General features: G+C 46.0%; 6 protein-coding genes, 1 long non-coding RNA gene and 1 pseudogene across 13 annotated transcripts in view; 6 read left to right on the top strand and 2 right to left on the bottom strand.

Moving 5' to 3' along the window:
* LOC136504487 (E3 SUMO-protein ligase SIZ2-like) overlaps positions 1 to 10,204 on the top strand; it is a 10,430-nt gene extending 226 nt beyond the window's left edge. Inside the window, exons 1-16 of one of the 3 annotated variants that reach the window (XM_066499427.1) lie at positions 1 to 4; positions 384 to 464; positions 717 to 765; positions 853 to 916; positions 985 to 1,138; positions 1,461 to 1,600; positions 1,897 to 1,965; positions 3,196 to 3,283; positions 3,473 to 3,548; positions 4,174 to 4,247; positions 4,398 to 4,505; positions 5,148 to 5,309; positions 8,092 to 8,196; positions 8,302 to 8,382; positions 8,480 to 9,554; positions 9,820 to 10,203. The exon at positions 1 to 4 is cut by the window's left edge and continues 226 nt beyond it. In XM_066499427.1, the coding sequence (XP_066355524.1) occupies positions 1 to 4; positions 384 to 464; positions 717 to 765; positions 853 to 916; positions 985 to 1,138; positions 1,461 to 1,600; positions 1,897 to 1,965; positions 3,196 to 3,283; positions 3,473 to 3,548; positions 4,174 to 4,247; positions 4,398 to 4,505; positions 5,148 to 5,309; positions 8,092 to 8,196; positions 8,302 to 8,382; positions 8,480 to 9,554; positions 9,820 to 9,947 (2,458 nt within the window). In that variant the 3' untranslated portion in view covers positions 9,948 to 10,203. Of the gene's footprint in view, positions 5 to 383; positions 573 to 716; positions 766 to 852; positions 917 to 984; positions 1,139 to 1,460; positions 1,601 to 1,896; positions 1,966 to 3,195; positions 3,284 to 3,472; positions 3,549 to 4,173; positions 4,248 to 4,397; positions 4,506 to 5,147; positions 5,310 to 8,091; positions 8,197 to 8,301; positions 8,383 to 8,479; positions 9,555 to 9,819 lie in introns of all 3 variants that reach the window. The other 2 variants (XM_066499426.1, XM_066499428.1) reach the window with 2 other exon arrangements.
* Positions 10,205 to 10,808: 604 nt separating this feature from the next.
* Positions 10,809 to 13,402, top strand: LOC136502553 (uncharacterized). 2 transcript variants are annotated; one of them, XR_010770631.1, is made up of 5 exons: positions 10,809 to 11,456; positions 12,183 to 12,322; positions 12,412 to 12,483; positions 12,657 to 12,821; positions 12,895 to 13,402. It is a non-coding gene; the product is annotated as an uncharacterized lncRNA (long non-coding RNA). The 2 variants fall into 2 exon arrangements; XR_010770630.1 differs by having other exon boundaries at positions 12,132 to 12,322.
* Positions 13,403 to 14,774: 1,372 nt separating this feature from the next.
* LOC136502968 (putative protein FAR1-RELATED SEQUENCE 10) lies at positions 14,775 to 15,977 on the top strand. Its single transcript, XM_066498204.1, has 4 exons — positions 14,775 to 14,810; positions 15,278 to 15,774; positions 15,865 to 15,918; positions 15,971 to 15,977. The coding sequence occupies exons 1-4, from the start codon at positions 14,775 to 14,777 to the stop codon at positions 15,975 to 15,977; spliced, it is 594 nt and encodes a 197-aa protein (XP_066354301.1).
* Positions 15,978 to 29,179: 13,202 nt separating this feature from the next.
* LOC136504160 (uncharacterized) lies at positions 29,180 to 33,438 on the bottom strand (annotated as a pseudogene).
* Positions 33,439 to 81,115: 47,677 nt separating this feature from the next.
* LOC136502966 (uncharacterized) lies at positions 81,116 to 83,594 on the top strand. Its single transcript, XM_066498203.1, has 8 exons — positions 81,116 to 81,304; positions 81,414 to 81,445; positions 81,548 to 81,580; positions 81,701 to 81,809; positions 81,886 to 81,905; positions 82,432 to 82,647; positions 82,768 to 82,910; positions 83,339 to 83,594. Exons 1-8 carry the CDS (start codon positions 81,116 to 81,118, stop codon positions 83,524 to 83,526), a joined length of 930 nt encoding a protein of 309 aa, XP_066354300.1. The 3' UTR covers positions 83,527 to 83,594.
* A 2,350-nt stretch (positions 83,595 to 85,944) lies between these two features.
* LOC136504561 (phosphoinositide phospholipase C 2-like) lies at positions 85,945 to 90,754 on the top strand. 2 transcript variants are annotated; one of them, XM_066499500.1, is made up of 9 exons: positions 85,945 to 86,650; positions 87,515 to 87,711; positions 88,145 to 88,280; positions 88,357 to 88,662; positions 88,740 to 88,954; positions 89,383 to 89,500; positions 89,634 to 89,786; positions 89,891 to 89,977; positions 90,082 to 90,754. In XM_066499500.1, exons 1-9 carry the CDS (start codon positions 86,333 to 86,335, stop codon positions 90,511 to 90,513), a joined length of 1,962 nt encoding a protein of 653 aa, XP_066355597.1. In that variant the 5' UTR covers positions 85,945 to 86,332; the 3' UTR covers positions 90,514 to 90,754. The 2 variants fall into 2 exon arrangements, with proteins under 2 accessions (XP_066355597.1, XP_066355598.1); XM_066499501.1 differs by having other exon boundaries at positions 85,950 to 86,650; positions 90,089 to 90,752.
* Positions 90,755 to 110,128: 19,374 nt separating this feature from the next.
* LOC136504563 (autophagy-related protein 8D-like) lies at positions 110,129 to 113,461 on the bottom strand. 2 transcript variants are annotated; one of them, XR_010770923.1, is made up of 6 exons: positions 113,288 to 113,461; positions 113,145 to 113,200; positions 111,438 to 111,490; positions 111,152 to 111,270; positions 110,740 to 110,914; positions 110,129 to 110,602 (listed from the first exon to the last, which is right to left on the bottom strand). XR_010770923.1 is itself a non-coding variant. In XM_066499504.1 (5 exons), the coding sequence occupies exons 1-5, from the start codon at positions 113,316 to 113,318 to the stop codon at positions 110,826 to 110,828; spliced, it is 348 nt and encodes a 115-aa protein (XP_066355601.1). In that variant the 5' UTR covers positions 113,319 to 113,461; the 3' UTR covers positions 110,129 to 110,825. The 2 variants fall into 2 exon arrangements, 1 of the variants encoding a protein (XP_066355601.1); XM_066499504.1 differs by having other exon boundaries at positions 110,129 to 110,914.
* Positions 113,462 to 113,568: 107 nt separating this feature from the next.
* Positions 113,569 to 115,712, top strand: LOC136504562 (THO complex subunit 4B-like). Of its 2 annotated transcripts, none has more exons than XM_066499502.1 (5): positions 113,569 to 113,825; positions 113,935 to 114,069; positions 114,270 to 114,338; positions 114,435 to 114,625; positions 115,248 to 115,712. In XM_066499502.1, exons 1-5 carry the CDS (start codon positions 113,652 to 113,654, stop codon positions 115,417 to 115,419), a joined length of 741 nt encoding a protein of 246 aa, XP_066355599.1. In that variant the 5' UTR covers positions 113,569 to 113,651; the 3' UTR covers positions 115,420 to 115,712. The 2 variants fall into 2 exon arrangements, with proteins under 2 accessions (XP_066355599.1, XP_066355600.1); XM_066499503.1 differs by having other exon boundaries at positions 113,699 to 113,825; positions 113,970 to 114,069.
* Positions 115,713 to 142,709: the final 26,997 nt, after the last annotated feature.

Genomic DNA, 142,709 nt, shown 5'->3' with positions numbered 1-142,709 from the left:
CAAGGTACGGACTCCCTTCCATCTCCTTTCGCTCTTGTTGAGCTACCTAGAGCCCTCGATCGACTTGATTCGTTCCCCCCCAGGCCCCCATACCCTAGTGCCACTCGCCTGCTCATTGCATGTACCACTCCCAAATTCAGTTCCCTCAACACTGCCTCACTGTTTTGCCCAGAATCTAGTAATGTACTAGCTGCTTAGTATCCCCGCCAAACTGTTTCACCATGTCATTTACAGTTGCCATGTTTTGTTTCGTCCTAATCAACTGCTCGTATCCAAATTCCTTGCTGGTCGGATAGGATCTGGTTGATTCCAATACGTTGCTATTTCTTGATCCTGAGATAATGTGCCCTGCTAACATTTGCTCTACCAATGCTTCATTGTAGCACAAATTGAGCCACTTCAGAATAAAAGAGCTCAAGGATGTCCTGGATCAGCTTGGATTTTCAAAGCAAGGAAAGAAGCAGGTTTGCCCACTGCAAGCTCCTCTACAGACTGTATTCACAATCAACATCCATTGCCCAGTGCTCCATGTTATTGTGTTAAAAACATCGGAATGGCATCGGTTTCTTAAGGCCAGTATCTTTAATAGCTTAAGCACATGCTGAAATTCACCAACACAATCATCTATGTGCCTTTTAGTATTCTTTCTTGGGGGATTTGTAAGTTATCACTTATTATGACCCTGGTGGTCTTGGTGTTTCCGGTTTGCTTTGCAGGATCTAGTGGACAGAGTTATGGCAGTATTGATCAGTCAGCAAGATCAAGGTACGTTCCATTCTTTGTCTCCAAAACTTATTGTTTTGCATTACTATTTTTCAAGCATGAGAAATAATTTCAGCTCTATTCTTGTAGCCTCAGAAACGAATGGTTTACCAAAAGCAAAAATGGTGGTGAAAATAGTGGAGGACACTTTTAGGTAAGTCCATATTTTTTTTGTTCACATTGACTTGCCTGTACAACTATAGATTTGCTTCCTGTTTCAAGAAAAATGCAAGAGCCTACAAATACTGTAACACCCTCAAGGAGCCACGGATCAGGACACGGTGTTAAGCATAAAAAGAAACCAGATGAGTCTGCTCAGGCAGTTAAGGTTCGTTGCCCTTGTGGTGACTCCAAGCCAAATGATTCCATGATTAAGGTAAAATTCTTATGATAAATTTGCCTTTCTAACTCTTCTACAGTATTTGATGTCCTGCAGCCAAACCATAAAGGTTTCAGATATTTGTTGTTGGTCCATTCTGAATCATCAAAGCATCTCACTGTTTATATTCTGAAACTTCAAAGCAGTTTGATGGTCTAGCTCACTCTCAGCCTTTCACTTTTATACTGGAAGCCTATAGCTTTTATTATGAAATGTAGCATTACTTGCTTTGTTCGGAGACTTTTGTAGCTCTTGTGCTTGATGAGATGTGCTACGCTACACATTTCTGTTTCATTGATCATTTGTTTGCTCCTTGTAGTGTATTGATCCACAATGCAACATATGGCAACATGTTGGCTGTGTTATCATACCCGATGCTGAGAAGTCTGCAGACAATATTTCTCCTGAATTACCTTCCTGCTTTTATTGTGAAGTGTGCCGACTTAGCAGGGCTGATCCGTAAGTTGTTTTCAACTTCAATATTGTCCTCAACTCAAAGAGACCATGTGATTAACTGCTTTTAATTCGCAACCTTATGCCATTTGTCTGTGCTGGTTATTCTGTGGCATCAATCACTTACGAAAATCTTCTTGCCTAAATTTAAAATCTGATCAATATGTATCCTTTGCAACGTTCTTTTTTGACCTTTTTGTGTGCTTCCTTGTTCTACTTGTTTAGGTAACAAGCATTATTTTCTTAGTCCTAATATTAGGTGACCTATTATTTCTGACATAGTTTCCTACTGTAACATGCAGTTTTTGGGTCACCGTGAACCATCTGTTACTCCCTGTCTTAATAGGACCCTCTACCGTAGCAGCAGACGGGTGAGCTATCCATTCTTTCATCACAAAGCACACTTATTGATGTTTTTGGATGGTACAAATCAGTTCTGTCTTGCGTCCTCTGAATTATCTGTTGAAACCTTTTTGATCGTTACTGCTAGACCCCCATGTTGTCTAATTTTCTAATAAGTAAAATAACTTCCTTTGATAAATTTACTTTGATACAGCATGAAAAAGGTATTGTATCATGATTGGGCATTTTGCTGTAATTGCAACTTAATCCTTTTAAGAATTTTAGAAATGGATATCCATATCGAGTCGTCATCAGATCTTATCTGTTAATCATTTGCTTTATCTTCTGTTTATGTGATGACAATATTCTTTGCTCTGAGTACTCTTTCCCCAACAAGCCTTACATGTGTTGCTTTAGAGCATCTCCAGCAGCTCACCATTCATCCCCCCAATAGGATGGTATTGGTGATCACCAATACTGTTTTTTCAGACTATTGGGGAAGATGCTCCAGCAGATTACCAATAATCTCCCCCAATATATGGGACCCACATGTCATTACAATTTTTTTTCTTTCATTTTCTCCCTCGCGTCGTCTTCTTCCCACACGCGTAGAGGCGCTCGTGCGGTCGAACTCCTTCCTGCTCGCGCGTAGAGGCGCTCACCGGCCCCGGCGACCGTGCCGCCCGGCCGCGCCACCCCCAGCCCTGCCCCCGGCCGGATTTCTCGAGCGCCATGGCTGTGCAGAGAGGAAGAACCGAAGAAGTGGCAGTTATTGTGGGCCCCACTGTATTGGGGGAGATCCAACTCCCCCTTTATTTGAGGGGAGAAGAGGAGTTTATTGCTAACTACCAAAAAAATGGGACCATGTTGGGGAGCTGCTGGAGCAACAAATCAACCACATCTCCCCCAATATGGCAGTTTTATGTGGATGAGGGATGAGATTGGGGAACTGCTGGAGATGCTCTTACATCTGTAAAATGCATGAATACATGTGAATGATGTGAGCTTTACTTTTGTTTGCTGGATGACATAAAATGAACAGTCTCCTCCATTATGTGTTGATTCTGTAGCTTACATGATTTGTGCAGTCATCTTTACTCCTTGTTATTTATAGGAAGAAACGTGAGATAATTGTACTTTGGATAACAATGTTGATATATGAGTCCCGAGCAACAAAATGGTTGAACAAATTGCTTCATTTTGTTATAAAAGTTAAGTAGGAATATGCATAGCCTTTTGTGATTCTTGCTTATGCCCAGGTCATATACTGTACAGTATACCGCAAAAAGCTTTCAGCTTTCAAGAGCTAATAGAGAAATGCTACAGCAAGCTGAATGCGATATTCAGGTTAATTCCACCTCTTTTTCTTTTCATTCTCCTTGGACCATTACGTTTGTTTAGGATCATCATGGAATAATCACCATTACCTGCGTGTATTGATTTCCTACCTTGGGTTTCATGTGCAGCCACTATGTTCAACCTTTTCGTATCAGTTATTTACTTAGAGTTCGAATCGATTTTTTTTTTCTTATGCAGGTTTGGTGTATCCTTCTCAGTGACAAAGTACCTTTTAGGATGCACTGGCCTTTACACTCTGACATGCAAGTTAATGGTATATGTAGTGGCTTATTATGTATAGTGAGTCATATTTTCTAATTGGATTTTGGTACATGTTTATTGAGTTAAAAAACTTAGTTAAGTGCCACCTGTTTGATTTTTCACAATGTGTACAAGGAAAGAATGGAAAATACTCTTTATTGTTTTCTTCTTCTTTAGGAGTCGATTTGTTGTGTAAATTGTTGAATATTTGTGTAACACCTGGTTGGTTTTACTTTGTTGCCACTACTTGGACGTTTGAGCCTGAACCTATGCTTCTGGCAGCTGTGTTGCTTTGTTGGATGCCAAGTGCTATTTTCTGTATAACAAAAGGAAAAGGCAGAAACACCCCAGTCTGAATCAGATTAAGTCCAAATAACAGCTGATTCATCTTTTGTTGCACCGTCAGTGATACTTTTCTCCTTTTCTTGGGGGGCTTATTATGGGTTGATTTGTATATGCACCTCAGTCTATGGTTTATGACTTGTGCTTGTACTTGTACTTATACCTGCAGTTTAGCAAAAATAATATTTTACATCCTTCTAGCTGTAGTTATGATATAGGCTCTGGTAGCTATTCTGACAGTAAGTTCAATTATACTATATCTGAACTATTCCTGTTGGTAATTCTTACTTTGTCAGGTATTTATGTTAGGGTGGTTAACAGGCAACCCCAACAAAAGTTAGGGGCCAATGGTAGAGACGATGGTCCACTAGTAAGTCTTTTTTGTTTTGAAGCTTGTTATTATGTTTGTTTTTTGCTAAGGCACTGGACGTTTTTTTACATCATCTTCCTGCATTTATCAGCTACAGTTTCTATTGTGTATTATATCTCCTTTTGACCCTGAACATTTCAATGTTCCCAGTTAACAGATTACCTGAAGGAGGGACCTAACAAGATTTCTCTATCGAGAAATGACTCTCGTACTTTCTGTTTGGGTATCAGAATTGCCAAGAGGAGATCTCTAGAACAGGTGGGATTTTTAGTATATAGTCCATTGTTAAGCACTGCACTCTCAAGATTCAAGACACATATTTTACTGGGCAAGGATATGTGAATCAGCCGTGCTTCATGTGCGCCTTTTAAGAAAGTGGATAGGCATCGGCAAACACTTTCAGATGGCTTTTATTGTTCTTAGGCATGTCCAGTGCTTTTTAATATATTAGAAGTTTTATTTTACCCTCCTCTATCTACCACAAATATTGAGATGCTTTTCTTTCTGTTCTTTTTTTATTCTTACCATGTTTGGAGTCTTAGACTTTTGATTATCTTTCAAGTGAATTCCATTGTAATGCCTTGCCACCTTGGGAGGATAGCTGTTTTATATGCCCAGAAAGATTCTATGTGGAACTTGTACGTTTGGTGTTATAGCAAAATTCCAATTCCCTGTTACCCTTTGTTAGGATCTGTGTTTTGTAGTGAAAAAACTAATCAGAGGATGATCACCCACCCATGCACCCCCAAAAAAAGCAGGAAAAGACTATAAACTGGCTGGTTGTATTACTACTACAGTACTACTGCCACAAGCTGGTACCTAGAAAGTGCTGAACACCTGAATCTTGAATCCTGTTTCATTTTTATTCTTTCTAGTTTTTGAAACTTTGATAGTGGGCAGGTCCTAAATTTGGTGCCAAAGGAACAAGATGGTGAAAATTTTGATGATGCCCTTGCTCGTGTGCGTCGCTGTGTTGGTGGTGGAGCTGAGGCAAATAATGCAGACAGTGATAGTGATATCGAAGTTGTGGCTGATTCTGTCTCCGTGAATCTTCGGTGCCCTGTAAGCAGTCTGGCTATTACTGTGGATGCTTTAGATCCTTAATGGACTGCTTATAAAAATGGCCAATTTCTCTGATATGTCTATCACACCTGACAAAATTGAAAGCGAGATTGATGGAATTAGTAGATATGGGAAAACATGATACATGTTCATATAGGCAAGGATAACTAGGGTTGGCTTATATAGAATCTGAACCAATCACCAATATCATTGCCTGTTTCGACTCAACCTATAGGTGTGTGCTGGACTCAGGGTCCGCTGCAGCACAAGCCCGTGTATACTGGGCTCTAGGCCCATCTGCCTGTCTAACACATTGTAATATTGTTCAAGCCAAAATTTTGTTCAATTATTAGTATTTGCCACCAGAAGTTATTCTCTATGCTGCAGCTGTGAGCTGATGACTTTTGAGGCTTAGGGTTACTTATCCTAAGATCACCATATATGTTATATTTTTGTTAACGCACATGCTTTTTCCGTGACTACCATCAACAACAACAACGACAAAGCCTTTAAGTCCCAAACAAGTTATGGTAGGCTAGAGTTGAAACCCAGCAGAAGCAATCAAGGCTCAGGCACGTGAATAGCTGCTTTCTCCTATCTAAGGCTAAGTCTTTGGGTATATTCCATCCTTTTCAAGTCTCCTTTTATTGCCTCTACCCAAGTCAACTTCGGTATTCCTCTGCCTCTCTTCACATTACTATCCTGGCTTAGGATTCCACTATGCACCGGTGCCTCTGGAGGTCTCCGTTGGACATGTCCAAACCATCTCAACCGGTGTTGGACAAGCTTTTCTTCAATTGGTGCTACCCTTAATCTATCACGTATATCATCGTTCCGAACTCGATCCCTTCTTGTATGACCGCAAATCCAACGCAACATATGCATTTCCGCGACACTTATCTGTTGAACATGTCGTCTTTTCGTAGGCCAACATTCTGCACCATACAACATAACAGGTCTAATCGCCGTCTTATAAAACTTGCCTTTTAGCTTCTGTGGTACCCTTTTGTCACATAGGACACCAGATGCTTGCCGCCACTTCATCCACCCTGCTTTGATTCTATGGCTAACATCTTCATCAATATCCCCGTCTCTCTGTAGCATTGATCCTAAATATCGAAAGGTATCCTTCCTAGGCACTACTTGACCTTCCAAACTAATATCTTCCTCCTCCCGAGTAGTAGTGCCGAAGTCACATCTTATATACTCAGTTTTAGTTCTACTGAGTCTAAAACCTTTGGACTCCAAAGTCTTCCGCCATAACTCTAGTTTCTGATTCACTCCTGTCCGGCTTTCATCAATTAGCACTACATCGTCCGCGAAAAGCATACACCAAGGTATGTCCCCTTGTATGTCCCTTGTGACCTCATCCATCACTAAGGCAAACAAATAAGGTCTCAAATCTGATCCTTGATATAGTCCTATCCTAATCGGGAAGTCATCCGTGTCTCCATCACTTGTTCGAACTCTAGTCACAACATTGTTGTACATGTCCTTAATGAGCCCGACGTTCTTCGTTGGAACTTTATGTTTGTCCAAAGCCCACCACATAGCATTCCTTGGTATTTTATCATAAGCCTTCTCCAAGTCAATATCCGTGACCACCATATTTGGAACAATATGTTTGATGGTAGGCCCTGTGTGGCAACATCGCTTCTCATAAAAAAGCCACTTCTCTTCACAAATGCAAAACTTTTCAGGGCAGCGCTTCTCCATTGCTTTTGTTACATGTAAAAGCCCGATTCTCCTTGCCATGGTTTGTGAGCAGCTTGCAGAAAAAGTATACCTGCTTCTTCCACCACCCCCTGCCCCCCTGCTACGCATCCACTTCCTCTTGGCCGCCTTGCTCCTTCTTCCCCTCTGCGCCTCCCCTCTACCACCTCTGCACATTGCCACACCTCCAGTGTTGAGGTTCAACCAGCAGCTCAGAGGCGCGTCCCAACCATAAAGTGGCGCAGCGGCTTGAAGGGGGCACCTTGGAACTCTGGCTGCTGTGGTCCAGGTGCAGGAGCTGGTGCCTGGGGCTGAAGCTTGGATTGGAGGGAGGAGAAGTTGAGAGGAGGTTGTGCTCAAGTTGTGGGTTGGTGTTTGTGGTGTCGATCTGCAGATTAGGAAGAAGAAAGGAGCAAAGATTGGAAGGGTAGAGCTTGTATGTGACTGGGAGTGGAGTCGGACTTGATTTGGGTGCAGCTCACCCTGGTACTTTGCCTATCTGGGTGAGAAAGCGATGAAGTGGTGGAGTTGCTGCTTGAATCGATGGGAAAGAAACAGAGATGCAGAGGCTGGTGGTCTTGATCTGGTTTGGTCGATGGAGAACAAGGAGCAGTGGTGAATTCCAGGTGGATGGTGACAGCAGTTCTGGAGCAGAGGAAGGCACTTGTTTTGTGAGTTTATGGTGGACAGTTGGACAAGCTACTTGCTAGCATGAAGAAGCTGAGCTGAGGCATGCCTGTTCGCTGCTGGCCACCATAGGGCACGCTGTGTCAGGGCGGCTGTGCACAGCGGAGGCCAAGGTTGAGCGAGAGGGACGGGCAAGAGCGGCGACGAGGATGAGCTCTCCCCTTCTACTAAAGTCAATATGTGGGTCCCATAGGAAAGTATCAGTGAAAAGGTTGCCAAACATTTAGTTTTTTCCCCAGCAGTTGCTTCTCATAGCTTTTTCCATAAACCAACTTGTGCATGAGTTTAAGCTTGTGCCAAAGGGCCATAGTTTTCTTTGCATTCCTTCACAGAACGTCACCCATTTTTTTTCTTTTGATCTGTTTTTTTAATCTTGTGACAGATGACTGCTTCAAGGATCCAGATTGCTGGTAGGTTCAAGCCCTGTGCTCACATGGGTTGTTTTGATTTAGAAGCTTTTATTGAAATAAACCAACGTTCCAGGAAGGTTTGACTATTTGGACCCAATACAAATTTACCTCATCTTCGTGACCATATTGATTGAATCTTGTTTCATCTTTATCTAAATCAAACTTCGTTTCCTTGCTTGCAGTGGCAATGTCCAATTTGCCTGAAGAATTACTCTCTAGAGAACATAATAATTGATCCTTACTTCAATCGCATCACTTCTTTGGTGAGTTTATAGTGGCGATGAAATAGTGTTTTCAACTTTTCATGTCTACATTTTCAGGTGTGTATTGTTGCTGATTTGTTGCTTGTTGGTGATACAGATCAAAAGTTGCGGAGATGATACGTCTGAAATTGATGTCAAGCCTGATGGTTCCTGGAGAGTTAAGGGCAGAGCTGAACTGAAGGACCTTATACAGTGGCATCAACCAGATGGTACTCTCTGTGTGGCCACAGATACAGCAGCCAAATCTGAAATTTGCATTGTAAAGCATGAGGTTAAAGAAGAGCCACTGTCTGAGGAGGTCGGATGTCTTAAGTTGGGACTTAGGAAAAAAAGCAACGGCCAGTGGGAAATTAGCAAGATAGGGGATGCTGATCTGGTGCCGTCTTCTGGTAATGACCATTCAAGATACAATGAAAACAAAAAGTGCATCGCTCTCTCAAGCAATATTGGTGATACAAACATTGCAAATGAAGGTTATAATTTAGAGCCAGCAACAAATGGTGATCCTACAACCGATGTCCATGATCTTGATTCTTCATCCTCAGATCAGAATGGTCCTCCAGCATCAACAGGGCAGGATATAATAGTTTTGAGTGACTCAGATGATGATGATGTCATGGTGTTGTCTCCTGGTGCTGTGAACTGTGGCTCGACGCATGACACTGGAAATCTGTTTCCACTCAACACACCTGAAAATTTAGGAGTGTGTAGCGAACAAACCGGTGTATGCCCAAAGGAAAGCTCATTTGTTGCATTAAGAGAAGGTTTTGGTGACCTGGGATTGTCCTTTTGGGAATGTCCTGGGAGTCCCCGAGATGATCCTACTTCCGAGATACTTGATACCAGTACAAAGGCGACAGATAATCCAGGTGAAGTGGAAAACTACCCTGCCGATGATCAACCTAAGCAAGGCCCAGTTTCTGGGGCGGTAGCAGCAAACCCGGTGCCAGTGGAAGATGGACATGATAGCGCATTGCAACCTTGTTTGTCAAATGAAAGAGATAGTGCCATGGGTCTTGCTAACCTGGGAGCGGACACTCAAACATGTGTTGATGTCCATTCTGACAAACAGACAGGTGCCAGCACTAGTGGCCCTGATGAAGATTTAACTACTGCCAAAATTGCATCTAAGAAAAGGAGCAATCCTGGAGACAGAATAACAGCTTTAGATGGTATGGAAGAAGTCTTCACTCCTTTTGGTTTTGTGTGATTTGTTGTTATTATCTGTTCATTACAATGCTTTTTCTTGATATATGCTTGTGCTTAGATGATTTGAATTGTGATGTTGTTGCTACAATTTTATCACCACCACTTTGGCACTGCCAAACGTATTGGAATCTGTGGCTTGTGGCGCTTTTGAGTTACTAATTTATTTGGTAACCATGCCTCTTCTTTTGTCCCTATAAGAAGATGTAAAATTTAATTCCTTGTGTGCAGGTTCACTTGTGGGAAGCTCAAACGAAGATGAGCGCGCCGGAGAGAGATGTGGTCCTTTCTCACCACCGCAGCAGCGGGGTTCAGTTCGACCAAGATTGATACTAGACATTGCCTCAGATTCTGATTAGCATACATTTGTGTTGGCTGCTGATGCCCGTTATTATAGAAGAATATGTAGCGGTCTCCAACCTGCTTGTGTGTGGCTTGGAGAGAAGGAAGGGGTAGAGTGTGGATGGATGTCAGCGAGCAGTAATAGGCAGAGTCATCTCCTGTATTTGGAGATCCCAGCTCTGTTAGTAGGTGGTAGAATGTGATGACAGGAGCAATATAACTCCAAAAAAAAAAAAAAAAAAATCCAAGACCAAGGAGCACCTTAATTACTGCGCGTTTCTAGGATAGTCTGTTCGGTTTCCGCTTCTGAATAACTGCGTTTCACGCTTCTCCGTCACGCCTTCCGGCTTCCAGGCATGCACATGCAAATCTGCCCTTCCAGTTTCCGGCATGCGCATGCAAAACTTCTCCCGCCTGCGGGGCGCGCGCCATGCAGCTCCCGCTAACTGATGCGCTATTTTCTCTCTGAAAATTTTATTTTATCTCGTGCCAAACTGATTTTTTCCTCTTCGCGCGCATGGAAAATTTTATCAACTGGGATAAGATCGAGGAATATGAGGGAGGCGTACTTGATTTGAACAACGATTTTGTTTGGGAGAGATGGAAGTTGAACGACGTTGTTTTCAATAGTCTAACGGAACACGAGCCGTCCGAGGAGTTCGGCCGCCAGCCTGTTCGCTCGAGCTTATCTGCTAATCAACCATACTTTTTAGACGTGAAACAATATTTCAAATCAGTCGAAACAAACAGTGTTTTGCAGCCGCACAAACGAGTAACCGAAGCGCTACAATTACGGAGGGCTGGGGTGGCCCCTTGGGGGATGTCAGATGTGCAAAGTTCTCCAGCATCGACCATCCCCTAGGCTAGGGCGGCCGAGTTCGTCATCGTCGGGAAAGAGAGTCACATGGCGAGTGCCCGGAATGGGCGTCCGAGCTCGTCATCGTCGTCCAGGAAGAGGCCGCGCCGGGTCCTGTAAGTCCTCACGAGCTGCAAAGGTTATCCTCCGTCCATGGAGAGAGGGACAGAGGAGGCCGTCTTCCATGTAGCAGAAAGGTCATCACTTTATATTACGGTTTCGTTGATCTGATATTTGTACGTTTTCTTCTTCCATTTTGTTAGTAATTGTTAACACATCTGATAATATTTAGTTTTTTCTAATCTCTTTATCGCTATTATCTCGTAGATTTTGTTTTTTCTCCTTTCTTCTCCTCTATCTAATAATAAATAATGCAGTTGGCCCCCGGCCTGCTCATGCGTGGGCCTGGGGCTGCAACGACTCCAGATAAATGAAAAAGGAAACCCTCCCTCTCCACCCGGGCACACCCTCCGCCTTCTTCGGCACCACCTCCACCTCGCACGGTTGCCGCGCCCTGGTCCTTTCTCGCGTACGTCGAATGGACCATTGGCGCTTCCACAAAAATGGGCATGCCATCCCCATTCGTGAACCACCACTGACGCGCCTCGTGACCCTTCCTCCGCGACCAGCGCTGATCTCTGTGACCCGGACGCTCGAAGTACTTGAGAAGGTAACAACGCATTTCGTTCAATACCTAGTCTGATGTGTAGGGTTTAGGGTTTCTGATGTTTTGGATGGCAAGACGGCGAGTGCTCAATTGTTCTCCCGCAAACTCGATTCCCTCATTAGCCGCTTGATTAAATTAAATCAGATCGTTCACTGTTTTTGCGGCCAGATGGTCGTGGTTGTTCCTGGGGCTGAGGTGGTGAATTCCGCAATTTCAGTCTTATTAGGGCTACGTTTATTACATTGGCTTAGTTTGGCCCTAGGATAATTTAGTTTAGATTAGATATAAAACTGGTTTGCTCCTTTCGGTTCATGATGATTGACTAGATGTGATGTTTACGACTCCTACCAGATTAGACGCGCTTGAGGTGTCGAGCTTTCTTTTTTCATGACTAATTCTCTTGCATCCTTTGCCAGATGGATAACTTGATCAGTAGCACTATACCATTCTTGTAGCAATCCTTTGAATTGATAGCAGTCTGATGTTTAGGGTTTCTGCTGTTGTGATGTTGGCAACTGAAGCTATTAATTCTCTTTCTTCCTTTGCCAGATGGGTAACTTGATCAGTAGCACTATACCATTCTTGTAGCAATCCTTTGAATTGATAGCAGTCTGATGTTTAGGGTTTCTGCTGTTGTGATGTTGGCAACTGAAGCTATCATGCCATCTTTTTTTGTAGTATTCATTTCCACCGGGTTTTAAACGTGGACAAAAATGCATGTATTCGTAGATTGAAGAAATACCTACTTGGTGTCTATGGAGATATTAGCCAGTCAATGAATGACCATTCCTACTACAAAAGGTACTATGAAGCTAATGTTCAAATTTGTGATGGGTTACAACACCGATGATTGGATGGTGATGTGAATGGTAAGGGAGAACATAATTATTTATCAAATGCACTTATTGATGGGTTCCAACACCGACAATTGATGGCTAAATCCACACTGTCACTGCAGGTTCTGCTCTGTTTCTTGATCAGATGGTTGAAACGGCCTTATTCTTGCTGTCTGAAATTGATGCCATTGGAGGTGAAGATTATATCTATATCCCGCCTCCATTGGCTCAAAGAGTTGTCTTCAAAAGAACTATACCATCTAAATCCTTGGCCCATCTAGCGCTTCCAACTTCCTATTTTGGACAAAAAATTTCAACTGTTTCTTTGCATATATGATATTATATTCCTTTCTTGTGAAATTTGCAGTATCCACTTCCACCTGGGGTTCAGGTTGCCATTAACATGGTTGACAATTATACTGCTCATCACAATTCTATTTTAAGGAAATCCTATGAAATCTTAGGCATTCCACTCAGATTGAACTTCCTTCTTAGTTGTGACAATGAGTTGCGGGAAAAATATATTATTCAGGTATTTTTGACCAATTTTTAATTTCAATTTTCTAACTCTATTTCATTCTTTTATAAACCGGTTGATTGTGCAGGTCTGTATGATAAGTTGTGGGCGGAATATGATAGTGTGTTCAGCACCATCCATCGCGTGCAGGAGTATCTGACTGCTCGCCCTGATCCTACTAAGGGAGAGATATTCTCTTTCCCTGGAGACCTTAAGGAAGCTGTTGAAGAGATCCTATCGAAAGAGCCAACCTCATCTAAGTTCCTAAAGCATGAGGGCAAGGGGCTCTCTCATCCACCCTTAAAGTTCCTAAAGCATGAGGGCAAGGGGCTCTCTCATCCACCCTTAAAGTTCCTAAAGCATGAGGGCAAGGGGCTCTCTCATCCACCCTTATTTGCTTGCTCCTAAACCGTAGCTCTCACCTCTCCTTACTATCTAACTTTTTTTGAAACTTCTGGCAAACTTTATTGATTTACATAGATGGTTCCATCATCTACCCAAAATTAAGAACTCTTATGTAATAAAGCTTGTCTAGCTAATTCATGGACTACTGAGTTACAAGTTATATTACAATGACTAATAGTTATTTCACTAAATTTCTTATATTGTTGGATGATCTCATCGTAGATTGTAACCGTAGCCATGCCCGATAACTTTCTTCTCTATAACTTGGTGATCTCATCGTAGGTTGTGACTGTAGTCGTGCTCGATAACTTTCTCCTCTACAACTTGTTCGAAATCATAGTTCCAACAATCCATCTTTTTAAAACAACAAATTCAATTCGATCATGGTCAGTTAGAGTTAGGAAGCAACTACTCCTATCTATTTAGGTACTTACCCTAGTAGGCATGTGAAAGCCCTAGTTTGATTTTGGATAATTGATGAAACCGCCTATTGGACTAACCCTGTGCTCTAAGTGTGTAGATGAGATAGGTTGGTCCAAGTCCAAGAAGGAGCTATATGTGCATGTTCTCTAGGATTGTACCATGACATGTGCACGGAATAATGATTTGGCATGACAAGGGGTGGAGGGAACCTCTATGTGTCATGTGGCACATTCCACACTCTTCCAGCAACGTATATCTACTTCTATATTTTCTTCCCATCCTTATTTAAAATCTACATATCTCCTACTATGCTAAAATATCTAGCTCTAGAACTTTCTCAACTTCATCTTAAGTATGGTTGCTTCTTATAATATTTTCTTCCATTTTGATAAAGCACAACAACAATCTTGATCATGAATATATATATATATATATATAGGGATAGCATATTCAGTGGTCAGCTACAGAATACCTTATTCTGTGGCCAGGCCAGTGTGACCGCACCATCCACCGGCAGCTATGCCTATCCAGGCGCGCTCGTTGGTTCCCGTAATTCCATCCAGTCTAGTAATTATTAGCCGTACCCGCTTGGAGCTAGAATTACCGGAACCTAAATGACCGGAGCTGCTGGGAGAGATGGGTACTTCCCGTTGATGATGTCTCATTTATGTGCGGTCAAGGCAGCTGCTTTATCGTATTTGTCAGAGAATTCCGTCGCATGAAGTCCTAGCGTGAGTAGCGCTCATAGCACTAGTGCATGCACGCATGTAACTGATGAGCGTGGGTGCATTTACTACTTTCCGGCACTAGTGCTTGATTATTGGCGTTGAACGCTTGCATGTACGTAGCCAACATCCATTGCACTCTTCCAATGCACCCATTCAGATTGTAGATTCATACGTGAGTCGCCTAACATCGCCGGCCGGGGACTCATCAGATCCATCGGCCATGTTCATCCATGACGGACAGGAAGAGCAGTCAACAGAGTCGGTGCAGGTTGGGTTGTCGGCGCCGCCGGTGACGCCGATGACGACGCCGATGCCAAATGGGACAGCATCGAGCAACTCTTCAGCATCGCCATGCCTTACACCAGCAAGATTAGTTACAGTGACTCCTCTTGAACAAGTATCTCCGGCAACCATGGTGACTCCAGATAAGGAGAAGACGTACATGCATGTGAGTATATTTACTAGCTTCGAATAGTAGCATGGAAGTCGTATGATATGGAGAAATATTTTATTCAGTATTTGCTTTGTACTGTGTTTTAAAATGCAGTCTACGAAATATTTCTTAATGTGGAAAATCTTGTAAATATTACTTTGTGCACTTTCTCGTAAATATTATTACTTAAAATTCTCGTAAATGGTTGTTGGTGTAAATTCTAGTAAAAAATATTATTAGTACAGAATATTTCGTAGTGCAGATTCTCGTAAATATTATTAGTGACAATTGTTGTAAATCTTTATTTGTGCCAATTGGGGTAAATTTTCTTGATATGAACTGCTGTAATCATAGTGGAAAAAATTTAATTACTATGGTATATACTATGTGTACATAATAATGTATCGACGGTGTTGGGATAATTTGTACTGTATGACCAGTAAATGTTCAGTGTGATCATAAAGTTGTTGTCTGTGAAATAGGAACCCTTGTTACCTGAAGCAATGGTGCCAGACGATGAGTTGCGTTTCAACAGTAGTGATGAAGCTAAGGAGTTTTACTACAAATATGCGAGCAAAGCAGGATTCGACGTTCGCATAACCAAGAGCCATAAAACTGTTATTGAGTTGAACTGTAATAAACAAGGGCACTGGGATTTCTACAAGCCTAGGGAGGACAGAGTCAGAGAGAAAATGTCAATGAGGTGTGGATGCATGGCATTTGTGAAGGTTAAATGGAACATTAAGAAGGGGTATTGGTTTTTTGAGAGGATACGGTTGGAACACTCTCACCCCCTGCATCCGTCGCCAAGCTTAACACAATACATGAAGGCGCACAAGGAGAGGGACCCAACGATCATGGGGATTGTTGATCAGATGCAGAGGTGTGATGTACCCCTCACTGCAACCGTTAATGTGTTGTCAGACATATATGGTGGTCGGCAAAACTTCACATTCACAGAGATGGACTTGAAAAATAGGTAATGTAGATAGTACAGTACTTTCACAGCATCTCATCTCATTTGGTAATTTATCTGTTTAAATGGATTTGTTTGATGTTGTGATTTCAGGATAGCTGCAGCTGCCAAGGCGGAGAGGGAAAACGATATTCCCAAGCTGCTAGAGTTCTTTTCGGAGATGAAGGCTCATAATGAATATTTCTACTATGAGGTGCAGGTTTTGAGTCATGCAAGCCAGCGTGCAGAGTATAGAGATTTTGGAGATGTTGTTACATTTGACACCACATACAAAACTAATATGTATAACATGCCTGTGGCTATGTTTGTCGGTTCAAACCATCACCTACAAAATGTCGTGTTTGGGCAGGCACTTTTGCAGGATGAGCAAGCTGACACGTTTGAGTGGTTGTTTAAATCATTCCAAAAGTGCATGACTGGGAGTCGTGATCCAAGATGTATACTCACAGGTTAGAAAACAGAATTTTCTTTAATATTTCTCAAAGATAGGATACAATATTCTAGTAAATGTTTGTTATTGCAAATTCTCGTAAATGTTTCTTGGTTCCAAATTATTGTAAATATTTCTTAGTGCAAATTCTCGTAAATATGTCTTGGTGCTAATTCTCGTAAATACTTCTTAGTGGAAATTCTTGTAAATATGTCTTAAAATTGTTTTGACTTATTGTAAATTCTCATGATTGTAAATTCTCGTAGATGTATGTTATGATTTTTAACTTCATGTTTTGTGGTACAGATCAGGATCCGGCCATGGCTTTAGCCATCAGTAGGGTGTTTAAAAAAAACTCAACACAGGTTGTGTCGTTGGCACATGCTGAATAAGTATCGAAACGAGCTGAAGAAACTATACAAGTTGCATGAGGGTCTCAAGATAAAATTTCTCACTGTGATAAATCACCCGCTTACACCTGTAGAGTTTGAGGCAGCATGGAATGCGTTGGTGGATGAATATGGTATACGTGAAGATGAAGCTATTCAGGGTCTTTGGCAGGATAGGCACTTATGGGTTGCGGCTTATCTGAAACCTTTGTATTGTGGGAGGATGACTTCTACACAAAGAAGTGAAAGTGTGAATAAGATGCTCAAGAGTAGGCATTTCACAGGTCATTTGACATGCATAAGCAAATTTGCACGCAAGATGCTTGAGTTCATTCAGCACACAAATCACACGGCGGCAGGAGAAACACATTGGTCACAGGTAAGATCATAAGCAGTTGTTGAAACTGAATTAGTATCAACTTGTATGTATATAAATACTGTCTAAATACGATTGAGATTTACCTGTTGCTTATGTTGACTAAATGTTTGGTGTGTTTGTATATGAAATAGGCTGATAATTTCCGTGTGACCTTGCAACGCTTTGATGGCCATTTGAGCAGGGTGTACACTAGGGCTGTGTACAAAAAGTATAGGGATACTTATTTATACAGTACCACATTTCGTATTGATCCTGATGTGGACAACATTGATGGTTACCTGGTGACCCACACGAATCAGTCTTGGAAATATGCATGGTTTCAACATTCTTTCAAAGTGGAGGCAAATGTGAGAGAAGGTAAATACACATGCGAGTGCAAGACATGGGAGCATACCGGTAAGATAGTGTTTTAGTAAAGTAAGGCTAGTATATTTTCATCGTTATATTGTTATGGTAATCGTATTAATTATATGTACAAAATTGATCATTTCAGGGTTGTTCTGTGCTCATCTTATTAAAGCTTTCACATACCTACAAATTGAAAATATACCTTCAGAATATATAAAGAAGAGGTACACCAGGGATCCTAGGATGATGGTAACTTGGGACAGGAATGACATTGTGAATTTGGGAGAAGACTGTGAATATGAACAGTATAATACCAAGAAGCTAGTTGAAGTTGCAATGATGGCGGTAAGGGCACTCCGCAAAACAAAAATTGGAGTTCAGAGAGGGTGTGAAGATTTCATGGCATTAGCTGAGTGGGGTGAATCCGTTGCTAGAGATACTGGAGCAACATTGATTGGGGACAATGGAAATGGAGTCGCAACAAATATAGTAAGAGAAGAACATCAAGCTCCTACATTTGGGGAAGGAGAGGAAACTGAAACTGGTTTGGATCCCCAGTCACCTCCACATATAAACCATGAACTGATATCAGAGTGTGCACCGAGGGAGGCAATGACAAAGGGTAGGAAGCACGGAGGGAAAAGGCCCGAAAGAGATGAGACCTGTAACAAGAAGTCAGGGGGCACCCGCATTTGTTCCCATTGTGGATTGAAGGGCCATTATATTACGGGATGTCCTACAAACCCAGATAATGCTCCGAAGAAAAGAGGAGGCAATGGTAGTTTGCGTGGTAAAATGGGACGGAAGAGAGGGAGGCTGAAAGGTCCTTGTTTGGTTTTGGTAATTGAGTGACAACCTAGGTGGACTAATTGTGTTTATGTGAGATACACAGGTGATTAGTCCACAGGTACATGTGTGTGAGCAACATATGCCATGAAGGTGAAAATGGCTTGGAAATGTTGCAAAGCTCACACATGTGATGATGAAGGAGCTTAAATGCACATGAGACATGACATTGAGTCATGTGATCAAGGTGAAGAAGATCAAGACAAGACTTGGCTTGATGGACCGGTGGCAAGCATGAAGGGCAAGTCGAAGGCTTTGGAGTGATGGACCGTGTGGCGGTGAAGCTTGAGCAAGACTTGGCACCGATGGACGATGGCAATGGTGAAGAGCAAGTAAAGTCAAGATCGATGAACCAATATGATCACGTGATGATATGAAGTGGATCATATCATTGTTGATCATGTTGGTGCATGTGTTGCATCAACATTGGAGGAGATGGAATGGAATGCGCAAGGCAAAGGTATAACCTAGGGCATTTCATTTCACCGGTCATAGATGTGTAGAGAAGTTTATGACCGGGTTTAGGATAGATGGCTATACTATCAAGAGGGGCAAACTTGTTTGCATATCGGTCATCTAGTGCCACTCGAGTGATCTAACTTTGCATCGTCGCTAGGATCGAGTGGCGTGGCAAGTTGAGTGGCTAACATCCTTTGGGAAATGATTGTGAAAAGCTAACACACATACACATGGTGGTGTACACTTGGTGGTGTTGGCACATTTACAAAGGATATAAAGTTGGAGTTGATGTGGATCAACTCGATGAAGAAACGGAGATGAGAAAGGTCCCACAGAGTGGACCGAACTCTGGTCACGCAGTGACCGAACGCTGAGGCTCAGTGTCCGGTCAGTGGTGGCAGACAGTGTGCAGGCGTCGGTCATCGACCGGACGCTGGTGCGGGAAGTGACCGAATGCTGGCTGTGTGCGTCCGGTCAAGGTGACGTATGGTGACGCAGGAGCTAGAGTTTGACCGGACGCTAGGCTACGTCCGATCACGTGCGACCGGACGCGTCCGGTCAAGGTCGGTACCTTACTGGAAACGACCGGACGCTGGGGTTTTTGCATCCGGTCTGTTGAAGCTACTACGTTCGGTCAGGTCAAGTAATCGTTGGAATCAGGACACATGGCCGTCTACGGGCGACCGGACGCTGAGGTCCAGCGTCCAGTCAACACGATCGGAGCGTCCGGTCGACTCGACAGTTGCCCAGTGAAGGGGTAATGGCTAGTTTAGTCCATGGGGCTATAAATAGAAGTGGGTCTCGGCCATGGCAGGTGTTGAGCACCTTATGGGACTATGTGTCCATGCTTGAGAGTGCTTAGGAGCCCTCCATCTCACACATACTTGATAGTGATCATCCGATTGTGTGAGTGAGCGATTCTAGTGCGATTGTATCATGAGGTTGCATCGAGTGGCACTAGGTGATTGAGTTGCAAGCCGGTGGTGCTTGTACTCTTGGAGGTTGCCACCTTCTAGACGGCTTGGTGGTGGTCTTCGTCGAAGCCCGCAAGAAGCCTGTGCGGCACTCCGGAGAAGTGCTTGTGAGGGGCATTGTGCTCGCCCCGTGGGAGCTGCGAAGAGCAACTCTAGTAAAGTGTGTTATTGAGCTACCCTCACTCAAGGGGTAGGTTCTTGCGGCGCTCGACGTGCGGGCTTAGCGGGTGATGCTAATTAGCCGCCGAACCACCAAGTGAGCGGTCGACACAATGGGGACTAGCATGTTGGCAAACACGTGAACCTCGGGAGAAAAATCATCGTGTCAACCTTGTTCTTCCCGTTGGTTTGCATCCTCACTACACAAGCTTGCAATTACTTTTATACATATTAAGCTTGTGTAGTTGCTCTTGTAATTAGATAGCTTGTGTAGCTTGCTAATTACCTTCTTGCTTGTGTAGCATAGAAGTAGCTCCCTTGCATGACTAATTTGGTTTTAGTAACCTTGTTAGTCACATTGCTTAGTTTGTGTAGCTAAGTTTTTGCACTCTCTAATTAGGCATTGGTTGCCTTATTATTGAGCATTGCTAGTGAGCTTAGTTAGCTTTGTGCTTTTGCTTACTAGCATGTGTAGGAGCTCCCTTGTTGCTTAAAGTACTAGTGGCATAGGTTTGTGTAACCTTGCTCCTAGAATTGTTTAGGAGAGCTCTAGCTAGCCCGGCACCTTAGTTGCATAATTAGTATCTTTGCAAGGTGCTAGTGAACATATATAGAGGGGTGTAGTCTTGGCTAGACCGATAGTTTTAATTCCGCACTTGTTTCGGTTAGCCAACATGATTAAGTTTCAAAAAGGACTATTCACCCCCCTCTAGTCACCATCTCGACCCTTTCAATTGGTATTAGAGCCTGGTCTCTCATTTGTGGTCTTCACCGACCCGAGAGGATGGCGAACTTTGAGCTAGAAGTTGTTTGTGACACACACATTTTTTATGGCACACACTATGCATGGTGGAAACGTCATATGCTTGATCATTTCCGTGAATTGAGTCCCAAGGCATGGTGGATCATTGTTGTTGGTTTTTTTCGTGATGCCTTGGATAAGGATAACCTCACCCAAGCGCAAGAGGATTGCTTACAACTTGATCATCGTGCTCTTTATTATCTAATGTGTGCTATACATGATGATATTTTTAGACATGTGTGGGACTTAGAGAGTGCTCATGATATGTGGCTAGCACTCCAAGACTTTTACGGTGACTCCTCCACATGGGATGATGGTAAATTCTAGAAGGAGGATGAACCAAAGAAGGAGGCGCATGAGTGTGTTGAGCATAACCATAATTTGGTGATTGTGGAAGATTGCTCCACCTCATGGTCAAGTGATGATGATGATGATCGATCAACTACAAGTTCACTTGACAAGGTTGATGATGATGCCACAAGTGTTGCAAGTGATGATGCTACCCATTGCACACTTGATGGTGATGATGGTTCATGCTCAAGCCATGATGAAGATGCTACTACATGCTCTCCTACCACACCACATTGTCTCATGTCACAAGGTGACACCAAGGTATCAAATGATGATGTGGTTAATCATGTTGATTCATATGATGAGCTTGTTAGTAGACTTGCTAGCATGACCATGTATTTAGAAAATGAGAAAGCTAAAACATTGAAATTAGAAAATGAAAACTCATTTCTAAAGAACTCTTGTGAAGAACATAAGAAATTGCTTGATGAATATAAATCTTCACTTGATGAGCTTAAATTGAATCATGAGACACTACTTGCATCTCATGATGAATTATTAGAACAACATGCTTCTCTCATTAAAGTATTTACAAAGAAACTTAAAAACAATGAGAGTTCATCACATGGGTCAATTGATCAATCACATACTATTGCTAACCCTTGTGATGTAGGCAAGAAGCATGTATCCACCTCTTGTGATGATTTATTAGATATGCCATGCTTTTCACAAATAGATGCTTGTTCTACTTCTATGTCTTGTGAGACTAACCTTTTGAAGGAGAACAATGAGCTCAAAAGTGAAGTGAAGAAATTGAGCAATAAGTTAGAGAGGTGCTACAACTCAAAAGTCACCTTTGAGCACATATTGAAGACTCAAAGAAACTATGGTGACAAGTGTGGCCTTGGCTTCAAGAAGAAGATGACAAAGGGTGAAAGAAAGAGAGAAAGGAAGATGAAGAAGCTACAACAAAGAAAGCTCTCTCATACCATGTGCTACCGGTGTCATGAAGCAGGACACCTTGCAAATGGTTGCCCAAACATTGAGAAGCTCAAGAATATAAAAGAAGAAGAGAGACTAAAGCATGTCAAGTGCTTCCAGTGCCGCACTTGGGGTCATCTTACCTCAATGTGCCCAGCCAAGCAATTGGTGAAGCAACAAGTGAAGCCTCAACCAAAGCCACAAGTTGAGCAATAGAAGACACCCCAAGTTCAAATCAAGATCAACCATGAATATGGTAGTGATTTGATGATAAAGAAGAAGAAAACAAGAAGGAGTGGAAAGGCAAGGCATCCAATGCAAACTCAAGATGCCAAGATGATGAGCAAGAATGAAGATGAGAAGAAAGATTATGCTCACATCAAGTGCTTCAAGTGTGGAAGTATGGGACACTTTGCCTCTAAGTGTCCTACCAAGCTTGAGAAGAAGGCTCAAGCAATCCATGAGAGGCAAGGCAATGAGAAGCACCACATGAGCAAAGAAGAGAAGGCTCAAGCAAAGAGAAAGTGCTACTCATGCCGGAAAAGGGGACACATGACACATTCATGTCCCCTATGTAAAATTTCTAAGCCTATTTCAATTGATGATCATGATGTGCTTAGAAAGGATGGTAATGGTACCTCTATGGTTGCTATTGCAAAACATCCCGCTACTCATACTAAGGCATCGCCTAAGTATGTTGCTCCTAACTTGAGAGGACCCAAACTTGTTTGGGTACCATCAAAAAGTGGATGATTGATTGTAGGTACCATCGGCATTGGAGACTTGATTCAATTGATCTCTCGTTGTTCATCACATGTTGAATCAAGTTATGAAGCTTAGTGAACATCATTATCCCAATGCCATGTCAAATTAAGTGAAGTCCAAATGTGCTACAACATACAAGTGTCAATTTCAAGTTGTTGGTAATTCATTGGATATATTTAATGACTTGCAAATAATTGAAGTCAAAGCTTGCTAGTTGAATGATCATTAGCTAACCAAAGGTATATCTTTTGTTGATAATTTCATTTGGGTACATATGAGTTGATTGAATTGGATAAATATGCAATGTTGCTTGCTATGAGTTGATTGAATGGATAATTGCTTAGTAATCAAGTTTGGATTGATTTGTGTTGGATAAATTCATGAGATGACCTTTAGTAATTGGTTTGAATGGATAAATGTCTTATGGAAGTATTCAAACAAGTTAGCATCAAGTTTGATTCATATTTGATGAAGAATAGCTCAATTGATGAAATCTGTCCTATATTGTAAAATCTGAGCTAGATGTGATCTTAGCCATGTTTGAGTAATCAAAACTTATTGGATTGGCATAAAAATTGGTGTATATGCTCTAGACTTATGGTATAAGATGCTGTAGAAATTTTATGAAAATTGGATAAGAAATGCTTCGGTTTTGGAGTGGTTCTTGTCAGCTATAGTGCAGTTTTTCAGCATGTAGCAATGGTGGAAGAATTGATATATGGCAGCAATCTAGAAGTCAAATAAAGCTCAAATTTTTACAGCTACTAGATAACTTAGTAAAGAACATCTCCACCAAATTTCGTGGTTTTTGGATTTGTACTTTGGGAGATATGCTTATTTCTTTGAAGGGTACAAAATCTGTCAGAAAAGTGACAAATGTTGGATTGATCTAGAGTCACTTTGATTGAAAGGTCCTCAAGTTGGAAACATATTTACAAGTGTTTGAGGTACCTAAGTTTGGTTTTGAAATAATCTAGAAGCATGACAAGATATGAGTACAAGGCTATTTGATTGTGGAGTATACTTTACACACATTCGGTACTCAAATTGGAAGATCAAGATCAAACTCAAGATGAAGTTGAAGTTTAAGTTCTAGTGACTATTGGAAATCATTTGGTAGAAAGAAAAGAACTTAAACAAGAAGAAAGAAAAGGACTTAAAGAAGGAATCAAGGTTACTCATCAAGTTAAGTCCATCACTTCGATCAATCAATCAAGTTATTTCAAGTGAGTGTCAATAATGGTTCTTGGAGAGAGGTCACTTCTCCCTAGTGTAGGGGCTTGCCGCCTATGTGTAGGTAAACCAAGTATGGTACTTGGAAGGCTAACATGGAAATGGTGATCCGAGGAACATTTGAGATGCTTAGTTGAAGAAATCAAAAGGGTTGATCAAGAAAAACAAGCAACACCCAAAAGAGAGCTAGTCATGATATTTCAAGTGGTACTCTCAAATTGATGCTCTCATGCAAGCAAAGATCAAAAGATAAAGCAAGTCAACCACAACAAGAAAGTGCACTTGATCATAAGTGGTATTCATTTCATATGGGTGAAGAATAAAATTCAACATGGTATCTATTGGTCTTCACCAAGCTTATAATTGGACTTCACATTGCTATTGGAGTAATGAATTGGAATCTATGTGACTATCCTCTACTCCAACATAGCAAAGGTATCATTGTAATGAGCATGATCATTTCATTTCTTACTAGTATGCAGTTAGTACATATAGTTCATGCTTCATGGGATCATGCATAATAAATGAAATGTTTAAATTCATAGCCTACCACTATTGTTTGAATGATTACTTGATCTAGTGGCTAGTATATGAATTTGTTCATGAGCTAATGAACCCAAGTACTTGACTCAATTTGGATTGCTAACAAGTGACAAGTACAACATTGGCAAGATAACCCTTGCAAGAGGTGTGAAGAAGCTTGTCATTGGTTCAAATCAAACTTGGAAGCTTAGGCAAATCATTCTAGTTCAAGTCAATCATAGAAGCTCATGATAGTGATAAGAGTACAAGCACAAGACAACAATGCAAATGGATATCTTGTTTGTTTGTTTCAAATGGTATCTAGACTCAAGTATTTCATCAAGATTTCATAAGTGATATCTAGATCAACTCACAAGTGATATCCTATAAGTGGTACTCATGAAGATAGCAAATATTCAAGAAATGGTCTTTATTGCTAAATCAAATAAGTGGTTCCATACTAGAAGATTCTTTTAAATAGTATTCACTTCCTACAAGTGGTATCTATACATAGTATCAACCATGAAAGACGATGGTTCCACAAGTGATCCTCAACTTTAAGTGATCATCAAATGGAGAATGCATCCCTCACCTACAAGAGCTCAAGTGTATCAAATGGATGACCCATGCTATCACATAGGGGGAGGTGTCCCACAAATTGATCACAAGATCAATAATCTTATGTGTGGTATCTCAGGAAGCCCTACATAAGATACAAGTAGTACAAGCTACAAGTGGTATTTACAAATGGTGTCATTCCAACAATCAAGTGATGTCCATCAAAAATACAAGACTCAAGCTTCAACCATCTACCCCAAATACATACCCTTGCATCAATAAGAAACTCACCTTTTATGGAAATTGATGACAAAGGGGGAGAGATTGTACAAAGATATGAAAGCTTGATAGAATGGGGGAGAGATTGTACAATGGGAGAGATGAGATATAAAAGAAATAGAGGTTGGACATGGACAAAGAGGGAGCAACATTGAAGAAAAGAGATGGATCAAAATTCTTGGACAAGAGAAGCACACAAGTAGGGGGAGCAAGCTCATGAACCTTGATTGATTGTATTTGATATGTGCATATTCATGTGCTTGCTTGCATTGCATAAGTTTTCAAATTCAAATATGCATGCTTGTGTGGTGAATGCTAGTTGTAGAACTTGAACGATGATTTGATAACTAGCACACATAGGATGATAGCTAGACACTTGGTATGCTTTACAAGTAATGCTAGTACCTTGTTTTTAATGTTGATCTCATGAGGTATCTAGTGATTTTATTTCCAGGTAACATCTAGCTAACCATGGTGCTAAGGATGAAGTTAAAGGTGCAACTCCGATTGGTATCACACTTCAAAGGTTTATTCTATACACCTTAGCATCATTCGGTAGTAATTATTCTCCCACAATTTCAATCTATGCATATGTGCAAGCTTCAAATTAAATACTGTAGCACATATGTAGGGGGAGCTAATACTACCATTTCGGGTTTGTGGTACTTGTCCAAAATCATTTTCACATGGTAAAATTGCTTGGGCAAGCAACATGAATCCAAAAGAGCTTAATTTCTATATCTTTGTAGAGTTGTCATCAATTACCAAAAAGGGGGAGATTGAAAGGTCCTTGTTTGGTTTTGGTAATTGAGTGACAACCTAGGTGGACTAATTGTGTTTATATGAGATACACAGGTGATTAGTCCACAGGTACATGTGTGTGAACAATATATGCCATGAAGGTGAAAATGGCTTGGAAATGTTGCAAAGCTCACACATGTGATGATGAAGGAGCTTAAATGCACATGAGACATGACATTGAGTCATGTGATCAAGGTGGAGAAGATCAAGACAAGACTTGGCTTGATGGACCGGTGGCAAGCGTGAAGGGCAAGTCGAAGGCTTTGGAGTGATGGACCGCGTGGCAGTGAAGCTCGAGCAAGACTTGGCGCTGATGGACGATGGCAATGGTGAAGAGCAAGTAAAGTCAAGATCGATGAACCAATATGATCACGTGATGATATGAAGTGGATCATATCATTGTTGATCATGTTGGTGCATGTGTTGCATCAACATTGGAGGAGATGGAATGGAATGCGCAAGGCAAAGGTATAACCTAGGGCATTTCATTTCACCGGTCATAGGTGTGTAGAGAAGTTTATGATCGGGTTTAGGATAGATGGCCGTACTATCAAGAGGGGCAAACTTGTTTGCATATCGGTCATCTAGTGCCACTCGAGTGATCTAACTTTGCATCGTCGCTAGGATCGAGTGGCCTGGCAAGTTGAGTGGCTAACATCCTTTGGGAAATGATTGTGAAAAGCTAACACACATACACATGGTGGTGTACACTTGGTGGTGTTGGCACATTTATAAAGGATATGAAGTTGGAGTTGATGTGGATCAACTCGGTGAAGAAACGGACTCTGGTCACGCAGTGACCAAACGCTAAGGCTCAGCGTCCGGTCAGTGGTGGCAGACAGCGTGTAGGCGTCGGTCATCGATCGGACGCTAGCACTAAAAGTGACAGAACACTGGCTGTGTGCGTCCGGTCAAGGTGACGTATGGTGACGCAGGAGCTGGAGTTTGACCGGACGCTGGGCTGCGTCCGATCACGTGCGACCGGACGCGTCCGGTCAAGGTCGGTACCTTACTGGAAATGACTGGACGCTGGGGTTTCTACATCCGGTCTGTTGAAACTGTTGCGTCCGGTCAGGTCAAGTAACCATTGGAATCGGGATACGTGGCCGTCTACGGGTGACCGGACGCTGAGGTCCAGCATCCGGTCAACACGACCGGAGCGTCCGGTCGACCCGACAGTTGCCCAGTGAAGGGGTAACGGCTAGTTTAGTCCATGGGGCTATAAATAGAAGTGGGTCTCGGCCATGGCAGGTGTTGAGCACCTTGGGGGACTATGTGTCCATGCTTGAGAGTGCTTAGGAGCCCTCCATCTCACACATACTTGATAGTGATCATCCGATTGTGTGAGTGAGCGATTCTAGTGCGATTGCATTGTGAGGTTGCATCGAGTGGCACTAGGTGATCGAGTTGCAAGCCGGTGGTGCTTGTTACTCTTGGAGGTTGCCACCTCCTAGATGGCTTGGTGGTGGTCTCCGTCGAAGCCCGCAAGAAGCCTGTGCGGCGCTCTGGAAAAGTGCTTGTGAGGGGCATTATGCTCGCCCCGCGGGAGCCACGAAGAGCAACTCTAGTAAAGCGTGTCATTGAGCTACCCTCACTCAAGGGGTAGGTTCTTGCGGAGCCCGACGTGCGGGCTTAGCGGGTGATGCTAATTAGCCTCCGAATCACCAAGTGAGCGGTCGACACAACGGGGACTAGCGTGTTAGCAAACACGTGAACCTCGGGAGAAAAATCATCGTGTCAACCTTGTTCTTCCCGTTGGTTTGCATCCCCACTACACAAGCTTGCAATTACTTTTATACATATTAAGCTTGTGTAGTTGCTCTTGCAATTAGATAGCTTGTGTAGCTTGCTAATTACCTTCTTGCTTGTGTAGCATAGAAGTAGCTCCCTTGTGTGGCTAATTTTGTTTTAGTAACCTTGTTAGTCATATTGCTTAGTTTGTGTAGCTAAGTTTTTGTGCTCTCTAATTAGGCATTGGTTGCCTTGTTATTGAGCATTGCTAGTGAGCTTAGTTAGCTTTGTACTTTTGCTTACTAGCATGTGTAGGAGCTCCCTTGTTGCTTAAAGTACTAGTGACATATGTTTGTGTAACCTTGCTCCTAGAATTGTTTAGGAGAGTTCTAGCTAGCCCGGCACCTTAGTTGCATAATTAGTATCTTTGCAAGGTGCTAGTGAACATATATAGAGGGGCGTAGTATTGGCTAGACCGATAGTTTTAATTCCGCATTTGTTTCGGTTAGCCAACGTGATTCAGTTTCAAAAAGGACTATTCACCCCCTCTAGTCGCCATTTCGACCCTTTCAGAGGCTAGCCACAAAAAGGCAATTGGAGGATGAGTTTGATGATGTCGCATGAAATGGGTGGATTGGTGCACAAACCTAGAATTTTTTTTAAATGTCGTTACTAGTAATGATGTATGAATAATTAAGTACTATGAAAAGTGGTAATAATATATAAGTATTGTGTGGTTAAGTTTGGGGTACGTGTCCTCTGTGAATTTGTATCTGAATTTGTTTGATTTATTCTTGGGAGAATAAAGCACGTACCAATTGATAAAGTTGGATATTCAAGAAACAGTTACGAGGACAAAGATTGATGAATATAATTATTTAATATATTACTGATGAGACACTGGTAAAAGTTACGACATGACATCAGTATGACTCCGTAATTATGTGAACTTTGTATCATGACTACTACGCCAGCCGAACTCACAATAATATTTACGACTTATGTGGTACGAACACACGGATTTACGAGAATATTTTAATAATATCAAGGAACCACATACTGAGGAGGTTGGATATCTGAGGATAACATGGTAGAATTTTGTATAATGCATACTGCTCCGGCCGTAACTCACAATAATATTTACGTATTCGGTGGTATGAAGATATGGATTTACGAGAATAGTTTAACAATTGGTAAACCACAAAATTGACAAAGTTGCATATCCAAAATAAAAATAGTAGATTTCAACACAAAGTGACCATAGTATAGGTTCGGAGTACAGATAAATATGTCACACAATGAATCCCGTAAAAGAAGTGAAACTAGGAAAACAAGGTATCAAATTTGATTTTGGTAAAATGGCTCGTCGTTGACCAACAGTAGTGGTGAAGTAAAAACACAGCATTTGAGGCATCCATATTTATTCTGGCATTCCAAAGGAGAATGGTCCGAACGTGTTGTTCATCGACGTGGCTTGAGTGCTTGTAGTCCAGCAGGAAGCTTCTCAATAGTGTTGATTTGGTGATAGATGGCGTAGTAGAGAAGCTGATCTCTAAACATTGCCGCATTTTCCTGGTTTTGCAGTGAAAGGAGATCAGCAACATTGCAACACAGAGGCAGAGTCTTGGATGACAAAGTAAGTACAATGTTAGGATGTACCGTGAGGATTGGAAGATGGAAAGATTCACCATTCCATAACTCCATGAATTTGATGGCAAAGAATCCACTGTTGGTGGCATCGCCCTGTAGAGGGACAGGTAGGATGGGTCGCCTGAATTGAGTAAACGACTTAAACTTACCATCTGTGGCCTCCTTGAACAGAAGAGTGAGCCTTGGAATAATTCTGTTTCCCACGACTTCATGGTAAAGCCTATGGTCATCAGGACTAGAATCGAGTATATCTATTCGGTCATGTATAAGGTTGATGCAGTAAACTGTATAGTGGTCCTCCTCCATAATCGGCAAAAAGAACTGCCAATTCCCAAAAAGATATTAGTAAGGAAACTGTAATTAATATACATTTCATGGAATGAGAAGTAGTACTTATTAGCTTAACATTAGTTGTGTCAACAGCAGCAATGTCACTCTCTAGAATTTCAAGGGCGTTATGAAACTGCCACTCTTCGAATTCCTCCTCATCGTCCATATTGACGTATTCCTAGAAAGACAGTTGAGACATATTAGTAAGAAGCTGAAATTTTGTTGGCACAGTTTTTAGGGTGTTCTTTGTGTGGACTCACCCCAATCCGGTGGGATAGGAACACCCTATAGCCACCACCATCAGGCATGCGGACTGATTTGTCATGGCTCAAGCATTGAACAAGGTAGGACATAAATTTGCTTGAAAGCTCCTACTCATTTGTGAAGGAATCTAATATTTCATTGCCAGTGAATTCTATGAACCCTGTGCTAATGAAAACCTGACTGGTATGGGAAAAATGTAGTCGTCAGTAACTTGTAGGATGATACAAAATTTGAGAAGGGGTCGTAAGCCGTACTTTAAACTCTTGAGACTAGGGAGGAACTTCTTCCTCACAGCTAGTGCCTTTGACATTGGTACTCGTGTTCGCATTGGATCACCTTTAAATGGCGACACGTACTTGGATGGGCGTCTTGTAAGGCGTTGTGGTTTTGGATAAACAGCAGCAGGTAGTAGGGGCTCATCATCAATGGTCCTATCAGGTCGTAGAACCTGTGCTCATCTGAAACAGTAAAATTGTAGTAAGCAGCTTGATAAAAAAACAATAATGGGGAATGAACGTGTGGAAGGCACCTCATTAGGAAGCTGATGTTGGGTCTGTGTAAGCACAACAGGATCTGATGTCACTGTGTCGGTTGTTGTAGTTTGTGGATGGGCAGCAAGTAGGAGGGGTTCATCGTCAATGGTGGGATCAGTTCGTAGAATCTGTGCTCATCCCCAAATAGTAAAATTGTAGTAAGCAGCTTGATAAAATTACAATAAAGGGGGGAATGAACGTGTGGAAGGCACCTTTTCTTGAAGCTGATGTTGGGTCTGAGTAAGCACAGTAGCCTCTGATGTCATCGTGTCAGTTGTTGTAGTTTGTGGGTGGGCAGTAGGTATAACAGATGCACTAATGAGGTCAACTAGAGAATCCAGGTATGAGGTTCCTCCATGAACATTGACGTTGGGGCCTGCAGCTGATATAAGTAAGTATTATGATGATATTTGATCAAACTAATTCAAGAAAAAACATACTGCCAATCTATGATGCTTGTCCAGTGCCTCCTTGGTCCGTCGCCTGATCCAGAATTGGAGGAACAACATCACCAATTGTCACATCCGTGTGAACCTGCATATACAAAAATCACATGTTTATTGACTGACTAAGAAAGTTGTATAGTAAATAGTATAGCTATATACTGCAATCTTAATGTGATTGGACATATGGTAACTAGAGATCAAACCGGTGAGTGTTCATGATCCAATTCCTGTTCTAACTCGGCATTCGCTGTGGCATCAGTGGGATGTGGTGCCGCTGCGTTCGTGGGACTGTTCTGTTGCAGTGGCACATGTGCCTCCTGGTGTATATGTTGGTTAGTGACATATCCTGAAACAAAGAAAATGAAAATTAGTGGAGACATAACTGCAGTTGCATGTTTCATGAGGAATCTGCAACAGGCATTTACCAATACAAATAGCAACAGATATCTGATTTCGCCTACCTTCAGACTGATTTGGCACCTCGGTTACATGTTCAGACTGTACGCTATCTCCGTTATGGATATCATGCATGTCAAGATCGTTGGCATCGGCTTCATACATGGATAAATAAATAGGGTAAGATTAACTATTTTTTTTTGAACAAAAGAGTCAGTAGCGGGTAGATCTGTGGACCTGCACTAGGCGCGGTTGGTTGAGCCTGGTGATCTATGCTGTTATTCTCACAACTCTGGTTCTCCAAAATTGACCGCACCTTTGCAACGAGCTGGTCATGTGAAGCTTGTAGCATTAGTTGTCCCTTGTTTAATAAAGTTGTTGCCTTTTTCGATTTGATATCAAATTGTGCCAAAGCTTGCACTAACAGCTTCCTCTTTGGCTTAGCAACAGTCACATTTACTACTCCACCTAGTTCTGAAAGAATGCTAGGGAACTGTATATTAGTCACAGGTTGTATGTTTGCTGGCTTTTCTGGAATAGAATAATGAGGCATGTAGTAAACTGTATCATTGATGTCCCTAAGCTGCCCACAGAAAATGGAAATAGGTAAGTGGCAGTAAATAGGCATTGACACATAGGACTGCGTTTAAAAATGGGGGACAATAGTTACTGTGTCTCACCGGTAATCACCCAAATGTGACCTTTCTTTGGTCGTCCTTTGTCTTGTCAGCAGCAATTATTTGTTTGATCAAATCTTGATTAAAGTACTTGGCACGGGGAATATCCTTGTGATTGATCTGGTGGTTGCAGCGTAAGTTATCCAAATAAACTATCTACACCGAGAAAAATGGAAATATGGGAGAATAAGTTTACTGTAATACATGTGGGTACCTAATCAGCTATCATAATATTTGAAGGAATAATATGTATGATAAATGGGAAACTGACCAACAGAAAAATCGCGCATCCTGTAATTGAAGGCGAAACTTTTGTTGTTCTATCAAGTCGCCACGTGCATGCAGCATCTCAGATTTCATCAGTAACAGCCTTGCACCAGTTCAAAGTGGGTAGTCAAGACAAATTCCTAGCCAAATAAACATCTTTCGCCCCGATGTTGTTGTCCGAGGAAGGAAACAACAGCTTGTTAGAAGCGATCATGAAGAAAATTTTAATGCACATGACGTCGTCAAGCATCCTAGAGTCTAACTCAATGTCGGCCTCCCAGATCTCTTGCAGATACTTGGTGTGCACATCCTCATCTTCTTGTAAACCAATAAAATCCTTGAAAGCAGACAGGGCCTTGCATGCTTCCTGGTTTGTGTGTAGAGATAAATCTTCGCCACTGTCTGGAATGCCAAATGCTTGCTTAACAGCAAAAGGGTTGATATGTATAACCCTATCTTTACCAAGAACCAATACCATAGTACTAGGGTCTAGCCTATCATACAAATACTTCAACATTTCTCTGCTAACTAGCTTGTCTGTTCGGATCTGGAGGTGGCCACCAAAATTCATATTATTGATTCTGGTACGCTGGCTCATGGTAAGGAGATCAATAAATGAGATGAAAATTGAAGGTGCACAATGAACAGTTGGTGCATTCAGATATTTGGTAACCTTTTGCTGTTTAGGCTGTAGAAAGGAGACATAGGACTTGTGTAATTGTTCAAAATAAGTGCTAATTAATAAAAAAGAGTGAAAATAAGGAACCATTATGGTAAGAATGTAGTGGGGTACTGTTTGGGAGGGGCATTTAGTCGCAACAGTATACCTTCATATGTGGTTCCGTGCGAGGGGCATTTTTCGTCTGCAGTTTTCCATCTCTGCGTGCATTGACCACAACATTTGTAGTACGGCATTGATTATTGTTCGTTACCGGATGCCTAGTTGGGGGTTGCATGAAGTCGTCATCATCATCGTCCTCCTCTGATCAAGGGTGTGCCGATGGTCCTGGACAATGTGGTGGCTGCTGATGAACTGGTTGAGGTGGTAGTGTCTGAGATACACAAGTGACGTCACTTATATCAATGTGGAAATCCTCCTGTGTGGTGTGCAGGGTGAATGATTTCAATCTCCCCTGAACAAGTTTAGGAGGCCTCATTTCCTATGAAAGAATCGTAAGCCATGTGGTAAGCATATTTACGACAATAGTATGAATACGTTGCAGTAAGAAATATTTACGAGAATTTGTACCGAAACTTTTTTGCAAGTTTTTGCACTAAAAATAGTTACGAGAACTTACAGTAATATTTACGAGAAATATTTTGCACTGAGAATAATTACGAGAACTTACAGTATATTTACGAGACATGTGGACAGTGAATATAGTTACTAAAATTGACGGTAAAATTTAGTTAGAATGGTCAAATTTACCATAAACAGTAACATCAATTACTACTTAAACTAGCTAGAATGATCCGCACAATTTTGGTTGAAAGCAGGAACATCAATTACTAAGTAAAATCACAAGAATCATGAAAACTTATGCAGCTCGGTTTGAGATGCCAACTCAGACCAACAATGTGCATTGGTAAACAGGGACTGCGAAGGCAAACAGAAAAGGAAAATAAAAAATTGTTCACGGAAACAAAAGTTGCAGTGGGCATCAGTGAACCAAGTATGTACAGTGTAAAATTGACACATGGATAAGATAAATCACCTCCGTAGCCTCTCTGCTAGCCTGATGTGGATCTGCAGAGTAGAGATGAGCAGGCAGCTTCCCAGCAGACAGCAGAGAAACGAGCAGGCAGCTTCCCGGCGTGGATGTTTGGGGCCTCTGCAGCAGCCACTTCCGATGGAGGATTGGGGCCTCCCCAGCAGCCAGTAAGAGCAGTGGACTGCGCTAATCAGGATGCCGTGGTAGGGGGCTGAAGTATAGAGGAAGCTGCAACGAAATTTGGGGGATATTCGTTCGTTTCTGGATCAATCCTGCATTGATATGGAGAAGCAGCCGAATCATATTCTTGCGCAGTGATCTCGGATTGTAGCAGGATGAAGGGCGTCGGCAAATCAGATCAGGATCTTCAATGGCAAGCAGGTGCGGGGGCGAGGGGAAGGGCGGCAGGAGCGAGGGCGACGGCAAATCCGATTAGGATCTTCAATGGCAAGCAGGTGCGGGGGCGAGGGGAAGGGCGGCATGAGCGGGGGGCGAGACGTGGGTGCGGGGGAAGAGGCGCGAGGCGCGACGAAGAGGGCGGCGACGGCGGCAGGCACCATCTGGAGCGATGAATGAGGATTCATTGCGGTGAATGAGGATTCATTGAGGGGAGCGGTGAATGAGGATTGAGACGTTGGCACAACATGAGGTCGGACCGGATCAGCCCGGCGCGGCACGGCGACCCGGCTACAAAATATCATATTCTACAGCTACAGAGTAGTCGTTCTATATATATATACTAATTTATATACTAATGCTTCCTGCTTGTGTGCAACTTAGAATATATAGAGTTAGGAAGCAATTACTCCTAGTGCAACCCTTTGTGAAGGTGATGCATAACTTTTATGGAAATTGATGACAAAGGGGGAGAAATTGGTACAAAGATATTGCAATTGAAAGATTGCATGACATAGGGGGAGTGTTGTATGGTATTGGACATGCACATGGATCAAGAGGGAGCAAGATTGAAGAATGGAAATGAATCAAAATTCTTAAACAAGAGAAGCACACAAGTAGGGGGAGCAACCTCATGAGCTTGGTTAATTGCAGTTGATATGTGCATAGTTATGTGCTTGCTTGCATTTGCATAATTTTTAAATTGATATACATGCTTGTGTGGTGTATGCTAGTTATAGAACTTGATTGATGAATTGATAACTAGTATGCATAGGTTGGTAGCTAGACTTGTATTTATCAAGTAAAACTAGAAAACCTTGCTTATAATGTTGATCTCTCATGGGGTTTCTAGTATTTATGTTGTCTATCTAACCATGATGCTAAGGATGGACTTAAATGTGCAACTCCGATTGGTATCACGGTTCAAAGGGTTATCCTATATACCTTAGCATCACTCTGTAATGGTAACACTCCCACAAATTTCATATTTATGCATGTGTGTAAGCTTGAAACCAAACTATTTTGAGCACACATGTAGGGGGAGTTATCACTATCAAGTCAGGTTTTATGTGCTTATCCAAATCTTAACAATGAGCTTAAAAGTTGGAGAAATAGCATAAAATCCAAATGTGCTTAATTTGCATATCTTTGTAGAGTTGTCATCAATTATCAAAAAGCGAGAGACTAAAAAGGTCGTTGTTTGGTTTTGGTAATTGAGTGACAATCTAGGTAGAATAATATGTGTTTATGTGAGATACATAGGTGATTAGTCCACATGTACACTAGTGTGAGCAACTTGAGCCATGGAGGTGACGATGGCTTGAATCTGTTGCAATGCTCACCTATGTGTCAATGAAGAAGCTTATTGCATACGATGCATGACATGGAGTCATGAGGCGAGGTGGAGAAGATCAAGACAAGGCTTAGCGTCGATGGACTGGTTGCAAGTTTGAAGGATAAGTCGGAGGCTTTGGAACGACGTACCGCATGTGGCAGAGAAGCTTGAGCAAGGACTTACCACCGATGGACAAGGGCAACAGTGAAGAGATACCAAGGTTGCGATTGATGAACCAAAGGTCACATGATGATATGTAGTGGATCATATCATTCAAGGAAGATCAAGCCAAGTGTTGATTCACGATGATGATCAAGAGGCTTGATGGAGGTTAGTGCTTGTGTAGCATCAACATATTGGAGAAGAAATAGAATGCGCAATGCAAAGGTATAACTTGTAGGGCATTTCATTTCACCAGTCATATATGTGTAGAGAAGTATATGACCAGGTTTAGGATAGATAGTCGTACTATTAAGAGGGGTCAACTTGTTTGCATATCGGTCATCTAGTGCCAACACTTTCCCTGAGACCCCCATAGAACCCAACCTACAACCTGGAGAAAAATAATGAAGAGAAAGCAACGGGAGAAGGAACAAATAGGGAAATGAAAAAAGAAATAGACACGGACAAAATACGTGTTTAGGCTGGATGAAAATTTAAAAGTGGCAAATTTTTTGCCTCTTTAGTATATCAAAAAAATAAGGTTATTGGATCATCAATGTTGTCGGCATGGTGTGAATCATTCCTATGCAACAAATCATTTGTTTCATTAGGTTCTATATTTTGCTTGTTTGAAGCATCGTCACCATCTACAAATTGTATGACATCACATATAAGAAACAACAATAGTATTTCATGTATTATTTAATTGCCAAAAGTTATGATAAAAAATTACCATTGATAGTTTTGATTTTTAAACGTTGGTCCTTTCTTATGTGATATGCTTCTCGATGCTTTTTATTTATTCATTCCTTTTCTCCCTAGACATTGCTTGCCATTGGGCTCTATCGCTTTCCCTCTTGCGCTATCTAGCATCGTCTTCTAGAAGGCATGAATTGGTATTTACGTCCGTGTAATATTGATATCAGTATTAAAAATTTACATAATGCACCCAATAAAATATAACAAAAGGATGTTTCGTTTTTTACCTGCATCGGTGTTGTTAGTCTTTCCTTCCAACAACAATGATGCAAAAATTACTATTTTCCATTAGATTAAGCAATAATATACCACATATTTATTTTTTATGAAAGAAAAAACATATTTAGCAAAATGCAAAAAAATACAGTACCTAAATGAAACGTCGTAGTTGATGAAAGTGCTCGAAACCATAATTCTCCAGCCTTCCGTGTATGTCCAGCAAAGGATTAAGTCCACTTTTTGCCCTTAATTATTGGGTTCGTCTAATTTTAACCATCAACTACAAAACCGTCTAATGCTAGTATCCAACTATCAAAACCGTTCACTTTTAGCATCTGGGCGCGGGTGAGGCTGTTTTGCCCCACGTGGAGCGGTTTTAACCACATCACGCTGGTGTTGACCTCCATCTCAGTGACATGTCGGGCCCACACGTCATCGACTCATCCCCTCCCTCTCTATCCTCACGGCCACTCCTCGACGCCTCCTCTCTCGCTCGCGGTGGGGCGGGCACTGCTCTCTCACGGGCGCTACTGCCTCCGATGCGGCGGCGCTGGCCTCGGCGTTGACCATTCCACGCTGGCCCCTCTCTTTCCTCCCATCACCGGCGGCGAGCAGGCTACGGGGACAGCACGCAAGCAGCATGGTGGTACGCGAGCAGGCTGCGGCGGCGGCGCGTGAGCAGGGCGGTGGTGCTCGAGCAAGTGGCAGCGGCGGCGCCCGAGCAGGCTACGGCGGCTGCCGTCTCCCTGTGCCGCAACCGAGCTCGCCGCGGACGCCGCCTCCATGCGCCACAGCCGAGCTCGCCGGTTCTGCCTCCAAAATTCGTCACCTACACTCGACCTCTCTTCAATTCCTCTTACACGTAGCCTCCCGAGGTTCCTAGCTACCTTGTGGACGCGGTCGCACAGGCTTTCGTGCACCAGAGAGCTCGTCCTGGCTATCTGATGCAGCGGAACCACGGCAGCGGCATCGCGTGCACGCGCAGATGATGGCTCGGCATGGGCGAGACGTGGCGCAGCGCTGTGCCCAACCAGGCACGCAGTGGCGGCAGGGCTCTCAGCCATGGCGTGGACGCAACAGACACACAGCTCGGCGTGGCAGAGCCAGCGTGCAGCAAAGGCACGCGCGGCAACGGGTCAGCCGGCCAGCCGTCGAGCGTTGCAACGACAAGGGCACGGTTAGGTGCGGCAGCGAGGACGCAGCAGGTCAGCAGGACTGGCCAGGGCAGTGACCGGAGAAGCGGTGACGGTAGGGCGAGGCTAGAGTGGCTCAGCCATGGGACGGGCGCAACAGCGGGTCGGCCAGGCGAACTGCTATGACAGCGCGGCGAGGCAGCACGGTGCAGGGCGAGCAGGCGCTCGGCCCTCGACGACCGGACGCGGTGACCGCGGACACCGGCCGAAACAGAGTACTGCACGATTTTTGGCGTGCGTGTTTCTTAGATTTCACTGTGGCACTCTAGCCTGTTCAAGTTACTAGCCCCAAGCTTGCACTTAGAACTACAACTTTTATTCAGGCACTTCCCGATTTCAAGCAACTGGTAGGGAAGAACAGAGGCCTCAACATCGGTTTGTCAGGCTGTGCAACGTGGAGAGGGAGGCGTGGTCAAAACCGCTCAACGTCAGTCAAAACAACATTGCCCCTGTCCAGGTGTTAAAAGTGAACGGTTTTAACAGTTGGGGTACCGGTACTAGACAGTTTTATGATTGAGGGTTAAAATTAGACCAACATAATAGTTGAGAGACAAAAGTAGACTTAATCCTCCCGCAAAAATGGCCACTCAACTCTTGGTAGTTTCTTGTGCACGTCTAGCAAGATCACCAACTTGGATTTTAAATGAGCTTCTCGTGAATACGAATAGAGATTGTAGTTGGACGAAAAAAAATGTGGTAGAAAATTTGCCTCTTTACTGTTATCTCTACCACCTAAAAAATACCTAATCGTATCGTCTGCGTTAACCCCGCTCCAGGCGAACCGCGAACAACGTAACGCATTCACCGCGACAAACCTATACTCCAAAACCGTTTCCTTTCCTTTACCACCGCGACCCACGTATACTCCGAAACCGTTTCCTTCTTCGTGGCGCTCTACCTCATCGCGGTGCGCACGGGAGGCATCAAGCCATGCGTCTCCTCCTTCGGCGCCGACCCGCGAATCAGGCGGCGTGGCCCTAGATGCTCCTCGCTGTGGACATTATATTCATCTTCTTGCTTGCCTTGCCAGATTGAAGGCAATAGGGGGCGGGTGCTGCGAAAGACAATCTCGATCGACCGAGTTCCTTTCTTCAGATCAATCAGAGAGAGCGAAAGAGGGATCGTCTCGCGGCGACGATAACGATATGCAGCAGAAGAAGGAGGAGGTGGAGGTGAAGGAGGAGGAAGAGTCCATCTCAAGACGAAGAAGACGACGGTGGGCGGCGGCGAGGCCAACAACAAGCCAGCGACGAGGCGGGTGAGTGTGGACCAGGAGACCATCGACGTCATGCTGAAGCAGGCGGAGCGGCTCCCGCCTAGCCGGCCTTTCCCTGAACTTCCCGAATCCATCGACCGGCTGTGCCAGGGGTCCCGCGCCAAGCTGAAGAGGTCCGACGAGCGGGACGCGGACATCCTCAGCCAGTACTGCGCCATGGGATACGCGGAGGTGAAGCTCCTGCCGGAGGAGCTCTTGTAGGAGGAGGACAATGGCATTACCGCCGTCGAGGAGGAGGTGGATGGATCGGAGATGTCTAGCTGGCTAGCTTATAGGTCAATGCCATTGTGTGTGCGTCCAATTTACAGGTTTTCTACAATTATTATTTATTGTTACTGGTGTAGTGCATTCTGGTCATGTAGGTTGGATCCAGCCGTCACTAGTAGCGAATAGACCTTTGATCCTCGGTTAAAATGGGCTCTAGTCAACGGCTACTGCGTCAGACAGAGGTGGTAGGGACCTTTAGTCCCGGTTGTAGCCACCAACCGAGACTAAAGGTATACTTTTACTCCCGGTTGGTAGCTCCAACCAGGAGTAAAGGTCTACTCCCGGGCCGTGGCTATGCCCGGGGTTGAAAAGTTACCTTTAGTCCCGGTTGGAGCCACCAACCGGGACTAAAGGTCCCCCTTTATATCCCGGCCGTCTCCTTCCTCCCCGAGCCCGAGCTCAGCATATTTTAAAGCTCACTGCAGTAGTGTTCTTGCTTCCTCCCTCCCTCCATTATTCCTCCATTCATTCTTCGATTCATCCATCAATTTCTTCGATTTCTCCGTCGATTCTTCAGTTGTAAAGGTTACCAATCTCATACTCTCATTTTCAACATTGTCTTATCTCATTTTGTTCACTATATATATATATATATGATTCTTTATTGTGGTTTTTTTCATTTATAAGTAATTTGAGCTCAAAATCACTTCAAGCTTGCATATTTACATGAAAGAAGGTTAAAGTAGCTAGTTGAACTTGCGGACCGTGTTCATCTCGACGACCATGTTCTCTGCCGAGCGGTAACGGACGTTAAGGAGGAGCTTTGATTCTACGAGGGAGAGCGGCAACGGTCGTGGAAGACCGTGTTCCCTTCCTCGTAGAATCGGAGATCTTCCTTGACCAAGTACGGTGCCGTCCGGTGGAGAAATGCTCGCCGAGATGATCACGTAAGCAAGTTCAACTAGTACGGATGGTTATTTATTCACATGTCCCAATATCGTCGTAGTAGTCTGTCAATCACCGTACTTTTTATTTTAACTTTTTATGAAATGAAAAACTTAGAAAATAGTTAGAAAATTATAGAAAATCCATACTAGTTGAACTTGCGGACCGTGTTCAGCTCGGCGAGCATGTTCTCTGTCGAGCGGTAACGAACATCAAGGAGGAGCTTTGATTCTACGAGGGAGAGCGACAACGGTCGTGGGAGACCGTGTTTCCTTCCTCGTAGAATCGGAGCTCTTCCTTGACCAAGTACGGTGCCGTCCGGAAGAGAAATGCTCGCCGAGATGATCACGTAAGCAAGTTCAACTAGTACGGATGGTTATTTATTCACATGTCCCGATATCGTCGCAGTAGTCTGTCAATCACCGTACTTTTATTTTAACTTTTTATAAAATGAAAAACTTATAAAATAGTTAGAAAATTATAGAAAATCCGTACTAGTTGAACTAGCGGACCGTGTTCATTTCGGCGAGCATATTCTCTGCCGAACGGTAACGAACGTCAAGGAGGAGCTTTGTTTCTATGAGGGAGAGCGACAACGGTCGTGGAAGACCGTGTTCCCTTCCTCGTAGAATCGGAGCTCTTCCTTGACCAAGTATGGTGCCGTCCGGTGGAGAAATGCTCGCCGAGATGATCACGTAAGCAAGTTCAACTAGTACGGATGGTTATTTATTCACATGTCCCGATATCGTGGAAGACCATGTTTCCTTCCTCGTAGAATTGGAGCTCTTCCGTGGCCAAGTACGGTGCCGTCCGGTGGAGAAATGCTTGCCGAGATGATCACATAAGCAAGGTCAACTAGTACGGATGGTTATTCATTCACACGTCCCGATATCATCGCAGTAGTCTGTCAATCACCGTACCCAAACGTAGTATATATATAAATATAAACGATAATCGATTGTTATGTGTGTACACTCCCATTTTTCTGTTAATTTGCGGAAATATCATGTGAATTACTTACCTGCCGCAGTAAAAGACGAGAACACAATGACCATTAAAAATATCATTGTTTAGAGATCTAGATAATTTTATAGTTTCTTAATTTTATTTGTTTATAAAAGGAGAAATTTATAGTGTATTAAAAAATGAGTATAGAGAGTAGATGGCAACTGCTTCCAGGTTCTCGGCCTCTCATGGGTTTCCAAAGCGACTTAGGCCGGGCCTCCCTCTCATTCCATGCGGCAAGTGTCGTGATGAGACGAAGATTGTGATGGAGTACCGAGTGAAGAAGGAGGGTCCCAACAAGGATCGTATCTTCTACAAGTGTCCGGATCGTAATGTGAGTTATTTTATCGTATTTAATGATTATGGTTAGTTTATACCTATTTTCATGATGGTTGTGATTAAAGTTCTAATTTTTTGTTTTAATTTCAGTGGGATGGCAGTGGACGATGTTTAGGCTTCTACTGGGAGGAAGAGTATGTTGAACTCGTGCAAAAATATCTTGCACAACAGGCAGATATGGCGGCTAATGAGGCAGTGATCCAGCCGAAGAAGCCCAAAGATGTTGCACAATCGGAGGATCTGTCTGTTTTAGTTGAGATTGGTCGCGAAATCCTTGTGCTCCTGAAATGTATTTTAGCTTTAGTTGTTTTAGTGGTAGTTGGGATTGTCTACATTGTAGCGATGCTTTCATAAATTTGTATCTTTTGTGGTGGCACGCATGTTGTATAAATAATTAATTATGATCTAGGTTTTAATATGGTATTTATGTCATGTAATGCAGATGAGCCGTCATTGGATGTATAATGCTGATCGCCGCTCCCAAGAGTTCATTGACGGCGTGCATTCTTTGTTACGTGCGGCCGAGGCAAACAAACGCGATGGTTTCATGTGCTGCCCATGTGCCATATGTAAGAATACGGTGGAATATCCTTGCTCAAGGACTCTTCATTCACACTTGTTCAAGTCGGGTTTCATGCCAAACTATATTTGTTGGATAAAGCACGGAGAAACCGGTGTTGTAATGGAAGAAGGTGAAGAAGAACAATGGGACGACAATGATATTATTCCCGATGGTACGTGCTTCAATGATACTGCAATGGGAGAAGCTGAAGAAGAGGTAGCCGCAGAAGATGAGCCGGCTGATGATCTTTCTCATGTCATTCGTGACGCACAAAGAGAATGTGAAAGTGAAAAGGAGAAGATCAAGTTCGAGCGGATGCTAGAAGATCACAAGAAATTGTTGTACCCAACTTGTGATGCAGGGCAGAAAAAAGTTGGGAACCACACTAGAATTGCTGCAATGGAAGGCAAAGAATGGTGTATCTGACAAGGGATTTAGAGTTACTAAAAATCCAAAAGAAGATGCTTCCGAAGGACAATGAATTGCCCGCCACTACCTACGAAGCAAAACAAGTTATCTATCCTATGGGGCTAGAAATAGAGAAGATACATGCATGTCCTAATGACTGCATCCTGTACCGTGGCAAAGAGTACGAGAAATTGGATGCATGCCCGGTATGCCATGCGTCGCGGTATAAGATCAGGCGAGATGACCCTGGTGATGTTGAGGGCGAACGTCCGCGAAAGAAAATCCCTGCCAAGGTTATGTGGTATGCTCCTATAATACCACGCTTGAAATGTCTGTTCAGAAACAAAGAACATACAAAATTGTTGCGATGGCACAAAGAAGACCGTAAGGTAGACAATATGTTGAGACACCCTGCTGATGGGTCCCAGTGGAGAGCAATCGATAGAGAATTCCCGGAGTTTGCAAATGACGCAAGAAACTTAAGATTTACTTTAAGTACAGATGGTATCAATCCTTTTGGAGAGCAGAACAGTAGTTATAGCACTTGGCCTGTTACTCTAAGTATCTACAACATTCCTCCTTGGTTATGCATGAAGCGGAAGTTCATTATGATGCCTGTGCTCATCCAAGGCCCGAAGCAACCTGGCAATGACATCGATGTGTACCTAAGACCACTTATTGACGAACTTCTCATTTTATAGAATAAAGAATGTGTACGTGTGTGGGATGAGTACAAACAGGAACACTTTGATCTACGAGCATTGTTGTTCGTAATAATCAATGATTGGCCTGCTCTAAGTAATCTTTCAGGACAGTCAAACAAGGGATATAATGCATGCACACACTGCTTCGGTGATATTAGAGGTGTATTCTTGAAAAAAATGTCAAAAGGTCGTGTACCTTGGCCATCGTCGATTTCTTCCTGCAAATCACCCCGTAAGAAAGAAAGGCAAGCATTTTAAAGGGAAGGCAAACCACCTAACCAAGCCTCGCAATCGAACTGGTGAGGATGTACTCGATATGGTCAATGATGTGAAAGTCGTCTTTGGAAAAGGACATGGAAGCCAACCTGTTCCGAACGACGCTAACGGTCACGCACCCATGTAGAAGAAGAAGTCCATATTTTGGGACCTACCCTATTGGCAAGTCCTAGAGGTCCGCAGCTCGATCGACGTGATGCACCTGACGAAGAATCTTTGTGTGAACCTGCTAGGCTTTATGGGTGTGTATGGAAAGCCTAAGGACACATTTGAAGCACGACAGGACCTGCGTTGTTTGAGAGAAAGAGACAACCTGCATCCAGAGAAGATAGATGATGGACGCCATTACTTACGTCCTGCTAGCTACACTCTAAGCAAAGAGGAGAAGGAAATCATGTTTGAATGCTTAAACAATATCAAGGTACCATCTGGATTCTCCTCGAATATAAAGGGTATTATAAATGTGCCAGAGAAGAAATTCTATAACTTAAAGTCCCATGACTGTCATGTTCTCATGACGCAATTACTTCTAGCTGCATTAAGAGGAATTCTACCTCCAAATGTACGTCTAGCCACCGTGAAGCTATGTGCATTCCTCAATGTAATTTTTCAGAAGGCAATTGATCCAACTGATCTAGCTAAACTACAGAATGATGTGGTTCAATGTCTCGTCAGCTTTGAGTTGGTGTTCCCTCCTTCCTTCTTTGATATTATGACACACCTCCTAGTTCACCTAGTCAAGGAGATTTTCACTCTCGGTCCTGTGTTCCTACACAACATGTTCCCCTTAGAGAGATTCATGGGTGTCCTGAAGAAATATGTTCACAACCATGCTCGCCTAGAAGGAAGCATCGCCAAGGGCTATGGAACAGAAGAGGTCATTGAGTTCTGTGTTAACTTTATTCCCGACCTTGACTCGATTGGTGTTCCTGAATCGAGACATGAGGGGAGACTAAGCGGAAAGGGGACACTAGGGAGGAAAACATATATTGGTATGGATGATGATTATTTCAATAAAGCGTACTACACAGTTCTACAGAACTCCTCTTTGGTAGATCCGTATATTGAGACACACAAGGATCTCTTATGATCCGAGTTTCCAGGGAAGACTGAAGCTTAGATTACGCGTAAGCACATGGAAACTTTCGGCGGTTGGTTGTGAAAAAAATGTCAAGGTGATGAGAGCATCCATGAGCAACTGTATTTATTGGCTATGCAACCATCATAGCATATCGTCACATACAAATGGTACGAGATAAATGGGAACATATTCTACATAGTAGCCTAAGATAAAAGGAGTACCAACCAAAACTGTGGTGTCCGCATAGATGCCACAGACCCGAATGGGAATAAGCAGACATATTATGGACGCATAGATGAAATATGGGAACTAGAATATGCACCTACTTTGAAGATCTCATTATTCAAGTGCCAATGGGTCAAGGTGACCGGAGGCGGGGTAACAGTAGACAACGAGTATGGAATGACAACAGTAGACCTTAGTAATATTGGGTACAAAGACGAACCATTCGTTCTTGCCAAGGATGTGAATCAGGTGTTCTATGTCAATGATATGTCTACCAAACCAAAAAGAGGGAAAAACGATAATGACTCAACCAAAGAGCCAAAGCGCCATATAGTTCTTTCAGGGAAAAGAGTCATCGTGGGAATTGAGGATAAGTCGGACATGTCAGAAGATTATGAAAAGGATGATCGAATTCCGCCATTCAAAATGAACAAAGATCCTAGCATCTTGGTAAATGATGAGGACACTCCATGGTTACGACGCGATCATAACCAAGGGACATACGTAAAGAAGAAGTTCACTGCTGTGCCCACTTGATGATATAGTGATTTAATGTAGTGTGTGCTTGAGATATTATGTAATAATTGTGAATTCAGATGTTTATTATGTTATGTTTCAAATTAAATCAATGTTTGATTTGGTGGGATTTCTCTCTCAAAAAGGTAAATTAGGATATTGAGTGATGAAAAATTAAAATATTAACGTTAAAATGATGTGAAAACAAATTTCCTGTCAAAAACTAATAGTTTTAATAATTTTAATTAAACGCTACATTTTTGCATTAACGAAATAATAAATATTAGTTACATTATGTTTTATAATTGTAACAAAAAATAAAAAAGTTAGGTTATAGATTTTTCCTATGTGCAATAAAGAAAAAGAAAATCCATATTTTTAACAAAATAATTTTATGCCTTTTATTTAATTTACTATGTGTTTAACAAAAACTATTGCATTTCTATTGTATTTAACAAGACTATTGCTTAAAACAGGCGGAAAACGAAACTGCAGGCCACCTTTACTCCCGGGTGGGAAGCCCACCCGGAAGTAAATGTGGGCTATAGTTTCGTGGCCCGCCAAAAAAAACCCTTTACTCCCGGTGCGTGTTACCAACCGGGAGTAAAGGTATACCTTTACTCCCGGTTGGTAACACGCACCGGGAGTAAAGGTACCTTTACTCTCGGTTGATAATACGCACCGGGAGTAAAGGACCTTTACTCCCGATGAGGGGATAGCACCGGGAGTAAAGGGGTGTGGCCTATATATACCAGTGCCATCTTCTTCCTTGCATTCTTCACCGATTCCTCTCCCCCTGCACCCACGCCACCCGGCCCGCCACACCGAGGACGTCGCCGCCACCCTGCCCGACGCCGGTCGTCGCCACCGCCTCGCGCGCGTCCGCTGTCCCCACACCACCCCGTGCGCCGACGACCTCGCGGCGCCTGCTGCTGCCCGCCTCGGCCCAACGCGCGCGCCAGCCGCTGCTTGGTTTGGTAAGTTTTGGTAAGTTTGTTCGTGATGCGATCTTGATCTGAACAATGTGGATGTGTACTGTGTTGTTGCGGATGTGTACTGTGTTCAAATGTTAAGTTCGTCGTCCGCGAGTGTGCACAAGCGGCTATTGTCGGCCACCAGGCCATTCCTTAACGACGACGACAAGCGTAGTCTTCGTCATTAGCGCGCGTAACTGACACGTGTCATCCAGCGACACCAATGAAAACAGCAAATTAAGCGTACGACGATACAGTGGCTAGTCACCATTTATCTTTAAAAATAGTTACAGATATTACAATTGATGTTTCAAGTTACCACCATAAATCGATTTATAAAGACGGTTGGTATATCACCCTGAAATCGATTTGTAGACATAGTTGGTAATAATGTGACCGGTCTAAAAAAAATACAGCGCAATGAAGTTCATAACCCTTTCAAGTTAGATTAAGAACTTTCTATTGAAGTTGTTGAGCTAGAAGACATGTACAACCTTTACTTGATGATATTTTCAATTAAAATAGTATATGGCCCCAAAATTATGCTTTAAATTTTTTAGTTTTTCAAATTCAATTTTAAAATTTTTCAAACGATTCTTTAATCATATAATATATAGTGTGTGATGGGATTAAAACTTTGTATGTAAGCGCCATGCGTTTCTATGTATACGGCGGAGCACCGCCGCCCTCGTTCGCCCTAGGGTTTAGGGTTTATACGGCGGAGCACCGCCGCCCCCGTTCACCCATGTGTACAAACATATATACGGCGGAGTGGAGCACCGCCACTCTCGTCACACCACCCTTTCTCTCTTCTTCCTCGCGCCCGTCCTCCGCGCGCGTCCGAGGCCCTCCACTGCCGAGCTCGAGGTGATTAGTTTGTCTCTCTGTACATTCTCAGACGGTGGCCGGAAAACTTCAAAAAATGTTATATTTTGCTGTGATACCGAATAGATCTGAAACATAGAAATTTGTTCTCCTAAACTAAAAACATTTCTCTTTTGAAAGTAGAACATTGTTTCGTGAATCTAGAACATTGCCTTTGCTCAATACAAGAATTTTTTCTATCTTCATAGATCAATGTTTGTTAACGAAATTTTATCCAAATATATTCATGTAGGGTCTTTTTTTGAAGGATTTGTTGTAGGATATATAATGGTCAAATAGGAACTCAATTTGGATACCCAGTTTGTAAACTAAGCGTTTTTTAGTTTATAAAAAATATCACATGTGATGATGTAAGCAGTTTTGGTTGGACTTGCATGCATGGCTACAGACAATTTGGGCCACAAGAAAGAAAAGTCCAAAAAGAAGATAAATTCTTATCATTTCAGAAATAGTAATGGTTATATTAGTAATAAGACACATATACTTACATTTCATAATAACTTATACTTACATGGTTCACATGGTACATAGGATCACAACATCACGCACCGACACCGCCCCGGCCCGCCTCACGTCGTCGTCGTTAGCACACCGGCCACCGCGCCGACACGTATATATACGTCATTTGTATTCATATGCATGTATATATACGTCGCGGAGCACTGCCGCCCTCGTTCGCCCATGCGTTTCTATGTATATGGCGGAGCACCGCCGCCCTCGTTCACCCATGTGTACAGACATATATACGACGGAGTGGAGCACCGCCACTCTTGTCACACCGCCCTCTCTCGCGGCCTAGTCGATCAACATTCGTATTATCGTTATCGTTAACGCTAAACAATCACACTAGGGCGAACCGCAGTGATGATGTCACCGACGTGGTTCGCCCTAGTCACCGATGCAATTCGCCCTCGGCTGTTTATGTATAGCCCTAATTCACCCTAGTACCGACGCAGTTCGCCCTAGTGTGGCGAATTGCGTCCGTGGCCGAGGGGCAAGATTTCATAATGCATATTGTTCGTAGATTTTACGCATGTAAGCAAAGATTTGACGTACTATATATTGGTTTTGTTTTTTGAAGCTAGATGGCCAACCCGAGAAACATGGATGAGGAGGAGTTGATGATGAATTTGATCAACACTGGCACTCAAGTTGCCGACGATGATGGTGCTAAAAATAACGTGCAAGAGGATGCAGATGACGGGAGTCAGTACTTAGCTCTTGAACAAAATGAGCAACAACATATTGGCCAAGTATATATTTTTTATTATTAGCTATATATATTATCATATGTCTTATGTGTGCTCATGACATTAAAAATAATGTTTATGTTTTGTAGCCCTCTGGATCGACATCAACAACTACAACGAAGAGTAAAAATGTTTGAGGTCCCAAAAAGCCATTGGAGGGCCGCTTCATCATCTCGGAGTTCAATGTGGATACAGGAGAACCGAGGGGGCCGAATAAAATGAAATTTGTGCACCACTGTGGTTACCTTGTACGGGACCGGCTCCCGATTAGTACCCGTGAATGGAAGAAGAAGACCGATGCTCCTCATATCAGTTTTGTCTCCGATCGTGACAAGACGTTAATTTGGAAAGATGTCTTGGTATATTTCACGCTCCAAACAGATGGTTATGATGATATAATTGATGGTGATGAATTGAAGGAGCGAGTTAGGGATTGGGCAATGAAGAAGATGGCCACCCAGTTTCAGACTTGGAAGAAACACCTATACACGACGTATGTCAAGAAGAACATAGCACCAGATTTTACTGTCCCAGGCCCGAACTCAAAGCAGAGGCCCTATTGGGATGAGTTTGTACAGTACAAGACTTCAGAAGAGGGTGTGAGTCGGGTGATAAAGAACCAATGTAATGCCCAACAGAAGACATACCACCATAACTTGGGATCAGATGGCTACCCGACTGCCATTAAGAAGTGGAACAAAATAGAAGCAGACCTTCTTGCCAAGGGTATCAGACCAGAATCACTCGAGTGGGGAGAACGTACAAAGAATTGGTTTTTCGCTCATGGGGGAACACTAGACCAGGAGACAGGGAAGTGCGTTTATGGCGCAAGACTGCAAGAAGCAGCAGAAAGATTGTTTTATGCTCAGAGAGCTACTGCTAGTGGTGCGTTCAGGCCCAACAGAGAGAAGGATGAGCTGACATATGCCATCGGGACTATTGAACATGGTGGCCGAACTAGAGGCAAAGGAAGTGTCTCGTGGGAGCATGGATTCCCTCAGGACAGACCTTCCTACAGAAGCCGCCAGAGAAAGAAGGAAGAAGAGGCACAGCGGCTCCAGAGGTTGGAGGAAGCGGTGCGTGAAGCACAGGAGCGGAAAAAAAACCATGAAGCGAGAATGCAGGAAGAAATCAGAAGGCAAGTGCAAATAGCAGTGAGTGCAAGCAAGCAGGCATTAGAGCTAGGAATCAACATTAGCCAATCTGTTCAGTTGAAAAGCAGCTGCGCTTCCACAGAGATACCAAATCAAGGGGACACAGGATTGCGCTTCCCTGTGGATGACGTCACTAAACCTTGTACAACGTGTGAGCTACACATTCCGAAGGGGAATTCCACAATCAAGGTGGCTATCGGTCTTGTTAATCCTATCGACCGAACCAAGACACCAAGGATTCATAGGAATATAATCCAAGAAGGATATGCTACCATCTCGGTAGATAAAGCTGAAAAAGGTTTTAGTGATTTGCCTCTTGACATTCCTGGAGGTGATGGCGAGAAGACTCTAGGAGAAGCGGAGAAGACATTCATTCTATGGCGCAAGCGCTACATCATCATTCCAGGGATGTCGGCTCCACCTCCTCCTGAACTACCTCACCATAGGTACGTGCGGATGAAAACACTACATCATTAATTTGTATTGGCTTAAATAATTAACAATCTGCTCATAATAATATGTCATTCCTTTTTTTGTAGCAGATCCTCCCCCAACCTAAATCCAATTGTTCAATCGCCAGATCATTATAGTGCTCTGTACGATGATATTGTGTTGGAAGGCGAGGCTGCATCCACACCATCTCCAAGGAGGTCTCCAACGCCGTAGCCGCCACCTCCAAGGAGGTCTCCAACGCCGCTGCCAACACCTCCAAGGAGGTCTCTAACGCCTCCCCCACCCCCGCCTACCAAGAAGCCTAGCAAGAGGCCAGCCCCTCAAACGAAGAACCAGTCCCCACCTACAAAGAAAGCCACCGTGAAACCAAGGGCTATTCCCAAAATAATATCTGAAGAGAAGGAAGAAGGAACTGATGCATATAAAAAAGATATGTCTAGATTCTATGACAAACTTAAAAAGAATCAAGAAGCAAGGAGAAACCTGGAGAAACCGTACTTCTTCGTAGCTCCAGATATTCTAAAAAAAAGGGTGGCTTCTTACCAGCAACAACAGCGGGAATCTCGTAAGCCATCCAAATCAACGTTATCGGACTATGACCGCACTCTCACCAAGTCAATTGAGGCGGCACAGAAAAAGAAGCGGGCAGGGAAAGGAGTTGCCCAACTCGGACAACAAGCGCACCAATCAGTCCCCCCGCTAGTTGTTGGTAATGAATATGGTTCGAATTTAGGATTAATGCATCAGGCAAATATACCTCCAGATGTCGATTTGGATCACCTTGGTGAATTTATTGATGAGACTGGTCTCGACCTTTACCAGATGTTTGGTGATGGAAACATTGAGAGTGCGGCGGAGGTTGATATTTAGAAGAAAAAAATTTGTACTAGGCCAGAGTCTATACAACCCTCAAGCCTTATCTGATCTGGGCACGCAAATGTACCTGCTAAACAAGTGGTACATGCAGGCGTCTACCGGTGGAGACTTCTGCGTTGGTGTCAGAATTAGAGACGAACATTCGTTCCGTGGCGATGAAGTTATATATGTTGACTTTGCAGAATTTCATCAACTATGCCACCTGACCTCTCTGGATAAAGTTATCATTAGCTGCTATTGCCTGTAAGTAATAATTCTTTCGATCTATTATTAAACTCATCATATGTGTGTATATGCATATAAATTATCCTAACAAGTACTATATATATGTAGATTTACAATGACAGAGCTCAGAAAGGAAGGCTGCAATGAAATTAGTTTTGTTGATCCCCATATAGTATTCAAAGACCCAATTACTCCAAAGACTAATTGGAAGTGTGAGTCAGAGAGTAACCTCATGAACTTCTTAGTGAACCAACGCCATAAGAAGGATATACTCTTTCCCTATAACTTCAAGTGAGTGTTAATAATGTCGATCATCCTTAATGGATCATATGTTGATTCTAGTTAATTAATGAGTGTTATGCGTTATATTCTATAAACACATGCAGCAATCACTGGATATTGATGGACATCGATCTGGTGAAAAGTCACTTGATAATCTATGACTCGATGAGAAAACCATAACAAGACTACCAAGATATGATAGATATTATCCAGAGGTAATTTCGGGATCTCTAGCAACTATATATACACACAAACATGATGATTAACTATATCTGATGATGTGGCAAATTTTTTTATTGGGCAGTGTTTGGAAAACCTTTATTGAGAAGCAACACATGGAAAAATACAAAGCGCCACTGAATGTAATCCCTTTGAAAGTAAGTCCCCTGAATCGCATCATCTTTATTAATTAAACATATAGCTTTCACCGGATCACCAGATTGGATGACAAATCTTTTTCTCGTAAAGTGGTGTCTGAGGCAGGAACAGGGGAACAACTACTGTGGTTACTATGTTTGTAAGTTTATCAAGGTGGTCTCCCAAAGAACTCCTACAGAGAGACTCAAAGTACGTTAAAAATACACTATATATTCATTTAATTATTATTATTGATTGTGTTACTATGTCTTTATATATATATATGTACATATATTAATTTATTTTCCTTTAATTCAAACCTGTAGACTCGATGGTTGGAGGAAAAGGTCATACGGCAAGATCAAATCAAAGCAATTCAAGAGTCTATAGCCGGATTTTTTAATGAGCAGGTCATCGATTCCAAGGGCGAGTTCTACTTCGACCCAACACTGCCATGGAAGCCAAGCTAGAGGATGAGAGGAAACTTGTTATATCACAACAACTGTAATGCAATCTTTTTGTAATATATGCACATGAAATAATATAATGTAAAATACACATATGCATGCATGCATGTAAATATATATATGATGCATGTATGCATATATATATATTTTTTTCTATGCTTGAATTGTGTGATTTAATACGTTCATTGTGCTTGAACCGAAACATACTATACGCGCGTATAAATATATAATTAGCAGCGTACAATACGACTTCGAAAACCTATTTTGAAAAGAAAAGAAAAAAGGAATAAAACCTTTAGTCCCGGTTCGTATTACCAACCGGGACTAAAGGTGCCGGCCATCGTGACATGTCAGGAGGCACCTTTAGTCCCGGTTGGTAATACGAACCGGGACTCAAGGTCCTCCTTTAGTCCCGGTTCCTGACCCGGGACTAAAGGACCCCCTTTAGTCCCGGATGCTTACTCTCGGGTGGGGAACCGGGAGTAGAGGGGTTTTCCACCAGAAGTAAAACTCTGTTCTCTACCAGTGCGTGAGTCGTAGTACCTACTACGTACTGCCTGTTTCGTTCCTTGGATACATTCAGCAACCATGAGTTACTAGCAGGTTACACTTATTCAGTAATCGTCCCTTCTGAGATCTGGGTTGTGTGATGGCGCTATCAATCAATAAATAAATAAAGTCCACTGTGTTTGTAACTGTATTAGCGAAGGTACATGCTTGGGCGTCCGCGTCCTATTACCCGCGTCCGATAATCCTCAGAGCTTACCCTTCCGCGTCTGATTATTGAGGTTGTTTTTAAATTATTTTCTAAAAATCTGTCGTTGTAGGCGTGAATAAAAATTTATAATTCAGTGTAATGCACGGACATATATCTAGACGAGACGACGATGCGAGGGCCAGGCCAGGGCGCTGGCTCCCTATCCGGGTCCGGGTCCGGGTCTGGGTCCTGTCCATGGCATGGGTTAGTTCTTGTCCGACTCGAATCGAACACGTACTTACCTGCACTGCATGCCCGTTTCCTCCTCCGATCCAGTCCGCCAGCCCGATCCAAGGCGTCGATCTTGTCCGACGAACACGTACACCTGCATGCTTGATCGATCGTATTACATAGGTCTCGTTTAAATCTAGGATATAAAGTTTTAACGTGTCACATCGGATGTTATATGAGTTTATCGTAGGGTGTTTGATACTAATAAAAAAATAAATTACAGAATCCGTTGATAAACCGCGAGACAAATTTATTAAACCATGTATTACTGTAGCACTTTATTACCAAATTATAGACTAATTAGGCTTAAAAGATTCGTCTCATAAATTAATCATAAACTGTACAATTAATTATTTTTTAGTCTATATTTAATACTTTATGCATGTGTCCAAACGTTCGATGTGACATGATATAAAGTTTTAGGGTGAGAACTAAATAAAGGCATATACTCCTTATGCAGCAAGAACAGAACAAGCCGTCATCAATCATCATCCAGTCTGGTCCTCGACTCAACTCCGTATTATGCTCGTATTATATTTTATAAAAATAAATATGTCCCATGATTGATGATAGGCTGCACGCTATCACTTTCGTGACACCGTATATGTGCAGTATTTGTAAGGCTTCTCCGGGCTTCGGCTCCATCGGATGAGCTCTACCAAATATTTTGTTAGTAGTGCCATTTTTTATGAAAAAGAAGAGCATTTTTTAGTGGAAAACATGAGCCCCGACGCCTTCGAAAGAGCACTGCCCTGCCAAACACCCCTTTAATAAAAATAAATTCTAACTATATTAAAATAATTATAATCATTTTTTAATATTGGTGTAAGGCTAATATTTACTAGTAAAGTATGCTATACTGGTATGGAAGAGATTTTTTTATTGAAAATGGCACGGAGGAGATTCGTGTATCGTGCCCCTGAGTCCCAAAATAAGCGCACTTTTGGGATTCAAAATTTGTTGCAAAATGTAGGCCCTATTTATTTCCTTGGGCTAAAGTTTTGCCCGACACTTTTAGCCCATGTTTTGGGCAAATTGATCTAAACAGGTGGAGCAAAAAAGAGCAAATCCAGGAATGCTAAACTTTTGCCATTTGCTACCCAAGAGGCTCAAAACTAGGCTAAACGTCTGGGGCCGCGAGTTGGACGCCCACTACCCCCGCACCCACCCACCCCGCTCAGTACCCTATCCATTCCCCCACACTCACCCCTCCTCCCCCCACCGCTCTCGCTCTCTCCCTCTGTGCAAAACCTAGCTCCACTCGTCGCTCTCGGTCTCTCCCGATCCACCAACTCTAGCTCCGCCCACTGCCGCCGCCCAGATCCAGCTCGGCGTCCCTGCCGCGTAGCTCCAGCTTCTCCTCCCCACCGCCAGATCCAGATCCTCGCGACTTAGATGGACGGCTACAATGGCAACGACGACCACACTAGAGACTTCCTATCATAGTCTGATCCGTATTCCCCCGCCACCGGGTATGAAATCTTCCCCGACACGACGAATCCTTTTCCTAGCTCGAGCAATGTCTTTGCTCCCCGGTTGGGCATAGAGCAACTTGGCCTCAACTCTCAGGGCAAAGGGTGGCCTGGAATGGCGGCCTATCAGGGCATCCTTCGCTTCGATGCGGAAGATGGAGGCATCGGCAGCAGCATGGGCCCCCCTCCCGTTCGCGTCCACCTCGGCTTACGTGCGGCTCACAATGGCGGTGGAGGAGGCGCCATGGCCGGTCGCGCTGTGTCGTCATCCTCCGGTGGTGGCCATGGCCCTTCCTTGCCTCCTATGACCGCCGACGTTTGTGGCATGCGTGGATCTATCTTCGGCGTGCCTGCCGGATCCAAGAGCCACGGTGGATGTCCAGGAGCCGCGACAAGTGCTGTTGCGGAAGACAACTTCAACATCAACCCCTAGAATGCTACTGAAGACGAAGAGATCTTTCCAAACGCTCAAGGCCCGGTACATTCTCAAACCTAGAAAAATATGCTTGGTGTTGGATTTTGTTGTGCTCGTAATGTATGTACCTATTCTTGTTATGCATGGATTAGGCTAGAACGCACAGGGGAAATTGGTCAGAACCAAATAACAAATTATTGTGTGATTTGTGGGTTGACCAAATTAACAAGGGTAACTGCATCAAAGGAACCATGAACAAGATAGGGTAAAGGGAGGTAATACTAAGGTATCATGCAGCAACCTATTTGGTCCATGATAACAAGTAGATCGCTAACAGGATTAGGCAACTAAAAGGATTATGGCAATTCATACAAATACTACAAAATGACACTGGCTTAGACCATAGAGAAGATGGCACTATTGATGCCACTGATCAATGGTGGGAAGACAACACTAAGTTACTTGCCAAACCGCTTGTTTGATGTTTGACAACTAGTTAGTTAATCACTTGCTCACAATGATAAGTTGTGCAGGGCCACTCAAGATGGAAGAAATGCAAGTGGGGGTGGCCAGAGTACATGGATCAATTGGAACAAATGTTCCATGGTGTAGCTATTGATGGCTCAACCTCATTTGTTGCTAGAGAAAGTGTCACTGTGGATGAGGAAGAGGAGGATGCAATTGAGGACCCTGATGTGCATACTCTAGTTAGCAGCAATAGCCACAAGAGAGCAAGCAGCACAAGCACCACTGGCTCTAGTCCACGCAAGAAGAGCTTAACAGTTAGGGCCATGAACAAGTACATGAGCGACAACGCTAAGATTCAAGCTCAGAGGAATGATTACTTCAAGCAACATTTGAGTGCAAAGCAACAGGAGGAGGCTGCCCTCCATGAAAAATTTAGGCTAGTGCAGCAGTTGGCTAAAGAATGCGGGGTAGAGGAGACAAACCCATCGTGGTTTGCTGTGCATAGGATCTGCAATGAAGAAAATAGTATGGAATTCTTCATTGGAATGTCTACACCAGAAGGAAGGCTGGCCTTCATTTAGCACTATGCCAGGTCAACAACCTCATCTAGATCCTATTATCTTAAATTCAGTTTGTCATTTGAACTTAGCTTATCATTTGAACTATGTTTGTCATTGCACTAAGTGTGTTATTTGAATTATGTATGTCATTTGAACTATATCATTGCACTAAGTGTGTCATTTGAACTATGTTTGGCATGCGCACTATGTCTGTTATGAATGTGATGTTGTATTGTGTGATGACTTTGAATTATGATTGTGATGTGAGCATGTGCACTTTCAACTAGAATATGTAACTGAGTTTGTGATGTATTTATGTATCAGGATGGTAATTCAGCAAGGGATTGGGACAGTTCAGATGAGTCAAGTGACGAGGAACTTTTTAGACTTCTTATTGATGATGATGACATAGAATTTCTAGACGATATGCTTTTGTTTGTTATTCACTATGACAAATACTTCAATAGGTCTAAGAGAAGGAAACCAATGGTAACTAGACTGAAATGGGTAGAGAGAACTCTAGGAGATAGAAATAGATGCTACAACATGTTTAGAATGAGCCCAACTATGTTTCATCCACTTCATGATCTGTTGGTAGAGTCATATGGCCTCAAATCAAGTACAAAGAGTACCTCGGTGGAGGCTTTAGGCATGTTCCTCTGGATGCTTGGAGCACCACAGTCAGTTAGGTAAGCTGAGGATAGATTTGAGAGATCACTAGGCAGAGTTCACAACAACTTTGAGAAAGTTTTGTAATGTGTGGTTAAGCTAGCTACAGATATAATTAAGCCAGTTGACCTAGAATTTAGAACAATTCATCCTAGATTGAGAAATCCTAGATTACATCTCTTCTTCAACAATTGTATAGGAGCACTAGATGGCACTCGCATACCATGTGTGGTGCCAAGTGATAAGCTGGTTCAGCACATGTGCCGCAAGGGCATGACAACATAGAATGTGCTGGTTGTTTGTGACTTCGACATGAGGGTTATTTTTGTTCTTACTGGATGGCCTAGTTCTATAAATGACATGAGAGTGTTCAATGATGCCATGACCAAGTACAGCGACATGTTTCCACATCCACCCATAGGTAAACAACTTCCAATGTTGCATTTACAGCTTCTAGTTCAACTAGATGAAACTAACAAAACAGTTCACCGGTCCCAATCCCTTGCAAGGTTAGCGGTGTAGCGGAGTCGCCACCGGTCCCCTCGCCGCGCGTGCACGCTCACCCTAGGCTGAGTGCGTTGTCGTCGAGTGGTCTGGGCGATGGTGCCCTAGTCCCCCATACGCGCTAACCCTAGCTATATCCCTCTCTTCGCCGCACACCATAGCTGTCGTACCCGAGATCTGAAGGGCGGACGCGACATAGGAGGTGGCGGTGCCGCCATGGCGCCCTTGGCCAGTGCACGCGTGCGGCCGGAGCCACGCACGACGCCATCGAGCGGCACCGCGGTGGTGCTCTTTGCGCCCTACGCACGTGTACACGACGCTGCAAAAAGCCGGCGAGGTGGCAGCTCTCTTCCAGCGCGCGCGGTCTTTCGACACGTCGTCGGTACCGCCGGCGGTGAGGAGAACCCGTGTAGGTCTCTCCCCTCGCCGACCTCTCTTCTAGGGTTAGGGTTAGGGTTTGGGTTCCGATCTGATTTGAATCACTTGATTCTTGATTTCTATTCTGTTTTCTACCCCAATCTGCTAGATCTAGACACTAGGACCATGTCTCTGATACCATTGATAGACTTATAGGACCTCTATGTGCAAATCAGTGGGGAAATTCTTAACTTAGATAAGCAGACAAGGTATCTCGTCGAGTGCAGTCACGGGTCGTGGCGCCGCCAACAAGGTGGTCGCGACGTGTCGGTGTAGGGGAAGCCGTGTAGGCGCCCGCTAGGTCGTCGACGGTAGTAGCAGCGTATGCGTGGACCAGTGGCTCCGGTGAAGGCGGTGTGGACTTTCTGTTGCTTACAGCGCGCCCTTCAAGATCAGACTAGGGCTAGGAACCTCGGTGGGGCGCTGGCGGCTATGGTGAACCTCGTACCTTGCGTCCCGGCCCCCACCTTTCTCTTTATAGCGCTGCACGACGGGGACCCATTAGCCAGGAGAACGGCTGGGCGCCCCCGATCAGGGCGCAGATCAAATGCCCAATTGACCGTTGGGCCAACTGGTGGAGATCAATCTAACACATGAATCCCCAGTGGTCGAGTTACTTTTGGCCAAGCCAATAAACAGTGAACCTCTTTTGCATCTTTCCTTCCTCGCCAAAGGAACCCTCTACGAATCGTATCCATGGCCTTCAATGCCCAAGGTGGCAGGTCCACCGCCATCGCCAGGTAGATAACCATGGAGGTCCTAACAAATCTAAACTGTACTGTTCGACCGGCTCTATTCATAAGGTCTATTTTCCATCCCAGTAACTGGTTTGCGAGACGATCAATGATAGGCTGGACTTGGGCTTTTGTCAGCTTCTTGACTGATAAGATAAAGCCATAAAGGTAAACCAAAATATTTGCAAGGAAACTCTAGAATCTCACACGGGATCCCCTGCTGTACTAAATCCAATTCCTCCGTGGTGCAGCGAATTGGGGTGACGCTGCTCAACCGGACGGAGGAACATGACCACGTCATCCGCATATAGGAAAACCCGATGTTGAAGAGGTTGCCGTGCTAAATGTTGAAGCAGCCCCATGTCATTGGCCTTCTGTACAATCGCATTAAGAACATCCATGACCAATATGAACAACATAGGAGACAGCGGATCGCCTTGTCGCAGTCCCCGTTGGTGCTGGATTTCCTGTCCCGGTGAGCCATTAAGTAGAATCTTCGTGGAAGAGGAGAAGAAAAGGATGCCGCTAATGACAGTGCACCATCTATCTCCGAAACCCCGATGCCGTAACACCTCCAACAGAAAAAGAGTCGAGAGCCTTCGTTATATCCAGCTTGAGAAGAATGCGAGGGAGTTTTTGTTGGTGAAAGAACCGGGCGGTCTGCTGCACCAACATAAAGTTATCTTGTATACATCTTCCTTTTACAAAGGCGCTCTGATTGTTGGCCACTAAATCATTAAGTTTACGGGCCAGCCGATTGGCCAAAATCTTGGTTACCAACTTAGCAAAGCTGTGAATCAAGCTGATGGGCTGAAAGTCCTTGACCTGATCTGCTGCCTCCTTTTTTGGAATGTGGGTGAGAAATGCTGAGTTGAGCATCCACAAGTTCTGAATATTGGCACACTGAACTGCAATTAGGGCTGCCATAATATCTGATTTGATGATGGGCCAACAACTCTCGTAGAAACGGCCGGTAAAACCGTCCGGACCAGGGGCTTTGTCGGAAGGCATATCTTTGATCGTTTCCCCCATTATGAGGATGATGAATACAGGTAGTTTTTACAATAATCCAGAGATAATACCAGATGTGAAAACCATCATTGTAAAACCTTTGCAAGACCAAACATAACCCTGCCGGGAACAGAGCATGGACTGGGAGAGCGGCGAAGGGAGGCGTAGCAGCGACGCCATTTGGGGGATTGGCTGTGCCCCCGTTCCTGCCGGCTGCTCCACGCCCCGCCGACCGGCCGAGCCGCCAGTCGCGTGCCCCGTGGCTTGCCTCTTGCCGTCGTGCACGTACGCGCCGCCGCTTCCCCGGCGGCCATGGCCCATTGGGCTAATTGGGAATTGCGGGAGCGATGAGTGAGTGCGAGGCGGCCGGACCTGTGGGCTAGTTGAGCTTGCTTGGTTAGTCCGATGCGTAGTGGCCATGTTGTTGGGCCGCGATACAACCCAGGAAAGAAAATAGGAAAAAGTCCCTTTTCATCTCTGTTTTTTTTTTTCCTAAAAAAAATCTCTGTTTTTTTTTTTTTTGCTCCCATATATATAAAACCGGATTTTTGTCTCCTCAACTTTTTAAAACGTTTTTGCACCCTTTATAAAAAAAACGTTTTTGCACCCTCTCTTTGAAAATGCTTGACGGTAGTAGGGTTGTTAGTGACAGCCTTCCGATTGCTTGCGGACCTGCATCTTTGAAAATCATCAAGGGTTGCCTGACCGAATCTTTAAAAATCTTCAAGGGTTGCCTGACCGAATCTCTGAAAATCTAAAGGGTTTCCGGACGACTGAACTCTATTGTCTGATGATGCCAAACCTATATTACTCCAAATCATTAGGCTTCAGTTAATTCTAGTCCATTCAAGGCTGCAACACATCGGTGACAGTAAATTCACGTTTACAGCATGTTATATTGCAGTATAATAGAGTTATGAACTTGACAGATCTTTTATCTTGGAGAAAAACCTTAGCAGATTTTGTTGCACGTATATTGGCCAGGAATCATCCATGTGCCATTTGGGAGGGTTAGCTGGATTAAACCATTGCCATCCACCTCCAATCTTTCGACTACAAACAAAGAATGGACACAAGCAATCTTTTTGTTTGAGGAGGGCAACTATAAGAGTAAGTGGGTACAAGAAAACAACACAATGTGCACACTTTGACACAATGATTTTACGTGGAAAAACCTCCTCAAAATGAGGAGCAAAAAACCACGGGACCATCGTGGCCCACTGCCAAACTTTCCACCGTATAAGGATACAAGGCATCTTTACTATCTCTAGAGATTACAACAGAAGCTGAAAAGCATCATTGTAAAACCCTTGCACCAACAAACATAATCACAACAATAGTCAAGAGCTAACAGGCTGCTTGTGATGTGGTCAGGGTGAGGCTCCGTTCCTCTCCTCCCCTCCTCTTCCAACCTCTGTCCCTTTTCCCTTTTGGTTTTCAGGGATTCAAGTTCGATCCTGTTAGATTTTGGTATTGACTACATCTAGATGATTCATTTATTTTTGATGGCGGCTATTCAAATCCACCAGCCTGATGATTAGCATTGTTTGCACAAAGAACGGAGATCCTAATGACTCCTCTGCAACCGGTATGAACCTATATGTCTTTTTGTTCACATGCTGAAAGACAAATCCATGTTACCACCAAGTCTATGACATGTCTGCCATACATAAATAATTCTTTGCCCTCGCGCGCGAGGGCGCGCGCCCTCCACTAGTATCATCTACAAAAGACGATCCAAGAACCGTGTTGATTGATTAAACAAATGGAATGTATTGATATATATCCACGTGTGAAATTAAAAATATTACATCCATACATGGCATAAGCATATGTACATGTGTGTATATCCATACAAATACGATGCTCCATGGTGGGGGAGGAACATGTTGCTCAGAAATTCTTAAGTAGCAGCAGAATAACATCATATATGTATATATCCTTTGCGCGCTATGGTTGTTTTGGGTGGAAATTTCTGCTCTTTTTTGGTGCCTTTGTATCTGATTTGTAGGTTGGCGTGTTTTGTAATCTTTTCAGGTTTCATAAACATATGGTGTTTAGGACATATTTTTAACTAATTAACTTGTTCAATCTAAATGTTTATATGCACCATTACTATATGTTAGCTGACTATACATACATATATATGAAGAAGAAGCAGAAGTGTAAAGTTTTGTTTTTTTTTAATTTTTCGGGGACTTTGAATTGACCTTCCCCATCCATCTCTGAAACATGGCGTCCCTCAATTCAACATGACATACAACTTGACAAAAGGTAATGAACATAACAATATATGTGTGCAATTAAAAAGATAGCCGGTAAAATCATCATGTACAGTTCTCCCTCCGTCCTAAAAAAGAATATAATTCTCGGTGTGATTCATGTCAAAACTATCTTAAATTTAGCTAAGTTCATAAAAATATTATTAACAAATTTATTTTAAATAGATATACTATATATAAAAATGTATTGAATTACGAATCTTATGATATATATTGAGCATGATAAATATAATAAATAGATATACAAATTTTGTCAAACTTAACACTATTTCTGGGACCAAGAGGGTAGTACCACGCATGCAGAGCCAAAAACCGATGTATCTGAGTGTCTTCCTTTCATTTGACAGGTTGCTTCATCAATCATCCCAAGTCTCGCTGCAATGCAAAGCCATTAATTAACTTCTGCAATGCAAAGCCATTAATTAACTTCTTCGATCGTTGGTTGAGCTGATTATTATTATATAATGTATAACGCGTTGGCAGCTGTATGTAATGAAGCATCTATCAAGTTATATACTGCGGGCAGCTAGGCTTGCAAATTAAAGCCAGGGACATACAAGATACAACAAGGTTATCCATTTGCATTGGCTCCGCCACCGCTTAGAGTATGTATCACAAGATCCTCTCAAGACGCATGGTTCAGAAGGTGAGTCTCTACTCTCTCTTTTTTTTTTTAAAAAAAAAGAAGGGTGGACACTACTTTTATGTGTGTCCTTAAACAACCAATATAGGAGTACTCCATTATATGCAAGTTTGACTTTAATTTAGCCCTCATCTCCATTATATTCAATGAAGCCTTCAAGTGCCTCGGTCGCACTGTATATCAATATATAGTACTTAGTACATACCATGTGTTTTTTACCTTGCCCTCGAGCTGAGATCCCTCTCTCTATATAATAGGTGTACCGGCCTTTCACCATTTTTACGCCCACCTTAATTATATTACTCCTAGGTGATTTCGATATTGATAGGAGTCATTTTTTTTACTAGTACTTTATCCTCGGTTCTAAAATATATGTATCTAGAAAAAAAAACGATAGAACTATTTACAAATGGAACGGTGGAAGGAATATCATTGAAGCTTATGGATCCACCAAACTCATCTGTCCGCCATGTTCGGCAACGATGCGTGTTAGAATTTGTTAACTTGCTTGTGTTTCCATGCTTCTGTAAATAATAAGTAGAGAGTGGCATTTTTGACCAAACATACAGGCTTGTCTGCTTTTGCCTAACTAACTGACCGAGGGAAGAAGCAGAGGAAAGAATAAAGCAAGTGCTGCGAACCTTTCTTTTAACCCCGCAAAAAGCGCAGTGTTCGTTTTTAATTGGATATATATCTCTGTCTCTGATATGTGTTCCTGTGTAACATATTTATAGCTACAATTATTGATCAAAGCTATGATTTCACTTCAAGACCTATATATGTCAAATATATATAATATACTTACTCAAATGGAACCATTGGAGAGGAGTAAATTAAAGTTGGTTACTAAATGCATGTTTGTATCCTCCAGATACTAACAATAATCCCTCTATCCTAATATATAAGACGTAACTACTTTATTCATTTCCATAATATAAGACGTGCTCTTTCTAGACACGTGTATCGATGCAGTAGTACTGGTGTTGACAGAGAGAATTAAATATGTTCCTTGGTCTTTGAATCAGAGATGGTTACATCTTATATACTAGCACGGAGGGAGTAATACTGTGATGGATCTTTTTTTTACGATTATATCGTGAGTCACGTTTTTCATTAAGAGGAAGTAGAGTTTGAAAAGGTACAAGAATTTGTAAGTAATCTTCGGATTACCACAGCAGGAGAGGAGGTACAAAGATCTATGGCCTCAACATCCCAACAGACCGAAAACTGTGACAAAAAAAAAGACAACAATACAGTGGTAGCTGTGGTTAATTATAAAAAGAAATAATACCACGTTTGGACCAGTATGAACAACCTGTGTCCATGGTGATCCTTAATTTGGTGGTTGGAATTGGGTTCCATCTTATCGCTGCAGTGCAGTCCCCAGCTAGCTGGTCACGTCAAGGCTGTTCACATTACCAACGCTTGGAAACAAATAGAAAAACGAATCAATAAAGAAGATCCTTGGTTGGTGAAGAAACGATCTGGTCGAATATTAAACAAACTAAAAGCTGTATGAATAAAGGTCTTGTAGAACGACCACTATTGCTGTTTACCACTAGTACACCGCACTCAATGCAAGTAATAGGCTGGCAACCGGAGTCATAATATTATAGTTAGTTAATGTTGATTTTCCCTCCGGACGTACAATTCTTGTCATTTTGGTAAGGTTCTTGTCGGTGTTTCGTACAGGCACCGGCAAGTAAATGTATAGTAATGCGCGTTAGGCTCGGATGGTGCGCTAAAGAACACAATATTTATACTGGTTCGGGCGGAACGTCCCTACATCCAGTTTGTTGCTGCTTGTGTTATTAGCACCGTGAACGGTCTGTAGTAAGGGATACAAACTGTCGAGAGAGGGACTGGTCCCAAGTCTCTGATGGAAGGATTGAAAAGGTGGTCAAGAGCTTCGTAGCTGCTTGAATGTGTGTATGAGTGCGCTCTATTGTTCGGTCCTATTTTTTCCGTCCTCCCTGATGGAGGAAGCGCATCCCCTTTTATAGATGAAGGGGCTGGCTTTACAAGGGTGAGGGCTCCAGGATGTGTACTCTACTTAGTCATGTGGCTCACGTTTACCTGGTCAGGTCCTCCATTCTGATGAGTGCGAAGGAAGATAAGTGCTTAGCATGTTGTCGATGTCTCTGTAGGATGTCAGATTAATCACAGAATGCTGCCCGCAGGGTATGGGCTGTAGTATAGTGATTTTGACTTATGAGCCTCCCTCCAGCCTTGCTCCGCACGCCTTCTGGTTCCCATGATTCCTTGTTGGGAGAATTCGGGGTCGGGGCCCGGTGTAGCGCCGTGGCCAAGGCCTTCTGACTGGGAGGACCTGAGGGATCGGGAATAGGGCGCCGCTCCCTCGGGTCCACAGCGGGGCGACGGAATATCCGTCGTTCGTGGAGATAGCAAATCTGTTCTTGGAGCGTAGCGGTTGTCGTATATCTTCGTTGGGTTCCGTGTCCCAGAGCTGAAGACGGCGCCTACAACTCTACAGGGTGAGATGCACGCACCTGTAATACCTTTTGGGCTCTGCGGCGCCCGGAAGGGTCTAAAGCATCAGTCCTGTCGTTCCCTGGCAGTTCTCTTCCTGCCAGGGCGCAGGGTATGGTCGTTGGAGCCATGGTTGACCCGAACGTCTTGTCTCGTCCTGTACCCATCATTATGAGGGATAGATATCGATCAGGGCGAGGCTCGTTCTGGGCCGTCGGGTGAGGCAGAGACCAATCCCTATCTCTTGGGCGAGACTAACCCTATCCCTCCGGGATCAGGCGAGGCGGAATCTATCCCTTTGCCCTCGGGCGAGACCGAGCCCGCCCTATAGGCGTCGGGCGAGACGGAGATTAGCCTTGAGCTTTTGGGGCGAGGCAGGGTTATCCCACAAAGGCGTCGGGTGAGGCTGACCCCGCCCCTCCGGGATCGGGCGAGACGGAATTCATCCCTCAGCCCTCGAGCGAGACCGAGCCCGCCCTCAAGGCGTCGGGCGAGACGGAGTTTATCCCTCGGCCCTCGGGCGAGACCGAGCCCGTCCCAAAGGTGTCAGGCGAGGCGGAACCGAACTCCTGTCACTCAAACAAGGGATGACATGGAGCCCTTATGCGTCCAGAAGTTTTTCACGTTCGGTGGTTATCGGTTCCACCTTCTGGGGTACTCTGGTATTAGGTCCCCGACAGTAGCCCCCGAGACTCTAGGTGATTCGGGTAGAACCGCCTGGAGGGTGTCTTTGATTTTGTCGAAGCTAATTTGCCGGAGGGTGCGCGCGAGCGCACCCGGTGGGTGTAGCCCCCGAGCCCCCAGGTGACTCGAGTAGAGTCGCCCGGGGGGTTGTATCGGCCCCTTCGCGGGTAAGGCTGAAGGACTTAGTTTTTCATCAACTAGGTGTTTTTCCGAGTGGGTCGTGGCGTCCCATTCGCTGGGGACTGATTCGGGGCCGTCCTAACTGGTGCTTCTGCCCTTGGTGGTGGATTGTTCATGGATTCCTTCTTAGTTGGGCCGGCCGGTGAGTTGCTGGGCCCTAGGTGGGCCAAAGAGGAAAGAACAGGCCTTTGTGGCTTGCGCTTCCCCGGTGGGTAGAGAGTCCAGATTCGCTTGGGGAAGGCGAACCGTCCGCCGAGATTTTTGGGATGAGAGGATAGGGACTGCGGGCGCGTGTCCCGCGACGTGACGTGGTGGCGCGCGTGGCAGGCCCAGAGATCGAGGCGAACGGTTGCCCTTCTCGCGTCCGTCGCCCCCTATAAAACCGCGGGGTTCGCCCCCAGGGTCCCGTATTTCGCTCCCCTTCCTTTGCGTTCTGAAACATCCGCCGCCAATCTTCCCAGCCTCTCGCGCCCGCATCGCCACCGTCGACCGGCCTGCGTTCGTGTTCCAGCCGCCGTTAAGCTCGCGCCTGCCCTTCCCCCCTACTGCTTCAATGGAGTTGTGGGGCAGATCAAGCATCACTTCCCGGCGTCTGGAGGGCCTCGTCCGCCGTGGCCTTCTCCGCCCACTATCCACCGTCCAGGAGTGGTTACTCCCCGGCGACGAGGGTGAGCCGGTGCCGCCTGAAGGGTATGTCGTCTCCTTTGCCATCTTCCATGAGCGGGGATTCAGGGTACCCGCGCATAGATTCCTTCGGGGGCTATTAGATTACTATGAGGTAGAGCTGCAGCATCTCACTCCCAATGGGATTTAGCATATAGCGGCGTTCGTTGCCCTGTGCGAGGGTTTCCTAGGGATCGATCCCCATTTTGATCTGTGGTGGTATTTCTTTAGCATTAGTCTGTCGAAGAGGAAGATTGGGGGGAAAGAAGTGAACGCGCCGATGGGGTGTGCCAGCATTCATCTGCGCCATACCCGGTCGAAGGGTTACCCGTACATGCGTCTGGCTACATCCAACAAGGGATGGCATTCGTAGTGGTTTTATGTTAGGGACGATGTGAGTGCCACCCTACCGAAGTACACCGGACGTCTTATTGTGGATGCTCCAGAGTCGTGGGGCTGGGGCATCCAGTCTAAAGACAAGAAACATATCTTCGACCTTCTCTCCGCCCTCCATGCCCTGAAGGGTTGGGGTGTAAAGGGGTCAGGGATTATCGGCGCCTACCACGCGAGGAGGGTGGCACCACTGATGGCGCGTGTGCTTCCCCTGCATCGGATGATGCCCGGGATATCGTTCGAGGGGACAGTGCTCGTTGACGAGGCGCTCCCTTATTCGGAAGTGGCGCAGCGTATCAAGGAGGCGACGGAGCTGACGAAGGATTCCACCGGCAGGGTCCTCGACATCGTGTATCCGGTGCCTGGGCATCCTCCAATGCGGCCGGAGCCTGGGTTCTTCGAATTTGTAAGCCTTCTTCTCCCGCACTCTTTTCTTTCTCCTGAATCTCTTTTTTAATGCTTGCTTTTGTGATGTTGGGGCTAGCCAGGGGGGCTAGTCTTCAAGGATAGTCCGGCTCCGCTGCCGAAGGACAAGGTTGTGGCGGCGGCGAATCGACTCGCGACCGAGCAGGACAAGAAAGCAAAGGAGGAGATGAAGAAGGCGAAACGACTGAAGCAGGAGGCACGGGATCGGGGAGAGGACGTGAGCAGTGAGGATGATGATGATGATGACGATGACGACGACGAGGTAGCCGTCGATGTAGATTGGGGCGTCCTAGAGGATGAGGAAACGCTGACGAGTGGCCACCCACCCGTGTAGGGGCCCTTCCCTTTTCACACAGAGGGAAGTGAATCGATGAGGTCAGTGGAGGCCGGCGAGTCCGCCGCTTCGCACGGCGTGCCGGCCGAGGATCGGTGGACGGGGGACGCCGGGCTTGCTGCCGCCGACCCCAAGGCGACCGTGGAGGGGGGTGGCACCAGAGCCACGCCCGGCTCTAATGCCACGCCCTGTGAAGTGATGGAGGGGAGCAGCTCCGGTGCTGCGCCCCGTGAGACGATGGAGGGGGACGGCTCCGGTGCCGCGCCCGACGAGACGATGGAGTGGAGCGACTCTGGCGCCACGCCCGACGAGATGAACCCCCCTGCCCCAGAGCAGGGGGCAGGCATGAAACGGTCCCATCTAGACGAGTCAGGGCAGGGATCTAGGGATCCGTCCCCAAAACGCTTCCGCCGGCCGAGGACGTCAACGTAAGCTCTTGACTCCTCTGTTTTCATCTTTTTTCCATTTTTATTTTGACTTATCGGTTATTACCTTTGTGTAGGTTCTTGCGGACGGGTCACCCCCTAGGGCTGGCGCCCAAGAAGAGTCTCGCCCTTCAAGTGGGATAGACGGTGTCGCCTGGAGTCACCCCTGTTTCGGGCAGGAGTGGTGCCGATGTCGGGGCCGCGTTGGCCGAACCGACGGCGTCCATGGTGGCTCCCATGCCCGCGGAGGTGGAACAGCCGGCCAAGGACCATATACCGCCGGTGAAGGTGATCATGACTGCGCCAAGCCAGGATCAGCCGGGCGCGGTCGTGGTGGCACCCGAGGGCGTGGTGCAATCCGCGCCGCCAGGCGCCCATGTGGATCCGCCCGTGGTGCCCGAAGTGGTCCAGACGGAGGAGGGTCCAGCCGGAGGGTCCTTGAGTGCGGCGATGGTGCCGCACAGGGTCAGGAGGGAGCCGCCACCAGCCCCTTTGTCGGGAGGAAGCCGCTCCCCTGCGCGGGGGGAGCCGCCGCTCTAGTGGATGGCTGCTCAGGACCCGACGTCGGCTCTTTTCTCGCTCGATGATCATTCCGAGAGTATGGAGCGAGAAGGTCTTGACATCGGGATCTCGACCATGCTGAACGCCCTGGACCAGGCCAGAGGAGCCCTCCGTGAGATCGTTATCCCTACTTCTCAGGTATTCTCTAGACTTTCTTTCTTCTTTCTTTGTGTGTTCTCGCATTTCTGATATCAGTCTTCTTCTTCTTCAGATTCTTGTTGCTCGTAGCCGGAAAAAATCTCAATTCCTCCGTGAGCAGAAGGCGGAACGGGATCGCCTCTTCGAGGAGACCCGGCTGCGAGCAAACATGGCCGCCTAGCTTGCTATCGTTCAGGAGCGGGAGGCCCAGGCATGTCAGGATGCGGAGGAGGCGCACGGGATGTTCGAGGACCTATCGGCGAGGTCTAAGCTGGATGGAGAGGAGATTGCTAGACTCCAAAAAGAGCGAGATGAGCTGCTGTAGAGGAATGTCACGGCCAATGAGAAGGCCGGCGAGTTGCTGAAGGAGCTGGAGATGGAGCGGGACCTCCGGCGGAAGGCCGAGAGTAGGGCCACAACCCTCCAGCAGAAGGTGGACGAGGACGTCGAGGTGGTCCGCTCTCTCTGGGCGGAGCTTGGTGACGCGGTGGAAGGAAGGTTGAGTGCTGAGAACGTCGCCACCAAGCTGGAGAAAGAGGCTGCTTATACGCGAAGGGCCCTTCAGGCTGAGAGCGATGAGCACGATCTTCTACAAGCTGCGGTCGGGGTGGTCCTTAACGCCCTAAATGTGACGGAGCCGGTGGAGACCAGCCCGCTCGCAGCTCGCGTCGGAGGTATCATGGCTCGGGTGGGCCAACTTGAGGAGAGTGCCTTTCACGCCGGGATTACCCAGGCCTTCACCGTCGCCCACGCCCATTATGAGAAGGAAATAAACCTGAAGGTGATGAGCGAAGGCTTTCCGTCCACCTACGAGGATGAAGAGCTGGAGGAAATGGAGAAGATGGTCGCTCCCCTCGCGAAGAACCTGGCAGACAGTCTGAAAGAAATGGTTCTCCCTCCGCGGGAGTAATTAATCGAATAATTTTGAGAACAGCTTATATGTAATATGTGGACAAGTGTCGGTACTTTTCGAGTCTGGACGCCTTTCGTGCTTTTGCGTCTTAATTTCATTTTGTTTGATTTTTTGCGATTTGGTTTTTTACGGTCTTACCAATATGTTCCCCTGAATTATGCCGCTGATTATAGTGCAAGGAGATTGAGGAGGTAGCCGTACCTTAATAGCCCCCGAGTAAGGTCCGACCCCCGCACCTGCTGGGGCCGGGTGTTACTGAAGACCGAAATCGTGGTTTTGGTGACAATGGATGTCATCGCAATAATCCCCGCCTTGTCTTCCAACAGAAATTCCAACTGGGGACTCTATGGGCTCGGCAAGGTGGGGCCCTTGAACCTGTGTCCCTACATTGTTTGGCCCAAGCCCCCGAGCCCTGTTAGGGTCTGATAGGGGTTGGCCATTAATTGCGTGTTACCCCGTCCTCGGTTTTCGCAATCGGAGGGGCTGAGTGAACGACACTTGCCTCGACGGCTTGAGTACCGCGCTCAACGAGCTCGCTAACAGGTACATTCGTGCAGAATCTGGGTCCATCATTTGCTGATGGGGTCGGCAGAGCCTTCTGGTGGCACTCCACAACTTCTTAACCCGCCTCCCGGCAGATGCCTGAGTCGTTCGATAAGCTCAGGGGGGCCGATGGCCTCTCCTCGATGGAGATTCTGTGGGTTTGGCTCGAGGTTAGAATCGAACGAGAGAAGGTCGAGACGTCCTGGTTCGCTTCTGAGCGGGGTCAGGCAGGGCCGCTGGGGCTCGTCTTGGTTATCTCTCCCTGGCTCTATTCGGCGTGAGGCGGCCTCGAGCCCTTCGCGGGCCGACCTTCGAACCTCAGCCTGTGGTTGTCTATATCGAATGAGGCGACAGCCATTTCGTGGTGCAACACGAATCGTTGGGATGCAATGTTCTGCATCTGTAATGTTTTGAATGCGAGATTTAATTGAAAATAAAGGTGGGGTCGATAACGTTACCTTGGTGGTATGAGTGGCGAAAAAGCTCCTACCAGATGGGTCCGGGCCCTGATGTTTGTGACGAGGTTGGAATAACCTGCGTAAGAATTGATATTCTTTGTTTTCGTGTCTCGGTGACGATCCGAGCCGTTCGATTATCTTGGGCATCCTGACAGCTCTTCCTTTGGGGGAGACTCTGTAGGCGGACCCCTCCGATCCTTCTTTGAGAAGGCAGACGTCGAAACTAGAGACGCGAGGGGCGTTGAGTATGACTTTTCTGGTGAATAGAAACACCGTAGCTATCGGGGCGTAGGGTTTGCTTGTTCGTCTAGTTTTACTCAAAGCTTTGTGCCTGTATGTCGTGCCCTTAGTTTCAAGCGTACGGAGGGGTCAGGTGAAGAGGATGTCTAGACTGGTAGTCATCCTCGGCAGCCCCCGAGTGATGTTCGCGTCCCTGCTATTTGACGGGGTCGGAATCTTGCGAACGAATTTTAACGCATAAAGTGAGAAATCTAAGAGGCTTATCTTTCTTTGGTCGTTCGTTCGTCGTGTCTTTTGGGCCGAACGGCCGACCCAGGAGATCTGAAAGGTCCCGTCATCATGTCGTTCGTGGTCCTGCATGGGGAGGCGAAAAGGTTGTCTGCCTATGTGGGTGCCTTAATCGCCGCATCCAGAGCGGGTTAGTGGCGGGCCATACCCAGGTAGTATTCAGTTTGACCAAAGGGGGACGCCTCGTAGACCGAGGTTCGTCCCGTCACTTCCGGCGCGTCCCCTCAGATATCAATCAGCTTTGATTGCGTATTAAAAAAGGGGAAGGGAGAGGGTTTTTCGTCCGACCTTTCGCCTTTCCTTAGTTATAGCGCCTCCTCCTTAAATAGGGAGGGGGAGAGGAGTTCTCATCCCACCTCCCCTTCTGCCTTCGAGCCGCTATCTCTCCTTCTTCTTCCTTTTCGCCGAACGCGTCCGTGCATCGCGGTAGTTCCTGAGTGAGGAAGAGTAATGCCAGAGAGAGATAGAGAACTTACAAACTTTCTCGTGAGTCTGGTGCATGATGTCGAGCCGGAGGTTATCCAACGTAGATGAGATGGTGTGCACGGCCCTTGCTGAGGAGTCGTTGCTGCTGAAGGAAAAAAGGCGTCGGTGGGCGTCGTACGTCGTTGACTGCGTCGTCGTTCGCTGCGCTCCTCCCTTGGCGGGAGGCATTTCCTGCCCATACGCCATTGTTAGGGTTATGGCTGGGGATGAAGGTGTAGTCCCCAGACGCCATGGCGGTGGCGTTGCCACCAGGGTTGCGGCTGACAACGATGGTGTAGTCCTCGGACGCTCCGGTGGAGGCGTCATAGATGGTGGCGCCTTTGAGGATCCAGCGAAGATGTCGCCGATGGAGAGCGTGGCACGGCGACCGCAGTAGACGAGCTGGCCCGTGTACACGCCTCGGACGTCACCGATGGAGAGCGTGGCGCGGCGACCGCAGTAGACGAGCTGGCCCATGTACATGCCCCGGAATTGGAAAGTCCTAGAATGGCCGCCCCAGAATGGCGTGGAAAGTCCCCGGGAGCCCCACTACATCGAAGGTGAGGGTCTCAGTTCGGTAATTGGATCGATCCCCAAAAGTGACGGGCAGGTCAATCTGCCTTAGTGGCACGGCTTGCCTTCCAGGCACGACGCCATGGAAAGGTGCTCGGACGGGACGGAGGTGCGTTCGGTCGACGCCCATCTCGTCGAGCGTCTTGGCGTACATGATGTTGAGGCCGCTACCCCCATCCATCAGTACCTTGGTGAGCCGCTTTGGATCGACGATCGGGTCGACGACAAGCGGATACCTTCCCGGGTGTGGGATGGCATCCGGATGGTCGGTCCGGTCGAAGGTTATGGCGGATTCCGACCACCGGAGAAAAGCTAGCATGGCCAGTCCAGCGGTATAGACTTCTCGTCGTGCGACCTTCTGGCGGCGCCTGGAGTCATAGGCCGTTGATCCTCCGAAGATCATGAGGGCACCGGTCGGAGTTGGGAAGGTGCCGTCCTTCTCCTCCGCGTCGTTAGTGGTGGGAACAGGCTCCTTCCCCTGCTCCTCTTTGTTCAGGCCTCCAGCCAAGTATTTGCGCATAAGGCCGCATTCCTTGTATAGGTGCTTGGCCGGGAAGGCGTGGTTTGGGCATGGCCCCTCGAGCATTTTCTCGAAGTGGTTCGGAGTACCCTCCGCGGGCTTCCGGCCACTTTTGCGGTCGGCAGCGGCCACGAGTGAGTTGTCGTGCCGTTGCTTCTTACTTTTCCCTTTGGCGGGGCGGTTGGAGGCGCCTTCGCTGGCGTCCTCGTCCTGCCTTGTCTTTCCGTCGGAGCGATCAAAGATGGCTCCGATCGCCTCCTCTCCAGAGGCATGACTGGTGGCGATGTCCAGAAGTTCATTGGTGGTTTGCGGGCCCCTGCGTCCTAGCTTGTGGACCAGGGATTCGCAGGTCGTTCCGGACAGAAAGGCTCCTATCACGTCGGCGTCGGCAACGTTCGGGAGCTCATTGCACTATCGGGAAAAGCGCCGGATGTACCCGCGGAGGGTTTCATCGGCCTTCTGACGGCAGTTCTTGAGGTCCCATGGGTTTCCAGGGCATTTGTACGTGCCCTAGAAATTACCCACGAAGATCCCAGTTAGATCCGCCCAACTCTGAATAGCATTGGACGGTAGGTGCTCCAGCCATGCTCGTGCCGAGTCGGCCAAGAACAGCGGGAGATTGCGAATAATGAAGTTATCATCACTCGCACCACCGGCCTGACATGCAAGCCGGTAGTCTTCGAGCCAAAGCCCAGGATTTGTTTCGCCAGAATATTTAGGAATGTTCGTAGGCGGTCGATACCTTAGGGGGAACGCAGCGTTGAGGATGTGCTGGCCAAAAGCCTGAGGGCCTGGCAGGACGGGGCTCGGGCTTCGGTCCTCGTTGCTATCGTAGCGCCCTCCACGTCGGGGATGATAGCCACGGTGCGCTGCTTCTCCCTCGTCGCCGTGGGCACGTCTCCGGGCGTCGATGATGCTGCGTATGTCGCGACCACGGCCGAGGCGTTGATGTACAGGGACAACGGAGGGCTGCCCGCCGGCTGGCGGTGTTTGGTGTATGGATGCGTCCTTGGTGGGATGCACTGAGGGCGCGCGCTGGCTGGTGTCGGGTTCGCGTCGCCGAGACAACGAACTTTCCGCCTGCTGCGCTGCTGCACGCTCGAGCAATGTGCGAATCTCCCGATAAGCGTGTCGATCTTCTGATGTCGTGGCCTCCGGGAGGCCATGCAGCAAGGCGGTTGCTGCGGCGATATTCTGGCTGGCTCGGGCAAAGTGAGGAAAGGCCCCATCATCGGTGAGGATCCTTTGATGTATGGTGCAGGCTATGGTGCGCGCGCGCCCCCCGTCTTTGCGGCGTTCAATCTCGCGATTGATGTCCGTGTATTCCCGTGCGAGCCCTTGCCCGGCCTCATCGATCTCTTGCTGACGAGCCCTTAGCTGCTCCATCCTTAGGTGAGATGGGGCTGTCCCCTCTTCCTCGAATCTGCTGTCAGGATTATTTGTAGGGGTGGCCTCTTCCCTGGAGGCACTTTCGACGTGACCCTTGGGGGTCTGCGTCATGTAGCATTCCCGGGAAGGGTGGTGGCTCCCCCTACTAGAATCTGAGCTGGAGAGTGATACCGGCTCCTCGTTGAGGAGCTCGTAGAGGGTCTCCGTATCCCGCTCAATTGCCCCCACGAACTCGATGTCCGTGGGTGGTTGAACCACACGTAGCGCCAGAAGGCGGCCAGCGGTTGCCACAACGTTGCAGAGACCGAACGGAAACGCTGTTGGGGCGCTCCATACGGACCCTTCCGGACACATGGTGGCGTTGTGAGAGGCCTCCTTGGGTGACGGGACTCCCCGGGAGTTGTCCAGTGGGCCCTCAAGCCTGAGACGGCTGAGGTTGATGGAAGGGGGAGATGGGGCGGCTGAGCGAGTCAGCGCCAGCTCTCCTCCTAATGTGATGATGAAATCCAGGTCGCCAAAACGCACATGTGCGCCCAGGGCCCAGGTGATTGCATGGGTGGCCATCCGAGACCTGATTTGGAACGCGCAAAGCCCCTACCTGGCGCGCCAACTGTCGGTGTTTCGTATAAGCACCGGCAAGTAAATTTATAGTAATGCGCGTTAGGCTCGGATGGTGCGCTAAAGGACACAAGATTTATACTGGTTCGGGCGGAATGTCCCTACGTCCAGTTTGTTGCTGCTTGTGTTATTAGCACCGTGAACGGTCTGTAGTAAGGGATACAAACTGTCGAGAGAGGGACTGGTCCCAAGTCTCTGATGGAAGGATTGAAAAGGTGGTCAAGAGCTTCGTAGCTGCTTGAATGTGTGTATGAGTGCGCTCTATTGTTCGGTCCTATTTTTCCCGTCCTCCCTGATGGAGGAAGCGCATCCCCTTTTATAGATGAAGGGGCTGGCTTTACAAGGGTGAGGGCTCCAGGATGTGTACTCTACTTAGTCATGTGGCTCACGTTTACCTGGTTAGGTCCTCCATTCTGATGAGTGCGAAGGAAGATAAGTGCTTAGCATGTTGTCGATGTCTCTGTAGGATGTCAGATTAATCACAGAATGTTGCCCGCAGGGTATGGGCTGTAGTATAGTGATTTTGACTTATGAGCCTCCCTCTAGCCTTGCTCCGCACGCCTTCTGGTTCCCATGATTCCTTGTTGAGAGAATTCGGGGTCGGGCCTGGTGTAGCGCCGTGGCCAAGGCCTTCTAACTGGGAGGACCTGAGGGATCAGGAATAGGGCGCCGCTCCCTCGGGTCCACAGCGTGGCAACGGAATATCTGTCGTTCGTGGAGATAGCAAATCCGTTCTTGGAGCGTAGCGGTTGTCGTATATCTTCGTTGGGTTCCGTGTCCCAGAGCTGAAGACGGCGCCTACAACTCTACAGGGTGAGATGCACGCACCTGTAATACCTTTTGGGCTCTGCGACGCCCGGAAGGGTCTAAAGCATCAGTCCTGTCGTTCCCTGGCAGTCCTGTTCCTGCCAGGGCGTAGGGTATGGTCGTTGGAGCCATGGTTGACCCGAACGTCTTGTCTCGTCCTGTACCCATCATTATGAGGGATAGATATCGATCAGGGCGAGGCTCGTTCTGAGCCGTCGGGTGAGGCGGAGACCAATCCCTATCTCTTGGGCGAGACTAACCCTATCCCTCCGGGATCGGGCGAGGCGGAATCCATCCCTTTGCCCTCGGGCGAGATCGAGCCTGCCCTATAGGCGTCGGGCGAGACGGAGATTAGCCTTGAGCTTTTGGGGCGAGGCAGGGTTATCCCACAAAGGCATCGGGTGAGGCTGACCCCGCCCCTCCGGGATCGGGCGAGACGGAATTCATCCCTCAGCCCTCGGGCGAGACCGAGCCCGCCCTCAAGGCGTCGGGCGAGACGGAGTTTATCCCTCGGCCCTCGGGCGAGACCGAGCCCGTCCCAAAGGTGTCGGGCGAGGCAGAACCGAACTCCTGTCACTCGAACAAGGGATGACATGGAGCCCTTATGCGTCCAGAAGTTTTTCACGTTCGGTGGTTATCGGTTCCACCTTCTGGGGTACCCTGGTATTAGGTCCCCGACAGTTCTAGTTAAAAATTTTAAATTTTAATTATCAGTGAATCAAAAAATAAATATTTTGACCACACTGAGATTTGCATGTATTGATTATAGTCTTGAGATTTGCATATTATATGCAGATGTATGAACAAATCTTTCTTTGGGACCATGTCGAGTTGTCCAAAATAAAAGAATTATGAAACCCAGAGTATAATTTTGGGTGGCTAGCGCAGCAGTTCCCGGTCGTTCGGACGCTAGCCCTCATCCGAACACCCGTGTCGGCCCCGCCTGCTGTGTGTGCTGCTGCGCTTGCCTCACCTGCTGCGCCTGCCCACCCACGCCTATTGTTGCTACGCATGCCTACCTACTGCTGCGCATGCCCGATGCGCGCCATGCCTGTTGCTGCGCATACGCGTGGGGACCGACCGCCAGCGGGAACCGCTTCCGCCTGCGCTCGCTTCCCGCGTCTGACACCGAGGCGAGGCGGCAGAAGGCAAGGAGTGATATGCAACACCTAATCTACTTTTGAAACATCCAAATGCAGCACTTTCAACATACGCCTGAGGTCAAATGAAACATTTGGAACATGCGTCTGAAATATTTGCAAAACACCTGAAAACACTCGAAACCACTATAAACATAGCAACATTAAAATAAAACACTTGCAACATATGTGTGGAATATATGCAACATCCAGGTAAACACATTTGCAACATACGTCTGAAAGAATAGATGAAACATCGAAAACAGAAGTTTGCAACGTACGAGTACAAGCATTGCAGCATCTGCAACATCCCGATCTAATTTTGCAACATCCATATAAAACACTTTGCAACATACTCCCTCTGTCCATTTATCTCCTTCATCTAAGCAAATTTTTTTTTCCAAAAGTCTCATTCGTATTAGTCTGTGACCACAGGTTTGGCTTCTCGTACGTGCTGCGCATTAGGTGCTCATTGGCTGCTCCTTGTCTGCATTTATTGCTCTATGGCTGCTCATTGGCTACGACTCCTTAGCTGCTCTTTGCCTTAAATGCAAATCAGCGTTGTTTACTGCTCCTTAGTCATTGCGTCGAAGGCTAATACGATGGAGACTTATGGATGGAGGGAGTATCTATGAAACATCTGAAATATGCGTTTTGAAATATGGGGGAGGCCGGGACAGGCCGATTCCAGCCATCAAGGTTGGAGCCGGCGACGAGCGGCGGCGCATGAGCACCACCAGCACCAGTGGTGGCGTGCGAGCACCACCACCACTGCCGCCACCAGCATCGAGCTTGGCTTGGCCTGGCGGGCTGTGCACGCGACGGGTGGAGTGAGCACCACCAGCACCAGCGTCAGCGACGGGAGGGAGCAGATGGCGTGCACGACAGGCAGGGGCGAGAGGCGTGGGATAGGGAACACGGCAGCAGCGAGGTGGAGTGGGTGCACGGCATCCGGATGGACGCCTGCGTCCTATTAATAGCTTATAATTTTAGGGGACTCAATCGGTCGGTCGTCTCGAGTTATGATATTTGTATTTTGTGTTCATTTCCCAATGCAATGCAATATTGTTTCCGTTGATCTAGGTGACCTTCGTCATTTCTTAAGGATTAGTAGTATCTTTGCAAATCAGTCCCTCACTCTAATGGAATTGCAACATCACTAGAACTTTATTTTTCTCGGACCATTTGCATCTAGCTTTGCGATTGCCACATGTTGATACGTATTCCGTTCACTTGTTTTTACATGTCGTATTAGGCTTATGCTAAATCAAATATTTTCAACTTTAACTACTAATTTTTGAAAATTATATAGGTTAATAACATAAGATTTATGCTTTAGATTCACTATGAAAAATAGTTTTATAATATATAGTTCATATGTTATGAAACTAAATTATTTTAAAAAAAATGATAGTTAAAATTAGAAATGTTTGACTTAGGACAAACCTAGGCTCTGTTCGGCAGGATTTATTGCTGTTGCGGCTGATTTGTAGGGCTAATTTGTTATGAGACAAAAACATTATTTCATAGCTGAAAAAATAGGATTGATTCTGGCTTATAAGTTCAAGCGAACAGAGCCCTAATATGACATGTAAAACAAAAGGAGAGAGTACTCCCTGTATCGAAAAGAGTGTGGTTTTGTGTAGATCAAATTTTCTTTAGTTTAACTAGATTTGTTAAAAATATATCATCAATATTTGTATATATTCAACAATTATTCTAATAATATTTATTATGCACCATCAATATTAATATCTTTTGTGTATATTTTATTAAAGTTAAAAATATTGACTTCTTGAAAAACGATAATAACATTTTTTTATCAGACGGAAGGAGTATAGATCTGTCGCTGCAGGCCTGCAGCTTGCGTCAGTTGTCTTCTATAGTTTTTTTAGTTCACAAATTGCAGCATAAGCTGTAGCGAAACAAGCTCATTAGCAACCATTTAACAGGTTGATGGGATGAAACCTTTAAACACTGAAAATGCGCAACTTTAGACATTGAGTACAGTAAATACCACTGTGGACCAATATTCAAGGGAACAGTAAAAATAGAATGTACTAGAGCGTGATTGGTTGCTTTGGTGATGGAGAGCCGGGATGGAGAGATAGTCCAGGATTGTGAGATGTATGCTCAAATTGTGCGTCCAGTCGTGTTTGGTTGTCTTTATTGTTGGTCCAGTATGAGATGTGATCTTGTGTGGTTGCATATATGAATAAGAGTTTTAAGTGTGTGACATATTAGTCCTTATATCATGGGTGTATCGTGTCGTCCTACATCACGAAAGAAATAAAAATTGAAAAAACAAAGCTGTACGGGATGGTGGAGGGCAGCGGAATAAAACAAAGCAGACAAAACGTGTAAAACGGGAAACCAAACACGACGTAGGAATGAATTAAAGCAGACAAATGGTGCAAGAATGGTCAGGTTGGGCAACCAATCAGCCCCTAGGTGAACAAGAACAGCCCAACGCCCCAACGTGTCCCCCGCTCTCCTCTGATGGTGATGGTTGACTTGGCTGTGCATCCGAGGTCAGGTCAAGTTTGTTCACATCGTATTAATTATGTTGTAGTACCTCGGTGGAGTCATAAAATAGAATAGAATAAAATAAAGTAAAATACAATAAAATAAAATAAATTCTCATATGATGCCAGCTGACGCCAGCTGCGTTGGTGTTATCCGCCTCGTCCACGTCTTGTGTTAATTTTGTTTTCATTCCTAGCACAAGTTGTTGCATGGTACTCCATCTGTTCCATATAAGATTTTTTGATTTTTTTTGATTCATTTATTTTACCATATATCTAGATATAATATTATATCTAGATATATAGTAAAATGGACGTAACAAAAAAATCAAAATGACTTATAATTTAGAGCGGAGGGAGGAGTACCTACGTATTTGTTAATTTTGTTTTCATTCCCAAGACCTTGACGCGTAAAAATAAGCTTTTCCCCTTATGTCTAGCTCACCTGCGCTGTATTTGTATGTATGTTGAAAAGGCTTAACTTACCATCCCCTTTGCACATGAACCCCTCACTTGTGGTGTATTGATATATACTTGTTTGTTTTTTTGAGACGACAAACACATATACAACACAAGTCATTTATCACGTGAAAGATTAATGTATAAACACATACTATAGCTATGACTCTTTTTTGGTACGCGGGAATTTATCCTGCATCTTTCTTGTGGAAATGGACTGATTTTAGTTAAATTTCTATCTTTTAAAGAGGTCGTAGCTATATGTTTATGGGTGTGGGTGGAGTAGAGAGATTCTGGTATAGAATACGGAGTATCACAGAACCAAAAAATGAATAGATATTTGGAGTTTAAACTTTTATTACACTTACAAAATTAGATGCATAAACGAATATGGTTAGTGCATTGTCGTGGTTCCGAGAAAATGCTACTTATGCCCGAAAGTCAAAATTTGGGTATGTCTACTTTTGGCCACTGACAGCATAATATGACTATTATATTAGCCTTACTTTTTGTTGGAGCATTACTTTAATTAGAATTTTTTTACAATAATTGGGGAAAACTTCGATGGCTGACATCGACCGAGAGCGGCCAATCCGACGGCAACAAAGGTAGGAGGCAACGGGAGGCAATGAGATGGAGGCAACGGGAGGCAATTGCTGTGTCTATGATCGGTGGGCCATATGCGCAAAAATCGCCTTCCATTGCCTCCGCAAATGTGGGGATTAGGACTGGGCGGTAATTCCATTCTCGTAGTTTTTTTTGATAAAGGGTAAAATAGTAACTCTATAAATGCAAAAATAATGTTTTGAGTAATATAGTTAGGATGGATAATACAATTAGTATAGTTAGTTAAATGAATATGTCGTTTACTTCTTGTTCCACCGCCGCCGTCCTGCGAGCCGTCGCCGCCGCCGATGGGAGGAGGCCGGGCGCAGGGCAACGGGCCACCCCTACCCCTCGTTCCTCCTCGCCGTCATCCGCTCGGGCGTCGCCCTCCTCCTCGCCGTACTCCGCTCGGGCGCCGTTCTCGACGTTCGTCCATGGTGGAGCAAGAGGAGGCAGGTGAGGATGGGGGCCATGAAACCTAGATCCAAGCACGCCATGAGGAGGAGGCGCCGGCGCCGACACCGACACTAGTGCTGGCGTGCTGCACACGACCAGGGGTAGGTTCGACACCGCGCGCGGTGCTATCTGCGATGGGCAGGTTCGGCGTCACGCGCCTCGCGGCGGCGCTGCTGGCCATCGTGCGCACCGCCGAGGAAGCGGACGCGGGCGCTGCCGCCCACGTGGCCACGCTCTTGGCGGTGAACTGCGGCGGCGCGCCCCTCGTGGCTGACCTCATTGCGCGCTTCTCACGCACTTTACCTAGCGTAGGCGTTACCCAGGTTGGTTTCTCGCTGCTGCAAGTTCATGTCTTTTGATTCTTAGTTCAGAGAATATCGTAACTACTAGAGTAGTTCATACAAATCACTTGCAATTGTGTGTTCATCATAGCATACAGTGCTTGTTTCCAATTGGCAAAAGGGGTATGGTCTTACAGGATTGATGGTTTTCGTATACTAGGTTAGAAACTGTCAAGTATGCTCTCTTTAGTTAGTGAATTATTTATTGACAAATCTCATTTGCAGATATGAGCTTGAATTAAATGTTCTTGGACTTAGGTTTTTAGTTTGACACAGCCATCATGTGTAATTTTGAGTTTTGTGAAAAGAAGTATGAAGAGCTACTGATACAACTATAGTTCTGTCAGCCGGTTCAACTTTGACTTTCATAGTTTGCAGAATTTCTGGTGGCTTGGTTGGAGCATTTGTAACATTGGGCAGGATTGACATGTCATTCAACACATTAGTGCGAGAGAGGAACGCTATGCTTCCTACAATTTCATCAAAGGTAATTTATATAGTGAAAAATACTTGCTTTGATTTGGAATTTGCTGCTCATACTTTGTGCTCAACATTCAATGTAGATATTCAGCTCAGACCGAATGTAAATTTATGCCATTCCATATTGACCCCTTGGGTTGTCTGATCTTTTTCCTAATGGCTAAAATTAGTTTCAAGAATGTGAAGGGTTGGATCACTCTGGAACTTTTATCTTATAGACTTCAGTCCTGAAATAATAATACAATTTCCATCATTATGACAGCAGGGACTTTTGCTATAACTGACTAGTTAGTAATGACTAATTTGATTGAGAATACCACAACACAAACACCTTTAACTTTTACTTGAATGTTGCCCAAGTGTTGTTTTTGTTGCTGCCATGCTGGAAGATAGAATGGAACTACAGCTAACATGTAAAACTTGGTTACAAATTTTGATCAGTTTAAAAAAGAAACAACTTTTGTTGCAAGAATGATGAAGCCAAATGTAGTTTGCTACTATGGGCTATGGCATTCCATTTTATTCTGGTTTGGTCATTGGGGAGTGGGGATACTTGGGACCAGTTCAAAGCATTATGAAGTTTTGAACTGTCCAATTGCTTGGCTATATCTGCTCTTTTGTGCTTGAAGGGAAAGCGTCGGTGGTCCTACTGGTGAAGAGAATGTACAGGATGCTAGGCAGCAAAATGGACATCAAAGACAAGTTGTTGTGAGGAGGTTTCACTTTGCTTTTCAGCTTGACTTGGCCTTGATCATCAAACTAACCGCAGTGGTGTTTCTCTTTAGCCAGGAAGGCTCGAAACAAAGGTTGTTTCTTCTCATACTGTTTGCCTCATTGATTTACTTGTGAGTACTTTGCTCAAATCATCTCCAATATACTTAATGCTATTTCACAGTTTACTCTTCATTACTTGTATAGCCTATATATGGTGCTACTAGATAACCTCGTGGTTCTGTATCCTGTAGATATCAAACCGGAGCTATTACACCTTTTGTAAGATGGCTTCAGCGGGCGGGAGGTGCAGCTGCTCGTCCACCACAGGCCCCTGCTCGGGTTGAGAACCGTGCTCCTCTGCCTGCCCAGAATGATGGCAATGAGCAGCCCAAAGGTAGCTTCCATATACTGCTCTTTGTATTGTTTGTGCTCTATGCATGATTGTTCATCATATTGCAACACCAATTTCACTTTTTAGTATATTTTAGTCTCACCATAATATTGTAACTTTCCTTTTCACTACCATCTGCTCTTCAATGGGAGGTTCATATAAACAGCAGTAGCCCTTGCATGAAATAAAATTGTAAATGGCCACGATTAGCACCAACAAATGAGACATGTTACAGCTGTCTAATGTCTCATGTTGATTCCTATTTTGATGGAATGGTGTTTCATGCTTTAACAGTCAAGTTGTTTGTTGCTTTTGATTTGACTACAAGTACCAATAATGATTCATATTTCTCTTTTTCTAAGGAAGTGTTAATGCACAGTTTGCTAGTATCTAATGACTAAGCGCTTCTGCTGTTGTGGAAAATCTTGCAGGGCCTGCAAACCCTGACCAAGCTGCTGAGAACCATGAACAAGATGCTGCAACTGGTAACGAGAATCCGCAAGAGGCAGAGGTAGAAGGAAATCAGCGCAATTGGCTTGGAGGTGTCTTGAAAGAGGTCCAGCTGGTTGTTGTAGGGTTTGTTGCATCGCTTCTTCCTGGTTTTCAGCACAATGACTAGGCCTCATCTCGTCACTGTGGAATAAGCTATCAGCAGTGATATAATTATGGTGATATAGGGGAAATAATTATATGAAGGATTCATCATAAACAGAAAACTATACATAGTAGTCTAATCTATGTAATGATTTATCATAAACAGAAAACTATACATAGTAGTCTAATATATGTAATGAGCACGAATCAGCAGGCAGACATCGAAAATTGCAAGAACAATATATACCACACTAAAAAATGATAATTGATGATTACTGTACCATCGACCACGGTGGAGAAACCAGAAACGCTCATAGTAGCACAGAAAGAAAACAGAGCATCACGGAACGGAACCTTAAAATCTATTCTGAACACCAGAAACAGAGTGATGTAATCATGTGATCGGATTACAGGGGAGTTGGTACCTCGAGGCTGGTCTCGGACTGGAGGGCGGCGAGGGCGCGCGGGAATCCAGCGGACTCGACGAAGGCGGCGACGGAGGCGACCACCGCGGCCCTCGCGCTGGGGGCGGGGGTAGCGGCGCGGATGGGCCGCCGTCGCGACGAGGCTCCGGCGGCGGCTAGAGGGAGGGAGAGAGCAGGGCAGCGGTCGCTAAGGTAAGAGCAGGGCAGTGCGGGCGATGGCAGGCCGGCGCAGCGACGTTCGAGGGCGGCAGCGGCGGTGGCGGCTGTGCAGGGTCGGGACTGGGCGATGCCGAGTGCGAGGGCGAGTCGGGACGACGGCGTCGGGCGTGGATCGGGGAGGGGGCGCGGCGAGTAGTGATATGCACGTGAAATGACCAACATACCCTTTATGATGATAATTGATATTTTATAGAGACAATGGGAGGCAACGCGAGGCAATTTCAAGTACCGTAAAAGGGCTCCTTTAATTAACACTACGAGTGAAGCGCCATGAGTGAATGGAAAATCACCCAGGTGGAGGCGTGGAGCCGCTCAACTCCTCTATGTTCTTAACTCAGCCAAGCTTTCAATTGTAAAAAAATATTATATTACTAGCGTATATGCACATACTTAATGAGTCTAGTTATTGCATTTCTTTACTTAAAACAACTAATAAAGTGCCATGAATGAATAGATATTAGTAACGTGGATTGTCTTGGGTTTCATGACTTAATTTCATATATGCCCTGTGTGTCAAGGACTCGATTTCCAATTATTACCCTTGATTTTGGCGTCCAACGCAATAGGAGGATAATGAACCGAACAGTCGTCACAGGGACGGAACATTGTAGAAAACTTTTCAAGGGAAGGAACATACATTTATGGTACACTACGACTACGTACACGAGTTGTTTCTTCTTCCATAAGATCAACTTCAGCAGGGCCATACTTAAACCCTCATAGCTAAATACAGATACCTAAGTAAAAAAAAAAAACGCAGCTCCAACAGGGCTTTTACTAGAACCCCATATTTGGGGTGGACACCCAAATCCTCCCCAGGAACCCAATTCCTGGGGGCTCATCCCCGAGCCCCCGTCCAGCTGTTGCGGTCTTTTTTGACCCGCGCTCCTATGGAACCCACGCCGGTGTCGCACCTCCGCCCCCAGCGTGATGCACCTTCTCCCCGTGCGCGACATCCCGATGGTGAGTCAAACGGCGCGACTTCCCAACGGCTCCAACGGCGAGGCGAGCGCGGCCCGCAACAGCCACCGCCGCCGAGACTCGACTCCGATGTGGACACCGACGGCACCGGCTGCCGCACCCCTTCCCCGAGGCGTCGCGGCGAACGAGGAAGCCGCGCCACCGACCGTGGCGCCTCTTCCCCGCGGCGTCACGACGAACGAGGAAGCCGCACCCACAGGCCGCCGTGCAACCTTCCTCGCGAGGACCCGACGCCTTTGGAGGAGGAGCGGATCCGCTTTCCCGACGCCGCGCGACGAGCTCCAGCGCCGCTTCCCCTCTTTCTCTCTTCCCCAATCGTATAGCTCAGAGGACAGAGAATGATGAGTGGGCCCCTTTTGTCATTGTCCATCTGAATGGATTTGGGGCCTAAATTTGGGGACTGATGTTGGAGTGAAAATAAAAATCTGGGCCAACAAAAATAGGGGGGCACCCAAATCAAAAGCAGGGGCCCTGATTTGGGTGGAGTTGCTCTAACTCATCGTTAGAGTTGAGGGAAGATAAAAAGTTTTTTCGGTATGGAGTATATATAGATAAATTGAGAAAAGAACCATGTTGATGATAAGTACAAGGACCAACAATTAACCATTCAACAGGCAAAGTAGTAGTTTGATGGGAACCAAAAAAAAAACTTTTTGTGCTGTGCGCGCCCTACTCGTAGATAGGGATAGGAATAGTTCATCTTTGATAGTAACTAGGAGTTTTATGGAAAAGAACCTCCCCGGTCCCCGCCTTTTCAAATGGTGCCTCTGCACTGCTGCTTCTTCGTCTTCGTTCATTTTCTCTCATTTTCCATGTGGTTTGCATAGCACAGGAGCAGGGTAATCGCTATCAATTATTATATTTACATAATTAAGGGACAAGAACAGGTCAGGAAGTGGAGTCCCATCTCCTGTGTCTGTCTGTCTCCTCGCCTCCATCCCCATTCCCTTCTTCCTCTTCCTTCCATCCTTCCTCCCAGTTGTGAATTGTGATTCTATTCCATCATTACTTCCCCCGAATCTCTTCGTCAAGTCAAGGTAACGCCCAACGCGGCCTCCACCAGCGCCGCCTAATAAAGCTTTTCACGCGTCGTCAGGCAGATCAGATTCGGAGCAACCCAGCTCGCTCAACAATCACCACCGTACTACTACGACTACCAGCAGAGGAGGAAGGAACAGAGGATCCGTCCTCCATCCTCCATCACCCATGGGCAGCTACAAGTACAAGTACTGCTTGTGCTTCACGCGCAAGTTCCGATCCCCCGACGCCCAGCAGCCGCCCGACGTCCGCGCCGCCTACCTCTCCTTCAACTCCGACGTCCACGCCCTCCGCCGCTTCCTCTCCCAGGCGCAGGCCGAGTACCCCGCCGACGTCGACCGCATCCACGCCCTGCTCACCGCCGCCTCGGGGGGACATGGCATCGCCCGCCTCGTCACCAGGTCGCCGGCGCCGGCGATGCCCACGCTCGACGACTTCTTCGCCTTCCTCTTCTCGCCGGAACTCAACCCGCCCATGGCTCACCAGGTTGGTTGCCTCTTGCCTGGCGCCTGCCTCTCCCTCCTCTCTACCAAATCCCACGACTAATCACTGCTTACTTAATACTGTACCTCCATTTTTATCAATCATCATCGATGCTGATTGATTGCCTGCTACATGATTGATAGCTACCTCCATCTCCATGCTCATGATTCCATTTCTGTCTGCTGTTAAGCTACGATTAACAGTCTTACAACACTAATGGTTGACTGCAATTGCAGTACCTTGTCCCGAGGTCAACTGTCAACTCCCCCCTCCCACCCACCTCAAAAAGATTCCAATTTTTTTCGAAGATTGCCGGCAGAACTTCTGCCAGGCAAATATTTTAATAGAGGAGAAAAAAAAATTCCAATTTTACCTGTCTCTGTCTTTCAATCCATGGAATTGTCGGAGGACATGGGAGCTTCATTCAGTTCCCCGAACATGCTTCAATGCTTCATTCAGTCATTGCCTGTCTTTTTCTCCAACACCGGTCATTGCCTGTCACTCTCCTCCTCTCTCTGTAGGGTGCTGCTATCCAATTCAATTTTGGACGCTACTGCTGCATTTCCTACTATTTGTTGTACTCTGCCTTCACATTGCAGCCACCAAATACTAGTAATAGATAGCCGAGTAGAATGCCAACAGTCTTCTTCTCAAAATGGTACAAAAGATGCGCCTTTGGATTACTTACTACTACTATCAATTATTAAATTCATTTCAAAGCTCCTAAACCATAACTCTTTGCACTGTTTGTGAATGTGGTGTGCTTTAGCCTCTTGTACAAAAGAAATGCAAAATATTGTTCATCAATACCAATAAATAAATTGTTTTTTGCCTCTTGTCTCACCATTACCTAAATTCTTTGTTCAGGTTCACCAGGACATGTCTGCCCCATTCTCTCATTATTTCGTATTCACCGGACATAATTCCTACCTAACTGGGAACCAGCTCAATAGTGACTCCAGCGACATCCCAATTATACAAGCATTGCAGAGAGGTGTTAGAGTCATTGAACTTGATATGTGGCCAAATTCTTCAAAGACAAATGTCGATATTCTTCATGGCGGGTATGCATTCTGTTTTCAAAACACATTCACTATTTTATTCCCATGGATTTACTGCAACATCTGCGTATAAAAACAACTGCATATGTGTGAGTATGGCATTATGGCTGCAATGTTCCCAGTTCTCAAAACCCCCACACAAGATGGCATTACGGGACACTTGAAAAGAAATCACATATTGTGCATAGTTTGTAGCATGGCATAACAAGTATCACCATTTCTTCAAGCCAAAGGATAAATTTAGTTCTTTTTCCCTACACATTACAGTGTAGCAAGAAGTATAATTTCCTCTGAACCAGCACCGTAGTTCTATATTTATATAAGCCAGTTTGTTATAAGTAATCCATGCTGCTTGAATTTGCAACCATCCTTTTTGTTCTCTCTGGCTTTGCAAAAATTAACTCCCCCACTCTTGTTTTTTCTTGGCATTTTAAAGGACATTGACTGCGCCGGTAGAAATGATCAGGTGCTTGAAGTCCATTAAAGAATATGCCTTTTGTGCATCAACATATCCGCTTGTTATCACTCTTGAGGATCACCTTACACCAGATCTCCAAGCCAAAGTAGCTAAGGTAAAGTTTGCTTAGTATATCAACTCCTTGCACTTGTCCTGTTTAAAACCTCAATTCTGACTTTAAGTTATCACAGATGCTCACTGAAACATTCAGAGATCTACTCTTCATACCTAGTTCAGACCCAATGAAAGAGTTCCCCTCTCCAGCAGCTCTGATGAGGAGAATAATCATCTCGACTAAACCCCCACAAGAGTACAAGGAGTTCCTCAAAGTTGAGGATAACCAAAATGGCAGTGGAAACATAGCTGATTTGCCAGACACAGGAAGCCTAAGAAGAATAGATTCAAATGCTGATAACCAAAATGGCAGTGGAAATCTAGCTGTAGACACAGGAAGCCTAAGAAGAATAGATTCAAATGCCGATGAATCTGATGGAAAGGTCTGCAATATCACTGTCTTGTCTAGACACGCACCCATGATTTAACGCAAATGAGATAAACTTATTTCCATAAACAGGATGAACTGGATGAGGAAGATTCCGACGAGGATGATCCCAAATTTCAGCAGGACACTGCCTGTGAGTATAGGAAACTGATCACCATCCAAGCTGGCAAACCAAAAGGCCATTTGCGGGATGCCCTAAAGGTGGATCCAGAAAAAGTCAGGCGGCTTTCTTTGAGTGAGACACAGTTAGCTAAAGCAACAACTTCTCATGGGGCTGAAGTCATAAGGTAATTTGTGTGATTCATTTCAGTGCACAAGAATACTAGAAGATTTGGTATTGAGTTGTTATAAGATCGCTGTTGTGGGTTTTATAATCTCAATGTCTTGTTGCTTATGCCATTGAATCTATTCCTCTCTTTTAGTCCATAGGGGTTCAGCAGGTTTATATTGTAGTCTTACATTATGTAATGTGAAAAAATGGGGAAAAAAAAGGAACTGCCAGTGTTGCCAAGGTTACAGGACACACATGATAATTCAATAAAAGGCTGAATTCCATAGCTCCGTACAAAAGATAGGCAACACATGCTATCTGTTAGTTGAAAATATAAAATTATTTATTCCTGAAACTATCAACATTAACCAGTATAAGATTGCATCTCTTCAAGGTAGTTACCATAGTCATACACTTGCTGAGGAAAATTTGAATTCTGTTCAGGTTCACCCAGAATAATATACTCCGTGTGTATCCAAAGGGCATGAGAGTTAATTCTTCAAACTATAATCCAATGAATGCCTGGACTCATGGTGCTCAGATGGTTGCATTCAACATGCAGGTGAGGTTTCAGTTCTTAACTGCTCTGTGAGCCACTAATTTCCACTTTCTTCGTGCTTTTATACTCGCATAGTATTAATATGTGTGACTGCCTAGAGCATTAAAGCATAATACGTTGGGCTTTCATTTTTCAGGGGCATGATAAAGCCCTCCGGTTGATGCAAGGATTTTTCAGAGCCAATGGGGGCTGTGGGTATGTTAAAAAACCTGACTTCTTGCTAAGGACAGGTCCAAATGGGGAAGTATTCGACCCCAAAGGTAGTTTGCCAGTGAAGAAAACTCTCAAGGTAGGTGTATGTTTCCCAGACTTTGACAACTGAGTTTGCTAAAAAAAAATGTTCCAATCGAGCTAGAACAGCATATACCTAAATTTGTTGTGTTGTCCAAGCAGGTAAAGGTATATATGGGAGATGGATGGCGCATGGATTTCAGCAAGACTCATTTCGATGCCTTTTCACCTCCAGATTTCTATACCAGGGTAAGGCACGAAGATGTTCATTTGGGTTAATAGTAGTGACATGAAAATGACATGCTGGGATGAAGTTGTAACTAGTGGTTCTCAATCGACATGCTCTCTGAAAGCGTACAGGTAGGGATCGCTGGAGTGACGGCAGACACTGTGATGAAGACGACAAGGGTGATCGAAGACCAGTGGGTGCCAGTGTGGGACGAGGAGTTCACATTCCCTCTGAGGGTGCCGGAGCTGGCCCTCCTGAGGATAGAGGTGCAGGAGTACGACATATCGGAGAAGCACGACTTTGGGGGGCAGACGTGCCTGCCGGTTTGGGAGCTGAAGCAGGGCATCCGTGCTGTGCCCCTGCACGACCGCAAGGGCAACAGGTACAAGTCTGTCAGGCTCCTCATGCGCTTCGATTTTGTCTAGCTAGCGGCCTGCCTGCACAAAAAACATTCAGATTCAGACAGTCAGGCACAGTGTTCTTCTTCTTCTACATCTACTTGTGTGAGTGTGTTTATTACAGGGAAATCAAGCTAGCACTATGTAGTATGAGTTAGCAATAGTGTGTGTGTATGTATGGTATAGACTAGATCACTAGAGTGCACCCATTATATTCCTGCCTTACGCCCACCTTCAGTTCTTGCGTACATCAATCAATGTGTATGTATGTACTGATTTTGTCTATAAAAAGCTGTATGGAAAGGAGCAGATCGACTGAGCAAGTCCTCTTAAACTCTGAAATACTTTTCAGCGAATGAACAATGTTTTCCTCTTACAACAAATCAGCATAAATCAAATTTCAGCGAAACGAACAGGGCAATGGACTGTTTGTTACTTGTGGAATTCTGGAGATGATTTTGCTACTGCTTGTAGCTTATTCCGCAGGAATGAATCTGAATAAAGCTTGGGTTGGGTTCAGAGTTGATACTCAAATTCTTTAATTTTCCTTTAGATAGAAGAACTCTGGAGGAGGACACGACACATGCGTGTGTGTTATCACCATGCTTGAATTATCCATATCGTTGATGGGGCTCCATTCTTTTCTTTTCTTTCAGGCCCACTTAACTTAATAACTGGTAGTAGTAGTAGTATTTTAAATGTAAAATTTAAATTATTATTACTACTACGATTAATGTTAACAAAAATTACTGGTTGATACAGATGATCCAAATCATGTGCGCGTGTTTACTACCTAGTGTTGTAGCATGAATCAAGTCTGATGCAAATACAAACCACACTGAATTTTTTAATACCTATAAAAAATCAATTACATAGCAAAAAATTATTATTTCACTCTTTTATGATAATATTGTGTTTTCTTGTGAGTACTAAATATATATGTAAAAATATTTAAAAGCTATTAAGATATACACTAAGTTGTATAGATTTATCATATTTAGAACGTGTCATCATATTGTCCGACCCCCCTATCAAAAGTTCTGTTTCCGCACCCGGGAGGGCGGCATGCAGATAGAGAGATTGCCCTCATCTCATCTCGGCCCCAGCCCTAGGGCCTGCGGCGACGGCATACAAGCAGCAGCATCTCTTGACTCTTCCACACCGTCGGCCATCTGTGTCAGACATCTCTCAGCACCGGCACCGCCGTCCGCCGAATATCTATATGCCTCATCAACCTCGCCAAAGATGTATTCTCTCCGTCCACAAAAGAATACAATTCTCGCTTTCCGAGAAATCAAACAGGTTGAACTTTGACTAAAATTATATAAATAAATACTAACATTCTTGATACAAAATAAGTACTATTAGATTAGTTATAAAATATATTTTTATAATAAATCTATTTAGAGACATAAATACTACTACTATTTACTATAAACTTAGTCAAAGGTGAGCTAATTTGACCAACACAAATCCCATAATTACATTCTTTTCTGGACGGAGGGAGCAAGTATGTCTACATCGATTCCCACCCGTGCCAGCCGCATCAATCAAGTGTCACATTGTTACTAAGGGGGTGTTGGGTTGCTCCTCCTAAATTTTAGTCGCTGTCCCATCGGATGTTTAGACACATGTATGGAGTATTAAATATAGACTAATTACGAAACTAATTATATAGTTTGCGACTAATTTGCGAGACGAATCTTTTAAGCCTAATTAGTCTATGATTTGACAATGTTTTGCTACAGTAAACATATGCTAATAACGGATTAATTAGGCTTAAAAAATTCGTCTCGTGGAGTACTGACGGATTATGTAATTTGTTTTTTTTATTAGTATCCGAACACCCCATACAACATTCTCCCGACATACCTCCTAAATTTTAGTAGGAGGATCCAAACACCCCCTAATATGAGCGAGCGAGCTTAGTTAACGGGAAATTCGAGAGACCATGTGTTGTCTTGTCCCAGCCAGCCAAAGTGGATACATCCCTCGTTTCTTTGGTTACTGTACAAGTAAAGTACTGCATTCGTCCAAAAAAAAGAATATAATTCTGAAATAGTGTTATATTTTAGTATATATCAAGTTTGACTAATTATAGATAAAAATGTATAAATATTTATAATATCAAATAAATACCATTAGATTAGTTACAAAATGTATTTTCATAATAAATTGATTTGGTGCCATAAATATGAATACTATTTACTAGAAATTTGATCAATTGTGAAGCGCTTAAACTGGCACGCATACTATAGTTACATCCTTCTGGGAACAGAGGTAGTAATTCACAATACCTACTTATTTTCTGTAAGGCCATGTTTAGATTGCAAAAAATTGCAACCTGATGAATAGTAGCATTTTCGTCTTATTTGGTAAATATTGTCCAATCGTGGACCAACTAAGCTCAAAAGATTCATCTCGTAATTTTCAACTAAACTGTGCAATTAGTTATTTTTTTTAACTACATTTAGTGCTCCATGCAAACGGCTAAAAATTGATGTGATGGAGAGAGAGTGAAAAAACTTAGAATTTGGAGGTGATCTAAACAAGGCCTAAGTCTCCAACGATCAGAACCCATACACGGCACGCATTCGGTGGATTGGGTAGCCTACAGGAAATGGGTGCGTGACCCAAAACTTCTCTTTTCCAACAGCCCACGCATACGCGAGCCCCGACTTCATCGCCCCTGTCCCAATCTCCGACGAGTCCGCTGCCCTCGCGGGTGGCACGCCGGTGGCCCCTCCCCCTTTGCCTCAGCCTGCAGTTCAACAAAGACATAACTCCTGCATGCCATCCAACTGAAAAACAATAGCAGGTGCTTCGCAGTCCATCTGACTGCAAGATCCAACAGCTAGCTATCTAGCTTGCGTGAGAATCGAAGAGAAAGAGATCAATCAACCAGCACATCACTCACCAGCCGATGTCGTGGTCGACGATGCAGTGCTTGCTGTGCGCCGGCGCGGATCCAGATCCGGTTGTTCTTCACTGTGTTTTTGGTTCCCGTTTCTTTCCCCTTCTTGATTCATGCTCGATTTGAATTTTGCTGTGAGATTTGTTTAGTCAGATTGATGCTTCGACGAGTGTTGAACAATCCTACCAAGTGGTTTGAATCAATTCCACTCGTGCATCAAGATCCAAGCCGATCTTCATTTTGGGGGAAAAACTCGTTCTTGCTCGAATTTCTTCGATTTATAGAGTTACAGTTTAAATTGAGCAATGATCTCCTAGGAGTAGCTTTTTATCTTCATTGCGAATCGCTGTGCAAAGTTTGGGAGCGATCCATGAAGATTTGAGTTGGATTTCATCGATTTTCTTGGCCGCTCCTTTTTTGTTCTTCGCGTGCGAGCTCTCTGTTCGTCGTGTGCTAGTTGATTTGGCTCCTGGCCGAGCACACCAGCAGCGCCCAGCACTGATCGGCTCTGGGCCGAGCAGCAGTTGCCCGCACCGCTCCTGCGGCGGAAGACTTTGCGTCTTGGAGAAAGACGACGCAAATAAGCGTCCCGGTTGGGCTCGTACCCAAAATGCATCGTGCGTCTTCGGTTGGAGACGGTTTTCTTCCGTAAAAACACTGTGCATGACCGATTTTGGATATGCGTCGCCCTTTGCATGAGCCATTGGAGACAGATAGATGATGCATACTTATGGTCATGGTGTGTGTGCATGGTTCTTTGGATTTCCTCCTCCTGGCTCCAGCTGAGCTGACATGACACCCTGCCTGCTTTGTCAAAAAGTAAATAAAATTCCCCAACGCAGACGCAGACGCAGAGCTTCACGTCTTCTATGTTCCTCACTGCTTTCTTTCTCATCTAGTATATCACATTCATTCTTCCAGTTTTCTCCACTGCCGTCGCCCATCATAGTAGCCTCCCCTCCCGAATTTTTTATTTTTTAGCTTTTTTTTAAGTTTCTCATAAATAGAGCTCTAGAGAAAAGATTTCAAAATCTAGACTCTTAGTTCGACGTCATCGATGCTGACGCCGAGCTAATACGTCTCGATGTCAGCGTCCTTGAGGCCGAGCTCTAGACTCGACACTGAGGTGACACTAATTTAACAGACAGCTCGATGTCATAGACACTGACACCGAGCTTAGCGCCGTAGACGAGAGGCCCTGATGGACCACTCCAGATCTTGCATAGGGAAAGGTTGCCATGCCTCGCTTTTTGATCGGTTGGGTTGGGTCCGGCCTCAGCAGGTGAGGTGGGGCACCACTGCAATCGCTTCTGTAGTCTGCCCTCTGCACCGCAGCAGCTTTGCTCTGTAGCGAAGGAGCGAGCGGAGGGCCTGCCGGAGGGAGAACGAGCATTTATGACAGCACAATGTTTTGCACGGATATCGAGACAAAGTAGCAGACGCCGCAGACAAAGCTTTTGAATTAAAGCATGGGCGCTGCTGCTGCTAGACCCGTCTGTCTCTTCTTGCTTATCGGGCTGTGTTAAACTGTCCTTCAAACTATTGATCTGGCTTCCACGGACGCCTCGCAACAACTGTCATCGATTTGATCTCTAGCGAACAGGGCGTAGATATATTGCACCACGTGAGATGAGGATCCCAGAAAGTACGTATTTTATATTACTAAAAACATTAGCAACCGGTCCTATAATTTCAATTATTTTTAAAGGAAAAAGCAACCATCTATCTCTGTACCACGCGCAGAATCTCTGCACCTCGCTTATTATAATATTTTTCTCTTACAATAAATTAGTGAACAGTACTTTTCAGTCCGACTTTTTTAGCGAAACGAACAGGGCCGAGACACAAAACCCCAACTAATTACATGAGAACTTATATATTTATTTGTTGCCAGCTTTCCTCAACGACTGCCTACCTTCTCTCTATTGGTCTACAGTACATACACTGCATATACATAGACGAGCAACGCCACACCTCGGAGAGGCTTCACTCGGAGCGCGGTATGATCTGTGGGGAGCGCGACCAGGCCGTGCGGGAGCGTGACGAGGCGCAGCAGAGGATCAGCTCCCTCTAGGCCGAGCTTGATACCACGAAGGCTCAGAAGCTTGAGGCCGAGGGCGCCGCTGCCGGACTTGCCATGGATCTCGCCGAAGCGAGGAGTGTTCTTCAGGCGGAGAGCAACGAGCTCGGACTCTTGAAGGTTGGCCTGAGCGTTGTCTGTGACAGCCTGCGGGTGGTGCAGGCGGAAGGGACCAGCTTGCTTGTGGCCAGTGTAGTAGATATCAAGTGCGGGTGCGCTAGCTGGCGAAGGAAGCTTTTCGCCTAGGGTTATCCAAGCCTTCGCCATCGCCCGCTCACATTATGATGATAACATCAACTTGAGGGCAATGAGCCTGGGTTTCGCGCCTAGCTATGAGCTCTCCGAGCTGGATGAAATAGAAGCGGTGGTGACTCCTCTCGCGGAAAGCCTGGCGAGCAAAATTGAAGATATGGTTCTCCCTCGGAGGGGTAGTTAGTTAGTTGAAACAAATATTTGTCTATAATATGTGGACAAGCGTCGGTACTTTTGTGTCCGAAAACAGATTCGTGACTTTATTTCGCAATTTCGTTTCGTTTGTTTGATCTTACCTTTTTCCTTTTTTGCGAAGAAAAAAGATTTATGTGATCCGACCCTTTCGCTCGTTAAGACTGTAGGGCCCGAGGTGTTTAGGGGAAATTTTGATTGTGCTGGTGAGCGAAATTACCGTAGCCGTCTGAGCGTGGGCTTTTGCGGTCTTACCTATCTGTTCCTCCGAACCTTGCCGCTAGTCTTGGCGCGAGGAAAAGGTCTGATGTAATGACTGTTTCAAAAAAAGAAAGGAGGTACTCGTACCTTTGTCAGCACCCGAGTGAGATCCGACCCCTTGCGATCACTAGGACCGGATGTTACTGGAGACTGGAGCGAGGGTCGCAGACTTAGTCTTGCATTCGCACGTACCCCTTACTTAGGATTTTAGCGATCGCTGCGCGACCGTGCATTTGGTCTTATCGCTGGCCCGTCCTTCCCTGAGCCCCCGTGCATGGTGGGGATTCGGTCAAGGGCCGGCTCATTTTGTGATTGTCGCCCTGTCCGTGGTTTTCGTAACTGGAGGGGTTAAGGCAATATCACTTGCCTCGATGGCTCGAGCGACGCGCTTTATGAGCTCGCTAATGGGGATGTTCGGACGGAATCTGATCCCGTTTGCTTTGCGACAGGGTTGGCAAAGCCCTCAGGTGGTGTTCTGTTGCTCCTTGACCCGTCTTCCAATAGATTCCCCCTTATTGGGGATTCTATGGGCTCGGTTAGAGGCTGGATTGAACTAGAAGGTTGAGATGACCCTTCCTGCCTTAATGCGGGTTGGGCAAAGGCCACTGAGGCTCATCTATGTTTTTCTCCCCTGGCTCTTATTGGACGCGAGACGGCCTTAGACCTTCGTGGGTCAGCCTTTGAACCTTGGTCTCTCGATCATGGATCGAGCGGCTCGAGCCCCCAAGTCTGTTAGGGTCTGTTAGGGGTCGATTATGTTTCACGTGTTACCCCATCCTCGGTTTCCGCAACCGAAGGGGCTAAGTTGACGACACTTGCCTCGACGGCTCGAGTGTCATGCTCAATGAGCTCGCTAATGGGTACGTTCGTGTGAAATCCAGGTCCATCATTCGCTGACGAGGTCGATGGAGCCCTCATGTGGTATTTCACTACTTCTTAACTCGCCTCCCGGCAGATGCCCAAGCCGTTCGATAGGCTTAGGTGGCCCATTGGCCTCTCCTCGACAGAGATTCTGTGGGTTTGGCTTATGGTTAGAATCGAACGAGAAAGGTCGAGATATCCCTGTCCGCTTCTGAGTGGGGTCGGGCACGGCCGCTGGGGCTCATCTTGGTTTTTCTCCCCTAGCTCTGTTTGACGCGAGGTAGCCTCGAGCCCTTCGTGGGCCGGCCTTCGAACCTCGGTCAGTCGCCGCTCATATTGAATGAGGCGACTGTCGCTTTATGACATGACATGAAGCATTGAGATGCAACGATTTGCATATGCAACATTTGGATGTATGGATTCAATGTACAATTTAATTGAAACAAAAGTGGGGGGTCGGTAATGTTACCCTGGTGGCATGAGCGACAGGAAGCTCTTACCAAATATGTCAGTGTGGGGTTCGGGTCTGACGTTTGCGACGAGGTCAGTATAACCTGCATAAGAATTGCCATTTTTCGTTTCTGTCTCTCGGCGGCGATCTAGGCCGTTTGATTAATTTAGGTGACCTGACAGTTTCTCCTCGAAGGAGATTCTGCAGGAGGATCCCTCCTTACCCTTCTCGAGAAGGTGGGAGCTAAAGCTTGCGATGCGAGGAACTGTGAATTCAATTATGCTTGTGAACAAAAAACACCATAGCCGTCGGGGCATAGGGTCTGGCGATTCGCCTAGTTGTATTCAAAGTTTTATACCCACACACCGTGCTTCTGGTTTTTAGACATAAGGAGGGGTCAGGCAAAGAGGATGTCTAAATAGGTAGACACTCTCGGCAACCCCCGAGTGGTGTCTGTGCCCCTGCCATTACCGGGGTGGGAAACTCGGTAATGAAATTAACGTGCAAAGTAAGAAAATGGAGGTGCTTACCTTTCTACGACCGTTTGTTCGTCGTTTCGCCTGGGCCATCCGATCGACCCAGGAGGCCTGTTGGCCCCCCCCCTAGACAGGGGTTTCGTCGTCGGGTCATTCCACGGTCTTGCTTGGGGAAGCGGAGAGTCACCTGCATGCGAGTGTGCCCTGGTTCTCACGCCCGGTGTGCATTAGTGGTGGGCCACTCCCAAGCAATGTCCTATTTGACCAGGCGACGTCTCATCGACCAGAGCGTGTCCCATTGGTTTCGACGCGTCCCCTTGGGTTCCCGTCAGCTTTGATTTCCCATCTGCATTGAATAAGGGAAGCAAGAGAGTTTTTTGTCCCAACCTTTCACCTTTCCTCAGTTGTTGCGCCTCTTCCTTAAATAGGGAGGGGGAGGGGAGTTCTCACCCCATTCTCTTGCCTATTCTTGGGCTGCTACCTTCTTCTCCTTATTTTCCACCGAATGCATTCCTGCGTCGCGGCAGGTCCTAAGTGAGAGAGGGTAATGCCAGGGAGAGAAAAACTCACAGATCCGCTCGTGAATCCGAAGCGTGATGTCGAGCTAGAGGTCATCCAACATAGATGAGGTGGTGTAGGCCGCCTTTGCTGAGAAGGGGCCATTGCCGCCGAAGGAGGAGGGGCACTAGAGGGTGTCGAGCGTCGTCGGACTTGCCATCGTTTGTTGTGGCCTTTCCTTGGTGGGAGACGCCCCCCGTCCAGGTGCTGTTGTTGGGGTTGTGGCTGATGGCGATGGTGTAGTCCCTAGATGCCCCGACAGAGATGCCATTGTCAGGGTTGCGGCTGATGATGATGGTGTAGTCCCTAGACACCCCGGCAGAGGTGCCGTTGTCAGGGTTGTGGCTGACGATGATGGCATAGTCCCTGGATGCCCCGGGGAGGGCACCACAGTCGCCGATGTGGTGCTCGACATTGCAGATGATAGTGCCCTCGAGGATCCCATGGAGGGGTAGGGCGTCGCCGATGGAGAGCGTGGCGCGGCGACCGTAGCAGTACTCGTAGTAGGGCTGGTCAGAAACTGTAATCGAATAAGTTTGTGGGGGAGGCCCTGAGTGAATAGTATTTTGTATTTATGAATACATTAGTCCTTTTCGTGTTGGGATCACTTTATAAGCGGTGGATTTGTGCAAGAATGAACAAATTTTCATCTTTTGTTACGACAAATAGTTTTTCAGATTCCTCTTTTTCTGTAGAAGAGGTTTCGGTGCCTTCCGACCCTTCCCATGGTTCAGGTCGCAAAAACTAGGAGTATGGGTAAATCAATTCTGATCACGCTGGTGAGCAAGGAGGTCGTAGCTGCTATGGCGTGGGTTTCCTGTAGTCGTACTAGTTGTACTCAGAATTTGTTCCCAAAATCTTAGTCCTTAGGACTTGTTATGAGAAGAATGGAAAACTTAGAGAACGTATGCAGAGGTAATACACATGAAGTGTTTGTAAGATAAATGTACTTATATCGCTTATATCAGCCCCGAGTGAGGTCCGACCCCTCGCAGTTTGCAAGGGTTGGATGTCACTAAAGATCAGGATTTCTGAAGACAAAAACTAATAAGGGAAAGCATGCATTTATTAAGGGAAAAATGACATAGCTGCTCAATGTTCCAAGCATTGGTGAAGACCTGGCCGTCGATGGTTTTCAACTTGTAGGCGCCTGGTCGGAGTACTTCTGCGACGACGTACGACCCCTCCCAAGGTGGGGAGAGCTTATGGCGGTCCTTGTTGCTCTGCATGAGGCGGAGAACCAGGTCCTCGATGTTGAAGGCTCGGTCCCACACCCGTCGGCTGTGGTACCGACGTAGCACCTGCTGGTATTTAGCCAAACGGAGGAGGGCGATGTCATAGGCTTCATACAGTTGGTCCATGGCATCTTTATGGGATGCATCGTCTCCCTGTTTGTCATATGCTCTGATTCTTGGCACTCCGTAGTTGAGGTCCATCGGAAGGATGGCCTCAGAACCGTAGACCATGAAGAAAGGTGTGTAGCTGGTGGCCTGGCTAGGAGTTGTCCTCAGGCTCCAGAGCACCGCAGGGAGCTCGACGACCCAGCGTGCGCCGAACTTGTTCAACCGGTTGAAGATCCTGGGTTTGAGGCACTATAGGAGCATGCCATTTGCACACTCGACCTGCCCATTCAATTGGGGGTGCGTGACAGCAGCCTAATCGACTCGGCTGTGTGGTTCATCGCAGAATCGAATGAATTTCTTATCGATGAACTACGTGCCATTATCTGTGATGATGGAGTTCAGTACTCAGAAGCGATGGATGATGTCGAGGAAGAACATCACAGCTTGCTCAGACTTGATCGCGGAGATTGGCCAAGCTTTGATCTATTTTGTGAACTTATCTGTGGTGATAAGCAAGTGGGTGTAGCTCTCGGGCGCCTTTTTGAGAGGCCCAACTAGATCGAGCCCCCAGACCGTAAAGGGCCATGTGATGGGGATCATCTAGAGTGCCTGGGTCAGGAGGTGAGTTTGCCGAGCGTAGTACTGGCATCCTTCACAGGTGCGTACGATTTGCTCAGCGTCAGCTACTATAGTGGGCTAGTAGAAGCTCTATCAGAATGCGTTCCCAACCAAGGTTCTAGGCATGACGTGGTGCCCGCAGATCCCACCGTGGATATCGCTTAGCAGATGCTTCCCCTGTTCAACGAGAATACAGAGCCGTAGGATCTCGGTGTGGCTCCTTTTGTAGAGTTTACCCTCTATAAGAATGAAGGATTTGGCACGACGTGCGAGCCGTTGAGCCTCCGTCTTGTCTATTGGCAGCGTGTCATGGAGGAGGTAGTCGAGGTAGAGTGTTCTCCAGTCGCCCAGAGGGTTGAGCTCTGTCGTTGGATCCTCTTCAAGCTCTATGACTTTGAGGCCAGGCGGAGCGGTTGGTGGGTCAGCCCCGGGGCTAGATCAGGTGGGCCATCATCGGTCTGTTCTGACCCTTTGTAGCACACTGAGGGTTTGTGTTGGTCACTGGTGAAGACACCCGTCGGCACCGGCTCTCAACCGGACGCAGCCTTCGTAAGTGCATCGGCCACCTCGTTGAGGCGCCTTGGGATGTGATTGAGTTTGAGGCCGTCGAACTTGTCCTCCAGCCATCAGACTTCTTGGTAGTACGCAGCCATCTTGGCGTTGTGGTAGCTTGACTCCTTCATGACTTGGTTAATGACTAGCTAAGAGTCACCCCAAATGTCGAGGCGTCGGATGCCCAACTCGATGGCTATGCATAGGCCGTTGATGAGTGCTTCATATTCGGCCACATTATTTGATGAGGGGAAATGGAGCCGAACCATGTACCTCATGCGGACCCCGAGGGGTGACACAAAGACCAGCCCTGTGCCAGCGCCCTTTCTCATCAGCGGTCTATCGAAGTACATCGTCCAGTACTCTTGATCGACGACCGCCGGTGGTGTTTGGACCTCGGTCCATTCGGCGATGAACTCAGCTAATACCTAGGATTTGATCACCGTTCAGGAGGCATATGTGATGCCTTGATCCATCAGCTCGAGTGCTCACTTGCAGTTCTTCCTGTGGCATCCTGGCTCTAGATGACCTCGCCGAGGGGGAACGATGTCACAACCGTTACGGGATGTGACTCGAAGTAGTGGCACAGCTTCCTCTTGGTGATGAGGACAGTGTAAAGGAGCTTCTAGATTTGGGAGTAGCAGGTTTTGGAGTCGGATAGTACTTCGCTGATGAAGTACACAGGGCGCTGGACTTTGAGGGCGTGTCCTTCTTCCTCCTATTCTACTACCAGGGCGGTGCTGACCACTTACGTGGTGGCCGCTGTAACACCCTAGGTGTTTGCCACCAGTTAAGCAATGGGTTTGAGCTAAAACATGGTATATTAAGTGATGATGAAGATGTCAAGGTCAAACCTATAGAAACGAGCCCCAACCTAAACTTGGATATTGCACCTTTGCTCGCCTATAGACCCCTTTTCAAGATATATGCTTGGGTGGTGTTATTGGAATATCTTCATGTGTCTCACATCAATACCCATCTATATTGATTCATGGAAAAGTTTTGTGAAGTTTGGAATAAAAAAGTCACATGAAATGATAAGTTATATCCTTATTGGAATGACTTTGCTAAGTGCTTGAATTACACTATTAAGTGAATGAGAACATGAGATGTCAACCAAACCTTGCAACCTTGTCAAAATGACTCTAGATGAACTCTACAACAAAAGTCATGAAAGGTTCATGTTGGGCAAATGCCAAAAAAATGCTCCAATGGATCAAAAAGGATAATTTAAGCTTCATAGTGATCCTACTTTGGTCAAAGTAGAACAGCAGGTTCTATACCAGTTTTGAGGTTGGACCTTAAATGAAAGTTGTAGTCCATATCATGTAGAACAAACTTTGTTTTTGGACTAAGAGCTAGATCATCTTGGAAGCAAGTCAAATCGAGGTCACAAGATCAAATTTGCTGCTGATTTCAGCACTTAGAAATATTCTAAGTCTAGAATTTCGCTAAGCAACGACGTTGGCATTCCGCGTTCTTCGAAATTTGTTAAGCAACTTGAGTTGGTCCAAAAATAAAAGTTGAATGTTATATTATGGAGAAGAGCATGCAAAAAGTTGCACTGAGTTTGACCGAGTTTCGACCTCCGAAAGTGAATTTCCGTGACCGTTATCAAGGCGCTGACACTGTCATTTTATGGCTTAATTACCTGCTGATGAAGAGCTCTAACGACCATACCACCTTAATCAAGTTTGTAGAGCATCCAGAGTAGAACAACTTTTCTACTGGCGCCAAGGTCCGAATATGCATGGAATATGCCAAAAAACGAACTCCAAGTCGGGCTCCATCGCGCGCGCCACGTGCTCGATAGTTTGTCTACGTGGACGCCATGCACCAGAGCACGTCCTGCCATGGCCGACGCGCGTCCTACCTCGTGCCACACGCTGCTGAACGCCCTTCTCCTCCATAACAGAGCGCCAGGGCTGCCCCATCCCTCGCCCGTCCCTTCTCGCTCTTTCGCTCACGCTCTGGCCGCACCAGAGCGATGTCGCCATGGCCGCCGTCGTCGAACTTCCTTGCCGTCGCTGCTCCCTCTCCTGCAGCCCCTCTAGCGCCGCCACCGAGCAGTCCCATGGATGCGTGTGGTCCCACCGGTGCTCGCGCTGCCCTTCTCCTCGGCCCGCCGCCGCCGGCGCTCGCCTGCCGAGGATGGCCACGGTCACAGCCGCCTGCTCACGTGGCCGGGAGGCCATGGGCCACCTCTGGAGGCGCTACGACCGGCTTCGGGTGTGCCTCGACGCCGCGGTCCTCGTCGGCCGCTTCCTCGTCGCCGTCAGACCCTAGCCGGCCGCCATCGCGCGTTCCCGGCGATCCTCCTCTGCCTCCTCTGTAAATCCCGACCAGGGGCGTCATACGACAATTCGACGAAAATCAAGGTCCTATCTGCAATGTCATAGACTCATGTGAATAGTGTCGTAAGGACTGGTTTGTAATTATTTTGCAGGAACTTTGGAAATTCATAGTAAATCGTAGAAAATTCGTAAAATAGCAAATGAGGATTTTTTGGAATCCTTGTGAAATTGTCTATGCAGTGGATCTATAATATGGCATGTTTTAGTTTAAATATTTTGCGGTAAAAATAGATTTGTGCAGTAAGGTTGTAATGCTAGTTGAATTTGTTATTTTTCATAACTGTAGATCTAGGGCTTCAAATGAAGTGAAATTTTTGTGGCATGCTACTCATGTGATAGTTGATGTGTGGTAAAAATTTCATGAGTATTGGATGAAGTATGAGTGAGTTATTGGTTTATCTTGCTCTCACATGAATTCTTGCTTTAGCAACTGGTCTTTTTCATAGAGGTTGCTATACATATCCAAATGGAGTGAAATTTGTACAGTAGACTATTGAGAGTATATGTGAGCCACTGTAATTTTTGTAGAAGTTATTGTGCACTTTTGGTATATGTTCATTAAGTCACCTTGTTATCTAAAATAAATTAAGAAATGCATTAAAAGAATGTATTTGGTCATGGACACTAGGTTTTCTGGTGTTCTTTAGTCATGTGTGACATGTTGGTAAAGTTGGTTTTGCCCAATTATGTATTTGCAACATAAGTTAATAATTATTTTCTTGCCGATGTGGTTTATGGACAGATCTGGGAACTTAGCAAAGTTCTTCATGATAATGTGCTTTGTTGTGAAACTTGTTTATACAAAAGTTGTAGATAATTCATTTATCTAGCTTCTATTAAAATTTGGTGTCATTTGGCCAAGTAGTTTAAGAGTTACAGCTGTTTAAAGTTGGGTTTCAGAAATGGCTGCTTTCTGTCAATTGTAGACCAGTTTCTGTAAATAGATATATTTGACTTAGTTAACTTGAGAATCATGCTAAGATGATTAAAGATGAATTGTAGAAAATTTCATAAGCTTTCCATAATGTCTTCTTGCAAGTCATTTGGATTTGTGTAACTCCAGTTATAGCTAAATCTTGTAGCTGCTGTTTGCATGTCTAGAAAGTGGCAGATTCCAATTATAGTGTTTGCTTGTATAGTGTTAAGTGTGACTTATGCCTTGAATGATGACTGCGTTAGAGCACCTGAGATCTTGGGAAACTTGTATCATGCTTGGTGTTGTTGTCTCCGTTTGCCATCTTAGCATGATTGATTGTGTGATGTTTAAGTTAAGCATCGCAAAGTACTTAAGTGTGTTAGTGCAAACTATGCTTGTCTTGCTTGCTATTTTGTGATGTGTCTCATGGTACTATTCTTCATATTTATGCACTTGCATATTGCATCTCATCTAGGTACGCTAGATGAACCACGTGAAGGACGTGATGTTGGAGCCAAACCCAAAGACGGTGTTTGATGAATCTGTCCCGAAGATGGAAGGACTAAGCGAGTGCTAGGACCTGAGATGTCACCAGGATGGTGCAAGTTAACTGAACTGACTTGTGTCGGATCCCAGGCAAGCCCCGGAGCATTATAAGTCTCCTAATTTATAAAAGCAATTCTTTCTATATATGAGTTACATATTGTTGCATTAAGTTGTAGGAGTTGATTGAAACCGTTGATGCATTTATTACTATCCTTGCCTACCTTATTACCTTTTTACCCTGTTAGGTCAGGATCGAATAACTGCTTAGCCTTGCTTAGACCGGTAGCGATCGGTGATATCCGGTCACCTACATTATAGGTGGTTACTGGAAGAATTTAGCTATGGAAAGAATGATATCCTAGAATTAACCATGTGTGATGGCTAATTGGAGACCGGACGGAAAAAGTTGGAGGCAACCAGACAGGGTTCTGGGGTGCTGTTAGTTTCCATCTGTGTCAATTAAGGACCGACCGTTGTTGGGCCTCGAGTCATGTTGAACGCATGCCTTACATTTAGCTGGCCGGATAAAGTACCTTCCGACCGCGAAGCTGGGAGATTTTTCGGGCCGAGTAGATTGCCCGCAGCGCACTGTGCCGGAGCAGGTGTGGTAGGACACGGGGGCGAGATGATAAGACCAAAGTGCAGTCAGTCGGCCCCCGGGTACATGTGGTTCCTGGCAAACTCGAGATTCCTGGAAAGTTGACTCGGTGATCAATATCTCACTTTAGCGGATGAGTGAGGTTTGTGTAAGGAATAAATCACTAGCTGGTTAGGAATCGATTCGAATCGCCATCACTCCTGGATAGTGAGCACTTGACTCGAGTTACTGCATCGTAGTAATTATTATGGAACAATGATGGTTATCTGGATGGTATGGGATATGCTAAATCTAAATTGGTAACTGGATGTTATTGGTTAATCAAGTGATTGCTATAGTACAGGTGCTTACCTAGATGGATAGGTCATAATAAAGATGATGCAAAGTACTTAAAATGGTTTCTTCATGATAGCTTATGCTTTTCGCAAACAAGTCAGTTAGCCCACTAAAGAAAGCCTTGCATAATCCTTGGTGTCGCTTTATTTTGGTTTAAGACGGGTAAGTCTGGCTGAGTACATTCGAGTACTCAGGGTTTATCCCACCTTGTTGCAGGTGATGTTCTCGACCTGTTGATGATGGTGGCTAACCACCGGTGGGCTCAGTGATTCTATACTTACTTCTCATCTATATGCTTTTGTCGGATGATGTCACTATGCTAGCAATATATTTGGAACTTATATTAATGTAATCATTTGAAAGCTATGTTGTTTTCACTAAGCGGTTTTGAAACCCAAACTTGTACTATTATTTGTTAACCCCTTTGTAATATTAATTCCGCTGCAACCCGATGTATGTGATGTGTATTTGCTTAATCACGTGATCTTGGTTGTGATGTTGATTTACCGAGGTCTTTCGGGACACTCGGCGGACTACCGGGTTTATATGAGTGAAAGTATGGGTGTGTCAACGTGTTAGCAGGGACAACCGTACTTGATCTTGTATAAATTGGGCGGTTCTGTCACAGCCGCTATGTATAGCAGGAGGGATTCTCCATCGCTTAGAGGAACTAGGATCGGGGGCTTTGTCAGGAGTAGTTTGACCATGTCAAGCGCCTCCTAGGCCTCGAATGTCCACTCAAAGCGGTCGGCTTTCTTCAGGAGCCGATAAAGGGAGAGTCCTCGTTCGCTGAGGCGCGAGATGAATCGGCTGAGGGCGACGAGGCACCCTATGATTTGCTAAACCCCCTTTATGTTCTAAATCGGGCCCATCTTTGTGATGGCTGAGATTTTCTCTGGGTTGGCTTCGATGTCACGCTCGGAGACGATGAAGCCGAGCAGCATACCCCTCGGGACCCCAAAAACACATTTCTCTAGATTGAGTTTGATGCCATTCACCCGGAGTTTCACAAAGGTTTGCTCAAGATCAGCAATGAGGTGGTCAGCCCATTTGGACTTAACTACGGTGTTGTCAACGTAGGCCTCAACGGTCCACTCGATGAGGTCCCCAAAGCATCTGAGCATACATCACTGGTACGTTGCCCCAACGTTCTTTAGACCGAATGACATCAAAACGTAGCAGAACGATTCGAAGGGGGTGATGAAAGATATCGCGAGTTGGTTGGACTCTTTCATCACGATTTGATGGTAGCCGGAGTATGCATCAAGGAAGCAGAGGGTTTCGCACCCTGAGGTAGAGTCGACTATTTGGTCTATACATGGCAAAGGAAACAGATCCTTTGGGCACTCCTTGTTGAGGCTCGTATAGTCAACACACATCCTCCATTTCCTGTTCTTCTTTTATACAAGGATGGGATTGGCTAACCACTCTGGGTGGTGTACTTTCCTGATGAATCCGACGACCAATAGTTTTGCTATCTCCTCACTGATGGCCCTGCGCTTTTTCTCATCGAAGCGATGCAGGCGTTGCTTCATCAGCTTAGAGCCTGGATGGATTTTCAAGGTATGGTCGGTGACCTCCTTCGGAATGCCTGGCATATCCGAGGGTTTCCACACAAAAGTCGATGAGCGCGCTTTCCTATTCATCAGAGAGCGTGGTACCAATGCGTACCGTTTTACCCTCAGAGCTGCTGGGATCTATGAGGACCTCCTTGGAGCCCTCGACCGATTCGAATGACCCGGTCGACTTCTTTGCGTCGGGCGCTCCTTCGGTGATCTCCTCCTTGAGGGCGGCGAGCTCCCCGGAGGCAACGATTGTCGTGGCATGGCCACAACACTCGACCTCGCATTAGTAGGCACGCTAGAAGGAGGTGTCGACGATGATGACCCCACGAGGGCCCGACATCTTCAGCTTGAGGTACATGTAGTTAGGGATGGCCATGAACTTTGTGTAGCATGGATGTCCTAGGATGGCGTGGAAGGATCCGAGGAACCCAACCACCTTGAAGGTGAGGGTCTTAGTCCTGTAATTGAACTGATCCCCAAAGGTAACGGGCAGATCGATCTGTCCGAGTGGTGTCGCCTACTTTTCAGGCACGATGCCATGGAAAGGTGCTCGGATTGGGCGAAGGTGTGTTCGGTCGATGCCCATCTCGTCGAGCGTCTTTACGTACATGATGTTGTGGCTGCTGCCTCCGTCCATCAGAACTTTGGTGAGGCGCTTTGGGCCGACGATTGGGTTGACCACAAGTGGATACCTTCCCGGGTGTGAGACGACGTCTGGATGGTCGGTCCGATCGAAGGTTATGGTGGACTCCGACCACCGGAGAAAGGGAGGTGTGGCCGGTTGGGCCGTGTAGACTTGGCTGCATGCGACCTTCTAACGACGTTTGGAGTCATAGGCCGTTGATCCCCCGAAGATCATGAGGCAGCCATTTGGCATTGCAAAGCCATCGTCCTTCTCCTTGGCGTCGTCCATAGCGGGGGCAGGTTCCTTCCCCTGCTCCCCTTTGTTGGAGCCTCCAGACAAAAACTTCCGCATGAGGCTGCAGTCCTTGAGCGGATGCTTTACGGGGAAGGGGTGGTTCAGGCATGGCCCCTCGAGCATCTTCTCAAAGTGGTTCGGAGCGCCCTCTGTGGGTTTCCAACCACCCTTGCGGTCAGCAGCAGCCACAAGTGGGTCCTCACGCTGTTGCTTCTTATTTTTTCTTTTGGCGAAACGATTGGAGGTGCCTTCGTCGGCACCCTCGTCCCGCCTTGCCTTACCCTCAAGGCAATCGAAGATTGCTCCGACCGCCTCTTCTCCTGAGGCATGGCTGGTGGTGATGTCTAGGAGCTCCTTGGTGGTTCGCGGGCCCTTGCGTCCTAGCTTATGAATCAAGGACTCGCAGGTCGTCTCGGATAGGAAGGCTCCTATCACATCGGCGTTGGTGACGTTGGGGAGCTCGTTGCACTGCCGGAAGAAGCGCCGGATGTACCCACGGAGGGTCTCACTGGCCTTCTAGCGGTAGTTCTTGAGGTCTCGTGGGTTTCCAGAGCGTTTGTACGTGCCCTGGAAGTTTTCCACGAAGATCTCCTTCAGATCCCCCAACTCTAGATTGCGTTGGACGGTTAACTCTTTAGTTAGTTTTATGCCTCTCACCCTCTCAGTACCTATCCAAGACAGTAATGAAGCTTTTTTTTTAAAAAGAAACTTCTATTTTGATATGCATTCTCTGCAGTTCGGTGCACTTTGTGCAATAGCGCATCTATGTGTTCGGTCAGGTTAATTTGAAGGTTTTTTAAAATTCCGTGTCGGCATCCTGACTTGGAGTCCGACTTGAAGTTGCTAACTGATGCGAGCAGTTTAGTATGGATGTAGTAGTCTGCCAGTCACATAAATGAATACATGATGGGCACCCCAGTAGTCTACACAGACATGATCATGCTTTGCTCCTGGAACAAAGAGCGTTGACATGACAAAAACTAGAAATGCCACTTTGAATTGCTCCGATGTCATACCATGCCGGGTACTCAGTGTCAAGTAGCTCATGTACAGCCTTAATACTGAGTTGCTCTTTCCCGGCCTGTCAGAGGCCAGCAGCGTAGCTTCAATTTCTCCAGCAATTTGGCCTGCGCTGTTAAAGCAGCTGACCCTTCCCTTTGGGGGTGTTTGAATTCATGTCACATCGAATATTTAGATATTAATAAAGAACATTAAATATAGATTAATTACAAAACCAATTACATAGATGGAGACTAATTTACGAGACGATTTTTTAAGCCTAATTAAGCTGTCATTAGCTAATGTTTACGGTAGCATCACGTTGTCAAATCATGGACTAATTAGGCTTAAAAGATTCGTCTCGTAAATTAGTCGCAAGTTGTGTAATTAGTTTTATAATTAGTCTATATTTAATACTCCATGCATATGTCTAAACATTCGATGTGACAGGAATTTTAGAAGTACATGTAGAAACCAAACACCCCCTGATAATCTGTCCTGCCACAATATAATTCATGATTAGCCCTGTTGGTGATGCAACTGAGTCGCATCCATTTCGAGCTCCCTAGCTCCTCCGAGTATATATATGTATGTCGACGAAATCGCAAGCGCCCCTAGATCACCGTGGTCCATGTCATCCAATCATTCAGCCTGTTCGCTTGTTGGTTTCAGCCAGCCAGTCAATAGTGTTTTTCTCTCACAATAAACCAGCACCAGCCAGCCCAGAAACCAACCAGCGAACAGGCCGATTTGGTAGTCTTTTACTTAAAATCCACAAGGGGGGATCCGATCATTTTGCGGCTCCGATCCATGCACTGCACGGCAACCACGTTTTGAAGATCGTCTCGTCGGAGTTGCATCATCGCTGCCCCCGTGAAGAAGCCGGCATCCGAGGTGTCAATGATTAAATTTTTTTTGAAAGGCCGGCCAGCAAGAGATTTGCCGAATTAATACATTATTAGAAGAAGAATTATTAAAGGAATACAAGCAAAACCCTTCTGTCTGACAGGGTGTTTGGTTTGATTGAGCAGGCTGCAACTGCAACATATCCAACATGGGTCACCTCGCCGATTCCATTTTCATTGTCTGTGTTGGCAATGGCAATGGTGGCATTACATTACGTTACATTACATTACATTACATTACATTATATTGGTGTACACGCTACACAGTGCAGGCCACACACACAGCTTAGATATATTGGTGTACACGCTACACAGTGCAGGCCACACACACAGCTTAGATGTTACACATCACTGTCTAGAGCTAAGCCGAGAAGTTCAGCCTAAGCCGAGAAGGATAAGTTTAATTATACTTCTAGTTGTCTAGAGCTACACATCATTGTTCACGTGTCCTGCCTCTCACAGGTCACACCAGAATGATAACGGTAGACGTACTTCTTTTAGTACGTACATAAATACAGAGTAGCACAATATGAATATGTACAGAGTTAACAACATAAGCCTGTTCGCTTGCTCGTAAACGATCGTAAATTTCCAGCCGGGAACAGTGTTTTTCTCTCACACCAAACCAGCCAGCAGTAAATAATCCACGATACGATACGGCCTCCCGAACAGGCTGATGCACAATGTTTATACACAGACTAAAGACAACACGTTTACACATGCAGCATGGGCTACCTGGCTGCAAAGCAAAGAAAATTTCTAGAGCTCGTCAGCTCAGCCAAATGTCTTCTCGCTGCTGTAGCACATGTAAAGGAAGCCGTCCTTGTCCTTGTACGAGTCATAAACGCTTCCCATCAGGCTAGCTGTGGGAAAAAATTGCATCATCACTTATCAATTCAGCTCAACCCATTTCTACTTATGCGAAATGTCTAGTTTCGACCTTCTGCATCTTAAAGTTCTAGCTCCTAATACCTTTTACAACAACGATCCTACCGTAATACAAGCCTACAACCAATGGACAAAATGTCTAAAGCTTCAGCAGGGATCAGAGAGTTATCAAAGGACAGACAGCATATTATATTGATGAACAACAATCTCACCTGTTTGGGGCAAAGTGTTGTTTACAAACACAAAGAGAGCTGTTCCTGGAGATAGGTGCAGCCTGGAGCGTAGTATGAAAACAAACTGCCCAACCGGCATGTCACAGGGAACCAGGTACCTGCACCAAAAATAAATTTGTATTGCTACATTTCAATCTTCAATCAAAGAGAATGGTCAATGAGGATACTGTTACACTTCAGTTACGAGCAGCATGGAATCAATGCCAATGAAACACACAATCCATATCTAGTAATGTATAATGGGCAAAAGGGAGTAACAACTTACTTTCTCTTCTCCATTTGTGGTAAATTACTCCTTGAAAACCTTTCAACAACGACCTGCAAATAGAAGCTACTAATTCAGGACTGCCATGTTCATCAAGCAAGAGATGCCAAACAGAGATTAAGGGCAAAAGGGGAATGCAGAGAAAAATGTAGGTGATAATTTAGGTTGATATATATGATCAATTTCAGTTCGGTTGTTCTGAGTACCCAAAACTTATCAATGATTTTAGATTAGAAATTACAACGTTCCAAGACACTCATGAATGAATGTAAGAACCCTTGAGCATCAGAAAATTGATTTGCAGGAGTATGGTGGACATAACTGAAACCCTGAATAGACCAGCACAATTATAAACAAAATAAGATGAAACCCTGAAGGAACCCCCAGGCCCCAGCATGAGAAAGACATGGATTTCTTTTAGAATTCCGAAATCCGAAAGGCTAGGAATTGCGTGAGCAACAAAGGAATTCTCTGTATCCTAAAATCAGCTGTGCTGTTTGGTTCTGTAAATCAATATCCACATACACATGATGATGGTTGATTAACGTGTAGAGGAGGATGAATGGATGTGGAAAAGGAGAGGACAGAGCAGTATCAACTAAGACTACGAGTAGTAATCTATCTACGTAACCTATATAGATGGAACCCACTAAGGGTATACTTCTATTTCTTTGTAACCATGTTGATCCACGTCATCACCTAGGATCACTTCTCCAGCCCAATGCAGCGATGCCGCCCTCATCTTCTTCTGCTTCCCAGCACTGCTGTCTATTCTGATTCATTCAAATCGTCTCCTCACTTTTTCATTTTGCCAATTCATCCACTAAATTTACAAGCTAAAGTGCTAAGCAATCATGACATCCATTATTTTTCCTCATTATATGCACTTCTAATCCAATAGCTAACTGATGCATGCAAGTTATGGTTTACCGCCTGACGTTCACTCTCTCCGCCATTATTGTCAACGTCTTTATTCTTTTGGAGTGGATTATTGATGAGTTTCTTAGTAATTAATTAATCTACATTCTATTACAGTAAGACTCAATCGTAAGATGGGTGGACGCACACGCTGCCATGCTGTGGCATCAGAGGTCTAGCATTCTCTCTCTCCCTCTCTAGCGTGTTCTCTCTCAGTTGCTAAGATCATGTATCAAACTCAATAGGGAGCTACTTGAGTACCAATGTCTATCTATTGTAAAATCAGTTAGCTCTTTCTTTGCAGGGTCCATGCAGCCTTTTTTAGTGATGATTATTATTGGTTCTTTTTATCCTATTACACTGTCCTGTTTCTCTTTCCCCGGTGAAGTAAAAAAAATGTAACGAGAGTTGGACTAAGTAGGCTACTATACTATGCTGAATATAAGAAGCACATGTTAGTTATATAGCCAGTGTGTACAAACTCTGCTCATTGATGTACGATGGTTGGCATAATTATGTGGTATAATACCATTATTTTTAATTGTATTATAATTTATTATATGCCATGCAATTTATTTCATCCAAAAACATTTCCCATTTTAATTTGTTCAAACATGCGAGGTATCATCTAGTGTAGTATAGTGGTAAAATAGCAATAATTGATTAGCGGCGCGAACAAAAAGGAGAGAATCTGAGTCAGGCGCAGGCCCTGCCCGCCTAGGGTTTGGAAGGCAGAGGCAGGCAAGCTGAGAGAGGAGAAAGGAAAGGGAATAGAGAGACTCGACATACGGGGATCCTGGCGGGGTAGTTGGCGATCATGGCAGCGGATTCCTGGAGCCTCTCATCTGCTCCCCGACCCCAAGCATGCATGCACCATCGAATTACTCAATTGAGTAAACTGCAGAGTTAGATGTGGACTGAGAGCTACTGACCGAAGTTGAATTCTTGCTTGAAGGGCTTCATGGCGGATCAGATGGAATCGAATCGTCGATCGCTTTTGCTTCCGTCCGTCAATGAAATCTCCTCTGCTCTCCGTCTCCAATCGGCCGCCGCGATGCGGGGGAACGGGGAAGAAGAGGAGGAAGCCAGGAAGGGGCGCTGAAGCTGTAGCTGGGCTGGTTCCCGAAAAAAGAAGACCAGGCCCAACTGAAGCCATGGGGCCCATTCCAACAACTTACATCAGGCAGCAGCCCACGCACGCAACTACTCCTAGGTTGTCTGTCGTCGCGGCTCATCTCCCTCCCTCCCTCCCTCCTGCTGCCGCCGCCGCCGACGGAGAAGAGAGAGACAGAGAGCATGGCCGACGCCCTCGACGACCTCATCTCCAAGAGCAGGAGCACCCACCAACACCCCGGCGGGAGACGCTCTGCCTCCAGAGGCGGAGCCCCCGCACCCACGGCGCCGCGACGCCGCTTCAACACCCGCGCTGCCGCAGCACCTTACCTCCGCCGCGCAACCTTCTCTTTCAAGGTGAGTGTCGGAGATCCCTTCCTCCTCACCCTCTCCATGCCGCTGCTCCTAATTGATTGAAGTTGAGCGAACCGACCCTAATCACTTGAACTGATTAACCGAATCGTAGCCACTTGTGCGACCTATGGATTATGCTGGATATAGGGCCGCCCAGCCCCGGCCGCCGATGGTGTCCGCCCTCGACGAGCCCACCAAGCTCTACATCTCCAACCTCGACTACGGCGTCTCCAACGACGACATCAAGGTCACTCTTCGTCTCTTGCTATAAACAGTGCTGGTACATCTGATTCATCAGTTGATAGTACGGTGTTGCTTATTACGGCAAGGAAACAAACGAATTTCTGTATTGATTTTTTCCCTCCTATTTTGCTATGCTGCACCATTCTTTCTTTCTTTTTCCTATTCCTACCCAGGCACCATTCTCATCCTCCCTTTCCTGATCAGGAACTCTTTTCTGATGTTGGTGATATCAAGCGTTACTCTATCAACTATGACAGGAGTGGAAGATCAAAGGTAGATTACTTCTGAATTTTGATGCCCATCCTCTTTACTCTTTTCTGTCTCATCAGCCTCAAATGCTCATTAATTACTGTGGCTCAACGTTGGCAGGGAACTGCAGAGGTTGTCTTCTCTAGAAGGTCTGATGCTCTAGCTGCCGTTAAGAGGTACAACAATGTGCAGCTTGATGGCAAACCTATGAAGATTGAAATCATTGGGACAAACATTGAGGCGCCACCGCCACCAACTGCTATCTTCTCCTTCAATCCGCCAGCTGGAAACTTCAATTTGCCTTTCAAAAGGTCAGTTAGTACCATCGTTCTTTGCCATATGCAGTGTATTTTTCTCCCCTGATGAAATAGCACCTGCAAAGCATTGCTTTCCAAGACTACTGTGCTGCTTTTCAGTCATTAGCTTCACTATCATTCCACAAATGCATGCTCTGTTAGAATTTCAACTCTGCAGCATGGTTTCTACAGTACACAGGTGTGTTGATAGTGCAAGCAGAGCAGGGATTATTTGTCTTTTATCGGGGGACTCATATTAAGACTCCCAGGGGAACAAACAAAAAGCTACATCTCTTTTATGTCATGTGGGGAATAACTAGATATAAGTCACATGCTCAGATTAGTGACAGAAGTATATATAGGACCCATGATACTAAAAGCTTTTTGTTCACATTTGACAATCTCCTGGAAACTAATGCTCATAAATGTTGCCTCCACATGATAAACGAGTGGTTTGGGAGTGTGTGCGAAATCTGTCATTTGTGATGGAATCGGAACCGAGCCTCAGTTACTGTGATTGCTAAATCTAAGATTGCATTGTCATGTGAATCAACAGTTTTGATTATGCTTTGCACCCTAGTGTTTTTTTCTCTTCTATAAAGATCTGGAGTAAGAAACCAGCATTGAAATTTTGCAGTGGGCCTGGAAGAGGTGGTGCTGGAGGATGGCCTCAGAGCAGAGGTGGATTTGGTGGGCGTGGGCGGGGGAGGGGGAGGGGGAGGGTTGAGGGTCGTGGTGAGAAAGTTTCTGTTGAAGATCTGGACGCAGACTTGGACAAGTACCATGCTGCAGCAATGGAAACCAGCTAAATGATTCTGGCACAGCATTCGTGGTGGGCAGTGGCCAGTATGTCTTCCTGTGTCTCATTTTGTAGGAATAGATGCTGACCATAGTATAATGTATCGGATCATGAGCGGGTGTATTAATCTGGAAGGTCAATTTGCATTGTGAACATGTTGGGTGATGAAATGGAGAGGATGGAAGCAATTGCGAGATGAGGTGTTTTTGTGAGAGGAAGCTGACTCTTGTTCCATTGTAGATTTGGTTGCTTCTTAGTTACAAACTTGTAGATGGTAATGGAATATATACAGCATGGTTCTGATATTCTGTCACATTTCATGTTGGATGTCGCCGCTGTGCAGTTCAACTGCATGATTATTTTGTTAGCCTGGGGACAAGTCAGTCGGGTCTCGCACAAGTTGCCAGAGTTTGTGGCATCTAGCCTGTTCGCTGGTTGGTTTCTGGGCTGATAAGCCCGGCTGGTGTTGGTTTGGTGTGAGAGGAAAACACTGTATCATGGCTGATAAGCCCTGGTTAAAACCAACAAGCGAACAGGCTGATCGTTGGTTGCTTGATAACATGTCTCTGTTTTTCAACTCGTAGATAGTCCCTTGAGCGGAAAGGAGTATTTGTGAGATTTTACTATGTATTCTGTAGAAGAATGCATGTGTATGGATCTACCAATTTAAACTAAACTCTATATCAGTGAGTGGTGAGTTGCAGGTTGTTGAGGTCTAGGATGTGCGCCTCCAGCGGCTGGGCCTCCTTGAGGATCTCTCCCATGCACAGGGCAATGGAGGCCCAGGCAGCACACTAGCAACAATCTCTCCTCTGGTTGCTGAACGCTGTCGTCGTCGTCGTCGTTGTCATTCAACAGCAGCAGCTTTGCCGCTCGTGCCTGCGCTAGGAAGGAGCCCAGCACCTCGTCATCCTTGTAGCAGCGGCTGCAGCCGACGCCACCAGCCGCAGTCCCAGCCTCAAGATCGACGACCTGGCCCTTGGCCTCTTTGCATGTGGAGGCGAGGCTGCTGCTGGATGGTCTTGGTCTTGGTGTCGGTGTCATCGTCCACGTCCACGTGCTGGTGCCGGCGTGCCTGGTGATAGAGCTGCAGCAGCTGCACCATCCTGCTGAGGCTGCCCTGGATCTTGTCGTAGCAGGCCACCTGGTAGGTGGGCTCGCTGCCGGCCCCCGCGGCGTACTTCCTCAGGAGGGCCAGCTCCTGCTGCACCCTCTTCAATAGTCGCGGCGATGCACCGGGCGAGCTGCTCCCTGGCCTGCTGCACCGACGCCTCGCTCCTGGCTGGAACACAAGGTCCGCCAGGACGGCACAGGAGATGCCTATGAAGGTCTCCACCAGGCGCGTGATGGTGAAGGCCATGGGAGCCTGGTCGTAGCGGCGCCCCATGATGATGACGACCGACAGCGCGGCCGCCACGCCGCTCACGACAGCACATGTGAATTGATATATGCTTTAAAACCATCACAAATGTTGGCAAGTATGTCCCTCCTACTAACTTATGTCGTCAACTTGTCGGAGTAGTAGACATGGTCTGTGTATGTTGCATGCTCAGTTCCTTGGACGAAACTGCAATAAGCACGGTAAAGCTTGTTCATCTTGCAAGTGATTGCAACAAGCCGCTGCCTGCTGGTAGCAAATGCGAAAGTAAGTCATGTAATACAAATTTTATCTTTATACATTTAAAAATCCACCACTTTATGTTAGTACCACATGATAATTGTTGAAGCTGTTTTTTTATAGTTTCACTGTGTAATGTGAATAAGATAATATGATTCAAACTGTACTCGTCAGGTTGGACTGTGCCTCGACCACTGTCTGCAGTGTATATGTGAGAATTCCGGAAGAAATGTGGCCAAAGGAGGAGAAGAATAATTGTGTTCTAGTAGAGTTTCAGGTCTCTAGTATCATGTGATGCTAAATTGTCTAATAATATTACTTGCTAAGAAATGTGGTGGGGCTCACTTACTGCAGAATCCCTTGTCAATCTTGGAAGGGGGGAGAGAGAGACTTTTATGTGTGTGACCAGGATAGATACCTCTGCTACCGTCACCGAGGCACCTTGTGCTAGACTAGGCAGAGGGCTTCTGACTTAATCTTCCAGTAGGCAGTTGCCTTCCGGAAACCTTTGAACCGGTAAAAATAAAATTTAACAAAAGTCTTATTAATTGAACATGTCATTGTTCAAAAATATTTAATAATACAGTAAAGCTATAGAGGTCTAATAAATGAGAGTCAAGATTATTACTTGTGTACCAGAACTGATATATCATGATTAAACGAGTCTCGTAAGTGTTGAATACCAACACATTTATGGATATTTGAAGTTAATTTGTGTGCTAAGATTTACATTTATTGTTTTCCTATCAATCTCTAAGATATCATAAGATTAAAAATGAGGTTCATCAATGTTATGTAGACATTTCATCAATCGTGTTCTGCTCTTGATGCAGATAAACTGAATAGGAAAACCTTTATTCAAACTGAGCTCTTAAGGCTGATGGAGGAGGAGGAGAGTTACTGGTATAAGAGATCAAATAGCATGTGGCTCTTGAAGGGTGATAACAACACTGTCTTCTTTCATAGAATGGCTAATGGAAAAAAAGGAAGAACACGATTTTCTCTTTGAAACATAATGATCAAACAATTGAAGGGGATGGTGCCCTAGTGGACCATGCTACTCAATTCTATAAGGAGCTGTTTGGTCCTTCTGCACCTTCTGGTCTCCACATGGAGCCTGGGTGCTGGGACCCTTATGAGATGGTTACTTTGCAAGAAAATGTTGAGTTAGAAAAAGCTTTCTCTGAATCTGAAATCAAGGAAACCGTGTTTTCCATGGAAAAAAACACTGCTCCTGGACCTAGTCACTTCCCTGTTGAGTTTTATCAACATTGTTGGGATATTGTCAAGGAGGATATGGTTGCTCTCTTTTCTAACTTTCATAATCTGAAATTGGACATTGGCAGGTTTAATTATGGCATTATAACTCTGCTTCCAAAAGTTAAAGAGGCTAATAACATCAAGCAGTACAGACCTATTTGTCTGTTAAATGTCATATACAAAATTTTCACAAAGGCTCTGATGTTAAAACTAGACAAAGTTATGGTAAGGATTATTAATAGAAGCCAATCTGGCTTCCTGAAGAATAGAAACATCATGGGTGGGATTTTAGCACTTCATGAAATTCTACACGACACTAGAGTTAGAAAAAAAAAGATGGTCTCATCCTCAAACTTGATTTTGAAAAGGCTTATGACAAGCTAAACTGGGACTTTCTTTTTGATTGTCTCAAGCAGAGGGGTTTCTGTAAAAAGTGGTGTGATTGGATCAAGCTGGTCATGAGTTCGGGTACGGTTAGTGTTAAGGTGAATAATATAAATGGGAGCTATTTCAAGTCTGGTAGAGGTGTCAGGCAGGGTGATCCTTTGTCCCCTTTTCTGTTTAATATTGCTGCTGATACCTTAGCCAAAATGATTTCTCTTGCCCAAAAGAACAACTTAATCAAAGGGTTAGTGCCTGAATACATTGAAAATGGAGTTGCTGTCCTTCAATATGCCGATGATACAATTTTGTGTATCCAAGATGACAAGGAGCAGGCATCCCATCTAAAACTGCTGTTATATTTCTATGAAGCTATGTCTGGGCTTAAAGTCAAATTTTCAAAAAGTGAAGTTATTATGGTGAGTCAGGATAGTTCAAAGAGCCTTGAATTCTCTAACATGTTCAATTGTGCTATTGATAATTGGCCCATTAAATACCTGGGGTCCCTGTGTCTGGCTCCAAGCTTCATGTGGCTGATTGGTTGCCTATTTGTGAAAAATTAATGAAAAGGCTGGATGGGTGGAAAGGTAGTTCCTTAAGTCTGGGAGGTAGACTTGTGCTCATTAACTCTTGCCTGAGTAATCTCCCTGTTTATGCCATGCCCATGTACTGGCTTCCTGTTTCAACTCTTGATAAAATGGATTCTGCTAGAAAAAAAATAATTCTGGCAAGGGGGAAATTTGAAACGGAAATACCATTTGGTTAAATGGACCAGAATCACAAAGCCTAAGAACAGAGGGGGTTTAGGGATTAAAGACCTAAGAAGAATGAATATCAGATTATTGTGTAAATGGTGGTGGAAAGCTGAAAACGGGAGTGGTATTTGGCATGATATCATTAGAAGGAAGTATCTTAAAAAGGGGATGGTCTCCTTGTTGAAGAAAAGTCCAAAGAATTCACCAGTATGGAATGATATGTTGAAGGTGAGGAATGTTTACACCAGGGGTAGGTCCATGATAGTGGGTGATGGCAAGTCAACCAGTTTTTGGCATGACCGCTGGTGTGGCCTTGTCTCCTTGGCAGACAAGTTCCCAGGTCTATATGAGATAAGTGATGAACAAGATTGTTCGGTGGAATATATGAAGAAGAAAAACTGGCGTCCTTCTTTTAGAAGATGGTTACATGAGGACCTGCAGAACCAATTGAGAAGGCTGTATGACACTATCTACTGTTTCAGTACTAACAACAGTAATGATAGAGCTAAGTGGGATTGGGAGAAGTCTGGTGTTTTCTCTGTAAAATCCACTTACAACTACTTGAGTAGACATGATGTTGGTCTTAGCTTTAAGAAAATTTGGAAAGCCAAAATTCCTTTGAAAATCAGAATTTTCATGTGGCTTGTTTCACAGAACGCCATTCTTACTAGAGATAACCTAACTAAACATAAGTGGAAAGGCAACACTTCTTGTGCGTTTTGCACAGAAAAGGAAGATGGGCATCATCTGTTTTTTTGGTTGTCTTACAGCTAAATATGTGTGGAGCCTGTTAGCTTACCCTTTGGGGTCTGACTGTAGACCTGGTAGCTTGGACCAGTATTGGATTTGGGTTAATAACATCATGCCTCAGGGACATAGTATGCATGCTGTTGGCTTAGCAGCTGTTTGTTGGGCTATTTGGCGCACTAGAAATGCAGTGTGCTTTGATAACAAAAAAAAAAAAAAATCTCCTACTGAGATTGTCTGTATGATATGTTCCTTCCTTACATACTGGGCAGGGCTTCTGTCATGTGGGGCCGCACATATACACGCCGACAGCGGGCCCAGGACGTCAGGAGGGCCGCCGCGCGCGCGCCTAGCAGCCTGGCCGATCTAAGTGGCTAAGGATTGGCCTTGATTATAGGAGTTGATTTCCTTAGTTGTTAAGATTAGTTGCTTTCCATGTTTAGTTGGCCGATTGGCTATTTATATGTAATCTCCAAAGACAATTGAGGGCAGCAAAGAATATTATCTTCATTCTCATCTATCTTCACCTAAGCCTGCGGTAGAGGGGTATAACCTCACCGGAGAAGACGGACGACGGCTACGAACTCCGTAGCCGCGGTCCTGCTCGTCAGGGGTTTAACGCTCTTGACAACCTGGTATCACTCTCCAGGTCACGCCGATCCTCGCCCGCCTGCTCCACCCAGCCGCCCACAGCCACCGCTTCCAACCCTAGCCCACCGCCGTCACCGACCTCGTCCACTGCCTCCGCGCCACACCCAGCCACAATGGCCGAACCAACCCTAGCCGAGGTCATGGAGATGCTGAAGTCCATGAACGCGGAGATGCAGACCCTGAAGTCCGATATGGCGGCCATCAAGTATAAGCCCGGATCGTCCACCATCAGCGGAGGCGACTCGCGCGACCAAGACTTCCACCCCAAGCACAAGAAGTGGGACTTTCCCCGCTTCGATGGTACGACGGATCCGCTGCTCTTCCTCAACAAATGCGAAGCCTACTTTCGCCAACACCGCACCATGGCGGAGGAACGCGTGGGGCACGCGGCCTACCACCTGGTCGACGCCGCGCAGCTGTGGTACGATCAACTCCAGGAGGATGAGGGCACGCCCACATGGGGGCGGTTCAAAGACCTCCTGAACCTTCGGTTTGGGCCTCCCCTCCGCTCCGCCCCATTGTTCGAGCTCACCGAGTGTCGCCGCACCGGTACGGTGGAAGAATATACCAACCGCTTCCAGGCTCTCCTGCCACGTGCAGGCCGCCTTGAGGAAGCGCAACGCGTCCAACTCTTCACCGGCGGCCTACTGCCACCCCTCAGCCATGCCGTCCGCATCCACAATTCGGCGACGCTCGCTGCGGCCATGAGCTTAGCACGCCAGGTCGAGCTGATGGAGGCTGATCGTCAGGCGCCTCTCCCACCGCGACCTCCTCCGCGCATCACCCCTGCCTCGCCTGCGCCACGGCTCGCCCTACCTGCGGCCCAGCCACTGCTGCCGCTCCCTGCGCCCCCGGCGGCCGGCCAACAGGGCCGTGGGGAAAGCAAGCAGGGCCGCCTTACACCAGAGGAGATGGCAGAACGGCGCCGTAAAGGTCTGTGCTTCAACTGCAATGAGAAGTATTCGCGCGGGCACAACAGATTTTGCAGGCGTCTTTTCTTTCTGGATGGCGTGGAGATTGACGATGCCCCCGGAGATGGGGACGCGGTCCAAGCCGCGACCGGCGACCCAGAGGCACCTGTCTTCTCCCTCCACGCTGTGGCAGGTTTGCCTGTCGGCAAGACCATGCAGGTCCGCGTGTCAGTGGGTGCGACGTCCCTCATCGCTCTCCTGGACACGGGGTCTACTCATAGCTTCATTGGAGAGGAAGCCGCACAGCGGACAGGGCTACCAATCCGGCCGCGACCTCGCTTAACAGCCACGGTCGCCAATGGAGAGAAGGTTCCATGTCCGGGCGTCCTGCGCAGCGCCCCACTCGCCATCGACGACCTCAGCTTCACCGTCGATCTGTTTGTCATGCCGCTTGCAGGCTACGACATCGTCCTCGGGACTCACTGGATGGCTACACTAGGCCAGTTGGTGTGGGACCTCGCCGCAGGCACCGTCTCGTTCCAGCACGAGGGACGCACCGTGTGCTGGGCGGGCGTGCCAGCCCCCGGCGCGCACGGCCCTTCCACCGTCTCGGCCTCCGCACCGTTGCTGGAGGAGTTGCTGGCGCGCTTCGAGGGCGTCTTCGCCGAGCCTTCCGGCCTACCACCAGTCCGGCACCGCGAACACGCCATCACACTCAAGCCAGGAGCGACACCGGTGGCTGTACGGCCCTACCGATACCCGGCGGCCCACAAGGATGAGCTCGAAAGGCAATGCGCTGAGATGCTGGCGCAGGGCATCATACGACGCAGCGACTCGGCGTTCTCTTCACCGGTTCTACTTGTCAAGAAGCCGGACGGATCATGGCGTTTCTGCGTCGACTACAGGGCCTTGAACGCGCTCACCATCAAGGACGCGTTTCCCATCCCGGTCGTGGACGAGCTGCTCGACGAGCTCCACGGCTCCCGCTTCTTCACAAAGCTGGACCTACGGTCTGGCTATCACCAGGTGCGCATGCGGCAGGAGGATGTGCACAAGACGGCGTTCCGCACACATGACGGCCTCTATGAGTTCCTCGTCATGCCTTTTGGCCTATGCAACGCGCCGGCGACTTTCCAGTCTCTCATGAACGATGTCCTCCGATCGTTCCTGAGACGTTTTGTACTTGTTTTCTTTGATGACATTTTGATATACAGCGAGACTTGGGCAGATCACCTTCGACACCTTCGCGTCGTCCTCTCCGAGCTGGCGCGCCATCACCTCTTCGTTAAGCGGTCCAAATGCTCCTTTGGCGCGCCATCGGTTGCATACTTGGGCCACGTCATCTCCGCGGCCGGCGTCGCCATGGATCCGTCGAAGGTCCAAGCCATCCACGACTGGCCCACGCCGCGATCAGCTCGAGCGGTACGAGGCTTCCTCGGCTTGGCAGGTTACTACAGGAAGTTCGTGCAGAACTACGGGACCATCGCAGCCCCCCTCACCGCGCTCTTGAAGAAGGAGGGGTTTGCGTGGACCACGGAGGCCGCAGCGGCTTTCAGCACGCTCAAGGGCGCCGTGACGTCCGCACCGGTGCTGACGTTACCCGACTTCGCCAAGCCATTCATCGTGGAGTGCGACGCTTCGACGTACGGCTTCGGGGCCGTGCTCCTGCAGGAGGGCCATCCCATTGCCTTCTTCAGCAGGCCTGTGGCGCCACGACACCAGTCGCTCGCGGCGTACGAGCGCGAGCTCATTGGCCTGGTGCTTGCCGTGCGCCACTGGAGACCATATCTCTGGGGGCGGCAATTCATCGTCAAGACCGACCATTACAGCCTCAAGTATCTCCTCGACCAACGGCTCGCCACCATACCACAGCACCATTGGGTGGGCAAACTCCTCGGCTTCGACTTCACCGTGGAGTACAAGTCTGGCGCCTCCAACACCGTCGCGGATGCTCTCTCTCGCCGCGACACCGAGGAGGACACCGTCGGTGAGCTTCGTGCGGTGTCGGCCCCGCGGTTCGACTTCATCGCGCGCCTCCGACAGGCTCAGGCCGTCGACCCGGCGCTGGTCGCCATCCACGCCGAGTTACAGGCCGGCACGCGCACGGTGCCCTAGGCGGTGCGGGACGGCTTGCTCCTCTACAGCGACCGCATCTATATTCCACCTGCCTCACCCCTTTTACAGGAGATCGTCGCTGCCATCCACAATGATGGGCATGAAGGGGTCCAGCGGACCATACACCGCCTCCGCCGAGACTTCCATTTTCCGCACATGAAGCGTGTGGTGCAGGATTTTGTGCGCGGCTGCGTGACTTGCCAGAGGTACAAGTCGGAACATCTGCTTTCGGCCGGACTGCTCATGCCACTGCCCGTTCCGTCCGTGGTGTGGGCGGACATCGCCCTCGACTTCGTCGAAGCTCTTCCACGGGTCAACGGCAAATCAGTGATTCTCTCCGTCGTCGACCGATTCAGCAAGTACTGCCACTTCATCGCACTGGCGCACCCCTACACTGCCGAGACGGTGGCACAGGCCTTCTTCACCGACATCGTGCGCCTCCACGGCGTGCCACAGTCGATGGTGTCCGACCGTGACCCGGTGTTCACGTCGGCGTTCTGGCGCGAGCTGATGCGTCTCATGGGGACTAAACTGCACATGACGTCGGCTTTCCATCCGCAGTCCGATGGGCAAACAGAAGCTGCCAACCGTGTCATTGTCATGTACCTGCGCTGCTTCACGGGTGACAGGCCTCGGCAGTGGCTACGGTGGCTACCTTGGGCCGAGTACGTGTACAACACGGCATACCAGTCTTCGCTGTGGGAGACGCCGTTCCGGGTGGTCTACGGCCGAAATCCCCCGACGATCCGCTCATACGAGCCGGGTGAGACGCGGGTCGCCGCCGTCGCCCGCGACATGGAAGAACGCGAGGCCTTCCTAGCTGATGTGCGCTACCGCCTGGAGCAGGCCCAGGCCATGCAAAAGCGTAGCTACGACAAGAACCATCGGGAGGTTCACTATCAAGTGGGCGACTGGGCATTGCTTCGACTCCGTCAGCGTACTGCTTCGTCCCTGCCCCAAGCCACCACAGGAAAGCTCAAGGCGCGGTATCTTGGGCCCTATCAGGTCGTCGAGCTCATCAACGACGTCGCAGTTCGTCTTGAGCTGCCGCCACAGGCCCGTATTCACGACGTCTTCCATGTGGGCACTCTCAAGAAGTTCGTTGGCACTCCTCCCATCACACCGCCACCGCTGCCGGAGCTACACCACGGCGCTGTCATCCCTGTACCAGATCGCGTGGAGCAAAGTCGCCTGGCCCGTGGGGTTCGTCAGCTCTTGGTGCATTGGCGGGGTGAACCGGCTTCTTCGGCAACATGGGAAGATCTTGATGACTTTCGCCAGCGCTTTCCGGATTTTCAGCTCGAGGACGAGCTGGATCTCGGGGGGGGGCGAGATGTCATGTGGGGCCGCACATATACACGCCGACAGCGGGCCCGGGACGTCAGGAGGGCCGCCGCGCGCGCGCCTAGCAGCCTGGCCGATCTAAGTGGCTAAGGATTGGCCTTGATTATAGGAGTTGATTTCCTTAGTTGTTAAGATTAGTTGCTTTCCATGTTTAGTTGGCCGATTGGCTATTTATATGTAATCTCCAAAGACAATTGAGGGCAGCAAAGAATATTATCTTCATTCTCATCTATCTTCACCTAAGCCTGCGGTAGAGGGGTATAACCTCACCGGAGAAGACGGACGACGGCTACGAACTCCGTAGCCGCGGTCCTGCTCGTCAGGGGTTTAACGCTCTTGACAGCTTCTGAAGGAGGATTTGAAGAATCAGGTGCCACTAGGAGCGGAGGCGATCAAGACGGCGGCGCTTTTCTTTCACAAGCAAGATTTGAAGTCTCAGCCGCAGGAGGAGAATCAGTTGGTTCCATTTGCTGCTTAGGGCAGGCTCTAGAGGGTGCTTTGTTGCATCGTTGTCTTGGGCTAGTGCCCCTGTAATGGGACGCTCTTTGTTTTGTTCGTGGGTTTTTAGCTATGGTGCTTTTGTAATGTTTTCTGGGAGAGTGCGTTCTTGCATATGTTCCCTGTGCGTTCATATGTTCGAACGGAAAGTCTGGTTTATGTCGGGTGTTTAGACGGTCACAAACTGAACTATGCAATTTCGCTGCTGCGGTAATGAAATTCGGTTTACCGGTGTGAAAAAAATGTAGACATTTCATCTATACTCGTACAAATTAACTTTGTATGAATCCATTCAGCAAAGTATCATAGGTTCATCAAAAGATCGCGGACAATTTGATATGATATTTAAGACCCTTATTTAGTGTGACACCATAGCCACGTTGTATTTGTTCTCTTGTGATTTGTTTATAATTTGTTAATTGTCTTTGTGTTATATTACCTTTTTGTCCTTGTCTAACTACATAAAAAATTATGAATTATTAATTGTCTTTGTGTCAATATATAAATTAGATTTCGTCAGGTTAATAGTTTTGTCTGTTAGTGCACTGTCCGTTCTTGCCCTCGCCAATGGAGTAAATGGATCTCGGTTGCTGAATTTTGGTATAATACTTCTATTCATTCAGCTTTGGGCAAATCACCATTTGAGGTGCTCTATGGCTATACACTTCGTCAGTTGGGAATATCCAATCTCCAGCTCTGCAACATACCTGATTTGGAGCGGTGGCTTACTACCGGGAGTTCTTCTCTCAATTGATCAAGTAGCAGTTGCAGAGGGCTCAGCAACGCATTAAGTCTCAAGCTGACAAACATAGGACTGAAAGGGAGTTTGCTGTTGGCGATTCAGTGTTGCTCCAACCGTATGTTCAGTCGACGGTGGCTTCAAGGTCTAGTCAGAAACTGTCTTTCAGATTCTATGGATCGTTCAAGATCATTCTGCGCGTCGGTCAGGTGCCCTACAAGCTTAATTTTCCGACTGATGCCAAGATAATCGCGTGGTTCACGTGTCTCAGCTTAAACAGCACGGATTCTGGAGAAGCGTTCTGTCAGACGCGGTGATTCGGTGGTCCCTCGGCATCTCATCCAATAGAGTGACTTGCCATCTGAGATGGCGACTTGGGAGGACGCCACGATGCTATCGGACAACCTGCTGTCGATGCAAGTGTGATGTTGTCGGATCTGCTACAGCTTGAGCACAAGCCACAAGCTGTTTGTTCAAGCGAGGAGTGTTATAGCTCATGGGCCTTGGGATGGCCGCACTTGCTGCTGCCCTGCCCTCTGCCTTCTTGAGGCCCGCCAGGCTCGCCCCGCCCTGCTCAGGGCCATCGAGTAATTTTCGTCGCCGACCCTCACCTTGCACAAGCCGTAGCCCCGTACTCTACCACGCCCGAGCCTCCATCACCCCGGCCTCACTTTCCCTGCCGCGCCATTCCTGCTGCTCCGCGGCGCTGCTCCCTCCTCGGCTTGCCTCACGCAGGCGCCCCGCGAGCGCGCGCTGCTCGTCCCGCTGTCGCCCGAGCTGGTCCGCTGCCCCGCAGCACGTGCCTTGGCCGTGCCTGTCGTGCCCTGCCCCTTCGTGTGGGCAGGTGAGCACGCGCGAGTTCCCTTGCCCCGGGCCGGAGTCACTGCCCCAGCTCCTGCTTGCCCCTACTACTGGCGTCTATGCCGCCTGGCCTGTTTCCGCGCTCCGGCCATGCCGTGCACCCCAGGCTCACGCTCGCCTCGCGCCGAGCACCGCATCGCCTCGCCTTCACGCCTGCCGTCGGCCAAGTCCGCATCGCTGAGCAGCCGCGCCTCACCAGCTGGCTCGTCTGCGCTCTTCCTCCACGCTCGGTACCCCGACGTCTGCGCTCTGCCCTCGGTGTCCGCACCGTCGCCTCTACGCGCACGAGCGCGCCAGGCTAGCCCGGAGCAGTCCTGTCTGTGCTGCTCCTCGCGTGCCTCTCCGTCGGGCACCAAGCGCCGTGCGCGAGCGTGCCGTACCACCCCGTGGCCATCCCTGCTGTCGTCCGCTCGTCCCGTACCTCCTCTACTCCGTGTGCTGCTCCTGGGAAGGGAAGGAAGGTGAGAAAGGTGAATAGAAACAAATACGGTGTTCTTATTGCAAAGTCAGTGACTCGCATGAATAGTGTTTTCATACCGCGGGTTAAATTGAGGAAAGATCCTGGGCCGCGCGCCTGCCTGCTTCCGCGTGTTGGGTTTCCCCGACGGGGCCGGCCGTTTCCGGCCTGTTAGGCCGCGCGCCATGTGCATCCGCGGTCTCGTCCTGCTCGATGCCGCGACTGGGCCGCCCCTGTGCATGCTGTGCCGGGCTGGCCGCACCGTTATCACGGGCCGCTGGGCCGATTTGGTTGCCGCCGGTCTTCCTATTTTTCTAAATGATTTTCTAATATAGATTTCTAGTTAACTTGTAAAATCAATATAAAATCAGTATTCGCCTAAACGGATTAAACGACCAGTAAACGGTAAATGATGGTAAATTGTTTTGTTTAGGGGGTAAACGGAAATTAAACGGTTGACCGTTTAAACGGTCAAAAACAGAGAAAAACGGCCTAAACGGAACGGAGATAAATAACATTAAACGGGCTAAACAGTTGTTTAAACGGTTGTTTAGGCGAACACGAGGTAAATCTAGTTCAGTTTTGTATGGATAAATTTGTATACTTAAGTTTATTATATTTATAAATGTGTACACTTGATATGTTACATGCATAAATATCTATATTTAGTTATTTTTACATGCATAAATATATATACATACCAAAATAATTAATTTTTACTCGGATAAATATGTATAAATGCTAGAATACTTGATTTTTTACATGCACATATATAATTATATGTATTTTTTTAAAAGTACAAAACCGTTTAGACCGTTTAACTTCGTTTAAACACCGTGTAAACAGCCTAAACGCTAAATGAAGGGCGACCGTGTAAAAACCGTTTACCGTTTAGGAAAACATTGTATAAAATAGTAGCGGAATCCAAAAATTGTGAAACCAATTTTGTTGAGTTTCTAAAATCATGATCTACCTAGTAGTGTATTTTGTTCACATAGACTCGGTATGTTTTTAGGGTTGCTCTAATTATTTTAAAATGCTTAATATTGTTAAAAGGAGAACTTGTAGAAATTTTCGTGGCAAATTGGTAATAGTGTTGGATCTATAATTTTTACAGTAGGCTCCTAGCAATATTAGGTACTCACTGTAATTTTTGTAGCTCCAGAATAATTAGTTTGCTAGATAGATAAAAATGCCCTATTTTGAGTAAAGATTAAATTAATAGAATAGAATAAAGAAACAACTTGGGTTTATATAACTAAAACATATGTTGGGAAATAACGTCTTATTCGCCAATATGGATATGTAGCCTAATTACGGTCGTCGTTAGAGCTGGCTCGTTAGCTTGTGAGGCGTGATCGGATTTCTAAGCATTTCGGCTGTCATTGGTTATTTACATCTATGCATTTGCATCAATGCATATCATATAGGTACGATGATGGATCAACGGATCAATTGAAGGATGATTAGAAATTCGAGATGGTGTAATGGTATTCTTTCCAGGAGATGATGCAGTAGGCTTTCTATTCAGTTGATGGTGGATGATCTGAAGATACAAATACTAACTTTTGGTTATATCTTACCCAAGCAAGCCCCGATGCATAACCCCTACTTTTCTACAGTTTAAATTATAGTTGTGCATTAAGTTTTAAGGAGTTGAATGAAACCCACTTATATATATATATATATATATATATATATATATATATATATATATATCTTTATCATATGAGTCTTACTAGTATGACAGGATCGTGTAGATTGCTATGCTATAGGACTCCGATAGAAGTCGAGTGATTGCTTGTCACTCGCGAGAGATAGGAAATATATTACGGTATTATTATCACTTGAAAAATATAAATGGTGGAAAGAAAAAATAGTGACCGGACAGGGATATGGTTTGAGTATTGGTGGGTGTAAGAGGTTGTGTCACCGTGGACGCGGGACATGGCTTGGTTACACTGCTTTTCCTTATCTATGTCGGTTAAGGACCAGTCGTTGCATAAGGCATCGTGGGCAAGTCACAGATTTATTATCCCGAGCACATACTTATGTATGGGCGCTTGGAAGACTTGTTGCTTTCTTGTCGTGGATCCGGCTCTTTTTCGGACCGACTGTAAATGTGGGTTTTGGGTTAGGAGGTTGTCGATACGGGACCCACAGGATACCCCATAAAGGAGAGAGAAGATCTAGTCCAACTAGGATCCTTCCCTTATAATCCTAGTAGTAGTACTATTCAGTAATCCTACTAGTAACTCTCATTATAAACCGACTAGGACTCTGGCCTCCTGACTATATAAAGGAGGGTAGGGCTCCTGGACGAGGGGGACGACAATTATACAACACAACATATCACAATCAATCCAACGCAAAGGCTAACGTCGACTAGACGTAGGGTTATTACTCGATCTACGATCGAGGGCCTAGACCAGGATAAATCGACTGTCTCTTGCGTTAACCGTCGAGTTCTGCATACGCCGGAGCCCAAACATACTGTCCCGGGGACCCCCGGGGCAGGCTATCGGTGGTAAAACATCGACAGCTGGCGCGCCAGGTGGGGGCTTTTCGACGACTTTGCATCCGAGAGCTCGATGGACCTCGATAACATGATCTTCCCGACGGGATCAACTTTCATCTTCGGCTCATGGATCTGCGAGGCGGACAACTACGACAGGCTTCAAAGCCATCTCCTCAAAGATCCGGATCATCATGAAGAATTTCCTATTTCGACAACTACGACGGATCAGCTCACCAGAAGATTCGCGCAGCTCATAATATCCGATTCAAATAAGATTTCACGGCTACGCGCATCCGACTCGAATTCAAGCTCCGTGTCCAAGGTGAAGTCTAACTCGAGTGCTTTCAAGAAACCAAGTTCTTTTTTGGCAGGATTCTAGAGCACAACCCAAAACAACTCGGATTACCCTCAGAGTTCTTTCAAAAAGTCGAGTTCTTTTCCATTTGGGCTCGACAACACGGCAAAATCCTATCAGGGACAGTTCGAAAGGTCTTTCAATCCAATGCTTGGGATACCACTGACAGGAGCCCAGGAGGGCCTCATGCTAATGATAACATCGCAAGACTGTATCATCCACTGGCCAGGTTCCATTCCTGAAGATAGCAGAACCCAACTAGTCGGCATAACAACAACAGCTATTCTACCTTACCAAGAAGGAGACTCAATCTACGACATCGAGGCGTCTACTGAAGTCATCAGGAACTCTGACAGTATGAAAACTAACACCAATAACAGAACGGCTCACGCACGGGAAGTGCTCATGGTTCGACGTCCTCGGTCACCATTAAACCCCCTAGAAGCACCTGATGTTAGGTCATCAGATGAATCAGAATCCAACATATCACCCTTTGCCTAGGGCTACGATGGAGAAACCGAGAGTCAGAGACAGGCTAGAGAAAGGAAAAACAAGTTGAAGCAAGGGCGCCAACACTGTGCTAGGCAGCGCAGAGAAGCCTGGATCAGATACGAGTCAGATTTGGCTGAATGCGATAAAAGAAAATCACAACAAGAAGCCAAAGAAAGATGCACGGTGAATACGCCTTACGATAAGATTCGAGAAGCATTAGAAGAACTCAGGGCAACTTCATATCATGGAGAGAAGTACGAACAGCTCTAGGACTTGCTCCGGTCGACGATCCCAAGAACGCATGAAGAGAGAGCCCGATCGAGACTACCCACCAGATCAACAACCCGCAGGCAAGAAGATCAAAATCAAAGGAAGTCCGCTTTCGAAAGACTTGGGCCAGGTGGAAGCCATAACGGAGAAAGTAGGAAGGAACATAATCAGGGCCACCAATTTGAACAACCAAGGAAGACTAGGAGTAGGGTGCCTACCCAGACAGCCTCGTAGACTTATTCCCATCAAAACAACACTTGGCCAAAAGAAGGTGCCGAATCCGAATTCAAAGAAGCCGGAACGCACAACAGATTCCCCTATTTCGCGAACAGGTTGGCATCAGTACGATTACCTCACAAATTCAAACCGTCTAACCACTCCAAGTATGATGGCAAAACCGAACCAAGGCAATGGCTCAGAATATATTCACAATCAATTGAACTAGCCGGAGGAGACGACGATATCAAAACCTTGTTCTTTCCCATGGCACTAGAAACTATGCCCCTCCAATGGTTCGACAAGTTAAATTCAGGATCTATCAGAAATTGGGAGGACTTGCAAAGAACTTTTTGTGAAAATTTTGCAGGAATCATTACACACCCAATCACTCATGTAGAACTGAAAGGACTCAAGCAAAAGGGAGGCGAAAGTCTCAGAAATTACTATCGACGATTCGGCGAACTACGGGCTCAAGTGCATGACATCACCGAACGAGAAGTAATTGAAGCTTTCTCTCACGGAATCATGGCTAGGTGGCAATTTTAAGATTTCTGCAAAGAAAATCCAAGAAACAATGAAGAATTCAGGCGAACAGTGGAAAAGATGATTACTGCAGAAGAAAAAACACGAGAGAGGTTTTCGGATAGAGGCAAGCAGGACAACCCGGACAAGCAAAATCATCGAAATAGCAGACATCAAGAAAGAAAACGTAGACCAGACAATACCGTGGCAATGGCCGACAAATCAAAGAAGTTTTCCAAACCCAGAAGATATGATGACATTGAAAACATACATTGCGATTTGCACCCTAATGGGAGGCACACCATCGGAAATTGTTACACTTTCAATGATCGATACGCAAGAAAAGATAGTATGGAGAACACCAAAGAGGACAATCAGAAAAAAGACAAAGACAACCATGAGGACAAAGGATTCCAAAAACCCAGGGGAACGGTAGCAGTGATCTTCTCAGGGGCTCCAGATTGCAGAAGCAAACATCAAGAAAAACTAGCACTACGAACTATCATGACAGCAGAACCAGCTACACCAAGATATCTCAATTGGTCACAGTATCCTATCCAATTTACCAGAGAGGACCAATGGACTAGCGTGGGAAACACAGGCCATTATCCACTGGTTCTAGATCCAACTATTGCTGGTATGATTGTCACCAAAGTATTAATCGATGGGGGAGCCGGACTCAACATCATCTTTTCGAAAACACTAAGGAAGATGGGACTACAACTCGCCGGGATGATCACACCAACAAGCACACCTTTTTATGGTATAGTACCTGGCAAAGTAGCCATGCCGCTCGGACAAATTACTCTACCAGTCACTTTTGGAACACCCTCAAACTACCGTACGGAATTCATCAAATTTGAGGTGGCGGACTTCGAGTCATCATACCACGCGATTCTTGGACGACCGGCACTAGCGAAATTCATGGCGATACCGCATTACCTGTATTTGCTGCTCAAGATGCCAGGACCTAATGGAGTACTTTCCCTTCGAAGTGACTTGAAACGCGCCTTTGACTGCGATGTTCAAGCAATCCAGATTGCAGCCAGAGCACAAGATGACCAAAGTAGAAAAGAAATAGCCACAATTGCTGCAGAGATAAGCCAAGAAGAATTAGAAATACCAGCTAAAAAGCCCAGCATCATCACGCCACCAAAAGAAGCCAACATCAAGCAGATCGACCTGGGTACTGGCGATACCTCCAAGACAGCAACTATCAGTGCTCACCTCTCGGCAAAATAGGAACTCACGCTCACCAACTTTCTTCGGGACAACAAAGATATCTTCGCTTGGAAGCCGACCGACATGCCAGGTGTCCCAAGAGAGTTGGCTGAGCACAAAATTGATGTTAATGAAAGCTCCAAGCCTATAAAGCAACGGCTGCGATGATTCTCACCCGACAAAAAGGCAGCGATTAAAAAGGAAATCACAAAACTGATGGCAGCCGGATTCATCAGAGAAATCCTTCATCCAGACTGGCTAGCAAACCTGGTCCTTGTGCAGAAGAAGAACACAGACGAGTGGCGTATGTGCGTCGACTACACAGATCTCAACAAACATTGCCCAAAAGATCCGTTCGGGCTACCACGCATTGACCAGATAGTCGACTCAACAGCAGGGTCTACACTATTATCCTTTCTCGATTGCTATTCAGGGTATCACCAGATCGCATTAAAAGAACAAGACCAGAGCAAGACATCTTTCATTACTCCGTTCGGTGCTTACTGTTACAAGACCATGTCGTTTGGACTAAAGAACGCTGGTGCCACATACCAAAGAGCTATCCAAACTTGCCTTGGGGATCAAATCGGTGAAAATGTGGAGGCATACGTGGATGATGTAGTGGTGAAAACGAAGAACCCAGACACTATGATTGAAGATTTAGAGCAAACATTCAAAAACTTGAAGAGATGGAGATGGAAGCTGAACCCAAATAAATGTGTATTCGGAGTTCCTTCAGGACAACTACTCGGATTTTTGGTCAGTCAGCGCGGGATTGAAGCCAGCACCAAGCAAATTCGAGCTATAATAGAAATGGGCCCACCTAGAAGTATCAAAGATGTACAGAAACTAACAGGATGCATGGCGGCCCTCAACCGTTTCATATCAAGACTCGACGAAAAGGGGTTACCTTTCTTTAAACTACTAAAGAAGACAGACAAGTTTGAGTGGACAAAGGAGGCCGACGAAGCCTTCAAGAAACTTAAGGCATACCTCACATCCTCACCAATTCTCACACCCCCAAGGAAAGATGAAGACATGATGTTATACATTGCGGCGACTACTGCTGTGGTCAGCACGGCAGTAGTCATAGAAAGAGAAGAAGAAGAACGCGTGTATAAAGTACAACGACCCATATACTACATCAGCGAAGTATTATCTGAATCAAAAATACGGTACCCGCATGTACAAAAACTACTCTACGCCCTATTGATTACTTCACGCAAGCTTCGCCACTATTTTGAAAGCCACCAGATCACAGTAGTGACAGACTTCCCGCTCGGAGACATCTTACACAACAGAGATGCGACAGGACGCATATCAAAGTGGGCAGTCAAACTCGGAGCTCTTAACATCAATTTCACCCCACGGAAGGCAATCAAATCTCAAGCCCTTGCCGATTTTGTGGCCGAGTGGACAGAGATTCAACAGCCTTTATCAGATACAATCCTTGACCACTGGAAGATGTACTTTGATGGGTCACTCAAACTAGGCGGAGCCGGTGCAGGCGTCCTCCTCATTTCTCCAGAAGGAAAACAACTCAAGTATGTCCTTCAGATATTATGACAAGCTACAAATAACGAAGCAGAATATGAAGCCCTCATCCATGGGCTACGAGTGGCAATTACCCTCGGAATAAAAAGATTACTTGTATACGGCGATTCAGCAGTAGTCATCAACCAAGTCAACAAAGATTGGGATTGCACCAAAGAAAACATGGGTGCTTACTGTGCTGAAATACGGAAACTTGAAAAACATTTCCAAGGATTAGAAATTTTACACATCCTGCGTGATTCCAACATTGCAGCAGATATCCTTGCCAAGCTCGGATCAGACAGAGCGAAGGTTCCACCCGACGTATTCATAGAAGAGCTATCAGTTCCCTCTATCAAACAACCCGATGAAACAACCCATGAAATTCAGGCTAAAGACGTTCAGATCTTGGTAATCAACACTTCATGGAGCCAAGTTTTCATCGACTAGATCAAAGAAAATAAATTGCCAGCAGATAAAGCAGAAGCCACCCAAGTTGTTCGCAGAAGCAAAAACTACGTTCTAGTAGGAGATAGACTTTATAGAAGAGCAGCATCATTAGGAGTACTCCTAAAATGTGTCTCATTTGAAGAAGGCAAAGAGATCCTAGATGAAATACACTCAGGTTGCTGTGGAAATCATGCCGCCTCAAGGACACTGGTTGGCAAAGCATTTCGCACCGGATTCTACTGGCCAACCGCTTTGAAAGACGCAGAAGAACTTGTCAGAAAATGCAAAGGTTGCCAAATGTTTGCAAGACAAGCCCATGTACTAGCTCACAATCTTATCTGCATCCCACCCGCTTGGCCTTTTTCTTGCTGGGGGCTGGATCAAGTAGGACCCCTGAAGAAAGCAAAAGGCAGCTTCGAGTACATCTTTGTGGCAATCGACAAGTTCACCAAGTGGATTGAATACAAACCACTCGCGAAGTACAGCGCAACCAAAGCAGTTGAGTTCATCCAAGACATTACGCACCGCTTCGGCATGCCCAATCGAATCATCACAGATCTAGGCTCCCCCTTCACAGCTACAGAATTCAAAAGCTAGGCACAAGACTATGGTTTTAGTATAGACTATGCGTCTGTTGCACATCCAGAGGCCAACGGACAAGTAGAAAGGGCTAATGGACTCATACTAGCCAGATTAAAACCAAGGTTATACAAAGAACTAGTGGACTATGGGTCCAAATGGATTGAAGAATTACCAAAAGTAGTATGAGGCCTACGAACTCAAATAAGCAGAGCAACAGGTTACTCACCCTTCTTCGTAGTTTACGGGTCAGAGGCCATACTGCCTGCCGACTTGATCTGGACATCACCAAAGATAGAACAATACGATGAAGGAGAAGCAGAACACACAAGAAGATTAGAACTCGACAGCTCAGAAGAAGTCAGAATAAACGCTACCCTCCAATCAGCTAGATACCTACAAGGTTTAATACGATACTACAACAAGAGTACCCATCCTCGATCATTATAAGTCGGAGACTTAGTGCTAAGAAGGATACAAAAGACTGACGGACGACATAAGCTGCTCAGTCCATGGGAAGGTCCGTTTATTGTCACAAAAGTCACCGGACCAGGCACATACAAGTTAATAACCGAAGATGGAAGAGAAGTCAGCAATACATGGCACATCAGCCAGCTAAGAAGATTCTACGCGTAAAAACAACTCAAGAAAAACAGATATGCAAGCCACAAGGAACCAACGTTCACAATCGACAAAGGACAAATATTCTTCGACAACATATGTATTAGTTTATATTCATGATCAATAAAGATAATATTCATCCACAGCATGTCTTGTCATGACTTTCAACGAGGGCCAAGAGCAAAATAGCTAAAAACACGCTTGAGCCCGCCGATGAGGGTAGCTAAAAGCTAACACCCGAAACAAAAAGCAAAATGGCTGAAAACATGCCTGAGCATCCCGGCCGAGAGCAAAATAGCTGAAAACACGCTTGAGCCTGCCGATGAGGGTAGCTAAAAGCTAACACCCAAAACAAAAAGCAAAATGGCTGAAAACATGCCTGAGCATCCCGTCCGAGAGCAAAATAGCTGAAAACACGCTTGAGCCCGCCGATGAGGGTAGCTAAAAGCTAACACCCGAAACAAAAAGCAAAATGGCTGAAAACATGCCTAAGCATCCTGGCCGAGAGCAAAATAGCTGAAAACACGCTTGAGCCCGCCAATGAGGGTAGCTAAAAGCTAACACCCGAAACAAAAAGCAAAATGGCTGAAAACATGCCTAAGCATCCCGGCCGAGAGCAAAATAGCTGAAAACACGCTTGAGCCCGCCGATGAGGGTAGCTAAAAGCTAACACCCAAAACAAAAAGCAAAATGGCTGAAAACATGCCTGAGCATCCCGACCAAGAGCAAAATAGCTAAAAAGACGCTTGAGCCCGCCGATGAGGGTAGCTAAAAGCTAACACCCGAAATAAAAAGCAAAATGGCGAAAAACATGCCTGAGCACCCCGGCCGAGAGCAAAATAGCTGAAAAGACACTTGAGCACACCGATGAGGGTAGCTAAAAGCTAACACCTAAAACTAGTCGACCGAAATTGAGCTTCAAAAGACCCTCCAGCTCTTCGTTCTGAAAAGCAAGAGGCTCGGGGGCTACATCCAGATAGGAATACTTTTTCCTCAGAAAAGCACAAGCGCCACTCAAGAAAGCATTCGGATGCCGAAGTTCATCAAGGCAACATTCTATGCCAAGTCATTTTTGCATAGCGCGGACGAAAGGTTGTCAACACAAAGATTTACATCTAACAAGTCATAGCATGGACAAAGCACTCGACGGATCACAAAAGAGCAAGAAAAGAAAAGTACTCGACGAATCAAGGGGTTTCGTCAGGATAACGCACAGAGTTGTTTGCGGAGCAGAGACGAAAACGGGACAAAGTACTCAGCAAGTCAAGTAACTTCGACCACACCCAGGCAAAGAATACATCAACAAAAATAAAGAATCTTCATTTAAAGAGGAGTGTAATATTACAAGGGGCTAGCCAATTGGATCAGGCATTGTCATCAGGAAGGGAAATGTCAATATTTAGACTGTCTACAACCCTACTGGCTAAACCTTCGACCTCAGGCTCCATCCTCTCAATGGCATCAAGGTATTCTTGGCTATCAGCTTCCTCTGCTATCTTGGACAGAGGCGCCTCTGGAGCAAGGACCCAGACCTGGGCCAGCACGTTCTTGGTACATACTTGAGCACACTTCTTCGCGAACTCTTGGAAACGAGTTGGAATCCAGGGAATGAACTACGCCCAAGATTGCCCGTCATCCGCTGGAGTCCGGAGAACATCAGCTACTGAACGAAAAGATTTCCACAAAATGTTCCAATTTTCAGTAGCCGTCGCCAGCTTCCTGGACAAGCCTTCAGTAGTTTTTTGGGCCTGCACAAGATCTCTGTCAGCTCCACGCCTAATCAGCTTAGCAAGGGCGAGTTCTTCCTCAGCATGAGTAATTACCTCCTTAGCCTTATTATAACTAGAGCGGACAAGAGCCTTCATTTCATCGATGCTCTCTGAGAGCTTCTGCTTCTCAACTTGGAGAACTAGACAAGACACCGAAGAACAAGTCAGCGAAAAAAGAAGTCAAAATACAAGAAGAAACAAGCAGAACCCGCGGCACCTTTGCATTCATTCTTCGCAGACTCCACCACGGCATCTCTCTGCTTCTCCGTCTCCACTACCCGGGCACGAAGGGTCTTCTCCTCCTTTTGGTGCATTTGACGCTCTGTCTCCAACTCAGCCCGGAGGAGGTCAAGATCGGCTTTCAGAGCGTCCACCTCAGAAGACAACTTCCTCTCATTTTCAGATGAGAAAAAGAAGCCAGAATGATCATGAGAGAAAGACTGAGCAAAAAGAGGCAAAGAGAAACAAGGCGTAAGGACAGAAGAAAAACAAGCATGCAAAAGAGGAGTGGCAGTAAAACCTACCTGGAGCTTTTCACCAAAAGAAGTCGCGAGGGTCGACAAGCTCCCCCAGGCTGTGGTCAGCTCTGATAACCGATGGGTGGCATCGAACTGTTGCACCACGTCACCGGAAAAAGAAGGACCGCTGGAAGCAAGAGAAGGGGAAGGAGAGGTCGGCTGGGGCAAAGAAGGAACGACCAAAGCAACCTCCAGGGAAGCCGGAGCCAAACCCTCAGAAGGACCCCGCGTGACGGCCACAGTCACCTCCAGAGCGACCGAGTCCGCAACTTCGCCAGAGAAGAAGTCGATGAAGAAACGAGAGAAGACAAAACACTGAAAAGTGATAAAAGGAAGCACCGATAAGAACCAGAAGAAGGAAGATAGAAGCCAAAAAGATGAAGCCAGAATCTACTCACCCAACCACTTTCTTCTTCGCAAAGCCAAAAGAAGGCCTTGCAGGGGGAACCACGATGGCGAAAACGTCCCTGCCACCCGGCAACGGGAGCGGGATAGCCGACAACGGAGCCGCAAAAGAAGCTGGGGCTGGAGCCATGGAAGAACTCTGCACTGGAGGGGCGGTAGAGCTCGGTACTAAGGCTACCAAAGAACTCGACACCAGAGCTTCAGAAGAAGTCGGCGCGGGAGCCTCGGAAGAACTCACACCCGACCTTCGATTACTTCAAAAAGTTCAAGACTAAAAGTCAGGACAAAGAAGAGAAATTCAATGCAACAGGAATATGAAAAACAACTCACCACCGCATGATGAGGGGTACTTCATCATCCTCTTCTCCCTCAGCCAAGGAAACCAGAGCACTTGCTGAAAAAAGGATAAAAAGTACTCGGTTCAAGAGAGAAACAGGAAAACAAAGGAACAAAGAGTATTAAATGTGCTCACCTAAGAGCATGCTAGCAACAACTGGAGTACCTGAGGGAGTACTTGGTTTGCGAGGCTTCTTAGAGACAGGCAGGCCAGATGAAGACCCATCCGTTCGCCCCCTCTTCGGGACACTACGAGGACTGTGAGGGACTAGACGAGGAACATATTCTTCATATACATCAACAAATCCGAAAGAAACCCCAGGAAGGGCTGTAGAGGTTTGGGACTTACTAGTTGTAGAAGTTCCAGCAAGTTTATCTCCAGTCTTCGCCATGGCGGGGAGAACATCAAGAGGGATCAGGTCGACAAAGTTCTGCCCAAGCTCCTACGAAAAAAGGATAAAACACCGAGACAAAGAAAAGCTAAGCAAAAACGGATGCAGCAAGAGTACATAAAGTACTCAAACAAAGGGATAGACAACTCATAGCTGGGGGTGGGTTGTTGGCTGAGAACTCGGAGACAGCACGAGGAATGACGCTCACTCCTTTCAGCATCTTCTGGAGATGCTCGAGTACCTCCTCACCGGTCAGCTCAAGAGCCGGGACCATGCGTGAAGGATCCTCGGCCCCAGAATACTCGAAGCCAAGGTGCTCCCGCTCTTTCAAAGGCTGAACCCGGCGATGAAGAAAGCTCGAAACAATACCGAAGCCAGTCAAACCCTGCTGTTTCAGCATACTAATCCTATCAAGGAGTGGCTGGATCACTTGAATCTCAGCAGGTGACTCAAGTTTCTTGTCCCATTGGTCATTCACCACAGGACCAGATCCAGAGTGGACGACAAGGGAAGGGATCAAATTGGCAGCGTAAAACCACTCGGCACGCCAATCTTTTATAGAATCGATCAGGTCATAGTCAAAAAACTTAATCTTGAGACCCTGGCGAAACTGAATCCCGCAACCGCCAAGAATGCTGGTTTCTTCACGGCGGGGTTGAGGTTTCAGACGAAAGAAAAAGCGAAAAAGAGATAGAGAAGGAGGGATTCCAAGGAAAGCTTCACAAAGATGAATGAAAACAGAAAGATGGAGAACGACATTGGGGGTTAGATGGTTCAGACTAACCCCGAAATAACCAAGAAACTGATGAAGGAAGGTGGAAGTAGGAAGGCAAAGTCCGGCGCGGACAAAGGAAACGAAGAGGACAATCTCACCAGGACCCGGAGCTGGAACCTGATGCTCACCCGGAACTCTCCATTCAGCGATGACTTTGCTTTGGATCAAGCCATCGCTGACGAGCTCGCGCAGCTGGTCTTTGCTTGTTGTTGGAGTCGGCCAAACCTTCTGAGCAGCCCTCATGGCCACGAACTCCTGGTTTTCGATCAAAGAAAGGGATGACTCCTCATCCACGAAGGTCGCCTGGGACTTGCTTGTGGTTTTCTTCTTTCCCATGAACTGGCGGAAGCAAAAAAAAGGCACTAGGGAAGGTGAAGCTAGGATGATGGTGCTCGGGTGACAGCGACGATGACGGCGGCGGATTTCTAAAAGCTAGGGTTTAAAGGCAAGAGCTGGGCAGCAAGGGAAAGGAAGATAAAAGGTCTTTAAATAGATTTTTCAGTAATAAAAACAGCCCACAAGGCCCGTTAAAACACAGTGTGAGAACGCAACGGTCCATTTACCGACACAGCTAAAACGATGGAGGGCACAAATCCACACAACGGTACAAACCAACGGGCAGATTTTGGACTTATCCGTCCAACACCACGGCAGGGCTATCAGATCGCTACAAGAACAACTCGTCGAACCAAGAAGAAAGAAAGGGCTACCTCACAAGGAACAAAGGAACCCGGTTATTTAAGAAAGAACTCGGTAATCTCATGAACGAATAGGGATCACAGCAGAAAAGTAAAAGACAACTCAGAAGATAAGATTCGTTCCATTACAAGCGGCTTCAAAAATAGAAGATTACAAATCTTACAAGACCCAACAAACTCGGTACCACGAAAAGTAAAGTAGCAAAGAGGAACATGGACATGGCTAGGCTCTGGAACGACTACGTGTCCCAAATTGCTACTCGGAAGGACAAACCGCCATCAGCTATACTATTTTCTTCAAAGGACGGACGCAGTGCATCCAAGGCGGAAATCGGCAGCACGGCAGGGCAACATGGAGCAGAGAAGGCCGACAGGTATCTGTCTACCCAAGACCGATGTGATGCTAGATATGGTGTTGATCTGCACCGGACAGTCTCAAGACAGGCGACGAGGATCAACCTAGAACTGCCAGATGAAGGAACGAAGCCCACATCATAAGACTTCCTCCAACTACCGCCACGTACATCCTGGCACAATGCTGTCGCGGGATTAGCCTACCTCTAATCCCTATCACAAGACTTCCTCCAACTACGACAAGACGTAAAGGAACTACAAAATATGCCCGGGGGCTGCTCTACTTCACAAACTACCATATTCATGACCACGAAGGTTTAAACAGAATGTTCAATGGATGAAAACAAGCACTCCGGGATAGTATTTATAGATCAAAGGAGCGGCGCACATGGACTAGGAGTACCAACGAAATAAGCCTAACAAAGGACACTGTGAAAAAACAGGACTCAATAATGGATGACTCAAGCGAGAGGGAACAATACTCGAAGACAGGCATATTCGGAAGAATATACCAGCATAGTATAACCCGTGAACAAAAGGTATTTACACTCAACCACCACTATACAACTACCTCTGACAACAGCAGACTATCAAAGAATACGCCAAGACCTCGCATCCGAGTTCTTCCTGAATAAAACAACAAGGATATACGCTCGGAGGCTGCATGCTGCGAAACTACTCGGATGATGGTTTAATTCAAGACTAAAGGGCTGCTTCGAAAAGATGCCGCAAAACTACTCAAATGATGACATAACCCAACTCTCAGGAACTACTTCAGAACATAAATTTTCAAACAACATAAAGATTTAAGACCCTCCAACTTTTTGTTCTAAATAGCATGTGGCTCGGGGGCTACACTCAGTGAGTGCACTTTTTCTTCGAAAAAGCGCACGTCACCAAAAGACTTCCTCAACACAGACCACTTCAAGACATTAC

The sequence above is a fragment of the Miscanthus floridulus genome, chromosome 14 (assembly GCF_019320115.1).
Source record: "Miscanthus floridulus cultivar M001 chromosome 14, ASM1932011v1, whole genome shotgun sequence".
NCBI lineage: Eukaryota > Viridiplantae > Streptophyta > Magnoliopsida > Poales > Poaceae > Miscanthus > Miscanthus floridulus.
Note: the sequence above shows the minus strand (reverse complement) of the source record. Positions and strands in the feature narration are given on the sequence as shown.

Excerpts from the sequence above, each read along its gene's own strand:
- LOC136502966 (XM_066498203.1), top strand. The coding sequence starts at position 81,116 with ATGGGCAGGTTCGGCGTCACGCGCCTCGCGGCGGCGCTGCTGGCCATC. Across the intron at positions 81,906-82,431 it reads ATATTCAGCTCAGACCGAAT|GGAAAGCGTCGGTGGTCCTA; the intron begins GTAAATTTATGC and ends TTGTGCTTGAAG. Across the intron at positions 82,911-83,338 it reads TGGCAATGAGCAGCCCAAAG|GGCCTGCAAACCCTGACCAA; the intron begins GTAGCTTCCATA and ends AAAATCTTGCAG.
- LOC136504563 (XM_066499504.1), bottom strand. The coding sequence starts at position 113,318 with ATGAAGCCCTTCAAGCAAGAATTCAACTTCG. Across the intron at positions 113,201-113,287 it reads CAAGCAAGAATTCAACTTCG|ATGAGAGGCTCCAGGAATCC; the intron begins GTCAGTAGCTCT and ends GTCGGGGAGCAG. Across the intron at positions 110,915-111,151 it reads CAACACTTTGCCCCAAACAG|CTAGCCTGATGGGAAGCGTT; the intron begins GTGAGATTGTTG and ends TTTTTCCCACAG.
- LOC136502968 (XM_066498204.1), top strand. The coding sequence starts at position 14,775 with ATGGTGACTCCAGATAAGGAGAAGACGTACATGCAT. Across the intron at positions 14,811-15,277 it reads AGGAGAAGACGTACATGCAT|GAACCCTTGTTACCTGAAGC; the intron begins GTGAGTATATTT and ends TCTGTGAAATAG. Across the intron at positions 15,775-15,864 it reads GAGATGGACTTGAAAAATAG|GATAGCTGCAGCTGCCAAGG; the intron begins GTAATGTAGATA and ends TTGTGATTTCAG.
- LOC136504561 (XM_066499500.1), top strand. The coding sequence starts at position 86,333 with ATGGGCAGCTACAAGTACAAGTACTGCTTGTGCTTCACGCGCAAGTTC. Across the intron at positions 87,712-88,144 it reads GTCGATATTCTTCATGGCGG|GACATTGACTGCGCCGGTAG; the intron begins GTATGCATTCTG and ends GGCATTTTAAAG. Across the intron at positions 89,787-89,890 it reads CAGTGAAGAAAACTCTCAAG|GTAAAGGTATATATGGGAGA; the intron begins GTAGGTGTATGT and ends TTGTCCAAGCAG.
- LOC136504562 (XM_066499502.1), top strand. The coding sequence starts at position 113,652 with ATGGCCGACGCCCTCGACGACCTCATCTCCAAGAGCAGGAGCACCCAC. Across the intron at positions 114,339-114,434 it reads ACAGGAGTGGAAGATCAAAG|GGAACTGCAGAGGTTGTCTT; the intron begins GTAGATTACTTC and ends CAACGTTGGCAG. Across the intron at positions 114,626-115,247 it reads TTCAATTTGCCTTTCAAAAG|TGGGCCTGGAAGAGGTGGTG; the intron begins GTCAGTTAGTAC and ends GAAATTTTGCAG.